At 39.0% G+C, this 110,713-nt stretch overlaps 1 protein-coding gene across 3 annotated transcripts; it reads left to right on the top strand.

Moving 5' to 3' along the window:
- The first annotated feature begins 40,903 nt into the window (after window positions 1-40,903).
- ASMTL (acetylserotonin O-methyltransferase like) lies at window positions 40,904-108,988 on the top strand. Of its 3 annotated transcripts, none has more exons than XM_043993268.1 (13): window positions 40,904-41,119; window positions 45,053-45,184; window positions 48,009-48,056; window positions 53,915-53,979; window positions 58,587-58,648; window positions 62,997-63,105; window positions 64,710-65,124; window positions 69,739-69,901; window positions 70,445-70,629; window positions 74,740-74,872; window positions 101,063-101,206; window positions 103,559-103,681; window positions 108,285-108,988. In XM_043993268.1, the coding sequence occupies exons 1-13, from the start codon at window positions 41,027-41,029 to the stop codon at window positions 108,494-108,496; spliced, it is 1,884 nt and encodes a 627-aa protein (XP_043849203.1). In that variant the 5' UTR covers window positions 40,904-41,026; the 3' UTR covers window positions 108,497-108,988. The 3 variants fall into 3 exon arrangements, with proteins under 3 accessions (XP_043849203.1, XP_043849202.1, XP_043849204.1); XM_043993267.1 differs by having other exon boundaries at window positions 106,689-108,426; XM_043993269.1 differs by lacking the exons at window positions 58,587-58,648; window positions 62,997-63,105 and having other exon boundaries at window positions 106,689-108,426.
- The last annotated feature ends 1,725 nt before the right edge of the window (window positions 108,989-110,713 follow it).

Consider the following 110,713-nt stretch of genomic DNA (forward strand, 5'->3'; position numbering starts at 1 on the left):
GCCCCAAGACTCAGCCTTTGTGTTGGGGACCTGAACAGCAAACTGCTTTTGATACTTTGAAACTCAGACTTACCACAACTCCAGCCCTTGCATTACCTAATTTGGACAAACTTTTTACTTTGTATGTAGGTGAGAGACGGGGATATGCCTTGGGAGTTCTTACACAATCCCTTGGCCCAGATGTGCATCTAGTAGCCTATTTTTCAAAACAATTGGACACTGTAGCCCTGGGATGGCCTGCCTGCCTATGGGCGGGCGGCAGCAGCCACAGCTTTAATGACAGAAGAAACAGGGAAACTTCCACTAGGGCAGCCCCTAGAAGTCCTTATCCTACACAGAGTTCATGGAGTTTTAGAAGCTAAAGGACACAGATGGCTGACTGTGGGATGTTTAACAAAATATCAGGCTCTCTTACTAGATACTCCTGGATTGATTTTGAAGGTATGCCAGGTCTTGAACCCGGATACTCTCCTTCCAATCCCTGGTGACAGTCTTAGTCATGATTGCGAGGAAGTTATTGATGAGGTTTATTCCAGCAGACCTGATTTGAAAGATATTCCCTTGGAAAATCCTGATTGTGAGTGGTACAAAGATGGCTCTTCCTTTGTGGAAGAGGCACTGAGAAAAGCAGGATATGCAATAATTAGTTCTGAGGAGGTTATAGAAGCTAGAAGTCTCCCCCCTGGAACATCAACCCAGAAAGCAGAACTTATAGCTCTAACCAGGGCATTAGAATTGGCAGAGGGGAAAAGGATTATGTGTATACTGACTCTAAATATGCATTTCACATTTTACATGCTCATGGAGCAATATGGAAAGAAAGGGGTCTTTTGACTACTAAAAATTCCCCTGTTAAACATGGACCTGAAATCATGCAGCTTTTACATGCTGTCAACCTTCCATCAGAGGTTGCAGTAATTCATTGCAGGGGACATGTGACCGGGGACACTGCGGTGGCTAAAGGGAACAGACAGGCAGATTTGGCAGCCAAGGTAGCTGCTAGGGAGAGTGGCCTTTTAGCCCCGGTGCGGTTATACCCCTTTGTGCCTTCAGATGTAGTACCACACTATACCCCTGAAGAAGTAGAACAGGCAAAACTAAATGGTTATACTCAAGTAGAAGGGAAATATGGTTGGCTCCGAGCCACTACAGAACAGCTTCTTATTCCTGGTCATCTCCAATGGAAACTGGTGTCTGGTTTACATCAGTCAAACACATCTAGGAAGAGAAGCTTTGACTACTTTACTTAAATCTGTGTTTATAGGCAAGAGTCTTCCTAATACCATTCAGGAAGTTTGTAAGACTTGTGCTGTCTGTGCTCCGAATAATCCAGAAGGTGGCATAAAGCCCCCACCCTTGCTAAAGCCTGTACAAAGCGGGGAACTTCCAGGGGAGGATTGGCAGATAGATTTTACATATCTCTCTCCATGTCGGGGATATAAAGTCCTCCTAGTTTTTGTTGATGCTTTTACTGGATAGGTTGAGGCATACCCCAGGAGGTCAGAAAAGGCTCATGAAGTGACAAAAGCCCTTTTAAAGGAAATTATTCCCAGATTTGGGCTTCCCAGATCACTCCAGAGTAACAGTGGCCCAGCATTCGTTCGTGTCTCAGGTTACCCAGCAGCTTGCTGGTGCCTTAGGCATTGAATATTACCTTCATGCTCTTGGCACCCTCAGTCCTCTGGGAAAGTTGAAAAAATGACTCATACTATTAAAAGGTCCCTCAGCAAGCTTTTTCAGGAAGCTAAAATTGATTGGATTCAGGCTCTACCTGTTGCATTGTTAAGAATCCGGATCCTAGGAGCAGTCTAGGGTTGAGTCCCTTTGAACTTTTATATGGGAGGTCCTTCCTTTCTTCGAATATCTTAATGGATCTTGAATCCCTCTCTCTCACTAGTTTTGCAAAACAAGTAGGGATGGTGCATTCTGCTTTGCAGGACTTTGCAAACACACTGGGATTCAGATTTTATAACATCTCCGGTAAAGCCCGGGGATATGGTATATCAGAAAACCTGGAAAATGGAAGGCACTAGTCAACAACTCCTTCCTAAATGGAAGGGACCTTTTAGAGTTATCTTGGCCACACCAACTGCTGTAAAACTAAAAGGGCAGTTATCATGGACTCATCTCCCTCAAATTAAATCTTGCCCACCTACAGATTCTGCAGATCCTGAACCACCCTATACCTGTGAGCCTGTTGAAGACCTGAAGTTCCTGTTTAAGAAACAAAAGAAGGACACCTAGCTTGGGAAATATGAGACTGCATTTTGTCCTTGTGTCTAATATTTTCTTTTTCCATCCAATTAGTGTGTGTAGTTCCATATGGTATGATAATGCCCTTGTCAAATTGGGAGAAGCAGTGGCCAAAGCAGGACCTACTGATTGTTGGGTGTGTAAAGGACACCCTCAGAGTGAACTTAACCCCTTACCTCTTGCTAGGGGTTTAAATACTACCCGTCCTTATCCCCTTCCCACATTTTCACATATATATGCCACCTCACCTTTATTAGCTACACCACTATGGAGTACATTGAATAATTCTTTGTGTTTTTTAACTGGTGAATCTTTTGAACTAGTACATATTAAATCTGCTAATCATATAGGGACACAATTGATTATGAATGGTATAGTAGATGACTCACTGTGAGATCAGGCCCATTATTTTCTTGCAATTCAAGCAGTAAATGGAGTCAGACTGTTACTGCTCTTTTGAAATCCACTTCTAGGTCAATATGTGCCCCAAAGGGATATGTTTTTGTATGTGGGTACTCTAGTACTCACTTCCTACTTTCCCTTGAATGGTCCCCTGAAAATCACTACAAGTCTTTAGTTTTAACCACCTCTTGTTTAAGTCCTTATATCAATTATGGTAAATCTACCTTAGGCTATTTGGACTCAAGGGTATCTCTATATAAGAGCCCAGGTTCTTCCTCCCATGCTAGAAGAAAAAGGGAGCCTGGGATAATTTTATTTGGTGGATTAGGAAAATAGCCACCCTCACTATTCCTCTTGTGGGGTATCTTGAACATGAGGCTGTACTTACAAATTTAACATTGGCTATAGAACAAATCTCTAACTCCACTGTACTAGGGTTACAGGAATTGGAGAAATCTTTAAATTCATTAGCAAATGTGGTCCTGGACCATCAGATTGCACTGGACTATTCGTTAGCGGCAGAAGGTGGGGTCTGCATGGTTCAGAACACCTCTTGTTGTGTATACATTAATAATTCCCAAAAGGTTGAGCTTTGTATACATAAGTTACATGATGTCTCCTCTTGGATGTCTGAGACTTGTTCACAATTGTTTACTTCATCTGGTTTCTCATGGACCTCTTGGTTTTATTCTGTACTGGGTTCTCTCTTGCCCATTGGTTTGATAATTATTTGTATTTTGTGTTGTGGCCCTTGTATTTGTAATCTTATCACTTCATTTGTGACATCTCACATAACTGCTATATAACCCCTAGGCCATGCCAGGAAGGGCTTTTACTCAGGCCTCTAGATTTCCCTCCATTCATGTACCCCTGTGGGCCCCTACTTCGCCCCCATTCAGTAGGAAGCAGTTACAGAAGACATAATTGTTGTCCTTTTTCCAGGCTATATGAAAAGAGGGGAATGATGTAGGAGGCAAAAAGGGGTTAATAGAAAAACCTAAGACCCAAGCTCTAATTCAGCTCTAAAAGGGAGTCAGACCTCAGTTAATGGATAACTTATGTTAAGTTCTCTTACCCATAGTGATCAACATCCATAACAGACCAGAACGGGTCAGGTCAAAATAACAATAAAGGAAAAAGACAACCTATAGAAATTCTTTTGTTGTTTTTTTCGTTTTTGGGTTTGGGTTTGGGGTTTTTTTTGCGGGGCAATGGGGGTTAAGTGACTTGCCCAGGGTCACACAGCTAGTAAGTGTCAAGTGTCTGAGGCCGGATTTGAACTCAGGTACTCCTGAATCCAGGGCCAGTGCTTTATCCACTGCGCCACCTAGCTGCCCCCAACCTATAGAAATTCTAACGAAAAATGATTATATTTTGAAACTAGCCATGGGAATCAGAAAGAGACATGTGCAGAAAAGGCCAAATTTGTCCCCAGATTCACCTTATGATGTGTAAACCCCCAAAACACACCTCCACTGAAAAAGGTACCCACCTTGGGGGTTGGCTTAGAACCCCCAGAAACTCCAAATTAGGATAAACCCTCCCTTGTAACACCTCTAGGTGGAGAACATTATAATGAGAAGGACAGGCACTCTCCTGTACCTCCCCAAGGTCAAGATTATTATAATGAAACTGATAATTAATTTATCCATACTATAAATATAACTATCTTTTCTTTCACTATTCTAGAGATACCTTTCCACTTTTCTGGTACTCTCCCTGTGATCACTCACAGCATTGCAATAAAACTTGGTAAACTGAGTCACTGAGTCTTGTAATTCTTTTGGGATGACTCACAATCAATTGGTCCCCAAATTTCCTGCCCACATTATTATTTGGCACTCAATGTGTGAGGTCATTTTAGTCCCAGACTCAAACTTCTTTTTCTTTTTTTGTGAAATTTGAGGGGTGAGATCTTGCTAAGGTAAGTTTGGGATTTGCTTTTAACCTCCTGTACACAGGTTTGGTTTTTTGCTCCTTTGGGAGTCCAACCTTCAAGTCTCTCATGTAGAGACTTTTAGTATATTATTTAATATCTAAAGTTTGACAATTATAATCATCATTTCATTACTATTAAAAGTCTTTTGAATCAAACATAAGTGAAAGAAAGGAAGGGAGGGGGTGGAGCCAAGATGGTCAAGGAAAGGCAGTGAGCTCTCAAACTCATGACATGATTGCTCCAAAAAACATCCAAATAAGGCCATAGGATAATTCCTGGAGCCACAAAAACCACAGAAGAATGTGCTGAAATCATCTTCCAACCAAGGACAGCTTGGAAGGTCATGTTATTGGGAAAATGGGGTACGGGGTTTGGGTTAGGGGTAGGGGTTGGGGTTATTAGGAATTCCTCTTTAAAGAATTACACCCTCATGCACACAAAAGCAGTTAGAATAAGATGGTAGTTTATTTAGGGGGAGGGGAAGGGAAAGGGAAAGGGAAAGGGAAAGGGAAAGGGAAAGGGAAAGGGAAAGGGAAAGGGAAAGGGAAAGGGAAAGGGAAAGGGAAGGGAAGGGAAGGGAAGGGAAGGGAAGGGAAGGGAAGGGAAGGGAAGGGAAGGGAAGGGAAGGGAAGGGAAGGGAAGGGAAGGGAAGGGAAGGGAAGGGAAGGGAAGGGAAGGGAAGGGAAGGGAAGGGAAGGGAAGGGAAGGGAAGGGAAGGGAAGGGAAGGGAAGGGAAATCCTTGGACTTCTCTTGGGGAGAAAGGCACAAAGCACGTGGCTCTGAGGTATCAGTCTCCTTGAGCAGGAGACTGGCAGGTACTTTTATAGAGGACTGATGGGGGTAGGGGGTGACCATTTGATTATGGAAAGTTCCTTTAGTGAGGGAGGACCATCCCCCACTGGTGGTGGCTAGAGGAATTGGGTGAGGGGTGGCTATGGATCTATGGATCTCTCAAGCCATCTCTCTCTTCAGGACACAAAGGCCACAGCCACACCCAAATTTATCTCCCCAGGGTTAAGGGAGATCAGAATGAAGGGTGGAAGTACCTAAGCTAGCTCAGTCTGATCTGGTTCTGCTTATCTCTCTAGGCATATCTGTCCTCTTGGTCTAGTTTCTCTAGGAGAAGATTCCTTGATGTACCCCCAGAGAACTTCTGGAGTACTCTAGACCCTCAACAGTCAGAAGGAAGGAGCTGCTGTGCTGAGACAGGAGTGGAGCACAACCCCACAGTCACCCTGACACAAATCCCGTCCCAAGAAGGTTTTGCCAGAGAAAGAGACGCCTCCCCCTCCCCCCAGCCTCTGAATCAGCTGTAGCGCCAGTGTCATCTGGAACTAAGCTCACAGTCTGGTGAGAGGGCTGAGCCCTTGGCAAGGGGGAGATTACAGGGGTCTTTGCTGGTGCTGAGGCAGAACTTGGGTTTTTCACCCCTGCTGGGAACCAGGAGCAATGGACCAGGTGGGGGAAGGGCACAGGCTCATCTGAGCTGACAACTACAACACACAAAACTGGTTGATTAGCAAGTTGGTCTGGGGTCATCTAAGGACCAGGGAACAGGCCAGGTGAGTGAAGAACCGGCTCCTCCTTAAATCATACCACCTGGGACCTTCTGAAGTTTGGGATAGTGCAGCTTGGAAACAGTGCCCCACTTTAAGGAGCTAAAAGTCAAGTAAAAGAAAGGAAAGATGAGCAAACAGAGAAAGGTGAGGACCATAGAAAGTTTTTTTTAGTGACAAGGAAGATGGAGATGCACCCTCAGAGGAAGATGTTGTAAGGAGCTAAAATTCTAGCTAGTCTGTCTAAAAATCTAATGAGTGGTCACCAATAAATTATAAGCTTTAGCAAGAGTTTAGACTTTTAAGCATTTATTAAAGAGAATAAGAATTTGGTGAAGAGAGCGAGAAAGAGGCTTAGATTTAGCTATCTATTTCAGGGAGCCAATGTCTCCAGCTCCTCTCCCCACTGAGGTCCTCACAAAAGAGAGCAAAAGGGTGAGCCTCACCCCTTCTTTGTCCCACAGGCCTCCTGTGAAACTGGGAACATTCCACCCACACGCACACACAGCTCCAAGCTAATTGGCTGGTAGCTTTGATAGACAGCACCCACAAGCAAACATCACTTCCTGACACCAAGGAACTGACCTTCTAAACTGCATGGCTTGCCCTCAGACACCTTCTCCTCATGGCTGAGCTTTCCTACAGTAACTCTCCAGCAGGTGGCATCACTCTAATTGTTACAATGTCAACATCAGGGCCCCTATATCTAAAGCTTCCAAGAAAAATATGAATTGGTCTCAAGCCATAGAGGCACTCAAAAAGGACTTTGAAGTTAAAGTTAGAGAGCTCCAGTCAAGATAGCACAAGATCTAGCAGCTTCTACATTAAAGGACCAAAGGCCATGGAATATGATATTCCAGAGGGCAATGGAATTGGGATTACAACCAAGAATCACCTACCCAGCAAAACTGATCATAATCTTTCAGAGGAAAAAACTGGGACTTCAATGAAAAAGAGGACTTTCAGGTATTCGTGAGGAAAAGACCTGAACTGAATGGCAGATTTGACTTTCAAATACAAGACCCTAGAGAACCATAAAAAAATTGGAGTTGGGAGAAATACATGGGGTCATGCAATGAGTGACTGTCTTGTGTCTGAGGCCAGGTTTTATCTGGGATCCCCCTGGGTCCAGGGTGGATGCTTTGTCCACTGTGTCACCTAGCTGCCCCATGATGACATCCTTAGGGTTAAATTGAGGGGTGAGGGGAATGCACTGGGGGAGGGGGAAGGACAGAGGTAGCATGGGGTGAAATCCCACATGAAAGAAACAGGAAAGGGCTTATGGAGTGGGGGAAGAGATGGGGGAGGATCTGGGCAGTAAATGAATTTTACACTCATCAGAATAGACTCAAAGACCTTAAACTCATCAGAGTTGCCTCAAGAAGGGATTAACACACACACCCAGTTGAGTGGAATAATCTATTTAATCTAACCCTGCAGGAAAATAGGAAGGGAAGGGGATAGAGAGAGAGGGGCAAAAGAAGGGAGGGCAGATTGGGAGAGGGGACAGACAGAAGCAAATCTCTTTTGAAGAGGGATAGGATGAAAGAAGATAGATAATAAAGTAAATATCTTGGGGAAGGGAATAGGATGGAGGGAAACAGTTAACAATAGTAATCATGAAAAAGAGAAAAGGGGGGAAAATTGTACACAAAATATTTATAGCAACTCTTTGTGGTGGCTAAGAACTGAGAATCAAGGAAATGTCCATCAATTGAGGAATAACTGAAGAAGCTGTGGTATATGATTGTAGTGGAATGGTATTGTGCTATAAGAAATGACAAACAGGATGATCCCAAAAAAACCTGGAAAGACTCATATGAACTGACGTATAGTGAAGTGAGCAGAACTGGGAAGACATTGTGCATAGTGACAGCAATATTGTTCAATAAGAAATTGTGAATGACTTTACTCTCAGCACTACAATGATCCAAGACAATCCCAAGGGACTAATGATGAAGCATACTATCCACCCCCACAGAAAGAACTGATAAAAAGAGTACTTGTGGATTGTACATATATAACCTGTATCAGATTGGTTGATGTCTTGTGCAGAGGAGAGGAAAGGGAGAGAGGGAGAAGAATTTGGAACTCTAAATCTTATGAAAATGAATGTTGAAAAATATCCTTACATATAACTAGAAAAAATAAAATAAATGTTTGTTGCAAAAAAAAATTAAAAAAGAAAGGGAGGAAGGAAGGAAGGAAGGAAGGAAGGAAGAAAGAAAGAAAGAAAGAAAGAAAGAAAGAAAGAAAGAAAGAAAGAAAGAAAGAAAGAAAGAAAGAAAGAAAGAAAGAAAGAAAAAGAAAGGAGGGGAAGCTAGGAGGTACAGTGGATAGAGCACCAGCCCTGGAATCAGGAGGGACCTGAGTTCAAATCCAGCCTCAGACACTTACTAGCTGTATGATCTTGGGCAAGTCATTTAACCCCAACAGAAGGAAGGAAGGGAAAGATGAAGGAAAGGAGGGAGAGAAGGAGGAGGGGAAAATGTAAAAAGCAAACACACACCAAAGTCCTAAAGTTTGTGATAGTTACAATAAATACACTTTATTTCAAACTTTGATGACCTCACTGAAAAGGATCCAAATAAACAAATTGCATCCCAACTGCAGCAAATCTTGACTTCTCATCAATGGATATCTAGTTTATAGATTCCCAAAGGCTATTAAGTCATCTTATTACTTCTACAGCTTGGCTTTATGGAATATTACATTGTGAACAGCTTTTGTGTGGGCAGTGAGAGGTAGAAAGACAAATGGGCAACATTAAAATCAGCCTATTTCTGTACCTGTTAGGAACTCTGAGCAAAGGTTTGCCAGAAGGACAAGAGGCGAAGAGGCTAAAATGAAATGCCTGGATTACGTGTGGGTGACATTGACTCTTGTCCTATATTGCCACAGATACTGAGACTTGGCAAAGGGGATAATACATATGCTAGAATATACTAGATCAATCAGATGACAAGGCAATTTTTCTTCTAAAGGAACAAATTCATCCTGCTAAATACAATTTTACACTAAATAGGAAACCTGTTCCTTATGTACATAATGACAAAGAGCTGAGCCTCTAGGATCTTTTGTTTGTTTGCTTTTGCTTGTTGTTTTTTGTTTTCTCTTTTTCCTCTAGGATCTTTTAATGTTTATTTGTCACTGACCAATATTTATTCTGTAGTGGTAATATGTGCTGTAACCTATGAAAATTTATCAGTGTCAACCTGAAAATTAACGAAACAATCAATATAGGAAAAACAAGATCTTTAATCAGGGCAGAGGACCTATAACTAGGAGTATGGCAAAGCAGATTGCTAGGAATACCCAAAAATGGGGACAGGGTTTATATGGGGTAACAGAACAAAGGGAGCTATGAGACTGCCCTTGGGTTAGGTAAATTTCTCATAAATAGAAACTACTTAACTCTAAATGAACCTTTTTTCATAATAATCTAAAGTCCAGGAAGTAAGTTTGGGAATCTTTGGGAGAGGTTAGTTTGTTTAGGGTAAATCCATAAAACAATCAAGAGTCTGGAATTAACAAAGATTGGTTAGCCCCAGGAAATTCATTGGCCTGGGAATGGGAAGTAGGTGAAGATCAATCAGTTCTTAGTAAATTGTGGTAATCTTCAACCAGCAAACATTTATTAAGCACCTGCAGTATGTCTGGCACTGCTCTAAGTGCCTTGCATACAAAGAAAGACAAAAAAACAGTCCCTGATCTCAATGAGCTTAGTCTAATGGGGGAGAGAGCATGCAAATAACTCTAAAAACAGGCTACAGAGAGTATAAATTGAAAATAATAAACAGAGGAAAATCACTAGAATTAAATATCACTCATCCAGTTTTTTGTTGTTGGTTTTGTTTTTGTTTTTGTTTTTTTGCAGGTTTAATTTCAGAAATATCTTCTCACATTTTATTCCAAGTCTAGATCTAACAATACCACCCTCCCCACTTTGGGGCTACTTTCCTGACTCCCATTAGTAGGATTGGTAGGACTGGGTTGCTAGAGAGTAATTACTACACCTCTCCAAAGGGTGCTAGGAGCTACCTTGAGGGGTTGAAGTTAGTAGTTCTGTTACTCAAAAGCCCCTATCATCTAAGCTCCCCATCAGCCAGTCGATATCAACTAGCTTTTATAAAAGGTTATTTATTAAGATGGTATAGTAATGATATGGTGGGAAATGGGGTACGGGTTGGTGGGAGTTGGGGTTCTTAGGAATTCCTCTTTAAAGAATTATACCCTCTTGCACACAAAACGTAGTTAGAATAAGGTGATAGTTTATTTAGGAGCATGGGAAGGGAAGGGTGGGGGGAGGGAAACCATGAAAGAAATCCTTGGACTTTTCATGGGGAGATTTGGCATAAAGCACATGGCTCAGAGGTACCAAATCTCCTCGAACAGGAGACTGGAAGGTACTTTTATAGAGGACTGATGGGGGTGGACCATCTGCCCATGAAAAGTTCCTTTAGTGAGAGAGGACCATCCCCCACTGGTGGTAGCTGGGGGAATTGGGTGAGGGGCGGCTACGGATCCCTCTTCAGAACACAAAGGCCGAAGCCACACCCAAACTTATCTCCCCAGGGTAAGGGAGACCAGAATGAAGGGTAGGAATCCCAAGCTAGCTCAGTCCGATTTGGTTCAGCTTATCTCTCTAGGCGTTATCTGTCCTCTGGTTTAGTTTCTCAAGGAGAAGATTCCTTGGTGTGCCCCAGAGAACTTCTGGGGTGCTCTGCGCCCCATGACATTAAGAACATTTGTTATAAAGCATTCCTCCAGAAGCCTAGGGCACACTCTCCCACAAGTACACATAGAACCATGAGGCAAGTGGATTCATACTTAAAGCATCAGGATGATATGGCACACATGTATGCTACACATGTGGCAAAGGGATATCTCATGGTACCTTGTTACTGGAAGTCCTTTTCTGAAGTATTCATGAAGTTTCCTATAGGGATGGCTCACTACTAAGCACCAAAAAAAGATTGTAGATTCCTTGAAGGCAAAAGCTGTCTTTCTTGCTTATATCTGTAGCCAGCACTTAGTACAGTAATGCCTGGCAAATAGTTAGCTCTTAATAAATTCTTTTTCAATTGGAACACTAAGACATTGTTTGCAGAGTTGTCAACTGATCCAACCATTCTGGTGAGTAATTTGTAACTATGCCCAAAGAGCTATGGGCCTGTGCATACCCTTTGACCCAGTAATACCACTACTAGGTCTGTATCCCAAAGAGATCATAGAAAGGGGGAAAGGACCCACGTGTACAAAAATATTTACAGCAGCTCTCTTTGTAGTGGCAAAGAATTGGACATTGAGGGAATGCCCAGCAATTGGGGAATGGCTGAATAAATTGTGGTACATGAATGTAATAGAATACTATTGTACTGTAAGAAATGATGAGCAGGCAGATTTCAGAAAAATCTGGAAAGACTTTAGTGGACTGATGCTGAGTGAAGTGAGCAGAACCAGGAAAACATTGTACACAGTAACAGCAACATTATGTGATGATCAACTGTGATACATTTAACTCTTCTCAGCAATGCAATGGCCCAAGATAATTCCAAAGGACTCAAGATGGAAAATTTTCTCCACATCCAGAAAAAAGAACTGTGGAATCTGAATGCAGATTGAACCATACTATTTCTACTTTTTCATTTGTTTTTTTTCTTTTTTGAGGTTTTCCACTTTTTTCTGATTCTTCTTTCACAACATGACTAATGCAGAAATATGTTTAAGGTGATTGTACATATATATAACCTATATCAGATTGCTTTCTGCCTTGGGGAAGGGGGAGGAAGAAAAATTTGGAACTCAAAATCTTATAAAAACAAATGTTGAAAACTATCTTTCCAAGTAACTGGAAAAAAAATAAAATACTTTTAAGAATTAAAAAAATTCTTTTTCATTCATTCATTCATTCTTTTCCAAGCAAATCATGCCTAAATTCTTTAGCCAGCAATTTAACACCCTGTAATATTTATATAGTACTTTATATATTTATAGTATTTATATAATAATTTAAAACTTACAAAGCACTTTCCTCAAAGCAACCCAAAAAGTGTGGCAGTATAAGTATCATTAGCCCCAAATTATAAATGAGGAAATAGAGAAGTAAAGTGACTTGACCAAAAGTTACACAGTCAGAATTTAAACACAGGTCTTCCTAACTTCCAAAACAGTTCTCTTTCCACTGTGCCATGGTACCTTTCCAAAGAAATGGTGTACTGTTTTGGGAATTCCAATGTGTAACTGGTGATGGGTCATATTAATCAATGGGTTAGAATGGATGATGTAGCAAGGTATGTTGTTATTGTTCAGTCATTTCAATCATGTCCCACCTTCTATGACCGCATTTAGGGTTTTCTTGGCAAAGATACTAGAGTGATTTTTCCTTCTCCAGATCATTTTACAGATGAAGAAACTAAGGCAAACAGGATTGAGTGACTTGCCCAGGGTCACACAGCTAGTGTCTAAAACTGGATTTGAACTCAGGAAAATGAGTGTTCCTGATCTTGGCACTCTATACACTGTGCCACCTAGCGGCCATAACTAGGTATAACAGTAATTTCTTTACTGTGCCTTGCTGCCAGTATGGTGTTTGAGAAAACTACAAATACAGTACCTGGTCATCTCATTGATTATCTGGGATGAGGAATAGCAATAATTTTGAACCCTCCAATGGACCAAACTCAGGTAACTAGAACTTGGGCAAAGCTTATATGCTACTGAGCATTCTGGGACAGAGGACACAGTTCTTTGTTTGTTTTGCTGGGCAGTGGGGGTTAAGTGACTTGCCCAGGGTCACACAGCTAGTAAGTGTCAAGTGTCTGAGGTCAGATTTGAACTCAGGTACTCCTGAATCCAGGGCCAGTGCTTTATCCACTGCACCACCTAGCTGCCCCTCAGAAGACACAGTTCTTAAACATGCCTAACAGTATTAGGCATCATGCTGGACCATATGATAAACTCTATGAAAATTTGTTAGACTAGGTAAGGTAGAAGAAATATTTACTAACATCTCTGCAACATAAGGTAAACTACTTTATTGTTTTGGGGGGTTTTTTCCACTAAAAGACAATGAAACTGTCCTCAGCACAGGAGACACTCTTGAGTCTTTGACATACTTTTCTGCGGCCAGTGCAAAACAAGGATTACTCTGCCAAATTGCTTATGTATTAGCAAGTTGAATTTCCAGAATAAGAATACATCTCCCTCCCTGGATTCTAGGAGTCCTCAGAAGGGTTATGAGGCTGTTCTCTAGTGTCAATCAGTGTCTTCTCTAATGTTAATCACCAGCAGTTAGTCTCTCAATATCATTTAACTGAATAACATCAAGTAGCTTATACACAGGAATATTTACTGAAAACATAGCTAGCACAGAAGCACAAACCATTTCCCCTCATACTTGAGAAGCACCATCTCCCCTATGCTACCTTGTCCTTGGGGAGAGTGGACTCAAACAATGCAGTTGCTGGTTCTTGTCCTTAGTTCTCAAAGAGGACCAAAATGAGCTCACTATGTTAGAGTCAAGTTACAATGTGTCTGACTGTGACTGATCAAATCAACATGAGCTCAGAAGTTTCTACCACAGGTCTGGCACAAATAATCCATGTGAACATTTGAAGCAAAGATGTCTCTAAATTTGTGTATCTCGTGTTTCTTTTGAGATACTGCAATTCTGCTTTACTCATAGAGCACAGTGCCTTCTCTGATGAGGGTGCACCATGTTGGGTGATCCTGTGCCAGTGTCTCCCAGGTCATGCAATCAATTCCAAAGTTCTTCAGAAAGACCTTGAGACTGTCCTTGTATAGCTTCTTCTGACCACCATGTGAGCATCTTCGTTGAGTGAGTTCTCTATAAAATTGTCTTAAGCAAGTGTACATTTGACATTCCAATAATGTGGCCAACCCACTGGAGTTGTGCTCTCTGCATTAGAGTTTGAGTGCGTAGCAGTTTAGTTTAAGAAATGATGTCTGCTGCAGCTAGATGGTGCAGTGGATAGAGCACCGGCCCTGGAGTCAGGAGTACCTGAGTTCAAATCCGGCCTCAGACACTTAACACTTACTAGCTGTGTGACCCTGGGCAAGTCGTTTAACCCCAATTGCCTCACTAAAAAAAAAAAGAAAAGAAAAGAAATTATGTCAGTGTCTGGTGCCTTATCTTGCCAAGTGATCTTCAAAATCTTCCTAAGACAATTCAAACGGAAGTGATTCCGTTTCATGCCATGGCACTTGTATACCATCCAGGTTTCATAGGTATATAACAATGATGTCAGGGGGCAGCTAGGTGGTGCAGTGGATAGAGCACTGGCCCTGGATTCAGAAGGACCAGAGTTCAAATCTGGCCTCAGACACTTGACACTAACTAGTTGTGTGACTCTGGGCAAGTCACTTAACCCTCATTGCCTGGCCAAAAATAAATAACTAAAAATAAAAATAAAAATACAACAATGATGTCAGCACAATGGCTCTGTAGACCTTCAGTTAGTCGGTCAGTCAGTCTAATACTTCTTCCATACTTTCCTCTGGAGATTCCTAAACGCTGAGCTAGCTCTGGCAATGCATGTATCAACCTCATTATCAATATGTACATACCTGGAAAGTATAGTGCCAAGGTAAACGAACTTACCCACAGTATTCAAAACTTCTCCATTTGCATTTGTAGCAACTCCAGTACAGATGACTCATACCCCAAGTTCATTTCCAAATGTGGAATTAGCTGGAGAGTCTGTTCCCATCTCATCCACGTCCATTTGCTGTTATGCTGGTTCCCATTCCTCACAGATGTACCAACCCCTCACTTGGTTTGGCTACTAGCAAACTCCAACATGGATTCCAACTCCTGGACCACAGGGTATATCTCTGACCTTTCAAGACTTGCAAGGCCATCTCTAATACTCTTTTTTTTTTAAACATCCATTTATCAGAACCATTGTTTATTTAATTTTATTTATTTATTTATTTTTAGTGAGGCAATTGGGGTTAAGTGACTTGCCCAGGGTCACACAGCTAGTAAGTGCTAAGTGTCTGAGGTCGGATTTGAACTCAGGTACTTCTGAATCCAGGGCCGGTGCTCTATCCACTGCACTCTAATACTCCTTTACCGAAGAGCAGGAAAGAACAAATGCAAAGAGGCAAAGAACAGAGTCCCTTATTCACAGAGGACTCAGTATCTGTCCCCTGTCCCTGCCCAGAGACTGAAAGAATGAATGTCTTCCATACTTGAACCAGTGAGACAAGAAAGACAGGAAAGTCACCCACATGGGAGTATTTTGTCTGCCTTGGTTCTAATTTAGTGGCCAACTTAAAAGGTTCTTTATTTCTTTGAGGAAAACAGACCAGAGAAAGTTAAAATACTTGTCCATGCTCTGATTTAGGGATCAGGGGCATTCCATTATACATCATCACACCTTTCTAGACTCTCCCACACTGCTGGCATCTGGCAGAGCACCCTATGCATGCTCCAAGGACAGGGCTTCCATTGGCCAGTCTCTAATAGGTTTTAGGAATGGCCTCAATTCATGACAGGATTGCTCCAAAAAACATCCAAGTAATGTCATAGGAAAATGCCCGGAGCAGCAAAACTCACAGAAGAATGTGCTGAAATCATCTTCTAACCAAGAATGGCTTGGAAGGTCAGAAGGAGGGAGCTGCTGTGCTAATACAGGAGTCAGGCCCAACCCCACAGTCACCCTGACACAGATCCAGTCCCAGGAAAGCCCCACCAGAGAAGCAGACCCCCAGAGCCTCTGAATCAGCTGAAGTACCAGTGTTGTCTGGAACTAAGCTCACAATCTGGTGAGTGGGCTGAGCCCTGGGCAGGGGGGAGACTACAGGGGTCTATACTGGTGCTAAGGCACAACTTGGATTTTACACCCCTGCTGAGAATCAGGAGGTAGGCTCCAGTAGCAATGGCCCAGGTAGGGGAGGGGCACAGGCTCATCAGAGCTAACAACCACAACACACAAAGCTGGTTGATTGGCAAGTTGGTCTGGGGTCATCTAGGACCAGGGAACAGGCCAGGCAAGTGAAGAACCTGATCCTCCTTTATTCATACCACCTGGGATTTTTTAAGCTTGGGATACTGCAGCCTGGAAACAGTGCCCCACTTTAAGGAGCTAAAAGTCTAGTAAAAGAAAGGCAAGATGAGCAGACAGAGAAAGGTGAGGACAATAGAAAGTTTCTTCAGTAACAAGGAAGACCAAGGGGCACCCTCAGAGGAAGATGTCAACATCAGGGCCCCTATATCTAAAGCTTCCAAGAAAAATATGAATTGGTCTCAGGCCATAGAGGTGCTCAAAAAGGACTGTGAAGGTAAAGTTAGAGAGGAGAAGAAAAAATGGAAAGAGAAATGAGGGTGATGCAGGAAAGACATGAGAAAAAAGTCAACAGCTTGAAAAGTCAAATGGAAAAGGAGGTACAAAAGCTCTCTGATGAAAATAATTGCCTAAGAAGTAGGATTGAACAAATGGAAGCCAGTGACTTTATGAGGAATGGACTCAATGACCAAAAAGGAAAGGATTAGGAGTTATTAAGTATGCAGCTATGGGGCAGCTAGATGGCGCAGTGGATAAAGCACTGGCCATGGATTCAGGAGTACCTGAGTTCAAATCCAGCCTCAGACACTTGACGCGTACTAGCTATGTGACCCTGGGCAAGTCACTTAACCCCCATTGCCTGGTCAAAAAAAAAAAAGTATGCAGCTATGGAAGAAACACATTTTTTTGTAATAGAAAAGTAAATCAACCTGTGGATCTGGGGGTTGTTATGCAGTAGGCCACAAGGATAGCCTCTGTGTTGGTATTGGAAGAAGCAGGGGAAAGAAAGGAAGGCAAGAGAAAAAGGAAGACTAGGACAGGAGATTTTTGTGAGGTAATACTTGCAAATGCTCTGAATGGGGGAGGAAGATGGACATATTCCATTATGTTTCATCATACCTCCCCAGAAGCAGGGTCCTCCCTACTTACTCTCTGCTTGTGGGGAACCTTTCAATACCAAATTGCACATGCATCTATAATCTTATACTCTTTGGCGGGGGGGGGGGGGGGGGGGGCAATGGGGGTTAAGTGACTTGCCCAGGGTCACACAGCTAGTAAGTGTCAAGTGTCTGAATCCAGATTTGAACTCAGGTTCTCCTGAATCCAGGGCTGGTGCTTTATCCACTGCACCACCTAGCCACCCCCAATTTTATACTCTTTGTAGAGATGAGGGGATAATGAAGTAAAGCAGTGCTCTTATGCAGCAAGTAGCAAAATATGAACTGTTTAGAATATAAAACAATATCTTTATAAGATAACGCATTTTTAAGCACTTAATAGGTACCAAGCACTGGGAATACAAATACAATATACTAACAGTCCCTATTATTAAATGCCTTCCATTCTAAAAGAGAAAAAGGAAACTGGAAAGCAAGGGGATGGGGGAGGAGAGTAAGCAAAGCAGCTGGTAGGGAGGTGGAACAATCTGGTTTATGGAGGATTAAGAAGAGCATTGTTGAAAAAGGAAAATGATAAATTCTATGGGAAAACAGGTACATTAATCTTGTTGAGCTGTGAACTGGGACAGCAATTTGGAATTATGACCCCAAAGTATCAAACTGTGAATACTCTTTGATTTGGTGATACTGCCACTATGTCTATGCTCCAAAAAGATCAAAGGAAAAGGAAAAAAGGGAGGGGTTATGTACAGAAATATTTATTTATAACAGTTCTTTCTTCATATTATCAAAGAATTGGAAACTGAGGAAGTGCCTAAAAATTGGGGAATGACTGAACAACTTATGGTATATGCGTGTGATGGAATACTCATGCTATAAAAAATAATGAAAGGCATGATTTCAGAGAAACCTGGGAAGACCTATATGAACCAGTGCAAAGTGAAGTGAGCAGAAACAGAACAATTTATACCATAATGACAATATTGGGAACACAAACATTTGAAAGACTTAGGAACTCTGATCAACACAGTGACCAACCACAATTACAGAAGATTCATGAAGAAAAATGCTAGCGGGTAGCTAGGTGGTGCAGTGGGTAGAGCACCAGCCCTGGAGTCAGGAGTACCTGAGTTCAAATCCGGCCTCCCACCCTTAACACTTACTAGCTGTGTGACCCTGGGCAAGTCACTTAACCCCAATTGCCTCACTAAAAAAAAGAAAAGAAAAGAAAAATGCTAGCCACCTACAAATAGAAAAGTGATAGACTCAGAATGAAGATTGAAGCATATTTTTTCTTGATATGGCTAATTAGAAAATTTGTTTTACTCTACTATACATATTCATCACAAGTTTTGTTTCTTTCTCAATAGGTAGGGAGAGGGAAGGAAAGAGAGAGAAATAATTTGGAACTAAAAAAAATTTTTTTTAATGCACTGAAGAAAAGGTTTCTGTCTCTCAGAGAAACTGAGTCCAGTTATCCATTGGAATGACAGCCTATGTCTGTTGCATGCTGAGTAATATTTCAGATATTATTACCTTTTATCTAATTCTATTAAATGTTTATTACAGTGAGAAAAAAAGAATGGTATTGATGCATCAATTGCATGAGTATTCCTGTAATATTTTGTTTCATTATATTTAATTAGATGCTATAACATTAACCAAGGAACTCTGTAAAACTAAGTTAAGGAATAGTTGCTGACCTACTTTGCTTAAGGGCATTTCCTTACTAATGGTTTCCCCTATAACAGGCTTTGGCAAACTACCATTACTGCCACTACATTGATTAAATCCAGCCCACTACATGTTTTTGTAAGGCCCATGAGCTATAAATGGTATTTTCATTTTTAAATAATGTCTTATGTGATCACAAGCATATACAGAGAGAAAACTATAACTAGATAGCTATGATTTAAGAAACCTGATTCTTAAACCAAAACCCCATGCTGCCAATGGGGCCATTCCATTCAATGCTAAGATTGGGTTGCCAAGTGATATAAGAAATAAAATTTTAAAGCAGGTAATTGGTGTTTTCTCTGAAACAACACATGCCAATAATTATCAAAGAGGAAAAAGATTAACAACAAATAGATTTGTGTAGGCATGAAATGGAGATTAAGAATGGCTAAGATTTTATTTACAATGCTAAAGTAAAGGGTATTATTGATACTATTATCTAGATAATTCAGATAAAAAATGTTTTTTGAAGATTTATCTCCCCCCCCCCCAGCTTCTTTCAGGAATAGTAGATAGAGTGCCACGGGAGAACCCGGTTCAGTGTCACCTCTGACACTCACTAGTCATGTCATCCTGCATTGATCACCTATTTCTTTTCTCCTGGCTTAAGTTTCCCTTTCTAGAAAAGAGATGATAATATACACTACATACTACATACTACACATAATACATACTACATAATACAACCTTGTTATGAAGGTCAAATGACATAAGGCATATAAAGTACTTTGCCAACTCTGAAGTAATGTATGAATAATGATCATGATGATGGCATTTTATACACCACCTACTATGTGCCAAGCACTGTGTTAAGTACTTTTTTCCTGATAAAAGTATTTTATTATTTTCCAGTTACATGTAGAGATAGTTTTCAACATTTTTTAAATAATATTTCCAATTTAAAATTTTTCTCCCTCCCTCCCCTTCCTCCCCCCCTCCCCTAGACAACAGGTAATCTGATATAGATTTTCTATCTATCTATCTATCTATATATGTATGTATGTATGTATATGTATATGTATATATATACATATATATAATAACATTAAACATTTCTGCATGTCATGTTATAAGAGAAGAATCAGAGCAAAAAAGGAAAAACCTCAAAAAAGAAAAACAACAGCACCAAAAACAAAAGAAATAGTATGGTTCAATAAGCATCCATATTCCACAGTTCTTTTTTTTTTTTTTTCCTGGATTTGGAGAGCCTTTTTCATCATGAGTCCTTTGGAACTTTCTTGTACTGTTGTGAAGAATCTAATCTATCACAGTTGATCATGTGTTAAGTACTTTTCAAAAAGACCATCTCATTTGATTCTCACAACAATCTTGGGTGGTAAGTACTATTATTATCATCCTCATTTTACAGATGTGGAAACTTAGGTAAATGGAGGTTAATTGACTTGCCCAGGGTCACAGAACTACTAAAGTCAAATTATTATTTGGGAGTGAAGCAGGCAGGGTATGAAAATGATCCAACTATTTCCTTGAATGTTTTCAATACTGAAGTAATTCTAGCTGAAGGAATAGCCAATGCCCCAAAGGAATTTTGGAAGATCAAACTGATTATCTTAATGTCAAAGAAAGTTTGCCATTGACTTATTGGAGAATTATCTGAAATGAGCAAATGTGGCTGGATATATATATATATATATATATATATATATATATATATATATATATATATATATATATATATATATATATATATTTTTTTTGCAGGCAACGGGGGTAAAGTGACTTGCCCATGGTCACACAGCTAGTAAGTGTCAAGTGTCTGAGGCCGGATTTGAACTCAGGTACTCCTGAATCCAGGGCCGGTGCTTAACCACTGCGCCACCTAGCTGCCCCCTGGATATATTTTTAAATTGAATTTCTTGTTCTAATGGGGTTTCTAAATCTTCCCGTCCAACTATATTTTAGCTCTTACCGACTTTAACTTCAAAATATTTGCTGATAGAATACTGGAGAACAGGGATTGTGGTTTTTACATATTTGGCTTTTAAATATTTTAAGGATTATAGATACATGATTTTATCTATGTAGTTATACCCTCAACCAATACAATTTCTAGATGCCCCATGATAAACAATTTCCTGAGTTGCTTTGACTCAAAGAAAATTATAGTCTGTGGCCAACCCCTGGAGGCTAAATTGGTTCAAATGTAACTAAGCTGGTTCTCAGACATTGGAAACAAACTCAGAGTCTTTCCAGTTTGTTAGGATCTAGCAGAATTTGAAATCACCTTCAAGAGTGTAGGGACCAATTTTTAATTGGAGAGTATTAGCTAAGCAGCTCGACACAATATTAGGGCAAGGAAGGAGACCGGCAACCTCCCTCAAAACAGAACAGGATTTATTTTAACAAGAACGAACTTAAAAAAAACAACACAGGGGCAGCTAGGTGGCACAGTGGATAGAGCACCGGCCCTGGAGTCAGGAGTACCTGGGTTCAAATCCGGCCTCAGACACTTAACACTTACTAGCTGTGTGACCCTGGGCAAGTCACTAACCCCAATTGCCTCACTAAAAAAAAAAAAAAACACAAAAAATTTAAAAAGTTAAAAAAAAACCACAAACAGGATCAGTAGGATCAAGGGAAAGAAAATAAAATGGGGAAAGGGAAATTATACAACCTGAAAAATACCACCAACCAGGAATCAGCTAAAAATACACAGCAGAGCTCCTGTCGCCTTCTAGCTTCCAGCTAAAATGGCGACTTCTCCCTGTTCCCAGAAACCCCACACAGCCCCCAACCAATTGTCTGGCCACTCTGACAGTCACATGACTGCCCTCACTAGGCTTCCAATCATTATAATTTTGCCAGACCCATGTAGGCATCAGCGAGTGGTGATGACGTGAGGTGCCAGCGCCATGGCAACGGCTACAACCAGTGGGTGGAGCACCGAGGGGTTTGTGGAGCCCCAGGCCAGTGTGTGCCGAGGCATAAAAACCTCGAATAACAATTAATTCCTTACAGAGCCTAGGATTACCTTTTTTTTTTAGTTTTATGTTTAATTTGTAGAATAAAACAAGCCTTTTCATAACATAGTACAATAAAAAAGTTGGTTATAAATAAAACTGCAAATCTACTATGCACAATTTGCTATTCCTCTCAAATATACAACTAAATTGTATATGTCATGTAAGGTTTTTTTCTCCTCTATCCAGAGATTGCTACCATTAGACACAAATAGGTGTGTATATACAGACACACAAACACATACATATATATATATAAAATTGTTCTGTGCATACTTCTATTTATCAGTTCTTTCTCTGGATGCAGATAGCATCTTTCCTCATATGTCCTTTATAGTTAGTTAATTTGGGTATTTATAATAGACAAAATAACTTATTCATTCAAAGTCATTCTTAAAAAGGGGCAGCTAAGTGGCCCAGTGGATAGAGCACCGGTCCCTGAATTCAAATCTGGCCCCAGACATTTAACACTTACTAGCTGTGTGACCCTGGGCAAGTCACTTGACCCCAATTGCCTCACTTAAAAAACAATACTCCATTGCTGTATACAATGTTGTCTTGGTTCTACTCATTTCATTCTTCATTATTTCTTTTTTTTTTTTGGTGAGGCAATTGGGGTTAAGTGACTTGCCCAGGGTCACACAGCTAGTAAGTGTCAAGTGTCTGAGGCTGGATTTGAACTCAGATCCTCCTGAATCCAGGGCCGGTGCTTTATCCACTGCACCACCTAGCTGCCCTGAGTAGGTTGATTTTAGAAAAACATGAAAAGCCTCATAAGAAATAATGAAGAGTGAGGGGCAGCTAGGTGGCCCAGTGGATAGAGCACCAGCCCCGGATTCGGGAGGACCTGAGTTCAAATATGGCCTCAGACCCTTGACACTTACTAGCTGTATGACCCTAGGCAAGTTGCTTAACCCTCATTGCCCCCCCCCAATCAACCTACTCATTATTTGTTATAGAATAGGAATATCCCATCATAATTATGAACTACAACTTGTTCAGCCATTCCCCAACTGATGGGCATTCCTGCAATTTATAGTTCTTTGCCACAACAAAGAGAGTTGCTATATACATTTTAGAACACATAGGTTCTTTTCCTTCTCTAATCATCTTTGTTTTTTATTTATTTATTTATTTGTTTGTTTGTTTGTTTGTTTATTTATTTGCAGGGCAATGAGGGTTAAGTGACTTGCCCAGGGTCACACAGCTAGTAAGTGTCAAGTGTCTGAGGCTGGATTTGAACTCAGGTTCTCCTGGATCTAGGGCTGGTGCTTTATCCACTGTACCACCTAGCTGCCCCTTTCAATTTTTCATTTTTATTTATTTATTTTTGTCTAATCATCTTTGGAAACCAGGATTACCTTTATTTCAATGGGTACAGGACTTTGTTGTTGTTGGTGGTGAGTCATTTTTCAGTTGTGTTCAACTCTTCCTTACTGTAATTGGGGTTTTCTTGGCAAGAAAACCCCTTCTCTTGGGGGCAGCCAGGTGGCGAAATGGATAAAGCATTGGTACTCGATTCAGGAGGACGTGAGTTCAAATCCTTACTAGCTTACTTACTAGCTGTGTGACCCTGGGCAAGTCACTTAACCCTCATTGCCCTAACAAAACAAAACAAAACCTTCTCCAGCTCATTTTACAGATGAGACTGAGGCAAACAAAGTAAAATGAATTCTCTAGGGTCATAAAGCTAGTAGGTATCTGAAGCCAGATTTCAATTCATGAAGAAGAGTCTTCCTGAGTCCAGGCCCAGCATTCTATCCACTTCACCACTTTACTGCCATGTAGGGCTTTAGTGAAGGAGTATCTGTATGTGTAACCTTAGATAAATGAGCTATTTAGTATATTTAAACTAATTTTGAATTTTGTAAATATTATCCAAGGTGCTAATAAGGCATAATTTATTAAGGCATAACTTGCCCCTCCCCCCAGTATTTCTACAAATACTTTTTATTTTTTAATTTTATTTTTTTCTATAAATACTTCTAAAAATAATTTGATATTTTTACTGATAAAGTCAAAATCTGAAGAAATATTGCTTTAGAGCAGCAGTTCTCAAACTTTTTGTTTTCAACACTCTTTATCTATTACGTTCCAAAAAGTTTTTGTTATGTGTTATATCTATCAATATTTACCATATTAGAAATTAAAGTGCTTTAATACTATCATGAAAATAGTTTTGACCTCCTGAAAGGATCTTAATGACCCTTAGGGGTCCCCTGACAACATTTGAGAAATACCATTTTAGAGGCTACAGCAAGCTAACATCACATCCCTTTAAAACAAACATATAGGTCACAGAATAATAAACATTGAAAGAAAAAAGAACATCATGCATAATGACCATAATAATATAAATGAAGACAATGCTAAAAGTCAAGAGAACTTAGACTGAATGCAGTGATCAGTAATGACTTCAGATGACTTGATGTCGGCCATCCTTCTAGATGGCACAGTGGATAAAAACTGGCCTAGAGAGGGGCAGCTAGGTGGCACAGTGGATGGAGCACCAGCCCTGGAGTCAGGAGTACCTGAGTTCAAATCTGGCCTCAGACACTTAACACTAACTAGCTGTGTGACCCTGGGCAAGTCAATTAACCCCAATTGCCTCACTAAAAACAAAACAAAACAAAAAACCCAAAACTGGCCTAGAAACAGGTGAAGTGGAGTTCAGATATGGCATCATTTACTTCTATCTGCTTTAGTTTCCTCCAATGTAAAATGGGAAAATTAATAGCACTTACCTCTGAGGATTGCTTCAAAAAGGGCTTATTGGCACAAATTAGGTGCTTAAGAAATACTCATTTCCATCCTTTCATAAGATAGGTGGTAGACTATGGAGAAAGAATGTGTATGTTCTGTTAGTCATGGTTACTGTATTTTTTGTTTTTATAAGAAAGGGTGCGATGAAGGTGGTGTTTATTGGAAGGTCTGGTATCAAAAACAAAGTTCATCCATAAAACACAATCATCAAGGCAGCTAAGTGGCACAGTGGATAAAGCACCAGCCCTGGATTCAGGAGGACCTGAGTTCAAATCTGGCCTCAGACACTTGACACTTACTAGCTGTGTGACCCTGAGCAAGTCACTTAACCCTCATTGTCCTGCCCCCCAAAAAACAAAAAAAACCCACAATAATGATAATATGCAGATTGGAATAGTATAGAGTTGGCCTGGGAGTGAGAAAGTCTTTAAATCAAGCCCTTTCCCTGACACACATTTGCTTTGTGATCCTAGGAAAACCTAACTCTTTCTTTTTCTTTTTTCCCCAATATTTAGAATTTTATTTTCCTAAATGACATGTAAAAATACAAATTTTGACATCAATTTTTTAAAACTTTGTGTTCCAAATTCTCTTCCTCCCTCCCTGCCCAGCCCTGCCCCCAAGAACTCAAGCAATTCAGTATAAGCTATACATGAGCAGTCATGCAAAACATTTCTACATTAGCCACATTATGAAAGAAAACAGACAAAAACAAAATTTCCAATAAAGGAACTAACAAAAAAATTATGCTTCAAACTGTATTCAGATACAATCAGTTCTCTCTCTGTAGATGGATTGCATTTTTCATAAGTCCTTCAGTGTTGTCTTGGATCTTTGCTTTGCTGAAAATAATCATGTCATTCACAGCAGATCATCTTATAATATTGCTGTTATTTTGTATAAAGTACATTTTACTTTGCAAAGCTCATGTAGGTCTTTCCAGGTTTTTCTGATAGCATACTGCTCATCATTTTTTAGTAGTAAACTATATTTATATAGTACTTTAAAGAGAGATTTCTTTACAATAAACCCATGAGGTTCATTATTGCAACAGTAATAGATAACATTTATATAGTACCTTATACCTGACAAAGAATTTTCTTCACAATAGCCCAGCAAAGTAAGTACCATATTGTTTTGTCATCATAATCATCAAACATCAACCTTCATCATCCTCAATCAATCCTCATCTTCATCCAATAGCCTAACTCTTTCTGAACTCTCATCCTGAACCCAGATGTCCTGATTGGTGAATTCCCAGCTATGTTTTACTTTATTCCCTACACAAACATCACCAGTCATTTTGTTTACCAGACCAGAGGCTATTTCCTGGGGTTTTTACCCTCTGCATCTCTCCCAGTGCACATTTTGCATTTCTGTAAACGACCAAGCCAATTACTTATTAGGAAGGTTGGGTCGGTCTGGTCTCCTATATGCCTCTGCTCAATATCCTCAAAAATACCCTTTTTTAAAGCAAAACACCCTTCTCTGGATACCACTCCCTATATGTGCTATCTACCTTTATGTTATATTAGCTCCTTAAAGGTGTTATGGGAGAAATATCTACTCTTTGAGTTCATGTGGTAGGTTACTGCTTCCAAAATAAATCTATCGGGAAGCTAGGTGGTACAGTGGATAAAGCCCCAGCCCTGGATTCAAGAGGACCTGAGTTCAAGTCTGGCCTCAGACACTTGACACTTACTAGCTGTGTGACCCTGGGCAAGTCACTTAACCCCCATTGCCCTGCACAAAAGACAAACAAACAAAATAAATCTATCATGACACAGAAATTATAGAAGTAAAAATCTAGATGTTATTATGCTTAAGCACTGGTTCAGATTTCAGAAAAGCAACTTTGAACCTAGATTGAAGTCTCTGACAAATTTAACATATTGCAGTCTCATACGTTCTTTTGGGGGGGGTGCAATGAGGATTAAGTGACTTGCCCAGGGTCACACAGCTAGTAAGTGTCAAGTGTCTGAGGCCAATGGGGCAGCTAGATGATGCAGCAGATAGAGCACCGGCCCTGGATTCAGGAGTACCTGAGTTCAAATCCGGCCTCAGACACTTAACACTTACTGGCTGTGTGACCCTGGGCAAGTCACTTAACCCCAATTGCCTCACCAAAAAAAAAAAAGAAAGAAAAGAAAAAAAAAGTGTCTGAGGCCAGATTTGAACTCAGGTCCTCCTGAATCCAGGGCCAATGCTCTATCCACTGTGCCACCTGGCTGCCCTCATATATTCTTTTAAGCTATAAAAATTAAAAAGACAGATTCATAATCCCATCCTTCCATTAATGTCATAAAAGTTTAATAAATTTAATGAAACAGAGTGATAATTTCATACATTACCTAGGGAAACAAGCCTAGTTCAACAACCTCTACAGATAAACTAAATCAGGTTACAGATTAAACTACATTTAGAGGCTTCACAATGAGCTGAGTTAAAGGCAAGATTTCTTATGCCTACAGAGTCAACTCCAGTAGAATCCCTTCAGGGGGGCAGCTAGATGGCACAGTAGTAAAGCACTGGCCCTGGATTCAGGAGTACCTGAGTTCAAATCCGACCTCAGACACTTGACACTTACTAGCTGTGTGACACTTGGCAAGTCACTTAACCCTCATTGCCCTGCAAAAAAACAAACAAACAAAAATCCCTTCAGAAATGGTTAAATCACCGTGAGAAGCTCAAAATTCCCCTTTGGCTTCTTATTGGAGGAATGTCAAAAAGTCTTCCCTTAATACTGTCATTCCATGAATCAGATTTTAGCTAGGTGACACTAATATTAACAGAAAGCAGATTTCAGTTAACCCCAAAGTGTTCCGGGAGGAATGGGATAATAAAAATTAATAAAAGGAAAAGGACAATTAAAGTGATCATCACAATATCAGGGATTGTCTGTGCCTTTGTATTTGTATGCCCTACACTTGGTATTGTGCTTGGCTCATAAACACAATACATTTTTTTCCATTCATACTTAATCTCTTAATGCCCCCAGTTAGCTCTCTAAGATCATAAATTGTAGGATCTGCTTTGGTTGAGGGAGTTTCCTCAATCAGTCTAACAAACTGCATTTATTAAGCACCTACTATGTGCTAGCCACTGCACTTAGTGCTTGGGATACAAAGACCAAAAAAAAAGAAAATCACTGGTCTGGACCAAATGATTAAGAAGAGTGATGATATGATAACTAAACAAATGCATAAATAAATAATAAATACATTTTGTAGATCTAAACCAAAGATAGGGGTAACATGAAATAATCACTAGGACAACCTCAGAGTCCTTCATGCTCTGCCTCTGACACATACTGACTGTGTTACTAGTAGCTTAGCCTTTCTACACTGTCAGGCAACTCAAATAGAAAAATTACCTATTTTCATTTGTGAAGGGCATTTACATACCATACCTACATGGATGGAACATAGATCTGGAACAACAACAACAAAAAAAAAACAGAATTTATTTTTCTTTAAAAAAGGTAAGGCAGGGGCAGCTAGGTGGTACAGTGGATAAAGCACTGGCCCTGGATTCAGGAGGACCTGAGTTCAAATCTGGCCTCAGACACTTGACACTTACTAGCTGTGTGACCCTGGGCAAATCACTTAACTCTCATTGCCCTGCAAAAAATAAAAAAATAATAATTAAAACATAAATAAAATGCTATATCAAATTATCAAAGGGATACTTTACAGAACTTGAGAAAATGATAACAAAATTCTTTTGGAAAAACAAAAGATCTAGATTAGAAAGGGAAATGATGAAATGAGGTAAGGACAAAGAAGAATAGTACTTCTAGGCCTTAAGCTATATTATAAAGCAGCAATCATAAAAACCATTTAGTACTGCTTTATCTACTGCATCACCTAGCTACCCCCATTGCTCAGGGATTCTTAACCTTTTTTGTGTCATGGACACTATTGGTAGTCTGGTAAAGCCTATGGCCCCCTTCTCAGAGTAATTAGCTATCAATGGTATCAAACTCAAATAGAAAGGGGGCCCCCCAAATTGTACATAAGGATCCTTGCAGGCCACATAATGGCTTTAAAAGCCACTTATTGACATTATTTATGTTCTATTGCATTTCTATTTTTTTTATTAAATATTTCCCAATTACATTTTTTTTGCAGGGTAATGAGGGTTAAGTGACTTGCCTAGGGTCACACAGCTAGTAAGTATCAAGTGTCTGAGGCCGGATTTGACCTCAGTTACTCCTGACTCCAGGGCCGGTGCTCTATCCACTGTGCCACCTAGCTGCCCTTCCCAATTACATTTTAATCTGATTCAAGAGTGGTGACAGCTGGTGATGTGTTAGACACCTCTAGTCCACATTCACAACAGAAGTAAATGCTCAATTTCAATCAGAGATTAGTAAAAATAAAGATGTAAATATTTTCCCATCCATGTTCATAGACCCCTAGAAATCTATCCAGGGGACCCATGGAGGATTATAAATCCCTTTTCTAGCTCTTGAATTCTTGTGGACAGAACCATACTACAAATATGTATGTGTATATGTATGTATCCATGTATGCATGTATGTATACATAAATAATAGGAAAGAAGTTTCTTCAATTCTGTCTTATTTTGGTCATCCTTTATTTTCCAAATGAAAGGGAACATTTGGAGAAAAATAAATGGTTTCATAACTGACCTTGTATAACCTGATCTTTGCTCAGTATATTCAACCAAAAAAACTACTTTATCCTGAGCAAAGTGCTTTGAACTTCACCATAATCAATATATGTGATGACTCAACTACCTTCTAAAAAATATATTGAGTAATTTTAAATAGTCTTAGAATATAGCTGCTGACATTCTTAAAGATATTTTTCTTTAACTTCTTTTCTCTTTTGGACAAAGAAAGTATTTCCAATGACTATTTTTTAATTTTTAGATCTGTTTTCTTATTTTAATCTCTTGTGTTACATCCAAAACTTAGAGGGAACTGATATAAATTTATCTGAGTAAGAGCATTTTCCACTTGATAATGAAAACATATCAGGCAATTCTTTTTTTTTGTTTTTTTGCAGGGCAATGGGGGTTAAGTGACTTGCCCAGGGTCACACAGCTAGTAAGTGTCAAGTGTTTGAGGCTGGATTTGAACTCAGGTCCTCCTGACTCCAAGGCCGGTGCTCTATCCACTGCGCCACGTAGCTGCCCTGGTACTCTTACTTTTTTTTTTTTTAGTAAGGCAATTGGGGTTAAGTGACTTACCCAGGGTCACACAGCTAGTAAGTGTTAAGTGTCTGAGGCTGGATTTGAACTCAGGTACTCCTGAATCCAGGGCCGGTGCTCTATCCACTGCGCCATCTAGCTGCCCTGGTACTCTTACTTTTAAGTAAATACACTTATACACTCAGCTTTTGAAGTACTGTTGTTAATCACTGAAAAATAATCAAAGTTAAAGACATATGCATACACTAAATATGAGAGTAGAGCAAGGATGCCCACCTTACCCACTATTTAATATAGTTCCAAAAAATAGCAATAGCAATAACACAAGAGAAATAAATTAAATGCATAGGTAAAGAGAAGATAAAACTAGCCCTGTTTGCTGATGATATGATAGTATATCTGAGAAATCCTAAGGAATAAGCAAAGATAATAATCGAGACAATAGCCTCAACAAAGTTGCAGGCCTCAAAATAAACCCAAAAAACCAACTACATTTCTACATAATAATAAGAAAATCTAATTGGCAATAATAGAATGAGAAATCCTATTCCAAGTAATTACAAAATGCATAAAGTATCTGGGAATCAATCTACCAAGACACACAAAAGACTTGTATAGAGAGAATTCCAAAGTTCTCCTTGAAGAAATAAAGAACAACTTAAATATCTGGAGGGATATTCAGAGCTCCTGGCTAGACATACCAATAGAATAAAAATGAAAATGCTAACAAAGTTAGTTTCCACTTTTAATGCTATATCAAGGGACAGCTAGGTGACACAATGGATAAAGTACTGGCCCTGGATTCAGGAGGACCTGAGTTCAAATCCGGCCTCAGACACTTGACACTAGCTGTGTGACTCTGGGCAAATCACTTAACCCTCATTGTCCTGCAAAAAAAATTTTTTTAATAATAAATAAAATGCAATATCAATCAAATTATCAAAGGGATACTTTATAGAACTTGAGAAAATAATAACAAAATTCTTTTGGAAAAACAAAAGATCTAGATTACAAAGGGAAATGATGAAATGAGGTAAGGACAAAGAAGAATAGTACTTCTAGACCTTAAGCTATATTATAAAGCAGTAATCATAAAAACCATCTAGTACTGGTTTTAAAAGAGAGAGAGAGAAGGGGCAGCTAGGTGGCACAGTGGATAGAGCACCGGCCCTGGAGTCAGGAGGACCTGAGTTCAAATCCGGCCTCAGACACTTAACACTTACTAGCTGTGTGACCCTGGGCAAGTCACTTAACCCCATTTGCCTCACCAAAAGAGAAAGAGAGAGAGAGACCAATGGGACCAACTTTGTCTACAAAGGAAAATCAGAAATAATGGAATCCAATAATCTAATATTTGATAAAAATATAAATTACCTAGGAAAAAAACTCCCTATATGATAAAAACTTCTGGGAAAACCAGAAAGCAGTCTGGCAGAAATTAGGCTTAGACCAACACCTTACACCATATTCTATAAGACATTCAAAATGGATTTGTGACCTTAATATTAAAGATCATCCTACTTTAAAAGTTAGAAGAGAAGCAGATCATATCTCTCATAGCTGAGGTTAGGAAATGTATTCTTTTTTGTCGTTGTTGTTGAAGCAATTGGGGTTAAGTGACTTGCCCAGGGTCACACAGCTAGTAAGTGTCTAGTGTCTGAGGCTGGGTTTGAACTCAGGTCCTTCTGACTCCAGGGCCAGTGCTCTATCCATTGTGCCACCTAGCTGCCCCTAGGGGATATATTCTTAACCAAATAAGAGATAAAAGACAATTACAAAAGATAAAATAAATAACTTTGATTACATAACTTTGATAACATAAACTGAAAAGTTTCTGCACTGACAAAATTAATGCACTGAAGACAAGAAAGTCAGTGGATAAATGAGGAAAAATCTTTGTATCAAATTTCTCTGAAAAGGGTTTGGTATCCAAGATATTAACAATTAATAATATACATCCTATAACCATACCCCAATAGATAAGTAGTCAAATGATATGAACAAACAGTTCTCAAAAAAAAATTACAAATCAAAATAACTCAGATTTCACTTCACACCCTGCAAATTGACAAAGATGACCAAAAAATGGCCATAGTCAAGGGAAGATAGGCACATTGATGCAATGTTGGTGGAGTTGTGAATTGGTACAACCATTTCAGAAAACAATTGGGAATTATTAAAATTCAAATTATATGACTAAATGTCTCTATCCTTTGAAATAGAGATTCCATTACTGGACTTATACAAGAAGTAAGCTATCAATAAAAAGAAAGTCCCCAAATACAACAAAACATGTATAGCAACACTTTTTCTGATGAAGAACAGGAAACAAAGTAGATGTTCATCATCTGGGGAATGGCTAAACAAATTGTGGTGCATAAATGTAATAGAATATTACTGGGCAATAAGATATTATAAATGTTGGGGTGGCTAGGTGGCGTGGTGGATTAAGCACCGGACCTGGATTCAGGAGTACCTGAGTTCAAATCTGACCTCAGACAGTTGACACTTACTAGCTGTGTGACCCTGGGCAAGTCACTTAACCCCCACTGCCCCGCAAAAAAAAAAAAAAAAAGATATAATAAATGTGAGAAGCACGTACAGATTTACATGAACCAATGCCGAGTGAAGCAAAGCCAAGAAAACAACACATACAATGACTTCTATTATGTAAATGGAAAGAACAACCATGTACCAAAATATCAAAAGTCAATATTGCAAAATCACAAAGAACAAGCATGGTTCAAAAGAACTAAGAGAAGATATTCCCAACCTATGCCTTCGTGGAGGTGGAAAGTCCAAAGCTGTTGAACATTGCACATATGTTTGGACTCCTTCAATGTATTGATTGGTTGTGGTGATTTTTTCCCTCTTTTTTTGTCATCTTAAAAAAATTCTGTGTTATGTAAGTTGGGAGTTCTCAACAATGATGCATAGGTTATCTGTGCCTGCATGTCTTAGGTGATTCTTCTCCATGTTCTTCCCAATTAGGGAATTAGAACAGCAAATGGTAGTGGGAATTGAGTGAACCACACTAACTCCATCTTGTAACTCAGTTCTGGATCTAGCTCAGTTCCCTTTCTATTCAATTATGGGTCTAGTCCAATTTCTGACTTGTGAGAAAACTTTACTCATTTGTTGGAATTGTGAGAGTACTTTGTTTGCATTGTTTAAACCTACCCGTGGCTGACTGGGAAGCTGGACCACTTCTACTTGTTCCTTAGAGACCCTTAACTAAGGTACTAAGTTATATTGACCAGAAATCTGATCAGATCTGAAGATTGATGCAAGGAATTTTTTTCACAACTATACATCTTAAGCCCATATGTCTTATCTGAAAATTGGCCCCTTTCTGACCAGTCAATTATTATTTCCATGTTCTTTTGATTGAATAGAGACACTTGAGAGGGCATGGGACACCTCTTTTTCTGATTTCAGCCCCTGTTCACTCTCTCCCTCCCAACTTAGAAAATCCTTAATCTTTCCTCCAATTAGAAATCAAATTGCCTAATTTTGTTTCCTCATTAATTGTTTTCTTTTAATTAATTGGTCTTATTTGATTCATTGTTTTTAATGAATAAAAATCTGTCTCCCACCTGTATTAGCGGTCCAGTGTCAAAGCTAAGGAGGTCTGGCCCTGATTTGTTATGCAATTAGAATGTATTGCTTAATAAATCAATTTGCTTAGGAGATCAAACCTTTGTTTTCTTACCCACCACACCAAAGTTTTCCAGTGGATTGTTACCCAATATCGTGGATGTCTTCGGTGCTTTTTCCCGTTGTAGTGATCAATCATGATTCTAAAAGATCCAGGATGAAGCATACTACCTATCCAGCTTCTGACACAGAAGTGTTGGACTCAGGGTGAAGATTGAGAAAAATTAATTAAGAAATTAAGCTTTTTTTCTCTACTCTGCATATTCGTTAAAAAATAGTTTGGGGGGGGGGAGCAGCTAGGTGGTGTAGTGGAAAAAGCACCGGCCTCGGATTCAGGAGTACCTGAATTCAAATCTGGCCTCAGACACTTGACTTACTAGTTGTGTGACCCTGGGAAAGTCACTTAACCCTCACTGCCCTGCAAAAAAAAAATAGTTTAGGGGATTTATTTTGTTTTGTTTTCTAACATGAGGAGGCATAGAAGGGAGAGAAAATAGATTTTTGTCATTTAAAAGAATAATTCAATTAAAAATTATTAAGAGGGGGCAGCTAGGTGGCACAGTGGATAGAGCACTGGCCCTGGATTCAGGAGGACCTGAGTTCAAATCTGGTCTCAGACACTTAACACTTAGTAGCTATGTGACCCTGGGCAAGTCACTTAACCCCAACTGCCTCACCAAAAAAACCTAAAACAAACCAAAAAACCCCTAAAAAACAAAAAATTAGTAAGAGGAAGTTCCAAAAAGGATAGAGTTTGAAGGGAAAGAATGGCTTCTGTTTTAGACATGTTGAGTTTGAGATGCCTGTGGGACATCTAGATGTACAAGAGGTGATGGGATACTGGAGCTCAGGAAAGAAGACAGTGCTGGAGATAGATGATATATAGATATAGATACAGTATAATAGAGGTCACAAAATTACTAAATTAATTTACAAATTCACAACCATATTAATCTTACCAATAAACAGTTGTAGAACTAGAGAAAAAAGAAATAAAAGGTTAAGAATCTCAAGGGAAATTTTTTTTAAAGGGAGGACAGGGGGTGTGGAGAAAAAGAAGTTCATAGAACCAGATCTCAAATTATACTACAAAGAAATAATTATCGAAGCTAATTGGGGGGGGGGCAGCTAGATGGTGCAGTAGATAGAGCACTGGCCCTGGATTCAGGAGTACCTGAGTTCAAAGCCGGTCTCAGACACTTAATAGCTAGCTGTGTGACCCTGGGCAAGTCGCTTAACCCCAATTGCCTCACTAAAAAACCAAAGCAAAACAAAACAAACCAAACTAATTGGGGGCGGGGGGGGGGGGACAGCTAGGTGGTGCAGTGGATAGAGCACTGGCCCTGGAGTCAGGAGTACCTGAGTTCAAATCCAGCCTCAGACACTTAACACTTACTAGCTGTGTGACCCTGCAAAAGTCACTTAATCCCAATTACCTCACTAAAAAAAAAAAAAAAAAAAAAAAACCCAAAAACTAATTGGGGAGCAGCTAGGTGGCACAGTAGATAAGCACTGGCCCTGGATTCAGGAGGACCTGAGTTCAAACCCAACTTCAGATACTTGCTACTTACTAGCTGTGTGACCCTGGGCAAGTCACTTAACCCTCATTGCCCCACTACCCCCCCCCCCAAAAAAAAACCCTGAAACCTTTAAAAAAAAAACTAATTGTAGGGGGCAGCTAGGTGGTGCAGTAAATAAAGCAGTGACCCTGGATTCAGGAGGACTTGAATTCAAATCCAGACTCAGACACTTGACACAACTATCTGTGTGACCCTGCAAAAGTCACTTAATCCTCATTGCTCCAAAAAAGAAAGAAAGAAAGAAAGAAAGAAAGAAAGAAAGAAAGAAAGAAAGAAAGAAAGAAAGAAAGCTAATTGGCACTTGTTTAAAACTTTTCTAAAGAAACCACCTAAAAAATGTATCTTATATACATTAAATATATATATACAGTACAGTATATACTTAAGTATACTTATACTTAACCCCAATTGCCTCACTAAAAAGAAAAAAAAATATCATTTAATAGGGATAAATTTCACAAATCACATTGATTTGTGAAAAATCAATTTCACAAACACAAGATGGTGGAGACATTTCTAGATAGCAATTCATCTGAAAAAGATCTGGGATTTTACTGAAGTGAAGGCTCACCGGTAGGATTGTAGTTAGGTGGTATAATAAATAGAGCCCTGGATCAGGAATCAGGTAGACCTGAGTTCAAATCCTGCCTCATACTTACTGTCTATATAATCCTGGGCAAGTCACTTAATCGCTGTCTGCTTCTATTCTTCTCTGTAAAATGGGGGTAATAATATAGCATCTACCTTCTAGGACGGTTGTGAGAATAAATGTTCACTATTACTTTTGGGGGGGGCGGGGTGAGGCAATGAGGGTTAAGTGACTTGTCCAGGGTCACACAGCTAATGAGTGTCAAGTGTCTGAGGTCACATTTGAACTCAGGTCCTTCTGAATCCAGGGCCAGTGTTTTATCCACTGCGCCACCTAGCTGCCCCAATGCTCACGATTACTTATAGCTATTATTTTATTAAAAAGTTAATACACCTTCTCTAGTGCTGAGTGAGGAAGGAGGGAGGGAGGAAACAATTTGGAACTTAAAATGTAATATAAATAAGTAAAAATTTAAGTTGGTGCAGTCATAAATTGCATAAAGAGAAGCAAATTATGCAGAAGGAATGATATGATAATCTCACTATATTCTGACATGATCAGACCACATCTGGGGTGTGGTCTTCAGTTCTGGATACTATATGTAAGGGGAATGGTGGGGAGATATGGACAAAAATATCTAGCAAAGGGTAACCAGTAGGGATATACATTTTAAAACCAAACCATATATAAAGACTGGTTAAAGGAAATGGAGACATTTAGCTTGGAAAATTCTGATAATCCCTTAATATTTTACCTATGTTTACTTGAAACCAGTGGAGATACTATAGTTACCTTCAAATATTTAAGGAGCTGCAATTTTTGAAAAGGTATTATATTTATTCTGCTGGGCCTTAGGGAATAGAACCAGGAACAAGGGGTGGAAGTTATAAAGAGGTACATTTAGGCTCAAAGTAAAAACAAGTGAAATATCCCCAAAGTGAAAGGGAATGCCTCAGGAGGTAGTAGTTCCCTTCTCTCTCACCTGTGGTCTTCACTAGAAGCTGAGATGACTACTTATTGGGAATTACAGAGTGAAGATTGTCTGTCAGGTGTGAGTTAGACTAGATGCCTCTGAGAGTCCTCCAACTTTGTTATTCTGAGGTTCTGTAATTTGGGACTAGAAGCCCCTGATAGTAATGGGATATGATTTCCCCCTCTGATGCTCCATACTTTCTATACCACAGAATACTACTACTACTACTAATAAAATTTATATAGCACCTACTATGTGTTAGGCACTGTGCTACGCACTTTACAAATATTATCTCATTTGTTTTTCACAGAATTAAGAGGTAGGTGCTATGGGGCAGCTAGGTGGCGCAGTGGATAAAGCACTGGCCCTGGATTCAGAAGTACTTGAGTTCAAATCTGGCCTCAGCCGCTTGACATTTACTAGCTGTGTGACCCTGGGCAAGTCACTTAACCCCCCTTGCCCCACACACACACAAAAAAAGAGGTATCATTCCCATTTTACAAATAAGGAAATTAAGGCAAACAGAGGTTAAATAACTTGCTCAGGGCACACAGCTAGTATGAGTCTAAGGCTGGATTTGAATTTATGTGTCCTTACTCCAAATTCAGTGCTCTCTGGTAGCCCCTAGGTGCCTCCTTATCCTTGAAGTTCATGTCACCTCCGTACTTCTCACACCAGGCATACCTCAGAGCTCATTCTCATTGGCTGGTTTCTCTCAGAACCTCTATTTTAAGGGGGGGGGTTGCGTTCCCTCCCGCCCCCCAAAAAACTGCTCAGGTCAGCCCTAATGTCTTCATTTCTCTCCAGGCTCTACTCCTGACTCTCCAGACTTTCTCTACCGTATCTCTACCCCAAATACTCTCTCTAAGGGGCAGCTAGGTGGCGCAGTGGATAAAGTACCAGCCCTGGATTCAGGAGGACCTGAATTTAAATCCGACCTCAGACACTTGACACTTACTAGTTGTGTGACCCTGGGCAAGTCACTTAACCCTCATTGCCCTGCCAAAAAAACAAACAAAAAACCCCAAATACTCTATTTCTCTTTTTGTCTCTCCCTTCCCATGCCCATCCCTGACCCCTGTACAGTTAGTTTCCTGTTATGTGTTGTCTTCCTCACTATAAGGTAAACTCTGTGGATCAGGATTATGTTTCTGCTCTATTTGTATTTCCAGAAAGGTGTTTAGCACAGTGCATGGCACATAGTGCTTAATAAATGTTCGTTGACTTAACCTGATTTGATTTCCAAGGGTAAGTCAAATGACTGGCAAGTCACCCTCCAAAAATGCAAGATCCACTTTCAAGTTTAATCAGTATCATTAATACTTTCTCCAACACTTTCTTAAGTCTAGATGATCGACAAAATAATAAATCAAGCCATGATTTGTAGAATTTGATGATTTCTAAGTTTGTAAACATTCACATGGAAAATCTACCAATAGGATCTCCAGAGCCTAGCTGGTAGTAGTAAGCCCCTTCTAGAAACTCACTGAAAATTTTTGCCAGTAAGAGTAATTTGATCAAATCTTTGTCTCTAGAAAATTTGTCAGGGGCAGCTAGATGGTGCAGTGGATAAAGCACCGGTCCTGGATTCAGGAGGACCTGAGTTCAAATCTAATCTCAGACACTTGACACCTCCTAGCTGTGTGACCCTGGGCAAGTCACTTAACCCTCATTGCCTCACAAAAATACAAAAAACCCCCCAAAAACCCCCAACAAACAAACAAAAAAACCCCAATTAAACTCTCCCATGAACTCAGGTCCTCCTGAATCCAGGGCCAGTGTTTTATCCACTGCACCACCTAGCCGCCCCCAGGACCTGAGTTCAAATTCGGCCTGAGACACTTGACACTTATTAGCTGTGTAACCCTGAGCAAGTCACTTAACCCTCATTGCCCCCCAAAAAACAAAAACAAAAACAAAGTGTTATAGAAAATTTGTCTAGGGGCAGCTAGGTGGCGCAGTGGATAAAGCACCAGCCCTGGAGTCAGGAGGACCTGAGTTCAAATCCAGTCTCAGACACTTAACTAGCTGTGTGACCCTGGGCAAGTCACTTAACCCTCATTGCCCTGCAAAAAAAAAAAAGAAAAGAAAAGAAAATTTGTCTAGTAGTGTTATAAAGGGAAGATTGGAGGATTAAAAGAGAGTACCATTTGCCCCATATTTGCACTGTTATATGCCTAGTATGGGCTCTTACTACCACCTGCAATATTACTCTGAAAGGTTGGCCTGCCTCCCTTGGGAAAATACTTTACATGCTGCTGCCATACTTAGCTTCTTTATGCATGAACAGGGTCATGTCACCCCTATTATCAAAGAATATTATGTCTTCCCCAGATTACTTGAAATATCACCATCAGGCAGATAGACACTCAACAACTTCTCAACTCTAGTTGTCTCTCCCCTATGAAGGTAGGGCTGGAGTTAGAGCAATAAACTTCTACCAAAACTTTCCTTTATAGAGGCCTCAGAACTTGCAGAACTCTCCAGGCAACTCTCCATTTTCCATCATCAGCCCTGCTTGGTTTCAACTCCACGGAACACCTTGCCCTCTGATACCACCTTGTCTTGAGGGCAAGGACTGTCTTACTTTTTTATATTTGTACCACTGGCTTAGTAGAGTACCTGACACCTAACAAACACAATACATGTTTATTGAATTGAATTGAAAGACCTTCAATGTCTCTTTTCAGACTACTAAGTAAAGTCCAAACTCTTTTGCCTGACATCTAAGGTCCTCCAAATTCGGATGCCAACCTATCTCTTCAGCTTTAGCTTATATGATTCCCTTCCATGGATTCTAAACTGGATTCCCCAACCCACCCCATATTTTCCCCCATTCTATTCCTCTGCTCATGTTACTTCCTATAAGCTTTGATTGCTTAAACCTCACAAGATGGTTGGGGGTTTAAGGCCTAGAATTTTTTTTAACATAAGTATTTTATTATTTTCCAGTTACATGTAAACATTTGTTTTCTTTTGTCTTCTTTTTTTCTTTTTGCGGGTCAATGAGGGTTAAGTGACTTGCCCAGAGTCACACTGCTAGTAAGTGTTAAGTGTCTGAGGCCAGATTTGAACTCAGGTCCTCCTGAAGCCAGCCACTGTGCCACCTAGCTGCCCCTAAGGCCTAGATTTTTAAAGGACCTCTCCTTAACCCCCAATCACTCTCTCATAGATTGGCCAACAATAGGTCCCAGTCCAAGCCTCACTGGCCAGTGTTTGGCCTTTTAAATGGCTCAGAGTAAGTGTTTTGCCCAGAAATCCTAAAGGTCTTCCCCTCTCCAACTTCCTTCCTTCTGTCTCTTTCTTCCCTCCATTCACTCCTTTATTTACTTAAGCTACATTGCCTCATTTCATTTCTTACCTAGCCTTAATCACTGAATGGACATTGCCTCAGACAAACTGAGACCTGGGAAGGATCTTATCTTAAAAAGGCCCAGGTCTCCGACTGCATCCGGGGCTATCTCCAGTCGCCTTGATATTTATCTTTTTTTTTTTTTTTTTTAGTGAGGCAATTGGGGTCAAGTGACTTGCCCAGGGTAACACAGCTAGTAAATGTTAGTGTCTGAGGCCGGATTTGAGCTCAGGTACTACGGACTCCAGGGCCAGTGCTCTATCCACTGCGCCACCTAGCTGCCCCGCCTTGATATTTATCTTGCCACTGGACTCAGATGTCTTTGGAAGAGAATGAGGCTGGTGACTTTACACAATCCTCCCTTATTTAAATTCACTTCACTGCAAGTCATGACATCACCTCCCAATATCATCAACTCTTCTTTGAGAAAGAAGGACAAACACCACCTTCTCTCTCCACTTGCTAAATTTCTACCCATCTCTTAAAGTACCACTCCCATGTAACTGTGTCTCCAAAGTCTTTGATAACCCTAGTCAGTGAAGGCATCTCACTCACATCACTGCTATTTACTTTCACTTTACTTTTTTTTTTGGGGGGGTGGGGCGGGGTTCCATAGCTTTAGTAAAAATGTCTGCATCTGAATTTGAACTCAGATCTCACAGACTGAGTTCTGAACCTCTCTGGTTCTTCAGTTGTTTCAGTCCTGTCCGACTCTTCTGTGACCCCATGAAAGGTACTGGAATGATGCGCCATTTCCTTTTCAATATCATTTTACAGATGAGGAACTGCGGCAAACAAGGCTAAGTGACTTGCCCAGGGTCACACAGCTACGAAATGTCTGGAGCTAAATTTGAACTCGGGAAGACGAGACTTCCTGACTCCCGGCCCGCACTCTACCCAATTCAACACCCGGGCTGGAGGCTCCAGCCTCTGAACCGGCCCGGGAAAAGAGCGGGGAGGGGCCTGTTCCGGGCCGCTTATAAACCGAGCTTTCCGCCCCACGCTCCTCCTCCTCTCCGGCGGGCGGAGTGCGCCACAGCTCTCAGCGCCTCGGCCACCCCTGCGCCCAGCAGCCGCCGCCGCCGGAGCCGAGTCAGAGTCAGAGTCAGTGTCAGTGTCGGCGTCCGTGTCCGCGATGGTGCTGTGCCCGGTGATCCAGAAGCTTGTCAGCAAGCGGGTGGTGCTGGCTAGTGCCTCCCCCCGGAGACAGGAGATCCTGAACTGCGCCGTGAGTCCGCGGGAGCACGAAGGACCCGACTCCGGGCAGGGAGCGGGGGAGGGGGCAGAACGGGCGAGCGCGGAGCTCCGGGGCCATGGCGGCGCCTAGCACGCTCGGCTTCCCCTTTCCTCCCTCCTGAATCAAAGGCTCGGCTTCCCTCCCCTTCGTAAGCTAATGCCTTACCCTGCTCCCCGAGCTGGGGCGGGGGGATGGCGCCGACCGGTGCCACCTTCCTCACCCCATGGATCCTCCTCTGCTGTAGGTAGACAGGGCAGCATAGCCGTGGTATCGGAATCGATGCCCATTCCCCGGCCCCTGCCCCCCGAAACGACTTCTGCTCATTTCGAGCCCTGTTAAAACCTCCTGCTTGGGACGGGAGATCTCCCTTTTCTGTGGTGTGGGTGTACAGGGAGGTAGGGTGCGGCAGGAGAATCTTAACTAGGATTGATATATATATATATAGAGAGAGAGAGAGAGAGCGCGCGCGCTTTGAGTTACAAATAAAAATGCAAATAGAAAAAATACAAAAATATTTTACAGACGGCTCATTTTACTCTGCAGGATTAATAATAATAATAACAATAATAGCTGGCATGCTTGGGAGGTAGGTCCTCTTATCCCCTTTTACAGGTGAGGAAACTGAGGCTGACAAAGGTTAAGTGACTTGCCCTAGAGTAAGTGTGTGAGGCAGGATTTAAACTCTGGTCTCCTTAACTCTAGCTCCCACCTCTGTCCCCAAATTCTACCAGCTGCCCAATTTAACTGCTTGAGGATTGAGGGAAGAAGCCATTGTATTTTGATGATCGAGGAAAGGAGACAAAGGATCTTTCTCTTCATTTTTTTCTAACTCATCCTTCCTCCTCCAAGGCCTGCATACCTGGGGATGAGCCTTCAGACCCTTAACAAATAAACCTTTTGTCTCCTAAGTTGACCAGCACTCTTGGTCAGTTATATAAATCTGGTCGTTCCCCTTTGCTCAAAAATATTCCATGACTCCCTGAGTAAAGTTCAGAGGCCTTTGCCTGGGTTTCAAGGCCCTCATCTATGTGATGCCAGTTTATCTTTGTATTTTTATCTCTTTATTCCCCTCCAAACACTGCTGCAGCCTAACTAGACAGTTCAGTGTCTTACTATTCTCTTTGGTTTGTCCTCCCTTCCCCACCAACACTTCACCTTGGCTCTGTGTGGAATGCCTAGAATTTCCTCCCTTCCCCCAATACCTGTTTGATTCTATATATCCTTCTGCCAGTAATGACCCCGGACTCAGATGCACACTGAGGTAATAGTGTATATTAGACTTGCCTGTTTGTGCTTTACTTCTATATCCCCAATGCCCAATAGCATAGGCTTCTGTACACAGTAGGTGGTTAATAGGTAAATTGTGTTGAATTTTAGGTTAGTTTTTAGGCCCAGAAGGGGGTGAAAGAATTCCAAGTGTTTAATATTAACAGGTTGGGGAGAAAAATTACAGGAAAATATAGGAAATAACTTAGTGGGAAAATATGACCTTTATAATGTGGACGGACGGATCACACATTTCTTATCACAGTTCACAAGCATGTATTGAGCAACTGCTATGTGGAAGGTTTTGTGTCATGTATAAAGATAAAGATAGAAGACACTCTCAGTCCTCGAGGACCTTCTGAATCAGAGATTCTTAATTTTTTATGTGTGTTATGCACATCTTTGGCAGACTGGTGAAGCCTTTAGACTCTATCTCAGAATAATGTTTTTAAATAAATAAAACATGTAGGATTACAAAGAAAACTAATGATATTGAAGTACAGTTATTAAAACTTTTTAAGTTCAAGGACCTGAGCTTAAGAACCCTGTTCTAAACTAATTAGTATGACATTAGATAACCTTTAAGTGTCAAGTGAGTGAAAGATGGTGGATGTGTGGTATATGTTTGGTGTGGGCAGCTAGGTGGTACAGTAGATAGAGCACTGGAAACTGCTAGGGACAATTGTGTCTTCCCAATCTTTGCTCATGTTTTATTATCCATCAAGGGCTCAGGAGTAGGTTTCAAGTGAGTAAGCATAGATGTTAGGACAAGATTCCTATGTGGCCAAATGTATTTGATGGTTCATTTTGGTTTGGTTGGGGGTGTTTTTGTTTTTGCCTTTCTGTGAAGAATTTTTCAATCTATGCCTCTTGGGGAAAACATCAAGACTTGTCAGTAGACAGTAAACGATGGAAATTACTCATTGATAGGAATAATAGCTTTAAGATCTTCAAGAGGTAAAGCCTATTTAATGCCTAACTTTAAAAATGCTGCAGGAATCTGCTAAATTATGTTGGAAGGGCAGGCACCCTTGAAGCCTGAAGTCTCTTGTTCAATCATTTTTCAGTTGTGTCCCATTTTCATGACTTTCATGGGCTTTTTTTTTTTTTTTTTTTGAGCAAAAATACGGGAATGGTTTTCCATTTCCTTCTCCGGCTCATTTTATAGATAGGAACTGAGGCAAACAGAGTTAAGTGAATTGCCCAAGTTCACACAGCTAGGAAGTATCCGAAGCTGGATTTGAACTCAGGTCGTCCTGACATCAAGGCCAGCATTCTATCCACTGCACTACCTAGTGTTTGTGTTTTTTAGCACTTTAATAAAGAAAAGAGCACGTTAAGAAGGAAAAGCTTCCATTTCAGCATCCTGGCATTCCCTCTAAGTTGTTTACATCAGATGCTAAAATAGAAGTTTTTCTTCCTTAAAGTGATGTTTTGTGGAACCTTAACAACAATAAACCCAAACCAGAGAGCCAAAATGATATACTAGAAAGATTTAGACCTCTCTAAGTTGCCACCAGCAACTTCTAAGAGTCTACCTGCTCATCTTTTTTAAAAAAAAATGGATGATGAAGTGATCCCAAAAAAATTTCAAAGAACTCATGATAGAAAATGTTCTCGGGGCAGCTAGGTGGCGCAGTGAATAGAGCACTGGCCCTGAATTCAGAAGGACCTGAGTTCAAATACGGCCTCAGACCCTTGACACTTACTAGCTGTGTGACCCTAGGCAAATCACTTAACCCCAATTGCCTCACCAAAAAAAAAAAAAAGAAAAAGAAAATGTTTTCAACATCCAGAAAAAAGAACTGTGAATTCTTAATGCAGATTGAACTATGCTGTTTCTACTTTTGGGTTGTTTGTGGGTTTTTTTTTTTTTCATTCTTTTTTGAGGTTTTTCCCTTGTGCTCTGATTCTTCTTTCACAATATGACTAATGCAGAAATATGTTTAATGTGATTGTACATATATAACCTATATCAGATTGCTTTCCATCTTGGGAAGGAGAGAGGGAAGGGGGGAGGGAGAAAAATTTGGAACTAAAAATCCTATGAAAACAAATGTTGAAAACTATCCTTACATGTAACTGGAAAATAATAAATTTTTTAAATTTTATTTTATTTTTTTTTAGTGAGGCAGTTGGGGTTAAGTGACTTGCCCAGGGTCACACAGCTAGTAAGTGTCAAGTGTCTGAGGCTGGATTTGAACTCAGGTCCTCCTGAATCCAGGGCCAGTGTTCTATCCACTGCACCACCTAGCTGCCCCATAAATTTTTTTTTAAAGGATGATAATACTTACATTACCTCCCTCACTGGATTCTGAGAAGTATGATTTGTCAAGCATAACTTGCTGTGGCCTTTCCATAGGAACCAAAAATTCTATCAGTAGAGTCAGAGACCCAGGGGGCAGCCCTGGATTCAGGAGGACCTGAGTTCAAATCCTGCCACAGCCACTTGACACTTATTAGCTGTGTGACCCTGGGCAAGTCACTTAACTCTCATTTCCCTACCAAAAAAAAAAAAAGCATCCAGTGGACCTGTGTGAGATTGACAAGAATATGAGCCAGGTCTCTAAAAAGCCTTTGCCAAGCATAGCAGTGGGTTAGGGTTATTTTCTTTGAGTAAGACTGTATAAATAAGTCTTACCATCTTTCTGTCCCCAGGGCCTTCGATTTGAGGTAGTGCCATCCAGATTTAAAGAGACTCTAGACAAGGCTTCATTTGCAATGCCTTATGAATATGCCATGGAAACTGCAAAACAAAAGGCCCTTGAAGTGGCTAACAGGATGAATGTGGTAAGTTTGAGTTTGTTGGTTGTTGGGTTTTTTTTTTTTCATTATTTCAGCCATTTTCAATTGTGTCTATTTGTGACCTCATTTGGGGTTTTCTCGGCAAAGATATTGGAGTAGTGTGCCATTTACTTCTCTAACTCATTTTATATATGAGGAAACTGAGGCAAATAAGGTTAAGTGATTTATCACCTACTTCTCAGGGTTGTTGTGAAAATCAAATGAGATAATAACTGTAAAGTGCTGGGCACACAATAAGTGCTATGAGAATCTTTTTAATTTAATGTGATCAGAATTATCCATTTTGCATTGCATAATGTTCTCCCAGAGTAGAAGGAAAGCAGAAAGCTGGGAGATAATTTTTACAGCCAATGTTTCTGATAAAAGCCTCATTTCTCAAATATATAGAGAACAGTCAAATATATAAGAAAACAAGTAATTCCCCAGTTGATAAATGCTCAAAGGATATGAACAGGCAGTTTTCAAATGAAGAAATTAAAGTCATATGAAAAAATTCTCTAAATCACCATTGATTAGAGAAATGCAAATTAAAATAATTCTGAGGTACTATTTCACACCTATCAGATTGGCTAATATGACAGAAAAGAAAAATGGTAAATGTTAGATAAGGTATGGGGAAATTGGAGTACTAATGCATTGTTGTTGGAGTTGTGAGCCAACCATTCTGATCCAACCATTCTGGAGAACAATTTGGAACCATGCCCAAAAGGCTATAAAACTGTGCATACCCTTAACCCACCAATACCAAAGAGATCATTAAAAAAAAAAGGACCCACATGTACAAAAATATTTATAGCAGTTCTTTTTGTGGTAGCAAATAATTGGAAATTGAGGGAATGCCCATCATTTGGGGAATGGCTGAATAAGTCATGGTATCTGAATCTAATGGAATACTATTGTGCTATAAGAAATGATGAGCACCAGATTTCAGAAAAATCTGGAAACCCTCATATGAACTGATGCCGAGTGAAGTGAGCAGAACCCCAGCATTGTGTGATCAACTATGATAGACTTAGCTCTTCTCAGCAATACAGTGATCCAAGACAATTCCAAAAGACTCATGATAGAAAATGCTCTCCACATCCAGAAAAAGAACTAGAGTCTGAATGCAGATTGAAACATACTATTTTCACTTTTTGTTGTTTTTTTTCTTTCTAGTGGTTTTTTCCTTTTGTTCTGATTCTTCTTTCACAACATGACTAATGTGGAAATATGTTTAACATGATTGTACATGTGTAACTCATATCAGATTGCTTGCTCTCCAGGAGGCTGGGAGAGGGGAAAGGGGAGGGAGGGTAAAAAAGTTGGAACTCAAAATCTTAACAAAAATGAATGCTGGAATGCTCTAAATCACTATTGATGAGAGAGATGGAAATTAAAACAACTCTGAGGTACCACCTCACACCTATCAGATTGGCTAATATGACAAAAAAGGAAAATAATAAATGTTGGAGAAGCTGTGGAAAAATTGGAACACTAATGTATTGTTGGTGGAGCTGTGAACTGATCCAACCATTCTGGAAAGCAATTTGGAATTATGCCCAAAGGCATAAAGCTGTGCATACCCTTTGACCAAGAATACCACTTTTGGGTCTTTTCCCCAAAAAGATCATGGAAAAAGGAAAAGGACCCACATGTACAAAAATATTTATAGCTGCTCTTTTTTTGGTGGCAAGGAATTGGAAATTGAGGGGATGTCCATCAATTGGGGAATGGCTGAACAAGTTGTGGTATATGAATGTAATGGAATTCTATTGTGCTGTAAGAAACGAGGAGCAGGAGAAGTTCAGAGAAACCTGGAAGGACTTGCATGAGCTGATGATGAGTGAGATGAGCAGAACCAGGAGAACATTGTACACGGTATCATCAACATTATGTGTTGATCAACTATGATAGACTAGATTCTTCTCAGCAATCCAACAGTACAAGAAAGTTCCAAAGGTCTCATGATAGAAAAGGCTCTCCAAATCCAGGGGGGGAAAAAAAAGGAACTGTGGAATATGGATGCTGATTGGACCATACTATTTCTTTTGTTTTTGGTGCTGTTGTTTTTCTTTTTTGAGGTTTTTCCTTTTTGCTCTGATTCTTTTTGTATAACATGACCAATGCAAAAATATGTTTAATGTTATTTTATATATATATATATATATATATATATATATATATATATATATATATATATATATATATATATATATATAAAACCTATATCAGTGGGGCAGCTAGGTGGCTCAGTGGATAGAGCACAGGCCCTGGAATCAGGAGGACCTGAGTTCAAATCCGGCCTCAGACACTTAACACTTACTAGTTGTGTGACCCTGGGCAGGTCACTTAACCCCAATTGCCTCACTAAAAACAAAGCAAAACCCTATATCAGATTACCTGCTGTCTAGGGGAGGGGGGAGGGGGGAGGGAGGGAGAAAAATTTGAAATTGGAAATCTTATCTAAACAAATGTTGAAAACTAAAATAAATAAATGAAAAAAAAATTTTAATGAATACTGGAAAATTAATTAATTAATTGCCAGGGGGAAGGGAGGTGAGGCTATGACATATGTTTGAGCCTGTTCTAATTAATATGATTAATTAGTTTTTGTTATCTTATTATTAATATTATCCTGGGTTTTTTTTTTTTAGTTAACCATTGCTTTCCAACTGATTTCCAAATTACAACATTAACATTACAACATTAACTTTTTGTTGGTGATGATTTCATGCTTTCTAAATTCATTGACATAGTCTTTTTGAGGGGGTGGGGTGATGGAAACTTTTTAAAACATTTATTTCAAAAAGCATTTTATTTTTTACAGAAAGACTTTAGATCACCAGACGTTGTTATAGGAGCAGACACTATTGTGGTAAGTTTTGCTTGCTCTGCCCTTGGATTATTGGGGGTTTTTTCCTTCCCATTCCCCTTCTTTACCTAGATTCTTTGCAATTATTTCTCATTAACCTAGTGTTCTTATTCTGCGCATGTCCTTCTAAATGCTTTCCATTTGCCTTGGGAACATAATTAGTCTTTTCATTTAGAGAACTGTTTCCCAGCTATGGGCAATGGGGGAAAATACGCTCCTTTAAAATAAGAGCTTGATAGAAACTCAAAACACCAAAAAAGAAAAATAGAAAAGTAGAGTTTATAACACCAAGGCAGTCCCTCCAGGGCTATTGAGGAAATGCATCCTAAGTATGTGACAAAGGTATTTCTGGGGTCTTTAACCTAGATCATAAAACCATAGAGGTCCTTTCTGACCTCTAAGGTCAGTACAATTCTATTTTTCTGTTATACAATGTATATGGAAATGCCCATTTTATTTGGATTATTAAGTTCAAAATATATAAGGCAGATAGGTGGCATAGTAGATAGAGTACAGAAGCTGGACTCATTTTGCTGGGGGGTGGGAATGAGGGTTAAAGTGACTTGCCCAAGGTCACACAGCTAGTGAGTGTCAATTGTCTGAGGCTGGATTCGAACTCAGATCCTCCTGAATCCAGGGCCGGTGCTTTATCCACTGCACTACCTAGCTGCTCCTGGCTGGATTTATCTTAGTAAGTTCAAATGCAGCCTCAGAAACTTAATTAGCTATGTGACCAGGGGCAGCTAGATGGCACAGTGGTAAAGCACTGGCCCTGGATTCAGGAGTACTTGAGTTCAAATCCGGCCTCAGACACTTGACACTTACTAGCTGTGTGACCCTGGGCAAGTCACTTAACCCTCATTGCCCTGCAAAAAAAAAAAATTAGCTATGTGACCCAGGGAAAATCACTTAAACCCTGTTTGCCTCAGTTTCCTCATCAGTAAAATGAGCTGGAGAAGAAAATGGCAAACCAGTCCAGTATCTTTTCCAAGAAATACCCTAAATGGGGTCACAAGAGTCAGGACTGAAAAGATTCAACAACAAAAATATATACATATATATGTATTGTATACACATACTTATATATATTTGTATGCATATATGTATAGGATATATTATAATACGTTGCATAAAATATGTAAATACATAATAGAATATGTTATTTATATATATATATATATATATATATATATATAATAGAAGGGACCACAGAGTCCATTCAGTCTAGTCTTCTCATTTTGCAAATGAGGAAACTAAGGCCCAGTAAGTTACTTGAGTTGAGTTGAGGTTACACAAAAATAAGCATGAAAGGCTGGATTTGAACCCAGATTCTCTGACTCCAGAACCAGGGCTCTTTCTGCTTACCACCCAAAGAGATCATTTTCTAATGTGTTAGTTATAAGATTCCAAATTTATTATCCTCTCTATAGAGAAGGAGTGTGGCATATTGTCCAGAGAGCTGGCCTTGGAGTCAGGGAAACCAACCTTAGGTCCTGCCACTGACTTCCTTCCCATCTGACACTGAATACTTGCTTGAACTCAGTTCTCAGTCTAGGCAACTCCTCAAGGATCTAAGTTACCAAGGAAGGTGTCATTCCGCATGGCTAGGGGAAGTTTTTTCACCAGTGAAACCACAAGTCTGGGCCTATCCCCAAAAAAGGTCCAACACAAAAAAAATTCTCCAAGAGTTGTTTTGTGCCATGGACACCTTTGGCAGTCTGCGGAAGCCTACAGACCCTTTTTTACAAGAATATTTTTAAATGCATGACATATAATACAGAGAATTACAAATATATTGAAATAACCCAGGTTCATAGATAGCCCATGCCCTTGAAATTTCTCTGTGTAACCCTTGGTAGGCAAAGAATCAGTAGACCCCAGGTTAAGAACCCTGCTCTCTAGAGTCCTTTGTGAAAGGGCTCTTTCCCAAACTAGATTTTGATAGCATTGTAAATTAAATTAATGTTGGTATAATTTGTCTAGTTTATAGATTGAGATGTTCAGTGTGAGCAGTGTTATAGTAAGGAGATGGCCGACTCTCAGTTTGTTGGCAATCTGCAGATAACACTAATTTGGTTTATTTTGATTTTGTGGCCTGTCTATGCATGAATCATTTTTTACAGGCTGGGCTATCATGTGAATAAAATTCATAGAGTTGTTTGGTTGTTTTTCAGTTGTATCTGACTCAGTGACCCCATTTGGGATTTTCTTGGCAGAGATACTTAAGTGGTTTGCTATTTCCTTCTCCAGCTCATTTTACAAATGAAGAGGCTGAGGCAAACAGGGTTAAGTGACTTGCCCAGGGTCACACAGCTAGTAAGTATTTGAGGCCAAATTTGAACTCACTAAAATGAGTCCTCCTGACTCCATTCCTAGTGCCCTATTCACTGTGCCACCTAACTGCCCAAAATAGCCATAGAGTACCAGAGCACAAACCTAGGTCTTGCTCCCAGGTGAATGCTTTATCCATTATACAGCACTTCTTCAGGATAGCATATGACTCCCCTATAAAGCACAATTCCCCTGTGAAGTAAATAATACAATTATGTTTATTTATTTACCTTTGTGTACCTATACTGTGGGGCAGAAAGGTGGTACAGTAGATAAAACACTGGCTCTGGAGTCAGGAGATTTGACCTGAGTTCAAATCTCACTTCACTTACTAACTGTGTGACTCTGAACAAGTCACTTAACCCCAATTGCCTTAACATCCGAGGCCATCTCCAGTCATCCTGATGTATATTTTGCCATTGGAGCCAGATAGCTCTGGAAGAGAGAGTGAGATTGGTGACCTTGCACAGCCCTCCCTCACTTAAATCCAGTTCAGTGTAAGTCATGACATCACCCCAATGTCGTGGTCCTCTTCAAGAATGAAGGACAAGGGGGGCAGCTAGGTGGTGCAGTGGATAGAGCACCGGCCCTGGATTCAGGAGTACCTGAGTTCAAATCCGGCCTCAGACACTTAACACTTATTATCTGTGTATCCCTGAACAAGTCACTTAACCCAGTTTGCCTCATTTCCCTCATCTGTACAATGAGCTGGAGAAAGAAGTAGCAAACCACTCCAGTATCTTTGCCAAGAAAACCACAAATGACATCATGAAGAGTCAGACAAGACTGAAGATGGCTTGAATAACAACAATAACTCAAACTGCCAGGTGTATCAAGCTCTAAGTAAATAGAGCCTATCTAGGGACATCAACAACCCCAAGATCCTGCCCACGATACCACTATATCTAGCACAGGGGCCTTCCTTGGAGGTAGCTCCTACTGCCAAAGAACATCAGCCCTTTCTAGTTAAGGACATTACTTGTAGTACTGAGGAGACAAAGACAAACCCAGTTCTTTCTGATTCTGACAACAGTTTCTTATTTACTACCTAATGCTGTCTCTCACAGAACCCTGGAGATCTTCAGTATATTACTAAACCCATTTTATGGATCAGGAAACTGAGGCTAAGAGAGATGTAGTGAATTACTCAAGGTCACATAACTAACTAAGTATAGATACCGGAATTTGAACTCTGGCCTCTTGTTTTCTAAGTCTATCACACCTTCCCAATGCCTTTTCAGCTTTGGTTCTGTGATTCTAGAGAAAAGTAAAGTGATTTAGTTGCTTATGGGTTATTTGCAGAAGATTATGCCTACAAACTGGCCCTGAAAAAACCAATTACCTGGTTTCTATTACAATAATTCATCTGGTTTTACAGCGACCAGGAATTTGACTCTGGCTGGGCTCCATTCCAACTGTCCCTTGCCCTGCCCTAAATCCCCAAACTAGCTCGTATGCCAGGGTAGGCATGATGCCGACATACTCCAGTGCTAAGCATAGTGCTGTAATAGGCACAGATATCTTTCCACCCCTTTTCTCACATTGAATGAATTACACATCAAACCCTCCATGGAATTCTGATGTGCTGAACCTCAATTTCATCATTTGAAAAGATAAGGCAAGTGACAGTCATTTAGTAATGAGTAACTTTTGTTAACTTGAGAAAAAAATGTCCTCTGGTTTATGTTTAAGATGACTTGTATGTTCAGTACTTAAAGGCTCTCTCATGGGGCAGCTAGGTGACACAATGGATAGAGTGCTGGGTCTAGACTCAGGAAGACTTGAATTCAAATCCAGAAGAGAATGTGAAGGCACCTATTGTAGGCAACCTTTTTGAAGAATTTAACTACAAGCTATAGAAGAGAAATACAATAACAGCAGGAATGGAAGAATCAAGTGAGGGTTTTTCCAGGATAGGGAAGACATGGCATTGTGTATATTATAGACAGTAGGAAATGAGCCAGTAGACAGGGAAAGATTGAAAAAAAGTGAGTTAGTAGGGATGACAGAGCAGGCAATCTGTTGGAGGCAATGGCATGGAATGGGATCATTTAAATAAGTAGAGGAATTAGCCTTGGTAAGGAGTGAGGCTGCTTCATCATATGAGACAGGGGTGAAGGAGGAGAGTAGTAGAAGGGATCTAAGTGATAGGAAATGGAGAAAGGGAGAGGAGAGTTCATGGGCAATGGCCCCAATTTTTTCTGTAAAATATGAATCAAGGATCTCAGCTGAGAGGGGGATGGGATAGGGGAAGCCATAGGAGGTTTGAGGAGGGATGAAAAGGTTTAGGAGAGGGGCAGTTAGGTGGTGCAGTGGATAGAGCACTGGCCCTGGAGTCAGGAGGATATGAGTTCAAATCTGACCTCAGACATTTAATACTTACTAGGTGTGTGACCCTGGGCAAGTCACTTAACTCCAATTGCCTCACCAAAAAAAAAAAAAAAGCTTTAGGAGAGCCACTGTGGAGAGTGGGTAATGAGGTGATATGGGAGATATAAATAATAGGATTGCCTAGCAGTGGTGAGGGCCCAGTTAAGGTTGTTTAACATAAATTTGTAGCAGACCTAGTCAGAACACTTGGCTCATTTTCTCAGCTTCTCCAGTGTATAAGCACTCAGCACAGTCCCTTGCATATAGTAAGCTCTATATAAATTATCATGCTCATCATTATTATTGTTATTTAAAGAAAGTCCCTCTACCAATGTGGATTCCAACCCAACTATCAGTGAATAAGCATTTAAGTGCCTTCTTTGTGTTAAGCACTAAGCTTGGTCGTAGGGATACAAAGACAAAATGAAGTCATAATAAATATGACTTCATTTTATCCTCATGACAAGCCCAGGAGGTAGGTGCCATTGTACTGATGGAGAAACTAAGACAGCCGTCTGTTGATTGACTTCCCTAGGGTCACTCAGCTAGTAAATAGCTAAGGCCAGATTTGAGCTCAGGAGTATCTTACTTCTAGTTCAGCACTTTTTCTACTGTACCACCTAAAAGATTACATCCATGGCTTGCTAGATAGTGTTTGAGAGCTGCTGTGGCTGAAAAATAGACTATGCTGAAGCTAACTAGTAGGTGTGCCTATCCAAATTGAGCAAAGCTTCCCCTGGAACACCAGGTACATAATCTGTTCATGGGCCTGTCCTCTAAGCTTTTCTAGCTCTGTTAGTTACAAACTGCCTTGGAGGGGCAGCTAGGTGGTGCAGTGGATAAAGCACTGGCCCTGGATTCAGGAGGACCTGAGTTCAAATCTGGCCTCAGACACTTGACACATACTAGCTGTGTGACCCTGGGGAAGTCACTTAACACTCACTGCCCCACAAAAACAAAAAGAAAAAAAAAAGTCAAACTGCCTTGGAGAACCCTGGGTCCCCTCCAAACCACAGTGAGGCAGCAGAGGAGGACTTCAGTGGAAGAGTCACATTTATTCAGTACAAATTGAATAGCTTGACATTCTTCAGTTGGTAAGTGTGAAAATGACCTGCTTCTCTTCTCTTGTCCCTGCCTCCTCACCTTGTTTCTTGTGTCAGACAGTGGATGGACTGATCCTGGAGAAGCCAGTTGATAAACGAGATGCCTACAACATGCTGTCAAGGTCGGTGGTAGGGGAAGCAACTTTAGAGTGGTTTCTTTCGACATTTTGCATCTTAATTTTAAGACATTAAACTTAATGGGGGGGGTAGCTAGGTGGCGCAGTGGATAGAGCACTGGCCCTGGATTCAGGAGGACCTGAGTTCAAATCCCTGGGCAAGTCACTTAACCCCAATTGCCTCACCCCCCAAAAAAAAAAAAGTGCTAAAAAAACTTAATGGGGGGGCGGGGCATAGCTAGGTGGTGAAGTGGATAAAACACCGCCCTGGATTCAGGAGGACCTGAGTTCAAATCCAGCCTCAGACATGTGACGCTTTCTAGCTTTGTGACCTGTGGCAAGTCACTTAACCCCAATTGCCCTGCCAAAAAGAAGACAAATGTTGAAAACTATCTCTACATGTAACTGGAAAATAATAAAATACTTTTATGATTTAAAAAAAAGAAAGAGGATGCTCAGATCGTAGGTAACTGCTACTGGTTTTGAATTCAGAGACTGTGCTGGAATGGAAGAAGACAGTTTGTCAGGCTGCCAGATTAATTAATTTTTATTAATTATATAATTAATTGATTATTAATTAAAATATCCCCTGAAATATAGTGGTCAAAGCTGGCATTCATATCTCTAGCTCAGGTTTGCAACGTGTTTTACATACATTATCTGAGGTGGGCCTCACATAGGTACTCTGTGTTTATCCCTACTTGAATAAAACATGGTGAAGTGGATAGAAGACTAGCCTTGGCAGCTCTGAAGTATTTATGAAAAATGCATTCCATCTACAGAGAAGGAACTGATGGTATCCGAATACAGATTGAAGCATAATTTTTTTGTTAGTTCCTTTTTCTAAAGTTTTTTGTGTTTGTTTTTTTTTTCATAACCTGACTAATGTGGAAATATTTTACACAACTATACATGCATAACTTATATTGAATTGCTTAAATTCTTAAGGGGGGGTGGGGAGGGAGAGAGGGAGGAAGAGAATTTGGAACACAAAGTTTTAAAAAATGATGTTAAAATTTGTTTTTACACGTAATTTGGGGAAAAAATTAAATTTTAAATATTAAAAAAAAAAAAGATGACGACCAGCCTTGGAGTCATTGAGGACTGAGTTAAAATCCTGCCTCTGACATTTACTAGCTGATGACCATAGTCAAATTCACTTAAATCTTTTCAGTTCCTAAGGCAACACTAAGAATAAATTATAGATGACTATCAGTTTGTATGGACAAATGCATGGAGCTTCCACATAGGTATTACTCTAAACCGATGAATCTTCTTCCTTCCAAAAAAAAAAATAGGATGAATATACTGAGGCACATAGGGGTTAATAATACTTATTATAAAAATGCTAATAATAATAGTATTTATATGGTGCTTTAAAACTATTATCTGGGGCAGCTAGGTGGCACAGTGAATAAAGCACCGGCCCTGGATTCAGGAGGACCTAAGTTCAAATCTGACCTCAGACACTTGACACTTAACCAACTGTGTGACTCTGGGCAAAGTCACTTAACCCTCATTGCACCCCCCCCCAAAAAAAAAAGCTATTATTTTATTTGATTCTCATAACAAGCCTGTGAGGGAAATGCTATTATTGGCCCCATTTTAAAGCTAGGGAAATAGAGGTTATATGAATTGCCCTGGGTCACATAGCTAAAGTCTCTGAAGTAGGATTTGAACTCAGGTCTGTCTTCCTGACTCCAAGTACAGCACTGCTGTACCTATCTATGGCATGTCCATGGTCATATAGCTGTTAAGAAAGAGAATATTCATGGTAGCCCAGGGCTGGGGTTAGTCTGAGTAGAGATAATTTCTCTTTGGGTCAATTATCAGAGTCATTGACCACCTGCTATTTCGAAAGGTATGTAAACTGAGAGCCCAGCCACCACTATTTGTCTTTGGTCCGAGAGACAGCCAGAGGACCATCCTTTTATTAATAACCTGCTGACCTCATTCATAAAATTATTAAAGTACCCAGAAAAAAAAGAGAATATTCTAATTCTCGACAATTGATATGGATTCTTAGACAGAAATATCCCTCTAATGATAATAAAAGAATTTACGTTTATCTAGCAATTTAAGGTTTGTAAAGCATTTTACATATATTATATAATTCACAACAGCCCTATAATGTAGGTGCAGTAATTATTCACATTTTAGAAATGACAAAACTAAGGCCCAGAGAATTTAAGTTGGGGAAGGAAAGGGAAAGAACAAGCATTCATGTGGTACTTACTGTATGCTAGGCACTGTACTATGTTTTAGGGTTGTTGGGTTTTTTCCAAGCAAATATTTATTTCTCTAAATAATACTATAAGTAGGTGCTATTATTATCATCCCATCTCTATCATACTTGACAAGTAGTCATCTAGTTTTTGTTAGACATCCAGTGAGGGGCAGCTAGGTGGCACAGTGGATAGAGCATCATCCCTGGATTCAGGAGGACCTGAGTTCTCAAATTAGGCCTCAGACACTTGACACTTATTAGCTGTGTGACCCATTGAAGTCACTTAATCCTCATTGCCCCACCAAAAAAAAGTTTATGTAAAGAAAAATTCTTATCTGTGAAATGGGCTTCTTCCTGAAATAATGATTCCCTCTCACTGGGTGTTTTTTTGTTTGTTTGTTTGTTTTGCATAGCAATGAGGGTTAAGTGACTTGCCCCAGGTCATAGAGCTGGTAAGTGTCAAGTGTCTAAGGCCGAATTTGAACTCAGGTCCTCCTGAATCCAGGGCTGGTGCTTTATCTACTGCACCACCTAGCTGCCCCCTTTACATAAACTTTTTTTTTTTTTAAATAAAGTATTTTTTTCTCATTACATTTGTTTTTTTTGTTTTTTGTTTTTAGTGAGGCAATTGGGGTTAAGTGACTTGCCCAGGGTCACACACAGCTAATAAGTGTTAAGTGTCTGAGGCCAGATTTGAATTCAGGTACTCCTGACTCCAGGGCCAGTGCTCTGTCCACTGCGCCACCTAGCTGCCCCATTTCCCATTACATTTACATAACCTTTTAAATTATCTCTGTGTCTGCCACTATTTGCTTCTAGCTTTGCCTGCTGGGGCCAAGTAGAACATGGTGAATTCCTCTTTAAAAAAAAATTATATATATATATGTATATATATATATATATATATATATAGGTCCATGTTTTCTTTCACAACATAACTAATATGGAAATATGGGAATATATATTCCCCCAATTACATATAAAAACAATTTTTAACATTCATTTTAAAAATTTGAATTCCAGATTCTCTTCCTCCCTCCCTCCTCTACCCTTTCCTTGAAACAGTAAGCAGTTTGATAGAGATTATACATTACAATTATGCAAAACATATTTCCATATTAGTTATGTCATGAAAGAAAACATGGACCCCAAAAAAGTCCACCAAAAAAAAATAGTTTTCTACAATCTGCATTTATAATCCCATCAGTTCTTTCTCTGGAGGTGGATAGCATTTTTTATCATGAATCCTTCAGAATTATCTTGGATCATTGTATTTCTGAGAATAGCTAAGTTATTCACAGTTGATCATCACAAAGTGTTATTACTATGTACAGTGTCCTCCTGGTTCAGCTCACTTCACTTTGCATCAGTTCGTGTAAGTCTTTGTAGGTTTTTCTGAAATCAACCTGCTCGTTGAATTTCTATTTCAAATGACAATCCTTCTCAAATACGTGAAATTGTCATATTCTTCCCTAGCCTTCCTTTCTCCAGGTTTAATTACTCCCATTTGCTTCAACTAGACATCATATAGCCTGAACCTGATTGAGGGCCTTCAGCATTCTAGTTATCCTCCTCTGGTACTCGCTGATACTCTTCACCCTATCAATTTCCTTCCAAAAATGCATCACCTATGGGTAACTTGATTGACAAGGTCAGTATGCAGAGGCACTGTCCCTCCCTAATCCAAAGGCCCTTCCCAGAGCAACAAGGTGTTTTATATTAACAATATGTGGACCTGTCCTCTATTTATAATATCACTTAGGCTGTAACATTCCTTAAGCTCCTACCACTTAGTCTCCTGTGGCATGGCTTAGCCATACTTTTGCTGCCATTTATGAAGATTTTCTTTCTCTCCTGGGTGCTTCTACCTTCTGTAAAGAGACTTCAATCGATAGATATTTTTGAATTTTAGAACTGAAGATTTAAAATTGCATAGTCAATTGATATTTGCTACTTGCTTTCCTCTTTTTTAGATAATAAATGTTTGTTTAAAATTTTGAGTTAAAAAAATAAAGTTTTCAGTTCCAAATTCTATCCCTTCTTCCCTCCCTCCTCTTCCCCCTCCTTGAGGCAGTAAGCAATCAGATATAGGTTATACATGTGCAATTATGTAAAACATTGCCATATTAGTCATTTGCTAATTGGTTTCCAAATTGATTTGTGTCTTAGGACAAAGCGACTAAAAGGACAGAGGAGGGGAAAAACCTAGATACTTTGGGACAAAAATTTAAATACTAGTTTATGAACACTAGTTGTAGGAATAGATGTATTTATTAAATGTGATTTTTATTGACTGTTCTTCAGCTATAGAAGAGTTGTTGCTTTTTTTTTCCCAGGGCTCTGGTGTGAAAAATAAGAAATGTGTGACACCATCTTTATCTTGTAGGTTAAATGGAAAGGTACACAGTGTGTTTACTGGAGTAGCAATCGTTCATTGCAACAGTAAAGGTAATATTTCACTTCTACTTAATCGGACTGTGGATCATAGAATAATGGATTCAGAAATGGCAGGGATTATAGAGACCATAAAATTCACCCTTTTGCTCTAGCTGAGGAAACTGAGTTAAGGGCCTTGCGTGCGGTTTTGAGATAGGATTTGTTATCTTTTTTTTTTTTTTTTTGCAGGGCAGTGGGGGTTAAGTGACTTGCCCAAGGTCACACAGCTAGTAAGTGTCAAGGGTCTGAGGCCGGATTTGAACTCAGGAACTCCTGAATCCAGGGCCGGTGCTTTATCCATTGTGCCACCTAGCTGCCCTCTTGAGATAGGATTTGAACCCAGGTGTTCCTAACTCCCAATTTCAGCACTATCCATTATACCACACTGCCTCTTTGCTATTTAATGGTTGTTTTATTCTTAATAGCCCCGTGAAGTAGCCTGTGCAAGTATTATTATCCCCAGTTTATAGATGAGGTCTCTCCAAAGTTACCATTAATCTCTTTATTGCTAAATCTATTGACCTTTTCTCAGTCTTCATCCTGTCTTCCACCTTTGACAATATTGATCAACCCCTTCTCCTGGATACTCTCCTCTCTAGGTCTTTATGACACTGCTCTCTCCTGGTTCTCCAGATTATAATTGCTAGTATTTATTTTGTTTGTTTATTTGTTAGTTTAGAATTTTCTTCCCCCCATTATATGTAAAAACTATTTTAACATCCATTTTAAAAATTCTGTGTTCCAAATTCACTTCCTCCCTCCCTCCCCACTCCATCCCTTAAGATTGCAAGCAATTCAATATAAGTTATACATGTGTAGTTATGCAAAACATTTCCACATTAGGTTGTGAAAGAAAACAGACCAAAAAATTTAAAAACCTTAAGAAAAAGAAACTAAAAAAAATATGCTGCAATCTGTATTCAGTCACCATCAGTTCTTTCTCTGGAGATAGATTGCATTTTTCATTAGTCCTTCAGAGTTGTCTTGAATCATTGCACTGCTGAGAATAGCCAAGTCATTCACAGCTAGTGTCAAGTGTCTGAGGCCAGATTTGAACTCAGGTACTCCTGAATCCAGGGTCGGTGCTTTATCTACTGCACCAGCTAGCCGCCCCCTCTGCTTCTGTTTTTTGTGACTGGGGCTGGGCCTGCGCTGAACTGCACTCCACTCTCACCCCAGTACAACAGACCTTTCCTGCCAATCTTCTAAGTTGTCTTTGGCTAGAAAATTATTTCACTCTGTCTTTTTGTGGGTTCTGCTGCTCCAAGAATTGTCTTATGGCATTATTTGAAGGTATTTGGAGGGGTCTTGGAGAGAGCCCAGGCAAGTCATTGCTTTTCCTCTACCATCTTGGCTGCACCCCCTAACTGCTAGCATTTAAATAGTGCTTTACAAATATCTCATCAAAAATGAACATTTCTATATAAACAGAGGGCAGCTAGTTGGCACAGTGGAGAGAACACCAGGCCTGAAGTTAGGAAGACTCATCTTCCTGAGTTCAAATCTGGCCTCAGACATTATCTTTGTGACCCTGGGCAGTCACTTAACCCAGCTTGCCTCAGTTTCCTCATCTATAAAATGAGCGGAAGAAGCAAATGACAGACCACTCCAGCATCTCTACCAAGAATACCCCAAATGGAGTCACAAGTGAAATGACCAGACAACCATTAGATACAGAAGAACAGAAAAAGAGAATTCTATGTATAATCACAAATCTCTTATGCACATCTTCTGTTTTTTAAAGGATACAGTAAATTCAACCTAAGTTTTATACCTTCCCTTCCAGCCTATATCTTCTCTTTTGTGCACATTTTAAATGATGACCCTCTTTTTTTAAATGCATTTATTTATATCTGTTGATAGTTCCTCTCTCTCACCCATCTTCCTTAAGAAGTTGGGGATAGGGGCAGCTAGGTGGTGCAGTGGATAGAGTACTGGCCCTGGAGTCAGGAGTACCTGGGTTCAAATCCGGCCTCAGACACTTAACACTTCCTAGCTGTGTGACCCTGGGCAAGCCACTTAACCCCAATTGTCTCATTTAAAAAAAAAAAAAGTTGGGGATAAGGAGGTTGGTATTTATAAACCAGTTATTATTTTCATTATTGGCAGAAATGAACCACAACTACAGCATGAGGGATTTCCTTGGGCATATGTATCTGCTGTGGTTAGCTGACTTGACTGCATCTCTAGGGTCTCAAATAACAAAAAAGTAAATCTAAATCTGTACCTTCACCAGCCAAGCCATTTCTTATTATACTAGGGAATATTTTTGTTGCCCTTATATATAATGGCAGAATATAAAACAGGTAATGCTGTAAGTGCTATGAAAGGCAGCTTAGAATAAGCAATGGAGAAGGGGCCTCAGTGAGGAGGATGTGGATTCAAGTGACCTCTCATATATACTGGCCTTGTGACCCTGGGAAAGTTGATTCACCTGTCATTGTCCCAGGCAGCTCTCCAAGCCTGTAAGCTATAGACTGGTGTGTCAGGCTACATTAGCAGGGAGAGTTTTCCTTACTGGGGAGTTCCCTATGCAAATAAAATCATGGGTTCAGGCTTTTACCACCATTACAACCGTCATTAAAAAAAAAAAAAAAATGCAGCCATACTGCTCTGAGACACCACTAGGTGGCAGTTCTTGATCAGCTGTCTCCAAAATCCATCCAATAAATGCCTAAAGGTCTTGCGGAGGTACCTTGGGGATATAGATGTAGATATACATATATACATACAGAGTTATAGGTATACTACATACATACACATGCATTAAACATGTGTGCATGTATGTGCATATACTTAACTGTGCATTGTGCATTATTGCTTATATGCTTGTATATTCACAAACACACACACACACACACACACACACACACGAGTCAGAAAATTTTACTACACTATAGCAAATGCACCCAGTGAAGTTTATGTGATTATCCAGTGAGCCTCAAATAAAACGAAAGAAAGAAAAGGGGGCAGCTAGGTGGCTCAGTGGATAAAGCCCTGGCCCTGGATTCAGGAGGACCTGAGTTCAAATGTGGTCTCAGACACTTGACATTTATTAGCTGTGTGACCCTGGGCAAGTCACTTAACCCTCATTACCTCTCAAAAAAAAAAGTGATAATCCAGTGAGATCTAATTTTTTTTTTTTGAGATATTAGTGATTGTGACCATAGGTTTGAAAGTCTGTGGATAGCTTAAAAAAAGTTTTTTTTTAAATTATGAATCAGTGTAAATTCAAGAAGCAACAAAAATTGAAACTGAAGTCTGTATAATGATAATGAACAACCTTGGTCACAAGAAAGAGGAAGGAGAAGGCACCTCCCTCCATTGGGGGTATGGAACACCCCATATAATATCTAACTAAACTGATAGGTTGGTTAGTTTTGCCGAATTTTTTTTTCTTCATTTTTTTGATCTTTGGCTCTAAGGGATGACTCATTGGATAGAGAAGGTTGGGAAGGATGATCTCTTAGAAAATGAACATTAAAAAATAAAAAAGATATCAATATTTAAAAAAATTTTTATTGTTAGAAATGGAGGAGGGCCTAAGAAATGTTTTAGACATGTTACTTAGAGCTTGTTCTTCAGACTATCTAAAATATCAACTTAAGGGCAATTTCCACCCTCCTACCTTGTCCTGCCCTACCCTTCCCTAAGGTACATCCATCTGAATACTTAGTGGAGAGGCTTTTAACTATTTCTGTTGACTGAATGACCACAAAGATGACATGCATACTTGTTTCAGGTACACTATTGTTTATGATCACCACCACATTTTCTATATAAACCAGAGACTGGGAGGGGGTGGGGTGGAATGTTTGAACATTTAAATGTGTTTCTTTAGTGGTTTATTCCTTACTAGCTTAAAATTCCATTTATGTTTGTTGTTGTATATAAAGTATCTAATGGTACTTATCTTACAATGATACCATCTAGATGCCAAACACCAGTGAAGTAAATATAGCTATCACAAGCATTTTTAAATTTTCCTTTTTAACTCCAAGACAGAGAATGTGAGAATTATTATCCCCATTTTGCTGATGAGGAAACTAAAGCAACTAGAGTTTAAAAGGATTTGACAGAAGGAAAATTGTTGTGGGTTTTTTTTAACTATTAAATTTAAGTTTTAAAAATTTCCTTCACTCTTTTTTTTTTTAGTGAGGCAATTAGGGTTAAGTGACTTGCCCAGGGTCACACAGCTAGTATGTGTTAAGTGTCTGAGGCCAGATTTGAATTCAGGTACTCCTGACTCCAGGGCTGGTGCTCTATCCACTGTGCCACCTAGCCGCCCCTGCCTTCACTCTTGATTAATTTAATTGAAGATAGAAGTCTTGGCTTATGGTAAAATTTTTGTTTGTTTCAGATAAGCAGCTAGAAACAGAAGTCTTTGAATTCTATGAGGAAACCAAAGTTAAATTTTCTGACCTGTCTGAGGAGCTTTTATGGGAATACATTCATAGTGGAGAACCAATGTAAGTGTTTAATAAAAGACAAAGTGCCTCATCCCATTCAGAATTAATTTTATTTTATTATTATTTTTAAGCTCTTTATTTTCAGTTCCAAATTCTCTCCCACTCACCCCCTACCACTCCCTTCCCCAACCCCTCCCTCTTCCCCACCTCCACCCCTCCCTCTACCACCCTTCGAGAAGGCAAGAAATATGATAGCAGGTAGTACATGTTTAAGACAGGACTTGAGTCCCAGTCTTTTTTTTACTTCAGATACTATTACCTCAAATTCTATCCACAATGCCATGTTACTTCTCTATAGCAATTTTAACTGCCTTCATATAATGGGTGCTACAGACAACCTGGGCAGCTTTGAAGCTAATGTGTTGAATTTATTATTACCTTAAAATTATTATTTATCATTACCTTAAAAATGCAAGCTGTATATAATAGAGTACATATGAGTATTTTTCTGTTCTTTGAATATGGAAATGTGCATACTTGTTGAAACTTGTCCAATTCATATTAATAAAAAATAAAAATTATTAAAAGGAAAAAATAGGTGTTAGCTATAACAGTGCAACTGACACAGGACCTTTATCTATTGTCATCTTGTTCAGATTTTGCCAAAAATAGCAAAGATATTGCCAAAGAATACCAAAATACTATTATTAGGATGTTTTTGATTTTTAAAGTGCTTTCTTGCTATGCTAAGTCACTGTAAATTGCACAGGAAACTTTTAGGCAATGAATAATTTTGATACAACAATGAGAATTAGAAGAGAAAATGAGAACAAGCAAGAAATTCAAAAAGGAAAGAAGATTCAAAGACCTATTTCTGACCCTGGCCATAAGATAGCTTTGATTCTGACAGGGAAACTATCTTCAAAAATATAATTATACATAGACTAGACACTGAAATGTAAGTACCTCAGTTCTCTATTTTATTACATATGCATAAACACAGTACAAGAGTATGGTAGAGTATTTCTTTATGATTTTGAAGAATGCTGACATATAAAGAATAAGCCATTATCACATTATACTAATTTTCAGAGATATTTCCATTTCACAGCCCGAGAATTTCTGTCCCAACAATAGATTATCATCAGTCAGGCCTGTATTACCTTTGGATTATTTATTTTGGGGGGGGGGGTGGTGAGGCAGTTGGGAGTTGGGGTTAAGTGGCTTACCCAGGGTCACACAGCTTGTAAGTGTCAAGTGTCTGAGGCTGGATTTGAACTCAGGTCCTCCTGACTCCAGGGCTGGTGCTCTATCCATTGCACCACCTAGCTGCCCCTTTACCTTTGGTATTAATATCAATATGGGCTAAATCTTCAACTTCTCGATATTTGTGTGCATGTGTGTGTGTAATGTACATATATATTTGTATATGTACACAGTTCTCCAAAGATATTTATTTGTAAATAAAAATATTTATACAAATACATATGTGTTTATATGTAGGAAATCATCCCATTAGTGGAGATAACTGGCTTTACTCTCATATTCTTTATCCGGTTGGCATAAAACTAAATTCTAGAACTGGTTTTAGTGTCTTGGCCTGCAGGATTATAATTTCACTTTTAATCTTCTGCTTTTCCTCTGCTTTTCTCTTCTCTTCCCAGGGACAAAGCTGGTGGCTATGGCATACAGGCCCTTGGGGGCATGTTAGTTGAGTATGTTCATGGAGACTTTTTGAATGTAGTAGGGTTCCCACTGAACCACTTTTGCAAAAAGTTGATGGAATTGTATTATCCACCCCCTAAAGATGCCATACATCATGTAAAGCATGACTCAATCCCTTCGGTAGAAACCTTTGAAGTTCTAAGTGATGAAGAATGTGGCAGTTCAAATTCTACTCAACAAAATGCAACCAGGACCAGCAAGCTAGGAGATGGAGCAACCGGGAGCCTAGGAAAAAAAGAAATTGGCCAACACATGTTAAGAGAGCCTATGGTAAAATGCAGTGGGGACCTGGAAAACCTGACTAAATTTCCATCTACTCTTCTAGAACTTTTGGACGGCTTTAAAGCTTCAAAGGTATTTAGTGCCATGATTTTTCCCCCCTTCTAACTAATGACCTTGCCAAAGTAGAAAGAGAAAATTCCCATCTCAGTAGGTGAAAAGCCATGTTAAAGCTGAGTGGTTATCATAGTACATATAAATGAAGTCTTATTTGGGAAAAGCATCTCAAAGCCCTCAGTCCTTGCTTTAAACAACTTATCCTGTACTGTCAAGATTAAAAACAAAAGCACAGCTAAAAAGAAACACCTTGGTCACATTGTGTTCAGGGTGTGGTTAGAGAAGGTTCTGAGAGGTACTGCTTTGCACCCTCAGGTAATCTGTGAACTTAATAATGTGGTTGAGAAAGAGATGATACTTCACACATAAGTGTAAATGTCCTTTCTTTTCCCCCGGAGGGGGTGGGGGGTACTCTCACAGACAAGTGAGCTTTATTCTTTTTTTTTCTTTTCTTTTTTTTAGTGAGGCAATTGGGGTTAAGTGACTTGCCTAGGGTCACACAGCTAGTTAAGTGTCTGAGGCCGGATTTGAACTCAGGTACTCCTGACTCCAGGGCCGGTGCTCTATCCACTGTGCCACCTAGCTGCCCCGTGAGCTTTATTCTTGAACCTTGAGCTAATGCTTTTGAGGTGAAACAGAAAAAACTAATTGAAAAATAAACATGAAAATTTGATTTAGATAAATTTAAAATTACCTTAACCTCAGGCTTTCAGAGGAAAAATCCAAAGCCATCCCCATAGAGATAATACAGATTTCCTGAGGAGAGTTCTTAAAGGGGAAGGAAAGACATTCTAAGTCAATTTACCAAAGTGAGTATTCTGATTTGGCAATCTCTTACCTTTAATTAAGCTCTTCAAAAAAGGTGAAAGTTTTGGGGTGAGGGGAAGAGCAAACACTTCCAAAGTCTCTCATGCGGATTCCCAATAATGAAAAACTCAAACTGGGCTTTTTAAGATGGAAGATTTAAAATCTTTCAAAAGGTTTATAAATTGAAAACAGCTATTTGATTTTTAACATTATAGACAAAGGAGAAAGCAGGACCTAGCTCTAAGGTGATCCAAGCAAATTTGCAAGTCATTCTCTGGTGAGTTGTAATGTGTATAACTATTAACAGGATAAATTTCTGAAGGGTATTTTTGTTTGGGTTTTTTTCTATCAAACTTTTTTTTTTTTTAATGTAAATTAGAGGGGCAGCTAGGTAGCCTAGTGGATAGAGCACTGGCCCTGGAAAGGAAGACCTGAGTTCAAATCTAGCCTCAGACCCTTGACACTTACTAGCTGTGTGACCCTGGGGAAGTCACTTAACTTCAATTGCCTCACAAAAAAAAAATATGTAAATTAGATTATGAGTTCTATCTTGACCTTAAACCAAAACCATGTGTCTCAATTGTTAATTACTAAAGAGTTGTGCCCACAGAAATTCATTGTGGGAGGAAGGGAATGTAAACAAAAGGAGACAATCCATTAGAGTTTTGAGATAACATGAGTTGGTGGCAGGTGAGTGGGGAGTAGGAAAGCATGGCATGAGCTGGTTATTTGGGGACTTGATTGGGTGCTGGAGAGAGATGTGGGCTATATGAAGCCCACCTAAATGGACTATTTTACTAAATGGAAATTCTATCATCTAGGAAAGATAAGGGGAAAGGAGTTTTAAATATATATATGCTGCTTGATCCTGTGCTTATGTGGAGATATTTGGGGTTTACCATGTTGCCTAGAGGGATGCTTGGGTCAGAGTAGGTATCCTATACTGCTTGAAACCTTGCTCCACACAACCTTCCCCAACTATGGTGCTATTGCTGCTATTGCTAGAAGACAAGCTCAAATCATGCTGTTTTGTTTTGGCATACCCTCTTTTAGCTGCCCTTTGGATTTCCCCTGTGATCTGACTCCTATAAGCAGGGGTTCTTAACCTCTTTTTTTTTTTAGCAGTCTGGTGATACCTATCGACTCCTGAATGTTTTTAAATATGCAAGATAAAATACATAGGATTATAAAAGAAACCAGTTATATTGGAACACAGTTATCAAAATAGTTTAAAAACAAATTAATGGACTCTTGCTTCAGAAACTTTACCATAGAGCATAGGCCTGTAACGTTTGAGTTGAGTGAACAAATATCTTCACTTTAACCCCAGTTCAAGCCTTCTGGATACCCACAATTCTATTACATTACTCCAACCACTTTACCCCTCTCTCCTAGCTGATAGAATTTCCATTTAGAAAAAGAAAAGTCCATCTAGGAAAGTTTCATATATCCATTGTTATTGTTGTTTATCCTTCATTCTCAAAGAGGATCATGACATTAGGGTGATGTTATAACTTTCACTGAATTGGATTTATTTTTTATTTTATTTTATTTTAATTTTTGTGAGGCAGTTGGGTTTAAGTGACTTGCCCAGGGTCACACAGCTAGTAAGTGTTAAGTGTCTGAGGCTGGATTTGAACTCAGGTCCTCCTGACTCCAAGGCCGGTGCTCTATCCACTGCACCACCTAGCTGCCCCTGAATTGGATTTAAGTGAGGGAAGGCTGTGCAAGGTCACCAACCTCACTCTCTCTTCCAGAGCCATCTGGGTCCAGTAGCAAGTTGTAGATCAGGATGACTGGAGTTGGCCCCAGGTGGTTTCTTTTTTTTTTAGTGAGGCAATTGGGGTTAAGTGACTTGCCCAGGGTCACACAGCTAGTAAGTGTTAAGTGTCTGAGGCCGAATTTGAACTCAGGTACTCCTGAATCCAGGGCCGGTGCTCTATCCACTGCGCCACCTAGGTGCTGCGCCCCCCCCCCTCGCCCCCATGTTTTTTAAGGCAGTTCGGGTTAAGTGACTTTCCCTGGGACATAACAGCTAGTGTCTGAGGTGAAATTTTAACTCCCGCCCTCCTGACTCCAGGGCCAGTGCTCTATCCACTGCACCACCTAGCTGCTCCCTTCATATGTGTCCATTTCTCCCCAGTACACAGTCCTGTCCAAAATAGGCAGATAATATCATACCTTTCTGTTCCCCATTCATCTGCAACCATATACACAAATGAAATCTAAGCCAAGTAATGAAATAACTTCCATAAAAGAGTTAGAACAGTTTTGTAGAATGACTACTAAAGACTCAGATTCATTTCAAGATTTAATCAAGTGGTCTATCTGTGTTTAGGGTAATATTTTAGCCTCTGACTTCTTCCCATTTTCTTCATAGAACTCCTTTGCTTCAGACCAGTTCTGTTTGATGGATGGTTATTATTAAAACTCTCATAGCAGTCTTATTCAAATGGGAAGACTTCTATTTAAGTAGAAGGAAGGAATCAAATGTGCTGAATTGTACATAGAAAGATGTCAGTTATGGAATTTAATTCAATAAAGCCCTTTTACAACATGCCAATGCACAATCAAATTATATCCTTCTATTTCCTTCCCATCCCCAACAAAACATGTGTTTCCCAGAAATGCCCTATGTAACTTGGTTAATTAATAAAGGAAGTGGTGTTAATCCTATCACCCTGACCCATTGTTTTAAAGGGGCACAATTGTGTTTGACTTGTATGAGGCATTAAGTCAGAAATTACTTTTTATATCTATTAAAGTATTCCATGGAATCACAGAGGGCAGCTAGATGGCGCAGTGGATAGAGCAACACCCTGGAGTCAGGAGTACCTGAGTTCAAATCCAGCCTCAGACACTTAACACTTACTAGCTGTGTGACCCTGGGCAAGTCACTTAACCCCAGTTGCCTCACTAAAAAAAAAAAAAATGGACCACCATGGAATCACAGAGCATGCCTGATCTTGTTAGCTTGATTAGAAGTTACTGAAGAAGTGGCCCTGGATTCAGGAGTACCTGAGTTCAAATCCGGCCTCAGACACTTAACACTAGCTATGTGATCCTGGGCAAGTCACCTAACCCCAATTGCCTCCCCCCCCTCCCCCCCCAAAAAAGAAGTTACTGAAGATGAAAGGAGTGTTTGGCCCTTCACTGGATTATATTCAAAAGAAGTCAGTGTCATTTGATTGAATGGGCTTTTGTCCAGTGAAAGAATTTCCTCACTGGATTACATTCAAAGGAATCTAGTGTCATTTGATTAGATGGGTTTATGTCTAGTGAAAGAATCTAGGAAACCAGTGGTGTCCTGATTTTTAAAATTTTTCATGACCAGATCACTGAATCTGACAACTGGATCTCACCCCAGGGGAACAGTTTTGCTCTTCAGTAACCACTGATAGTCTTTACCCCTTTGGAAAAACCCACTCAGGAAAGAGAGTAGATCCTACATTATCTGCTGAAGAAGGTTTAGTTAGTTGGGACCTATCCTTGATTCTACGTTGCTTTATTCTGCCAAACAAATAAGTCTCTTAAATTTTGGTTTTACTTGTATTTTTTGATAGGCATGGAACCTGAAGGAACCTCGGGTACCATTTAGACCAGGATTCCTTTACTTTTTTGGTGTGTCATGGGCCCCTTTAACAACCTGGTGAGGCCTGTAGACCCCTTCTCAGAATAATGTTTTTAAATGCTTAAAGTAAAATACAAAGGACTATAAGGGGGAAAAGCTATATTGAAATAAAGATGTAATCTTAGAACTTTACTTTAAACAAATCTTTTGTATATCTTTTTAAAAACCAGTTCTTATGTATTTTTATTGTGCAGGCAATGTTTGTGGCCTGTAAGCTCAAGGTGTTTGATCTGCTCAAAGGCAAAGCCATTCTGAAGGCCAAAGATGTTGCTGACCACATAAATGCATCTGTATGTGGGACTGAGAGATTACTTGATTCCTGCACAGCACTTGAATTATTAAAGAAAACCAACCAAGGTAACTTGAGCTATTAGGATGTGGTCTTGGAAATCTTTGCAGGCCAAAGACTGTAAAAATCTGCTTCAAAATCTGGGAAGGATATTGCAAGGTCAAAGACTTTATCTACCTTTTCCCTCCCATGTTATTTTTCCTTAAAGGGCATGGATCACAATATGGGTGAGGACAAAAATTTTAAAAGAACGCATGGGCATCTGAGGGGTGTCTGAAAATTACTTCAGGCATATTAAGTGAAATATTTTCAAAGGAGCAAGACAGAAAAAGTATCTGAGAGGTTATTTGTGACAGTTGGGGGAAATAAGCAAATAACACCTACAAGACAGTTGTAAAGACAAAAAACCCCTATATATTTGTTGCTTCACAATTTGTTGTTTGCATTGAATTCATGGTACATGACACTAGATATCACCGTTGCAGTAATCATTGTTATTAATGTTATGTTTTAATGTTTCAAATAATGCTGAATAAAGATCTCTTCTTATTGAAAAGTTTGCTTCAGCTATTAAGTTCAGGAATGACAAAATCAGCCACATTATTTTTCAGGTTACAGTAACACAGAGTTGGCAGATAAGTACTTGGTGTCTGACAGTGAATATTCTCTCCATGGCTATATCATGCACGCTAATGATCATGTTTGGCCATTGTTCACACACCTGGAGTCTGCTGTCAAAGAGGGAAAGAATCAGAACCATCGAGCTTTTGGGAAGAAAGCTCAGGACTTGTTTCAGGTAATGTATGTGAGAAGCGCCAATCTCATTTTAGATGCTTTTTTACTAAGAGACTTTGGTGTTTCAAAGACTCAGGGTCATGAAATTATAACCAATCACCCATTCCTTAAGATTGCTATGGATTCTCCGTCACTGAAAAAGTATTAACTCAATTAACCACAATTATTAAGCACCTAATAAGTCTAAGACATTGTGCCAGATGCTAAAGGACACAAGGACAAAACCCTGTGCTTTCAAGGAGCTTATATCCTCCTGGGTGGATAAAACATAAATTAGAACATTAAACATTCTAATATCCATGATCTTGAGGGGAAGGTAATGAGACTGAAAATGATGACCCCTGCATAGATGCAAGAGAGCCTAAAATTCTATATTTTTTATGGTATACTTAAGTCAACCAGCATCTCTTAGGCAGTTATTTTGTGGCAGGCACTGTACTAAGTTGTGGCAATACAGAGGAAGGCAAAAACAAGACTCTTGTCTAAAGGAACACACATTCTCATGGGGAGGGGGGACAACACGCAGACAACTGTGTACCTCTTAACTGTCACCTCTACCAAGGCCAAGCATGGCATTCATTGATCACCAAAATCCATCAATAACTACAAACTTTCATTTTGATGAATAGTTTTGAAACTGACATCTCCACAAAACCTTTTCTCTGTAAAAACAAGTAACAGAAGGGGTTGCTTTGAATTTTTTAACCAGCTTCTCCTTTTCAAAACAAAAAATGATTCATAGTGTGGCAGCTAGGTGGCGCAGTAGATAAGAGCACTGGCCCTGGAGTCAGGAGGACCTGAGTTCAAATTTGGCCCCAGACACTTACTAGATGTGTGACCCTGGGCAAGTAACTTAACTCTGCCTCCAAATAAAGATTCATAGGACTAAGTTCTTTCTAGTAGGGTTGTTCCTGTCCTTCAATGTATCTAGAGGAAAATCTTCTGTAATAAAATAAAATTCCTCTGATTGGCATTCACAGTCTGGCTCCACCCTATCTTTATAGGCTACTTTCATATTCCTCCTAATCAGGATTATACATAATGTTCTCTTTGAACAACACCCCATTTCCAACTTCTGGGACTTTGCACAGGCTGTCCCTGGTACCTGGAAAGCTCTTCGCTTTCATCTCTGCTTATTAGAATCCCTAGCTCTCTTCCAGACTCAGATCAGGTATCACCTCCTAAACAAAGCTTTTCCTAATTCCCCCATTGATTGGTGCTGTACCCCACCCCCCCATCCCAAAATTATTTTGTATTTATTTTCTATTTGCTTACATATGTACTTGTTGTACACTTGTCCCTTTAAGGGCAGAGATTATTAAGATTTCATCTGTATGTCCCCAGTGCCTAGCCCAGTGACTGACGCATTGCTGGTAGTGGTTTTTGAAGCCTGCCTCTATCTTACTAAATTCTGATGAATTGATTTCCATATATCTACTCAGACCCTATATGCTGAGGGGACCAAATATCTGGTTTGGCCAGAAGATTGCCACTTTCTCATTAATGTTGTGACAGCCTGGGAACTGTTAAGATTTTGTACTTTGCCCCTAGACCCTGGAAACAGCTGTTGACTAGATGAATAATTGATCCACAGCCAAGTTAAACTGTAGTGCTTTACCTTGAGTCTTTAGCTTAACCTATGGACTTTGGAATACAGACAATTTCATTGAAGTGCAGCATCCCATAGGCTTAGTTTACAAACTGGACAGAGGAAGCGCTAACTCCTTATTTAGCCCTACCTTATTCCTCCTACAAAAGGCCTGCTTGTGTCTAATCTGAAGAACAGATTAGTTCACTCATTAGTGAACCTTATACACCTGGGAGGATCCTGTATGATTTGTTCTTTCCCCTAGGCCTTAACGGCACATGGATAGAGCCAAGAGGGTGAGTTAGGCAAGTGCTTTAAGAAATGACTAATGTACAAAAGTGAATCATTAATATGTAGACAGCTGAGGGAAGGGAGGAAGAGGGGAGATATTGCCAGTGATGATTGCCTTCTTGTTTCTCTGGAAGAACAGGATTGCAGAATTAGAGCTTTACGGGGCTTCAGAGATCGGACGGTGACCCATCATTTTCTAGGTGAAGAAACTGAAAGAAAGCCAAGTCATGGTGGCTACACCTGAGACTAAGTCAACTGTCTTCCAAATGTGCCACTGGTCAGAAAGGGAACTTCTTAGGAGTAAATGAATGAATATTATAAATCTTGTAATCCCAGCCACTGAGGAAGCTTAGACTAGTGGATCATTGGAGCCTGAGAGTTGTAAGCTGCATAGGGTTAATGCCAATCAGATGTCTGTACAAGTCAGGCAACAATATGGTGATTTCTCAAGAGTGAAAGGGGTTGAGGCACCAGTTTGCCTAAAGAGGTGTGAACTGGATCATACTGGAAAAAAGAGAACAATTTAAAACTTCCATGTTGATCAGTATTGGAATCAGGCCCCTGTACTTCTGGTCTGGATGAGATACAGAGACCCAATCTAGAAGAGAAGAAAAATCCAAAAAAGTTAAGTTATTTGACAAAGGTCACACATGCAGTAAGTGACAAAGTTAGGATTCAAATCCAGAACCTTTGAGCACAAAGCTCCCTCTCCATTTTAACATAACAATGCTACTGTACCATGGCAACATTCCAATACCTTGTGAACAGTATAAAACATAAATGGCATAGCTTGTTTTTTTGTTTTGAAGATAAGTAGGAAATATCTTGAGCAGCTAGTTGGCACAGTAGATAGAGTGCCGGGTCTGGAGTCACTTAGGCCTAGAAGACTTATTTCCTGAGTTCAAATCTGGCCTCAGTCACTTACTAGTGACCCTGGGCAGTCACTTAACCCAGTTTACCTCAGTTTCTTTATCTGTAAAATGAACTGGAGAAGGAAATGGCCAACCTCTCCAGTATCTTAGCCAAGAAAACCCCAAATGGATTCATGAAGAGTCAGACACGACTGAAATGATGAACAGCTACGAGGAAATATCCTCTGACTTTTTTTTTTTTGCTTTGAATAGAATTTTATTTTCCAAAATATATGTAAAAACGAATTTTAACTTCAATTTTTAAAAAACTTTGTGTTCCAATTTCTCTTCCTCCCTCCATTCCCACCCCCCACCCACAAGAACTCAAGCAATTCAAAATAAGTTATACATGAGTAGTCATGGAAAGAGTCCCATATTAGCTTGTTGTGAGAGAAAACAGTAAAAAAAAAAAAACCCCAAACTTTAGATTAAAGGATTGTCAAAAAGGAAAAGAAAAAAAATTTTAAATGTGTTTCCATCTGTTTTCAAATACTATCAATTCTTTCTCTGCAGATGGGCTGCAACCTTCATAAGTCCTTCAGGGTTATATTGGATCATTGCCTTGCTGAAAATAACCACATGCTTCCCAGCAGGTCATCCCCCCCTATTGCTGTTATTTTGTATATAGTACATTTCACTCTGCTTCAGTTCATGTAGGTCTTTCCAGGTTTTTCTGATAGTACCCTGTTCATCATAACCTGTATATAATACCTTAAGCTTGACAGAGAATTTTCTTCATAAAAGCCCAGCAAAGTAGGTACCATACGTTTTGCCATTATAATCAATCATCATAACTATTTCCCTCCATCCCACTCCCTTCCCTTGACATTTACTCTATCTTCTTTTTACCTATTCCTCCTCAAAGGTGTTTTACTTCTGACTACCCTCTCCCCTGCTCTGCACTCCCTTTTTTCACCTTTCCTTCCTTATCCTTCTCCCCTCCTACTTTCCTGCAGCATTAAATAGATGACTCCTCCCAATTGGGTATGGATGCTATTCCCTCCATGAGCCCACTCCAATGAGATCAGGGTCCCTGAGCTAATTCTGTGTTCTACTCTGACTTATTTTTGTGATTATCGGGCTAGTTTTACATTCCTTCATTCATTCACTCTCACATGATTCCCTGTTTGACCAATGGCACAATTTGGAAGATAGCTGGCTCAGTCACAGGTTTAGTCTGTACCTGTGCAACTGATAAGAGACAATGCAGGATTTATACCTGGTCCTTGACCTGTTGTTGGAAGAAATGTTGAATGGAATGCAAATGTGTCTGTCCTTCATCTGAATAGTATCTTTTCTCAGGACATGCTGTTATTTTCAGGATTCCTATTATCACAGCATGGAGACAAAACTACGTTTTATGAATGCCATGCATAGCATTATCAAGCTGACTGCAAGGGATGTGGCAACAGCTTTTGATCTGTCAAGATTTCGCTCTGCCTGTGATTTGGGAGGTAGGATAATGTTTTACTATGACTCGTGCAAAGAAGCTGATCTGTCTGATCTATCTATTGAATGCTGTGGTTTAAGTAAAGAATTGACTTAGGAAAGTAGTTTTATCTTGTTTTGATCTTTGCACATGGTTGTAACCGGACCCATTCAGTAACTGAGGCTGTGGCAGGAATCTAATGAGCAGCTGGGAGGGGCTCTGAGTAGTAAGTCTGATAGTACATACAACATATTGTACCCAGTTCTACCAGGAGAAAAGAAACGTGTTTCATTGGTTGTCTTCCTGGACCACAATTGCCCATTACAATTAATTAACCTTGTATCCAAAGGTAGCATCGTACAGCAGAAAGAGGACTGGATTTAAATTGAGGGTCTGATACTATCTGTGTGACCTTGAGAAAATTATTTAATCTCTTTGCCCTCAGTATCCTCAGCTGTAAAATGAGAGAGCAAAGGGGGCAGCTAGGTGGCACAGTGGATAAAATACCAGCCCTGGATTCAGGAGGACCTGAGTTCAAATCTGGCCTCACACACTTAACACTTATTAGCTGTCTGACCCTGGGCAAGTCACTTAACCTTCATTGCCCTGCCCCCCCCCCCAAAGTAAATAAAAATGAGAGAGCAGAATTAGGTGATTTCTGAGGTCCCTTGTAGCTCCAAATCACTGATCCTATGTCACCTTTCAGTGCTGTTTTGATTTACACTATTGGGGCACCTAGGTGGCACAGTGGATAGAGTACCAGCCACTGAATCAGAAGGACCCGAGTTCAAATGTGGCCTCAGACACTTACTAGCTGTGTGACCCTGGGCAAGTCACTTAACCCTGATTGCCTCTAAAAACAAACCCAATGGGGACAGCTAGGTGGTGCAGTGGATAAAGCACCAGCCCTGGATTCAGGAGTTCCTGAGTTCAAATCCGGCCTCAGACACTTGACCCTTACTAGCTATGTGACTCTGGGCAAGTCACTTAACCCCATTGCCCTGTTAAAAAAAAAAAATGGGGCAGCTAGATGGCGCAGTGGATAGAGCACTGGCCTTGGAGTCAGGAGTACCTGAGTTCAAATCCGGCCTCAGACACTTAACACTTACTAGCTGTGTGACCCTGGGCAAGTCACTTAACCCCAACTGCCTCACTAAAAAAAACCAAAAACAAAACAATGGATTTGCATTATTATTTTTGGTGTATATGTTGTTATTGCACTTAACTCAGCATCATTTTTACAAGCTACCTCAAGCTTCTTCATATTCATTGTTTTTTATGGTGCAATAGTCCAATACATACATGGGCCAGTTTTCTCAACCTTTTCCTAGTTGATGGGGGCCCTCTTTCCATTTTACTGCCATATAGAGTACTACTGTGGGAGCAGCTAGGTGGTACAGTGGATAAAGCACTGGCCCTGGATTCAGGAGAACCTGAGTTCAAATCCAGCCTCAGACACTTGACACTTACTAGCTGTGTGACCTTGGGCAAGTCCCTTGACCCTCATTGCCCTGCCCTCCCCCCAAAAAAATATTCTGAGGAAGGGTTTATAGACCAACAAATTGCCCATGACTCAAAAAAATGATGATGCCTCTGTATTAGATGATCTCCATAGGCCCAGAATTCTAGCTCTTACAGACTATGTTTCTATTATCATTAAAGGTATAAAATGGGCAGGAACCAGAACTTTGATAAACTTTAATATTATTTCATCGGTTTTATATATTTGTAAATAATCATTCATTTCCTTTAAATCCTGTTTTGCTGTCATGTAACATAGGAATTTCTGATAATTCTCCCCCTAACTCTCTAATCATTGTGAATTTACCTTGTTCCTTTTCTATTTTTTGTCTCTTTTTTTTTTTTTTAAATCATTAGCTATATAGATTTTATTCAGTCTTTTCAAGAAAATCAGTTGCCTTTAGTTTACTGGTTTGGTATTCTTTTAATTTTTAAGTTTGTATATTTTCCCCTTGATTTGTAAATTCTCTTGTGGTTTTGTTAATGTTTCTAGGTTTCCATAAATGTATGCCAGGTTCATTAGTCCCTGTTCTCAAATTTATCAATATGTTTTCAAAGATATAGTATAATGGAAAGAACACAGGAACCAAAGGATTTCGGTTTAAATCTTGGCCCTGTCACTTCCTACCTGTGTCATGATATGCACATAATTTCAGCATTCTGAGGCTATTTTCTCATCTATACAATAAGTAGGTTGGATTAGATGATTTCTGAAATCCCTTCCAACCCAAAATCTACCATGCTTTATTGAATTGGAATCTGAGGGCTATTTTAGGTGTATCCTATAATTTTGGTATCTTCTTTGTCATTGTTATCTTTTTTAAATTATTTCTTGTTTTTTTGATTGGTTTATACATTCACCTCCTATTGAGGTTGTCATTTTCAGTCTCTTTTTAGATCTGTGTTTTTGCTTATGATTCCTTTATTAACTTTTTAATCTTCTTTTTTTAACACGTATAAGAGTATCTTTCCATGGCATTCTGTCTTAGGCCCTCTTTTCTTCTCTAGTCTACTTCACTTGGCAATCTCATCCATCTTCCAATTCATTACCATTTATATGCTGATGATTCTCCAATCTATCAGATTGGTTACTAACTTGTGCACAACAAAAAAATAGCTATTGCCTCTTAATGGGCTTGGTAGGTCTTCTATTGGGGTTCTTTTGTTTGTATCAGGGTCAAGTTTTTCTTGTAGAAAAAGTATAAAAGAGCATTTTCCCTCTCTTATACAGAATAGCTTTTATAACAGAGGTACTAATTTCTCTTTCTTTGATTTATGAATGAGTTCTGTCTGGGGCAGGAGTTATTTCCTTTGGTAAATTGATTTGATTTCTCTCTCTGAGATTAATCTATTTCTTAGTGGGTTTTTTTTTTCAGTGACCTCTTTCCCTTCTAAGTTTAACTGCATTAGATTTGTGCAAAGCTTTTTCAATTTAACATAATCAAAATTATTCATGTTCACTTCTTTGATGCTCTCTATCGTTTGTGTAATGTTGTATTCTTCCACCATTCAGCAATCTGAAAGGTAATTTCTTCTTGTTCCTCTAATTTGCTTATGGTGTCACCTTTTATGTCTAAATCATGTATCCATCTGGACCTTATCTTGGTATACATATGAAATGGTTGTCTGAACCAAATTTCTGTGTATCTTCTAAGAAACTTTTTTCCCCTCATCTTTACTCTTTTCCCTTTCTAGTATGCTACCTAGCCTGATCTCTTTTTCATGGGCCTTTGTGCTTGCAATTTGTGGGCGAGGGGGGGGGGGCAATGAAGTGACTTGCCCAAAGTCACACAACTAGTGTCAAGTGTCTCAGTTCAGATTTGAACTCAAATTCCTCCTGAATCTGGAGCTAGTGCTTTATCCACTGAGCCACCTAGCTGCCCCTGCAGTTTTCTTCTTTATGCTCTCTGTATTCCTCATAGAAGATGGAATTTATGGAAAACAGAAACATTGCTCCCACCTGAACACCCTACCTGTTAGTGCAATTATAGCTATCTCTCTTTTATTTCCCATGTTCACTGTTCTTTTTTTAAAATTTTTTATTTATTTTAATTATTTTTTCAATTATATGTAAAGAATTTTCTTTGAGTTCCAGATTTTTCCCTCCACCATACCAAGGACAGCAAGCAATTTGATATAGATTATATATTACAATCAGGTTAAACATATTTCCATATTAATCTTGTTGTAAGAAAAGAGTCAGAACAAAAGGAAAAAAAAAGGCAAGAAAGAATAAACAAGAACAATAACAAAAAAGTAACAACACAGAGGGAGCGAGCAGTGGTGGAGAGAGGTCCTTCCTGTCATGACTTAGGGTTGCCTGTTGAACCCCAAGCCCTTTTACTTAGTATCTGTTCCTTCTCAGGACAGTTTATCATGCCTGTGAACTTATGCTTGCTTCCACCCTTTATCAGTACCAGATCGCAGGAATTAGGGTTACTCACAGGAATACTGGTTTCCTTACTACCCTGGAGTAGATGTAAGTTTTGAGAAGCAAGGGAGAAAACTACTGAGTGCACACTATGCCTGATTGCAGCCCATTTCAAGGACCCTGTTTCTCCCCCTGCATGTTGGTTATGAAATCTAGGGAATGCTTCCCCTCTGGGGGTGAGAGCCATTTCACAATCCCCTACCTCACTCTTAATGTTCTTAACCTAATTCTCCCAAAGACCCCCAGGCAAGTTGAGAAACAAACAAAATAACACAAAACAACATACACCCTCCCCCTTTTCCTTTTGACTTTAGATCCCATCATTCTCCCTTCTTGTTGATAGAAATATCTCTTTTTTTTTTAAAAAAAAAGTATTTTATTATTTTCCAGTTACATGTAGAAATAGTTTTCAACATTTGTTTATATAAGATTTCCAATTTCAAATTTTTCTCCCCCTCTGTCCCCCTCCCCTAGACAGCAGGCAATCTGATATAGGTTATATATACATAACATTAAACATATTTCTGCATTAGTCATGTTATGCGAGAAGAATCAGAGCACAAAGGAAAAACCTCAAAAAAGAAAAACAGCACCACCAAAAACAAAAGAAATATTATGGTCCAATCAGCATCCATATTCCACAGTTCCTTTTTTTTTCCCCCCTGGATTTGGAGAACCTTTTCCATCATGAGTCCTTTGGAACTTTCTTGTTCCATTAGATTGGTGAGAAGAATCTAGTCTATCACAGCTGATCAACACATAATGTTGATGATACTGTGTATAATGTTCTTCTGGTTCTGCTCATCTCACTCATCAGTTCATGCAAGTCCTTCCAAGTTTCTCTGAACTCCACCTGTTCATCGTTTCTTACAGCACAATAGAATTCCATTACATTCATATACCACAATTTGTTCAGCCATTCCCCAATTGATGGACATCCCCTCAATTTCCAATTCCTTGCCACCAAAAAAAGAGCAGCTATAAATATTTTTGTACATGTGGGTCCTTTTCCCTTTTCTATGATCTCTTTGGGAAAAAGACCCAAAAGTGGTATTGCTGGGTCAAAGGGTATGCACAGCTTTATAGCCCTTTGGGCATAATTCCAAATTGCTTTCCAGAATGGTTGGATTAGTTCACAGCTCCACCAACAATGCATTAGTGTTCCAAATTTTCCACAGTTTCTCCAACATTTATTATTTTCCTTTTTTGTCATATTAGCCAATCTGATAGGTGTCAGGTGGTACCTCAGAGTTGTTTTAATTTGCATCTCTCTAAATCAATAGTGATTTAGAGCATTTTTTCTTATGGCAATAGATAGCTTTGATTTCTTCATCAGAAAACTGCCTGTTCATATCCTTTGACCATTTTTCAATTGGGGAATGACTTGAATTCATATAAATTTGATTTAGTTCCCTATATATTTTAGAAATGAAGTCTTTATCAGAAGTACTGGCCATGAAAATTGTTTCCCAGCTTTCTGCATCCCTTCTAATTTTGGATGCATTGCTTCTGTTTGTACAAAAACTTTTTAATTTAATGTAATCATAATCATCCGTTTTGCATTTCATAGTATTCTCTATCTCTTGTTTGGTCATAAACTGTTCTCCTTTCCAAAGATCTGAAAGGTAGACTATTCCTTTTTCTCCTAATTTACCTATGGTATCACCTCTTATGTGTAAATCATGTACCCATTTTGACCTTATTTTAGTATAAGGTGTCAGATGTTGGTCTATGCCTAATTTCTGCTATACTATCTTCCAGTTTTTCCAGCAGTTTTTGTCAAATACTGAATTATTATCCCAGAAGCTGGGGTCTTTAGGTTTATCAAACAGTACATTACTAATGTCATTTACTACTGTGTCTCCTGTGCCTAGCCTATTCCATTGGTCCTCCACTCTATTTCTTAGCCAGTACCAGATAGTTTTGATGACTGCCACTTTATAGTAGAGCTCCAGATTTGGTACAGCTAACCCACCTTTTTGTGCATTTTTTTTTTCATTATTTCCCTTGATATTCTTGACTTTTTGTTTTTCCAGATGAGTTTTATTATTAGTTTTTCTAGCTCTATAAAATAATTTTTAGGTAGTCTAATTGGTATGGCACTGAATAAGTACATTAATTTAGGTAAAATTGTCATTTTTATTCTGTTAGCTCAGCCTATCCATGAGCAATTGATAGCTTTCCAGTTTTTTAGATCTGATTTGATTTGTGTGAAAAGTGTTTTGTAATTGTGTTCATAGAGTTCTTGGGTTTGTCTCGGCAAGTAGACTCCCTAGTATTTTATATTATCTACTGTTACTTTAAATGGAATTTCTCTTTCTATCTCTTGCTACTGGACTTTGTTGGTCATGTATAGAAATGCTGATGATTTATGTGGATTTATTTTATATCCTGCTACTTTGCTAAAGTTGTTAATTGTTTCAAGTAATTTTTGAGTTGATTCTCTAGGATTCTCTAAGTATACCATTATATCACCTGCAAAGAGTAATAGTTTTGTTTCCTCCTTGACTATTCCAATTTCTTTAATTCCTTTTTCTTCTCTGCTAAAGCTAACATTTCTAGTACAATGTGGTGTTTTGTTTTGTTTTGCAGGGCAATAGGGGCTAAGTGACTTGCCCAGGCTCACACAGCTTGTAAGTGTCAAGTGTCTGAGGCCAGATTTGAACTCAGGTCCTCCTGAATCCAGGGCAGGTGCTTTATCCACTGTGCCACCTAGCCGCCGCCCCGCTCTAGTACAATATTAAATAATAGAGGTGATAATGGCCATCCCTGTTTGACCCCTGATCTTATTGGGAAGGCCTCTAACTTATCTCCATTACATATAAGGCTTTTTGCATTATACATAATGAACAGAAAATTTGATCTCCAAATACAAGACTCTAGGGAAATATAAAGAGGTAAACAAGGGGAAGAAAAAGGGTTGTTCAATGATGTTAAAACAGCTTGAGTCCATATGAGGGAGGATAATACTTTTAACTCCTGAGATCTGTATCTCTGTAAAGATATTGTTATTAAATCAACTTTGACTTGATGATATAAAGAAACTTAAGGGGCAGAATAAAAGAAGACTAGGGAGAGGAGAGGAAGGGAGATGTGGAATGAGGTTAATTATATCATAGGAAGAGGCACAAAAAGAACCCATTACAACAGAGGGAAAGAAGGGAGGGGTGGGCATTGTTGCAACCTTATTCTTATCAGACTTGGTTCAGGGAGGGAATAAAATACACTCCCATTTGTATAAAGAAACTTAGCTTACTCTTTAAGGAAACAAAAGGGGAAGGGGGAAAAGGGTAGTATTGATAGAAGGGAAGGCACAAGTGGGGGAAAAGGGGACAAGAAAATGAAGGGCAGCTGATAAAAGGGACGGCAGATTGAGGGAGGCAGTGGTCAGAAGCAAAACACTGGTCAAGTGGAATAGGGGAAAAGAAGGGGGAAGAAAGAGTACAAAGGGGAAAAGAAGATGGAGGGAAATAAACAGTTAATAATTTTAACTGTGAATGTGAATGGGATGAACTCTTCCATAAAACAGAAGTGAATTGCAGAGTGGATTAAAAACCAGAATCCTACAATATGCTGTTTACAAGAAATACATTTGGGGGCAGCTAGGTGGTGCCTATCCACTGATAGAGCACCGGCCCTGGAGTCAGGAGGACCTGAGTTCAATTCCGGCCTCAGACACTTAACACTAGCTGTGTGACCCTGGGCAAGTCACTTAATCCCAATTGCCTCACCAAAAAAAAAAAAAAAAGAAATACATTTGAAGCAGAGAGATACACACAGAGTAAAGGTAAAAGGCTGCAGAAGAATATATTATGCTTCAGCTAAAGTCAAAAAAGCAGGGGTAGCAATCCTTATCTCAGACAAAGCAAAGGCAAAAATAGATATAATTAAAAGAGATAAGGAAGGAAACTACATCTTGCTAAAAGGTACTGTAGATAATGAAGTAATATCAATATTAAATATGTATGCACCAAGTGTTATAGCATCCAAATTCTTAGAGAAGTTAAATGAGTTACAAGAGGAAATAGACAGTAATACTATACTAGTTAGGGATCTGAATCTTCCCCTCTCAGAATTGGATAAATCTAGCCACAAAATAAATATAGAAGTGAAAGAGGTGAATAGAATACTAGAAAAGTTAGACATGATAGATGTCTGGAGAAAATTTAATGGGGATAGAAAGGAATATACCTTTTTCTCAGCAGTACATGGCACATTTTCAAAAATTGACCATGTTTTAGGGCACAAAAACATCATAGTCAAATGTAGAAGGGCAGAAATAGTAAATGCTTCCTTCTCAGATCATGATGCAATAAAAATTGCATGTAATAAAGAGCTATGGAAAGGTAGACTGAAAATCAATTGGAAACTAAATAATTTCATTCTAAAAAGTGAGTGGGTCAAACAACAAATCATAGAAACAATCAATAACTTTATCCAAGAGAATGACGATAATGAGGCAACATACCAAAATCTATGAGATACAGCCAAAGCAGTGCTTAGGGGAAATTTTATAGCTCTAACTGCTTACATGAATAAAAAAGAAAAAGAGGAGATCAATGAATTGGGCATGCAACTTAAAAAGCTAGAAAAAGAACAAGTTAGAAATCCCCAATTAAATACTAAATTAGAAATCCTGAAAATTAAAGGAGAAATTAATAAAATTGAAAACAAAAAACTATAGAATTAATCAATAAAACTAAGAGCTGGTTTTATAAAAAAACAAACAAACAATAAAATAGATAAACCACTGGTTAATTTGATTAAAAAAAAAGAAAGAAGAAAACCAAATTACCAATATCAAAAATGAAAAGGGTGATCTTATCACCAATGAAGTAGAAATTAAAGTAATAATTAGCAACTATTTTGCCCAACTGTATGCCAATAAATTTGACAATCTAAATGAAATGGATAAATATTTACAAAAATACAAACTGCCCAGGTTAACTGAAGAGAAAATAAAATCCTTTAAATAAGCCCATATTAGAAAAAGAAAGTGAACAAGCCATTAATGAACTCCCTAAGAAAAAACCCCCAGGGCCAGATGGGTTTACAGGTGAATTCTACCAAACATTTAAAGAACAATTAATTCCGATATTATACAAATTATTTGGAAAAATAAGTGAAGAAGGAGTTCTACCAAATTCGTTTTATGACACAAATATGGTGGTGATGCCAAAATCAGGCAAAGCAAAAACAGAGAAAGAAAATTATAGACCAATATCCCTAATGAATATTGATGCTAAAATCTTAAATAAGATATTAGCAAGGAGATTACAGCAAGTGATCACCAGGATAATACACTATGACCAGGTGGGATTTATACCAGGAATGCAGGGCTGGTTCAACATTAGGAAAACTATTAACATAATCAACCACATTGTGAGATTTAAAATTGGATATTAGATCATAAATCTCCACTACTTAACCTTTCCCTTAATTTATCTCCCAGACTAGTAAATGGAAGAAGCTTTTGGTTTTCTAGATAGACCTTTTATTGTTATGGTAGTCACAAGGTGATGTTGATTAGAAGGATAGGAAAGTAGAAACAATACAAATCGTCTTAAGTCTAAGCTTAGTCTATATTCCTTATAAAAAAACTCACCAAAACCGAAGGCCACCTTTGGAGAGAGAGAGAGACCGTCTGTGCAGCGCAGTCAGGAGACCAGCAGAGCAGGAAAAAGCCCCACTTCCGTTCTCTCCTTGCCTTTTCAGCTCACACCCCGGAAGGCGAGTGCATAGCAGACAGTCTGACGTGCGCAGCAGGTGGACTGTTGGTCTCCTCCCCAAAAGGGTGGTCCTTCAAAAACTGGCGTCTTTCAGTTATCCTAACTGACTGTTAAAAAACTTTCATATTTTTTTACCACAACATCAATAAGAAAACTAACCAAAATCACATGATTATCTCAATAGATGCAGAGAAAGCTTTTGACAAAATACAGCACTCATTCCTAATAAAACACTAGAGAGCTTAGGAATAGTAATCATGAAAAAGAGAAAAGTGGGAAACGTACAAAAAATATTTATAGCAACTCTTGGTGGAGGCTAAGAATTGAGAATCAAGGGAATGTCCTTCAATTAAGGAATGATGGAAGAAGCTGTGCTATATGATTGTGGTGGAATGGTCTTGTTAAGCTATAGGAAATGACAAACAGGATGATCCCAGAAAAACCTGGAAAGACTAATGAACATTGATGTATAGTGAAGTGAGCAGAGCTGGGAAGACATTATACATGATGACAGCAGTATTGTTCAGTGAGCAATTGTGAATGACTTAACTACTCTCAGCAATGCAATGATCCAAGGCAATCCCAAGGAAGCTTACTATGCACCCCTATAGAAAGAACTGATAAAAAGAACACTTGTGGATTGTACATATATAACCTGGTTGCAATCTTGTGGAGGGGGGAGGAGAGGGAGGGAAAGAGAAAAATTTGGGACTCTAAATTTTATGAAAATGAATGCTGAAAACTACCCTTACACGTAACTGGAAAAAAATAAAATAAATGTTTATTGCTTTAAAAAAAAAAAGGAATTAGAATAGGCAAGGAGGAAACAAAACTATCACTCTTTGAAGATGATATGATGGTATACTTAGAGAATCCTAGAGAATCAGCTCAAAAATTACTTGAAACAATTAACAACTTTAGCAAAGTAGCAGGATATAAAATAAATCCACATAAATACTATGAGGGAGTCTGGATTCTGGTCCACTTGTTAATTCAGTGCCTTAGTATTCTGTTGATTCCCTTTGAGTTATACCTATGGGGTTCTGTCTCTCTTGTCTTAATGGACCTTAAAGGGTGTCATGTTTTGTTTTGTTATGAACATATTAATTATCTAGCCTTAGAAGCAGAAATTCATTTCTTCCACTGCTTAATCTTTTCCTATTAATAATATCTGTACTGGGGTAGCTAGGTGGTGCAGTGGATAAAGCACTGGCCCTGGATTCAGGAGGACCTGAGTTCAAATCCAGCCTCAGACACTTGACACTTATTAGCTGTGTGACCCTGGGCAAGTCACTTAATCCTCATTGCCCTGCCAAAAAAAAAAAAATCTGTATTGTTTTCTGTCCTGGGGAGAGGGGAAGGAAGGGAGGGTGGGAGAAAGTTGGAACTAAAAATCCTATGAAAACAAATGTTGAAAACTATCTTTACATGTAACTGGAAAATAATACAATACTTTTATGATAAAAAATAACAATATCCGTATACCTTTCTTATTATGTATTTTGTTTGATGGTTTTTCCTAGTATGTTTTTGCTCACTTGTTTTCTTCTTAAAAGTTTTTGCTTTTTGCTGAAAGCCCATTTTTTTACTGATGATTAAGCTCAGTTTTGCAGGATGTTTTACTTTGGGGTACAAATTCCAATCTGTTTTGTTTTCATGAATACTATGTTCCAATTCTTTCTTTAATTTCTCCTAAGCAAGAAGCCCTTCTTGATCAATCAGTTTTCCTTGATATTTGAATGTCTCTTAGCAGGCTACCTGCAGTATTTGTTCTTGTTACTGAATTTCTGTAGTTCGTCAAAAATCTTTAAAAATATTTTGGAACTATACTAATAGAGTCACTAAACTATCTAAATTATTTGTCTTGCTGATATCACTTTTGGACTTGTGGCATATAAACAAAAAATATTTATGGTGGGGGTTTTTTTGTGGGTTTTTTTTTTTTGTGGTAGCAAAAAATTAGAAGGAAGTTGGCCCTCCATTGGGAAATGGCTGAACACATTTTAGCACTTAAATATAATGGGATATTTTTGCAGAATATAATGGAATATTATTACAGCATTAGAGTTCCCTGGACACTGAGATGTTGTTACTTCATCCCATGGTCATATAGCTAATATGTATCTGAGGCAGGACTGGTACTTCCAAGACCAGCCTGTCCCCTCTGCCAAGAAGTCTGTCATTCACAACCCAAGAACACCAACTTTGATGTCTTAATGTGTCTCAAATCCTGCCGAGTCTTGGAAAGGAGGTGGAAATTAGTAGCAAAAGGAGTATTATCTAACAGAGCTTACTGCAGGAGGAAATAGGCAAACATAAGTTGTTTTTATTTTTGAGATTCATTCTGCCAAAATGATTTTCCTTCTAATTAAGCTGCACAGTATTAAAAACATTTTTAAGATGAGAGAGAACCAGGAGAACCATATACAAAATTACTACAGTAATGTAAATGAAGACACCAAAAGGCATCAAAATAAAATGCATCACTTCCGAAGAACCAAAGGTACATTGGATACAGTTCCAGGCCTGAAATTAGGAATAAATTCAAATTTGGCCTCAGATGCTTACTAGATGTGTGACTCTGGGTAAGTCACTTAACCTCATTTGCCTTAGTTTCCTTATCTATCAAATGCAAATAATAATAGCAACTACCCCTCAAGGTTGTTGTGAGGATCAAATGCCTTCATCACAGGGGAAATGGGTGGTGGGGATCCTTAGGTATTCTTCTGTAAAGAATGATACTCTCTGAATGCCCCTTCGATCTTAATTCAATTAAGCATATATGCTCCTGCTACTATGTGCTTGGTTACAAAGTTACAGTGATACAGTCCTTAAATTACCTCATTGCCTGCTACCTTATTAACAAGTCCCCCTGGTGCCTGGCTGTATCCTAGTCATAATGTTCCTATACCTATTTGGCAGAGAACATTAAGAGGACCCTAGTCTTTCCACATCCCTAGGATGAAGAAAGGGCTGTAAAGTGTTCACTGTGATTCAAGCTTCACTGGCCTAAACTTGTGAACTCCAGCTTCTGCTTCTGTCTTGGAAACCCCTGGCGGTTTCTCTTGGAATTTGGTTGCAGGAGTCAGAGATACAAATCTCAGAACTACAGTGGCCCTATTCTACCTTAGCCCTAGTATCGTAGTTCTGGAAGACAGTAAAAATAGGTTGGCCCAACCTCCTGAATAATTATTATAGACCCCAAGCATTGTCAAATTTTGTAGCAGGGGAAGCCAGGTATACAAGCAGTGTGACTTACTGATAAGAGCACTTGGCATAGTGTTCACAAGCTATTTCTTTTCAGAATTTTCTTAATGCAGCAGAACTTTAAATAATAGTAACTTAGGGGCAGCTAGGTGGTGCAGTGAATAGAGCACTGGCCTTGGATTCAGGAGGACCTGAGTTCAAATCTGGCCTCAGACACTTGACACTTACTAGCTGTGTGACCCTGGGCAAGTCACTTAACCCTAATTGCCTCACACACAAAAAAAATAATAATAGTGACTTATATTACTGAATGTAAACTACATCACATCAGTATTTGTTAATGAAATAGTCCCTAAAAATTGGATGGTATTCTCTTTATTTCCTTTTGTTGGTTACTTTGGAATTAGGCTATCCTTTAGATCATTTCTGAAGGGAGCAAGGGTTGCTAGTTTATAGCACTTAAATAAATGCCAAGAAACAAACGTCATAGTCTTCTCCCTTTGCTCTACCAATGTTACCCTCTTCTAACCTAAAGACTGTGTGGGAGTTGTACAACAGAACAGAGTGTAACCTATAAATACTTTCAAAACAGTATGAGGTTGTCCTCACAGTCATAAAGGTATTAGTTACTCTGATAATGAATTTTGCATTTTAGAGTCTTCTTTTATCAGATAGCTCAAAATCCCATGATAAAGCTAGTGGGACAGGGAAGTAGGGGAACTGTCTTCCTTTTTCTCAGGCCTAGTCCACAGATTAATATGGATTTAGAAAAATCAGTTGTTGCATTTGATCAAAAGGTTTATAGGTTGAAATTGAAGGTTTACTCATTTGTTTTTTTGTATGTGTCCTGCTTTCATTATAAATGAGAGAAAAAGAGTAATCTGATTGGCTGTTTGAATTACAAGCATCACCATGTGTTCAACCACCCAACTCCTGCTTAAAATTTAACCCCTTAAAATAACCATGTAAATATTTTTTAAACATTTTATAACATTGTGTAAATTTATATTTAATGTCTTTTTACAAACTGATTGCACCCAGGTTTCATCTTTTATAACACTGGGTGTGAAATTAATGGGCCATAATTCACATACTGGTGAATCTTGTTCCTGAGTAATGCTAGCCAATCAGATTACAGATTTCTTTCTTCATGGAGGAATCACTTGCTTTATTGTGAAGGACATCTGATGCAATAGTTTTTGTTACTGTTATATATAGAATGTTTTGGTTTTGGCAGACTGTGGTGCTTTGATTTTAATAAAATAAACTTGAATGAATGTTCACAATGTGAATACTTCACCTCAAAAGAACTTTAAAATATACTTACTAGTGTAAAATTATTTCAACATGGCATTTTAGGAGATTGCTTCTGTTTTTATATACGAATGATAGGAACTAAATATCTTTAAGTATGAAGATTTAACTGAAAATGCTTCCTGGTATTTTAAATTAAAATGTGTAGACCACTTTACTAAAAAAAAAAAAATTACACTCTCACAAAATCCAATTAGAATAAAATGGTCTTTTAACTGGGGGGTAGAGAAAGTGATCCAGAGGGAAAGGGAAGTCTTGGACTTGAAGGAAGTGACTTAGAAATATTCTGTTTGAACAGAAAAACTAAATATTTTAGAGTGTAATGATTGGAATATGACACTACCTGCTGGAGAGCTACTGTAGGAAAGCTTTGTCATGAGGAGAAGGCGTCTGAGGGCAAGCCTTGTGGTCAGTTCCTTGGTGTCAGGAAGTGATGTTTGCTCGTGGGTACTGTCTATCAAAGCTACCAGCCAATCAACTTCAGTAGCCTCCCATTTCTGGGAAGAGATCACAAAGTAGGAAGCTGACCCTGGTGGAGGGGTTTTTCCTCTTTTGGTTCCTGACTTCACCATGGCGGGTCAGATGATGGGGTCTCTTAGAAATAGTTAGATTTTTACCTTTCTCTCTGATCCTAATGCTCTTTAATAAATACTTAAACACTTAAATACTCTTGCTAAAGCTTATAATTTATTGGCGACCACTCATTAAATTTTATATAGTATAGCTAGAATTTTAGCCCCTTACAAGAGGATAGATGGGGTGACCACCTAAAAATGCAGAGTTCCTTTTGGGGGTGGGGAAAGGAATGAGGGGTGGGATGGGAAAGGCTTGAATGAGGGTTGGTGGTCCGGACTTCTGCAATTATCTCTGTGTGGTAGCTGCACCTAATTGACTTTCCTGCGATAGAATTTTATCTCAGGTGTATCCATCCTGATATCTAGTTGGCCAGTTTCAACTTTAGTAGCCCCTTAATTCCTCCATATGTCCTAAACCCCATGTCAAGATGATAATTGTGAAGTGCCTAGCCCAGTGCCTGGCACATAGTACACACTATATAAATGTTATTATTATTATTATCAGCAGCAGCCTCTTGGTAGAGAAGTGTTATTCTGTGGGTAGGGAATGCTGCATACATTGTCAGATGTGTTCAGTGTGTAGACTGGTTTTGTTCATTCTGAACAGGGTCAGGGGAGGATTCTGGGAAGATAGTGGAGTACATCAGAAAACTTCAGGTTCTCCAAATTTCCTCCACAAACAAGACAATGAAGGTAGAGAAGCAAGTCTAAGCAGTTGTTATTCTAAGACTACCTGAGTGGATTTTAGGAAAGACTGGACCTCCTGGGGAGAGGTTTGGCCTGAGTGAAGTACAAACACTTGCAGGCAGAGTCCACCTGGATCAACAAACAAAAGCCCTCAGGGCTGCTGGGTCTATTGAAGGCTAGGCCTCAGGAACTCTCAGTACAGTGTACAGTCTCTGTTGTGGGACACCAGGCCCAACTGTGCTGACCAGAGGAGGTACAAAAGCTGTAGCAGAGGGGTGGGGACCCTGCTGCCTATGGGCACTTGCAGGAGAGGGGAGAGCTGAAGTTTGCAGCCTCCAGAGGGGGCGGTAGGGCCAGGGGCCCTCTCCTATGGTGTAGGGGTGGAGAGCTGTGTCTTCGGTAGGGCTGTGGCACCACTACCTTCCTCTGGACTAACAAGCTGCTAAAAATAAAATAAAACAAAATAAAGATAAAAATCAGTGAGCAAAGGAGAAAGGGTGATTCAGAAGATCTGGGTTCATTGTCATAGGAAGATAATGGAGTTTAAAAAGCCACTCCTACCTCAAATAGTCACAAGCCCAAAAAGAGTTCTTAGAAGAAATTTAAAAAGACTCAAAACCAAATAAGAGGGCAGCTAGGTGGCACAGTAGATAAAGCACCGGCCTTGGATTCAGGAGTACCCAGGTTCAAATCCAGCCTCAGACACTTGACACTTACTAGCTGTATGACCTTGGGCAAGTCACTTAACCCACATTGCCCCCACAAAAATAAATAAGAGAGATCAAAGAAAAAATGGAGGGGAGAGGGGGAGAGAACAAACCAGGAAGATCAAGAAAATTATCAAAAGAAAAGCAATCAAATGGAAAAAGAGATCCAAAAATTTAAGGAAGAAAAAAACTCCTTGAAAACTAGAATTTGGCAAGGGGAACCTAATGACGTTGTAAGACACCAAGAAATAATACAACAAAATAACAAAATCAAAAGAATGAAAAATAAAAGAGAATGTGAAATATCTCATTTGAAAAACTGATCTGAAAGACAGATCAAGGAGAGATAATATAAGAATTGTTGGAACACTTGAAAGTTATCATCAAAAAAAAAAAATCTTGATACAATATTACAGGAAGTTGTTAAGGAAATCTCCCTGAAATTCCAGAACAAGATATTTCTAGTTCCAAATTTTTCTCCCTCCTCCCTCTCCAAGACAATAAGCAACCTGATATAGGTTATATATGTACAATCACATTAAACATATTTCTGCATTAGTCATGCTGTGAGAGAAGAATCAGAGCAAAAGGGACCCCCCCCCAAAAAAAAAAAAAAAAGTAGAAACCGTATGGTTCAATCTGCATCTAGATTCCACGGTTCTTTTTTCTGGATTTGGAGATGTAATGATTGGAATGATGCCACCTACTGGAGACTTACTATAGGAAAGCTCCGAAGCCATAGAAGGGATCACCCCTATAATTGAGGCTTTTAAAAGCCAGGGCATTATTGTTCCGTGTCATCACTCTTCATGCAATACTCCCATTTTGCCAGTTAAAAAACCCAAGCCTGGGCCAGATGGTAAACCTGTTTATCATTTTGTGCAAGATCTTAGAGCGATTAACAATCATGTTATTCCTAGACACTCTATAGTCCCAAATCCAGCCACGATAGTGTCTTCCATTCCATGTGAGGCTACATGCTTCACATTGGTAGACCTCTGCTCTGCCTTTTTCTCCATACCAGTACATGAGGACTTTCAATATTTATTTGCTTTTACCTGGAAAAATACACAGTGGACCTGGACTAGACTCCCACAGGGATTTGTAGACAGTCCCACATTATTTTCCCAAATTTTACAGCAGGATCTGACCTCCATTACCTTTAAAGGCTCCACACTAGTACAATAAGTTGATGACTTACTTTTAGCCTCCCCTAATGCTGAAATTTGTCAGGAAGATAGCCATCACTTACTACTAGAGCTGTACAAGAGAGGCCACAAGGTGTCCAAGTCAAAGGTACAATGGTGTTTGCCCCAGGTGGAATATTTAGGATTTATTCTGGCTGCTGGAACTCGCTCTGTCTCTTCTAAGCGAGTCCAGGGCATTCAACAACTTTCTGCCCCCTCTACTAAGAAGCAATTAAGAGCCATTCTGGGGGTAGCTAGGTGGTGCAGTGGATAGAGCACCGGCCCTGGATTTAGGAGGACCTGAGTTAGACGCCAAAGAGCAAAAAACCCTAACGATAGCAACTGTTAAAGAGCAAAGGGAGCCTAGAGGAAATAGGCAGTTCCAATTTGATGGTCCCACTGATCAGTTAAATGCTTTGGGACTCAGTCTTGGTAAAGTATCGGGAGATGGAAATTGCCTTTTTAGGGCCTTAGCAGACCAGCTAGAAGGTCACTGTAGGAATCATCCCAGACACATGGTGGTAAAAAGTGTTATAGATTGCATAACTACCTCAACCCTCTATTAGAAGTCCAAGGATATAAAGGAGGGAATGTAATAGAATTTATTAATTTGATCATTGACAATGCTATGCTAAGGTTTAGTAAAAATCCAGCAATTCAAACAGTTAAAGAAGAGAATCCAGCTTCAGAATCCAGCTTCCTCCTGATGACATCTTACCACTTCAAGAAGACAAGAGAAATCAGAGACTCTATATGAACAGTTTTGTTTTGTTAGTTTTTACTATCTCCTTTCTGTTATTATATGCCATTTGTAACATGTACTCTCTGCAGAGGCCCTCCCTCTGCAAGACCGATGTCAAAGCATCGGTTCATGAGGACAAAAAACATTGCCCCTCTGGACAAAACTTTCCTCTCTTCCCTTTCTATATTGTTATTTACATATTGTTAGCTAGCATAGGATATTATTTTTTGTTTTTTCATTGAGCAAACGCATTCGTTTTTCAAATGAAACAAAAGGGGGGACTGTAATGATTGGAATGATGCCACCTACTGGAGACTTACTATAGGAAAGCTCCACCGTGAGGAAAATGCCTCAGAGGGCAAGGCCATGTGGCTTTTCCTTGGCATCAGGAAGTGATGTTTGCTCATGGGTGCTGTCTATCAAGGCTATCAGCCAATCAACTTGAGGAGCCTCCTATTTTCTGGGAGGGGACAGGAAGGAGGAAAGAGGGCCTGCGCGGAGAGCTCTGTCTCTTTTGGGTTCCTGACTTGATGGTGGTGGTGGCAGCAGAGGACTTCACGGGAAATTTGAGGAAAGATAGGAATGCCAGGCTGTTGGAATTCTGTTCTCAATCTTTCTATTTTTCAATAAACCCTTAAAAACCTAAACTCATTTTATCAGTGATTTTAGTCAGTTTCCCCCAAAACTGGGGGAACAGATTAGAATCCACATTTAGAATCTTAAAATACACAGAGAGCATTTTCCATCATGAGTCCTTTGGAATTATCTTGGACCATTGTATTGCTGAGAAGAGTCAAGTTGATCACAGTTGATCAACACAAAATGTTGTAGATACTGTGTACAATGTTCTCCTGGTTCTGCTCATCTCAATCAGCATTAGTTCATGTAAGTCCTTCCAGGTTTCTCTGAACTCCTCCTGCTCCTCATTTCTTACAGCACAATAATATTCCATTACATTCATATACCACAACTTGTTCAGCCATTCCCCAATTGATGGGCATCCCCATAACTTCTAATTCCTTGCCACCACAAAAATATCAGCTATAAATATTTTTGTACATGTGGGTCCTTTTCCCTTTTTTATGATCTCTTTGAGATAAAGACCTAATAGTAGTATTGCTGGGTCAAAGGGTATGCACAGCTTTATAGCCCTTTGGGCATAGTTCCAAATTGCTCTCCAGAATGGTTGGATCAGTTCACAGCTCCATCAATAATGCATTAATGTTCCAAGAAAAAAATAGAATTTAAATACTGTGGAGCTACAATCAGGATTACACAAGACCTATAAACTTCTATATTAAAAGCCATAGGTAGGGGGCAGCTAGGTGGCGCAGTGGATAGAGCACTGGCCCTGGATTCAGGAGGACCTGAGTTCAAATCTGGCCTCAGCTGTGTGACCCTGGGCAAGTCACTTAACCCCAATTGCTTCAACAAAAACAAAAACAAAAAGCCACAGGTCTTGGAACATTATATTTCAAAGAACAAAAGAGCTGGGGTTATGACCAAAAATAACTTACCCAGAAAAGTTAAGTATAATCCTGAATGAAACAAAAAAGGACATTTAACAAATTGAAAGAGTTTCTGGTATCTGTGACAAAAACGCTCAGTGGAAATTTTGACATATAAGATCCAGGAGAAATATAAGGTGAGCATTAAAGATCAATTAAAGAGGGGCAGCTAGGTGACTAGCTGTGTGACCCTGGGCAAGTCACTTAAGCCTCATTGCCCAGCAAAAAAACCCCAAAAAAACAAACAAACCAAAAAAAAACAAAGATCAATTAAAGAGTACTCAATAAGATCAAACTGTTATATTTCTTACATGTGAAAATATTATCAGTATTCCTAAGACTGTTATCATTAACTTGGGTAGTTTGAAAGAAAGACTTGGGCTAAGCTGTGCATGATGGGGTGATTTTAAAAAATAAAATTGTAAAGCAAAAGGTAAAAAAGAAATATACAAATGGGGCATGAAAGGAAGAACTGAAAAGCAGGTGGGGAAGACTGGTAGTGTTTGAACCCTATTTTCCAGATCTGGGTTAAAGAGGGAACAACATATACATCTAGAAGGCTATAAAAGTCTTCAAAAGCTAGATAACTTCCTCTCAGGTATGATATAGAAGAGATTCCTGTTTGGGACTGAATTGGACTCGATAGTTGCTGAGCTCTCTTGCAACTCTCAGGTTCCCTAATTCTGGAAGTAATAGAACTTTGATGTGATCACTACATTCCAAAGTCTGGTGCTGACCTTAGAGCTTCTGTTGGCAATTACCTAGGGCCGCTGAAGTTGGAGTGTAAGTGTAGGAAGAGGAAGGATACAAAACATTAGTCAAACTCACACAAGAATGACATAAACCCCAATACCAAATTTATTGCAATAGGTGATATAATTGGCCTTAGAACCAGACTGCTTATCTAAAGAGGATAAGCTTCTCTAATAGGATGATTTAATTGCTCTCCCAAGTTGAAGGCTGCTTTATGTGCAAAGGAAATTTTAGGTTCTTTAAGGGACATGGTGTAGCCTGTGCACTGCCTTATTCAGCTCTCAGACAAGTAATATCTGTGTGGACCCTGCGCAAGTCACTTAAACTTACAGAAGTGGCTGGTGGTGCAGTGTTTTAAACACTAGGCCTGGAGTCAGGAAGACCTGATTCAAATCTAGCCTCAGACACTTACTTGCTCTGTGGCTCTCAGCAAGTCTGTTTGCCTCAGTTTTCTCATCAGTAAAATGGGGATAATAATAGCACCTACTTTACAGTGTTGTTGAGAGAAACAAATGAGGATAAGGGAGGGACTCTTAGAGGGGTGAGTAGATTAAGGGAGAGGGTGGGAGAGAGGAAAAGTGAGGGATTTAAATCATCTTTTTGTTTTGGTTTGATTTTTCTGGGGTGGGGAGGGTTTGTGAGGCAGTTGGGGTTAAGTGACTTGCCCAGGGTCACACAGCTAGTGTCAAGTGTCTGAGGCCAGATTTGAACTCAGGTACTCCTGAATCCAGGGCCAGTGCTTTATCCACTGTACCACCTAGCTGCCTCAAAAGTGAGGGATTTAGAGGGCTGGGTAGATTAAGGAATAGGAGGGCACGGCAGTGGTTAGAAGTAAATTAGATGCTTAAGGAGGGGTAGGATAAAACAGGACAAGGATACATAGTAAGGAAAAATAAGTTGGAAGGAAATATACAACTAGTAATTACAACTTTGTGAATGGGTTGAGTTAATCCATAAGACAAATGGATGACACCACAGATTAAAAATTAGTATCCAAAAATGTTGTTCATAAGAAACAGAAGTAAAAATGAGAGATACAGAGTTAAAATAAAGAGCTTGAGTGGAATTTATTATGCTTCAGCTGATATAAAAAATGCAAGGGTAGCAATCATGCTCTCAGACAAAGTTAAAGCTAGAATAGATTTAGTTAAATAAACAGGGAAACTATACTACGTGTCACCACTATTATTCAGTATTATTTTAGAAATGATACCAACGGCAATAAGAAGAAAAGAAGAAATTGAAATCAGAATGGGAAATGGGAAAGATCATTTTGAAGCAAAAAATTTAGAAAAGTAGCAGGATGTCAAATAAAACCTCATAAATCATTGACATTTTTATATATTGCCAATAAAACCCTGCAAGAAGAGGTAGCAACTATAAAGAGTATAAAATACCTGAAAGTATACCTGCCAAAATAGACCTAGGAACTACAGGAACATAAAACACTTTATACAAATAAAGTCAGATTTAAATAAGTGGAGAAATAGGGGGCGGCTAGGTGGCGCAGTGGATAAAGCACCGGCCCTGGATTCAGGAGTACCTGAGTTCAAATCCGGCCTCAGACACTTGACACTTACTAGCTGTGTGACCCCGGGCAAGTCACTTAACCCCCATTGCCCGGCAAAAAATAAATAAATAAATAAGTGGAGAAATATTAATTTTATGGGTATGCAAAGCCAATATAAGAAAAAGGACAATTTCACCTAATTCAATGTCATCCTGATTAAATTATTAAAATATAATTTTGCTCAGCTAGAAAAAAATAATAAAATTCATTTGAAAGAACAAAAGGCCAAGAATTTCAAAGAAACTAATGGGAAAAAGATTTTTAAGGAAAGGAGTTTAGCAGTACCAGGTCTTAGACTGTATTGTATGGTGATGATTATCAAAATTATCTGGTACTGCCTGAGAAATAGAAAGGTAAATCAGTGGAACAGAGGAGATGTAAAGTAACCTTGTATTTGACAAATATAAAGATTTAAGTTTTGGCTATAAGAATTCATTATTTCGGGGCAGCTAGGTGGCACAGTGGATAAAGCACCGGCCCTGGAGTCAGGAGTACCTGAGTTCAAATCTGGCCTCAGACACTTGACACTTACCAGCTGTGTGACCCTGGGCAAGTCACTTAACCCCCATTGCCCTGAAAAAAAAAGGGGGGGGGGAAGAATTCATTATTTGGTAGAAATTTTTAGGAAAGCTAGAAAGCAACCTGGCAGAAATTGGGCATATATTAATACCTTAAACCATGTACCAAGAAATAGATGCATGGCATAGATGTAAATGGACATATCACAAGAAAATTAGAAGACCATGGAACATATTACCTATCAGATTCATGGATAGGAGAATAATTTAGAAACAATAGGTAGCGAACATTGTGAGGTGTAAAATGGGTTTATATTATATTAAATTTCAAGTTCCTGTACAAAATAAAACCAAAGTAGAAAACATTAGAAGGAAAGCAGAAAATTGTGTTTGGGGTGGGGGGGATTTCATAGACAGTCTTTCAGACAAAGGTCTCATTTCTCAAATATAAAAAAGAACTTTGTCAAATTTATAAGAATACAAGTCATATTCCCCATTCGATAGATGGTCAAAGGATATGAACAGGCAGTTTTTCAATGAAGAAACCAAAACTATATATAGTCATATAAAAAATGCTCAAAATCATCATTGAGAAAAATGCAAATTAAAACAACTTTGATATATCATCTTGCACCTATCAAATTGGTTAAGATGATAGATGCCTTTCAATTGGGGAATGGCTAGAAAAGGGAACATTCTAAAATAGAAATTTGTAGTTTTATATTGAATCCTATGTTCTCTTTTCTCATTTCATATTTGAGTTTTAAATAAATATTTTTTTAATTGAACTGCACAGATTGTAGAAATAGGAAGCAAATTTGTGGGTTTTCTTGTCACAAGGCTATATAAAGACTCTTCAAGAATAAATCAGTTTTTGATGAGTGAGATGAGCAGAACCAAGAGAACATTGTACACAGGATCAACAACATTATGTGTGGATCAACAACATTATGTGTGGATCAACTGTGATAGACTTGATTCTTCTTAGCAATACAATGGTCCAAGATAGTTCCAAGGTACTCATAATGGAAAATGCTCTCCAAATCCAGGAAAAAAAAAAAAGAACTGTTGAATCTGGATGCAGATGGAACCATACTATTTCTATTGTTTTTTGTTGTTGTTTTTCTTTTTTGAGGTTTTTCCTTTTTTGCTCTGATTCTTCTCTCATTACATGACTAATGTAGAAATATGTTTAATGTGATTGTACATATATAACCTATATCAGAGTACTTGCAGTCTTGGGGAGGGGGGGAGCAAAGGGAGGGAGGGAGAAAAATTTGAAACCAGAAATATTATAAAAACAAATATTGAAAACTATCTCTACATATAACTGGAAAATAATAAAATATTTATATGGAAAAAAAGAATAAATCGGTTTTTTACTAGCTGTGTGCAAGTCACTTAACCCCAATTGCCTCAAAAAAGAAGAAATCTGTTTTATATGCTAAGTGCTGAAGTGATAGTGAGGTCTTTCTCCTATGTTAAGGGCTAAAATTCTAGCTATTCTGTCTAAAATATTTAATGAGTGGTCGCCAATAAATTATAAGCTTTAGCAAGAGTTAGACTTTTAAGCATTTATTAAGGAGAATAAGAATTTTGGTAAAGAGAGAGAAAGGCCTAGATTCCTATCTATTAAAGGGAGAGCACATTTCTAGCTCCGCTCTCCACCCGAGTCCAGAGGAAAGAGAGCGAGAGTGAGCGCCAGTCTCTTCCTTCCTCCTCCCACTAGTCTGCGTCACTTCCTGATGCCAAAGAAAAGACTCCTGGTCTTGCCCTCAAAGACCTTCGCTTCATGGGCAGAACTCTTCTACAGTAAGTATCCAGCAGGTGGCGTTATTCCAGTCGTTACACCTAGAAATTAGTTATAACATCCCAGTCTTATAATTTAAGCTAAGGAACCTGGCCTCTTCATGTGCCTACCTACCTGTAGAACATCTGACCAGTCACTTAAAGTACTTCCTCAGGCAAAAAGGGGCCTCTAGGGCAGCTAGGTGGCACAGTGGATAAAAGCACCAACCCTGGATTCTGGAGGACCTGAGTTCAAATGTAACCTCAGACACTTGACACTTAACAGCTGTGTGACCCTGGGCAAGTCACTTAACCCTCACATTGCCCCACCAAAAAAGAAAAGAAAAGGGGCTGCTAGTGGAAAAAGTTTAAGAAATCATGCTCTACTTCAAAGATTCTGAAATCTCTTAACTTTTTAAACTATTTTGACTATATTTAAATATAATTGGTTTCTTTCATAATCTTTTTATAATTTGGGGAATTTGTACAAAATAATTTTGTAATTCTTTATTTTTTAAATAAAATTTATTTTATCATATATAGATTTTTTAAAATTTAATTAAAATTTTTTGTGTGGGGGGGGCAACGAGGGTTAAATGACTTCCCCAGGGTCACACAGCTAGTGTCAGATGTCTGAGGCTGGATTTGAACTCAGGTCCTCCTGAATCCAGTGCCAGTGCTTTATCTACTGCACCACCCAGCTGCCCCTTTATCTTATATATTAAAAGATAATTATGGGGGTGGCTAGGTGACGCAGTGGATAAAACACTGGCCCTGGATTCAAGAGTTCCTGAGTTCAAATCTGGCCTCAGACACTTGACACTTACTAGCTGTGTGACCCTGGGCAAGTCACTTAACCCCCATTGCCCTGCAAAAAAAAAACCAATTATTATTCTGTGAAGGGATCTTTAGGCTTCACCAGATTGCCCAAGGGTTCCATGTCATAAAAAAGGATTTAGATGATCTCCAATCCAGCTCCAATAGACAGTTTAAAGATTTAAAATGGGAAGGAACTAGAGCTCTGAGAAGTCTTCACACTTTCATCCATTTTATTTCCCAATTAGAAAATTGGGAAATCTTCCCTTCATATATGGCATTTTGTATCTGATCAATTGCTGGACTGCCCACAAGAAAAAAAGTTACCAACTCTTGGTGAGCTATTAACTTTTGGGGGCTTTTGTGGTTGTTTTAATATGTTAGCACTTCCTTTGAACAAAGTAATGATACCAACCTTGTGATGTTTGTAACCATCATGTCATCATGAAAAAGGTTGAGTAACCCATCTTAAATCATTAAAATTAAATGGTTCTATTATTTCATCAGTGTTTCAAATTAGGGATCAAATTGAGGACTGGACTAATGTAAGACCTCTTCATGTGTATTCCATATGCTTGAAATTGTTCTTGTGTCTAGTGCCTAGTGAATGCTTTCTTGATGCTTTAAAAAAAATTATATCACTAGAGCTAGCCATGAATCACACCTAATACATAGGAATCTGTAGTTGGTCACTTTCTCCTTTGTGTCACTGAAGATGGGAACAAAAAGAAAGCAATGCAGCCACATTCTCTTGCATTACATCATTCTTCAATGGTATTTTTAGTATTTTTAGCACTAACCTGGAAATGCCATGAATGGTGGTCTGTACTGTTTCTGTTTCCTCAGAACAAACCTTGCTAAGCTTTTAGAGGGGCCGTTTGTCAATCTGGTCACAGGGTGATGAATTTTTTTAGCCCCAGACTCTTAAAGCCAATCTACTAAGTTGCAGAATGGTTGCAGTCTGAGTAGGTAGAAGGATAACCCACAGTTACAAAATAACAGGCCTTTGCAGTGTCGAAGTCTGTAATTAGAGAGAATTCTTTTACTCTCATCTTTTAGCTTGGTATCTTCCATGTCGCCTAAAGGCAAACTTGGCTGTGCTTCAAGCTCTTTATAAATGCCAGGAGAGTATTTTTGGTTCAGAATTCTTTTCTGTCCACAGGATGTACAGGAGCTTTGGCCCAAGTGCTAATACAAGAATACCCTAATCTAAAAGTGACTGTATTTGACCTACCTAATGTCATTGAAAATGTTGCTTGTTTTCAACCCACTGGACAAGACACCAGCCGAATAACTTTCACATCAGGTAATGCAAAAAGAAGGCCGAGAGGCGGGGGGGGGGGGGGGGCGGCGCAGGTATACAGTGAATATTCAGTCACAGGACCCGAGTTCAAATGCTGGCTATGCCATTTATTAACTGTATGACCTTGAGTAAGTTATTTAACCTCAATATGCCTCCATTTTTTTCCTTTGTAAAGTGAGAGCGGATGGACAAGATGGCCTCTAAGGTCCCTTTACTAACTCTAGAGCTATAAATCCTAAGACTTATTACATTATCACATAATAATGCTTTGGCTCTATAGGACAAAATGAGAGGGTCAGATCTTGGTTAGAACTTCAAAGCAGTAGGGGCAGCTAGGTGGTGCAGTAGATAAAGCACCGGCCCTGGATTCAGGAGGACCTGAATTCAAATCTGGCCTCAGACACTTGACACTTATTAGCTGTGTGACCCTGGGCAAGTCACTTAACCTTCATTACCCCACCAAAACAAAAACAAACAAAAAACCCCCTTCAAAGCAATATTAAAAACTGGTGTGGGTTAAAGGGGGCATTTGTGGATTTTTAAATTTATTTAATTTAATTTTTAATTTTAATATTTAAAAATCCCACTAGTTTAAAAAAAACTTTCAATCTTACTTTTTGAGCATCAATGTCATAGTTAAAAAGTTTGCTTTAACATATTAAAAGTCATTAAAGGAAATCAGTCCCACAGTTTCATCATGCTTCAAGCAGTGTGGATCAAATTGAATACTGGAAAAACATAAGACTTCTTCATGTATATTCTTTATTCTTGGGATTCAGCAGTTGTTATCTGTCCTCTAAATTGAGTCCATAAAGCACTAGAATCAAGGTGTTTGAGATAAGGAGGCTTCAGCTATGAACTCTTTATCCCTGTAGCCCTAGCACAGTTCAAATAGGGTTTACAGGAAGAAATGGAAGAATGCACCTTACTATTTCTCTGGATTCAGCATTGAGAGATCTAGGCTTTAGAACTATATTGGTTTAGAGGCAGCTAGGTGGTGCAGTGGATAAAGCACTGGCCCTGGAGTCAGGAGGACCTGAGTTCAAATCCAACCTCAGAAACTTAACACTTACTAGCTGTGTGACCCTGGGCAAGTCACTTAACCCTATTGCCCTGCCCCCCCCCCCAAAAAGAACATATTGATTTGAAATTGAAAACAAAAGATAGCCTTCCCTTCTCATTGTGTGTGCTTAGAACACAATGATAACTAAATTTCTTGGGAAGTTGATTATTTTTTAATAAGTACAGCCTTTACAAACAACATACAGACTCATATTTCTCTTAGATAGAACCTGAGGCCCCCTGCTAACTATTTCTCCTCTGCCTCTCTGTCCTGCCCCCTTTGACTTCTTTGTGAGAGGCAATGTGGCCTAGTAGGATAGAGAATTGGGCTTGAAGCCCTTAGGTTCAATCATGATTATAGAGGACAAATAAAGAAGAATGCTACTCGCTTCTTGGGAGTGGACATACATTTTGGACAAAGACAATATGGGATTTGTTTGGCTCCAGTATGCTCATTGGCTTACAAGGTTTCTGTTTTTTTCTTTTTTTCCCCATGATTGGAGAGGGGGGAGTGGGAGGGAGGAAAAAACATGCTCGATAATTGGAAAAAAAAAAACATTTAAAATTATTTATGTGACCCAGAGCAAGTCACTCAACTTCTCAGTGATCCAGACTAGAGATGTCAAACTCAAATAGATACAGGAGCCACTACACTATACATAAGGATTCCTTTGGGTGCATATTGACCTAGAAAACTACATACTAACATTATCCACATTTTATTCTATTTTTATTTTATTTTGTTAAATATTTCCCACTTTCATTTTAATCTGGTTCCAGCTACACTCTGTAGTGTTTCTGGCCATGTGTGGCCTGTGCAGGTTTTACACCTCTGCTCTTAGCTCTCTGAGGCTATAAGTTACAGAGATGGTGATGAGCAGCATTGGTAAAGGGAGTCTTCTCACCTGGAAATTTCCGATACCAGCCCCTATCCTCACATCTGCGCATTGTGGGCTTCTGGTGGGCCTGTAGGCCCTTTTATTAAGAATGTTTCGAAATGTATGTGAATACAATTATAAAACACTTCAAACAAACAAAATCAGATCTAAATAATTGGAAAAATATCAATTACTCATAGATAAGCCAAGCTAATATAATAAAAATGACAATTCTACCTATATTAATTTACTTATTCAGTGCCATACCAATCAGACTACCCAAAATTATTTTATAGAGCTAGAAAAAATAATAATAAAATTCATCTGAAAGAACAGAAGGTCAAGAATATCAAGGGAACTAATGAAATGTTTTCCATTTTCTAACACTTATCTTCATTTTGTTTTGTGGAAATAGGTGACTTTTTCAAAGATAACATCCCTGAAGCTGATCTTTACATTCTTTCAAGAGTTCTCCATGACTGGCCAGATGACAAGATTGATGCATTATTAAGTAGAATTTCAGATGTTTGCACACCAGGTAAATAGACTTTTCAGTTTCCAAATTTATATAAGGGGGTTGTACAAGAGCTGTTCTTCAGATGACGCCCATCTTAGGTGCCTTCTCCACAAGCCCCTCCTCCCTCTCTCAGGGCCAGAGTGCCTCCTCTGTGGAAATTGGCCTAGAGAATAACCATTAAACTTGTGCAGGCTCTGAATCCTTTGATCTCACAATACTGTGGAGGACCATTAGGAAATTATTGTGTTTATTAAATGATTTTAAAGTAATCTTAAATTTCTGTTTTTTTGTATTCTACCTGGCTATGTCCAAGCAGAAGTATTGGGTCTCTTTTTAAGGGAAGTTACTTATGTAGTATTTTAATGTAAAATATTTCCTATAATTCAAGGCAAATATGATTTGATATATGTGATTATTTTGCATGTGTATTTAAACCTTTATAATTAATGGCATGTTAATATAATATTTTGTGTAATATTACTATGATATATGATAATATAATATGTTGTTTAGTATAATGATATAATATATTGTAATGATGTCATATTATTTTAGCTATATTATATAACTATTGTTGCTAAAATCTCTAAGTCCAACGAAGGAAAAGAAACAGCAAAGTCTCTAAGCCATAGAAATTAGGTTTATTGAGAGAGAGCCTATCTCACAATAAAGCTGGCCAGTCAGGGTAGGACCTGAAAGACCCCAAGCCATAGGTCCTAAGAGTTTTTAGACACAAATAAGGCTTAAGGGTAAACATAATGGGGGATTTCCGTAAGACAAACATATTCAGACTCAAAGTAATGCATATTGGTACAAAATTAAAAGAATAAAACCACAGAACATAAGCAAAGTGGGGGGCTTCCACAACTAAAGTAGGTGGATCATAGTGGATGATCAGACCTGATTGGTCTATCTAGCTCAGGAGTTACTATTCTTTTCTTTTCTTTTCTTTTTTTTTTTTTTTTGCAGGGCAGTGAGGGTTAAGCGACTTGCCCAGAGTCACACAGCTAGTAAGTATCAAGTGTCTGAGGCCAGATTTGAACTCAGGTCATCCTGAATCCAAGGCCAGTGCTTTATCCACGGTGCCACCTAGCTGCCCCCAGGAGTTACTATTCTTGATAGTCGACCTTTTAAATTTGTGGATTTGACTGACACAGTCTGTGTAGATTTAGCTGACAGCTTATATTTGAAGACCTACTTCAGTGTAGTATGTGGATAGCCTTACTAACATCTTAGCTAATTCATATTACTGATTTAAGCTACTAATACAATATCTAAATATATTAAATCACAATTTTAGTTAATATACTGATTATTACAATCATTAAATCAGTTATAACTAAGGTATAGAGAAAATCTCACACTATATTTTATTAGATATAGTATATATAATGTATGTCGTGTATATAATACATCATAACATCGTATAATACTCTAATGTATTATATGTATGGTATAATATGATATATAATGCTAGATTAATAATACATCATAGGGGGGCGGCTAGGTGGCGCAGTGGATAGAGCACTGGCCCGGGATTCAGGAGTTTCTGAGTTCAAATCCGGCCTCAGACACTTGACACTTACTGGCTGTGTGACCCTGGGCAAGTCACTTAACCCCCATTGCCCCACCAAAAAAAAAATACATCATAGTGTGTTATTTTATTTTATACTAAATTTTTACATATTATATTTTTATGATATGATGGCTTTTTAGAAATTGCTTATTCCCTAATCAGAACATTTGCAAATGAGCAGCTAGGTGGTGCAGTGGGTAAAGCACCAGCCCTGGATTCAGGAGGACCTGAGTTCAAATCCAGCCTCAGACACTTGATACTTACTAGCTGTGTCACCCTAGGCAAATCACTTAACCCCAATTGCCTCACCAAAAAAACAAACTGCAAATAATAAAAAGAACTAGAAATTTATGGTTTGATTTACTTCTCATTTAAATGGCATGTTAATATTTCCTGATATTAGATACATAAATTAATAGAGACCTATACTGGATAGAAATAATAATAATAGTTAATACTGATAGAGAGTTTAAGATTTGCAAAAGGCTTTACATGTTATCCCATTTGATCTTCCCAGTGACTCTGGGAGGTGGGTGTCACTATCCCCCTTTTACAGATAAGGAACTAAGGCTCAAAGAGGGTTGAGTTGTTCAGGGTCAGAGGCAGGATTGAAATTTAGTTCTTCCTGGGGCAGCTAGGTGGCGCAGTGGATAGAGCACCAGCCCTGGATTCAGGAGAACCTGAGTTCAAATCTGGCCTCAGACACTTAACACTTACTAGCTGTGTGACCCTAGGCAAGTCACTTAACCCCAATTGCCTCACCAAAAAACAAACTAAAAAAAGAAGTTAGATGTGACTGATGTTTGGAGAAAACTGAATTGGAGCAGAAACTCAGTTCTTCCTGACTTCTGGCCCTGAATTCTATCTCTTCTACCCACCTAACAGCTTGCTTCAAGATATCTTGTCCTTCTAATAATTACCCACCTGTTGGTTGTTCTGCTGCCCTGTGAGTCTATCAGATTTGCACACAGCTAGATCTATACTTTCCTTGTCAGATTCACTTCCCATTTAAATAATACATTAATACTTGCAAGAGGTCTCATGTTATCTCGTCGTCTTTCCAATAACCGTCCATCTGCCTATTATTTTACTGCCCTATGAACAGATAAAATTTGTGCTATCAGCACGTTTTCAGTAAGGGTCATAGAGACTTTGTAATTAGGATTCTGAACTCTCTCCTAGCATAGGCATGGATTTTTTTTTCAGAAGCAATCAACTGATGGGGCATCTAGGTGGCGCAGTGGATAGAGCACTGGCCCCGGAGTCAGGAGGACCTGAGTTCAAATCTGACCTCAGACACTTAACACTTACTAGCTGTGTGACTCTGGGCAAGTCACTTAACCCCAATTGCCTCACCAAAACCAAAACAAAAACAGAAGTAATCAACTGCATGTGTGTCAAGAAATCTGTCCAATTTAATGAACTGTATTTTGGTTTATTTTGAAAATACAGGCTGTGCCTTGCTAGTAGCTGAAATTGTACTTGGCGAAGAGAAGATAGACCCTCCAAGAGCTGTGTTGCAGTCCCTTAGTATGACGGAAGGCAAGCAGAGGAGTAGCTCAGAATATAAACAGTTGTTGGAAAAATATGGATTCACCCAGGTGCAGACTAAGATAACAGGAAATTTTTTGGATGCTATTTTGGGATTTAAAAAAACCACACATATAGTGAATTAAGCAGTTTGGGATTTTGAAGTTCAACTATTTTCATAATACAGACACCATAAATATAGCCCTTCTCAGACTCACTGGAGTCTAAACCTTTCAAAAGCTGTGGTCCAACTTGTGGATGGTCATAATGGCTGCTCTGTGGCTATGCAAGAAAATATTGTCACACATAACACCTTGATCCATGAAATAGATGTGTTGCAAAGTATTTGACTTCTCATCCCCAGTCACCTTATCACCTCTTGGCATTCAGAACAGGCGCTGGACACATTCATCGCTGAGACTGCAGGACTGCACCCCTGATCAGATTATAAATGAAGAAGTGTTCTGTTCTTTAGGCACATTTCCAGGCATGCTTATGACAAGTTTTTTGGAAGGCCTAGAAAGTAGTTTTTTTTCCCTTCTTGTATTTCTGTATGTTAAATCTTTTGTGTGTATTCATAAAGTTTTAGCCCAGTATTGTTTTTTTGTTTTTTTTTTTTAATTTTGGGCTGGTCAAGTAATTCTGTTACCTTTTTACAATTTATGGAATATGAAGGTATAGGCAAATTTTGCCTGATTTTTCAGAAGTTGTTTTGAATGTCACTACAAGTTTCTGTTTTTCCATTTGACTGTGAAATGCTATTTTGGAATAAAACAGACATGAATTTAGTTTTCAGAATTTTTGGCTCTTGAAGTTGAACCCTTTTCAAAGTACTAATGCACCATAGCTCAGACTTCTAAATAAAGTGAACTGAGAAGGTTAACAAGAGTTAGATTTTGAATGAGTGTATCTGTGAGAATTAATCCTGAATTCTGGCCAAAGGCTAATGAGTGGAAGAAAGTAGAAACTGAAATTGCCTTTGTTTCAATAAAAACTTTAGCAGCCATTAATGTATGTATATTTTTGTGTCTTTTTGTGTTACCATTTGTCATCCATCATTGATTCATAGCTCTAGAGATAGAAGGGACCACAATTACCAGCAGGTCCAATCTCCTCTTTATGCAGATGAGGGAATGAAACCTCAAAGAAGTTAAGTGACTTGGTCAGGGTTACACAGTAAATGTCAGAAGTGGAATTTGAACCTAGGTCTTCTTGATGCTTAAGGCCACCATTCTATCTCTGTTATTCTATGCTACCTCTCAGAAGGCCAGGCTCACTCAGGGGAGTTCAAGTCTTCCTGGATCTATTTCAGTTCTATTCCTTTACTCAACACCTTTTTTACAGCCCTGTTCCTATGGAGTATACTCTGAATTTACCTTTTCTGTATCCTTGAGTCTTTTGACATGATGCATTTGACTTACATTACTGCCATGCAAAGACCTTGCCACGGTGGATTCCCCAAAATTCTTAAAATATTATTTCGGATTCTCAACATTTGTCTTGCATTTTCAACATCAGGATCTGGCCTCTTGCTGACTGAAATGGTCTTAGACAACAAGAAGAGAAATGGAAGTGCATGGCTGCAGTCCTTGAGCATGCTTGTGCAGACAGAGGGAAAGGAGAGGAGCAGCTATGAATATAAATGTTTACTTGAACAACATGGCTTCGGAAATGTGGAGTTTGTGCAAACAGGAAATTTGTTAGATACAATTTTATGCACCAAGTATTAAGGGAAAAAAATCCATACGACTTCTCTAGCTGTATTTGATGTTTAGTAAACCTGTTCAAGTAAATTTGCTAATTTTGAAAATAAATCTGTTGTGAAATTTTATTCAATTAATATCATTTCAACTTGAAGGTTATAAAAATAGCACAGGCCCATTTGATTATTGAAAATATGTCAAGTGTCTATGATCTATAAAATATTTCTTATGTTCCAATAAATGTGAACTAATAATGAATCCTTCTGTATGGCTGATCTTAAAGTTTGTTGTGACACTGAGGAATTCAATGAATATTTGAGAGTCTTTAACAAGGCACAAATAGTCAATTCTCAGCATTTGCACCATAGGAGACAGTGTGAACTAGGAAGAATAATGAGAAAATGGGATTCTGTTGATTGTTAAAATTTAGTTACCCTATCTCCATAGCATTTTTATTATACATGTTTTCTTTTTATGCACTTATATTAAGCTACTTTAAGAGTTTGTCTTGACATCTGTATTTCTTTTTTTTAAATTAAAGTATTTTTTTCCTGTTACATGTAAAGATAGTTCTCAAATTTTGTTTATACAAGCTTTCCAATTTCAGATTTTTCTCCCTCCCTCCCCTCTCTCTCCCCTCCCCTAGACAGCAGGTAATCTGATATAGGTTATATATATAACACATAATAACATTAAACATATTTCTGCATTAGCCGACATCTGTATTTCTGCTCCAGTTTTTCCTCTCTAAATGAATTTCAAATGTATACAATCTGCATGACACATTTTAGTCAAAACTATCTTATTTCTCTAAACTATTTGTTTAGCCTGCGGATTTCCCGGGCCTTTTCTATAAGATCTCTATTCTACTTGAATAGAGTTGAGTAGTTTTTTCTTGCATGTGCTTCTTTTTTCATGCCCAACAGCTATGCCTTTTTCAGTTTGTTTTTTAAATATATTTCACATTTAACATGGTAGTTATACTATATCCCTGCTAGTCTGTTTCCTATTCTGAACTTCCTTCTTCTCTCTTCTTTTTTTTTTTAAGGCAATGAGGGTTAAATAACTTGCCCAGGGTCACACAGCTAGTAAGTGTCAGGTGTTTGAGGCTGGATTTGAACTCAGGTCCTCCTGAATCCAAGGCTGGTGTTTTATCCACTGCCACCTAGCTGCCCCCTCCTCCTCTCTTCTGCATATTTTCAAATAATTCATTGGTGCTATTTTCTTTCTCCCCTACCCCTCCCTTTTTTGGTATCACCATTACTATTCTTCCCCATTCCCTCTCGTAAGTACTCCACCTCTCCCCAAGAAAGCCATCTTTTATAACAAATAGGTATAATAAAACAAAACAAATCTATACATTGGCTGCGTCTTAAAGTGTCTAATTCAGTACGTTCAGTCTATCAGATCTTTTCTAAGCGGTGAACAGGATGATTCATCATCAGTCTTCTGGAATCACAAATGATCATTGCATTGATCATAATTCCTAGGTCTCACAATTGTTTTCCTTTACAACATTCTAGTCCCTATATGAATTGTTCCACTGGTTCTACTCACTTAATCTTAGCTAAAGAGTGCCAAGTAGCAAATACACTCGGTACAGTAAAGGCTTTAATAGCTTAAAATTGCACTTAGACTTTTGGAACATTCTATGTTTTCATGGAAATCACCATTGATCTATTTATTGCTAAAGCCAGTAGCCTTTTCTTAACCCCAATCTTAACCTATCTGCAATGTATGACACTAATGATTATCCCTTTGAAATACTCTCCCCTTCCAGAGTTTTTGTGACATCATTCTGTTGTGATTCTGTTCCTACCTATCAGGGTGACAGTCTCTGTCTCATTTGCAAGATCATCATTTATATCCTGTGCGTAGGTGTACCTCAGAACTGGGCCCCCTCCTCCTCTTTTTTGGGATGATCTCATCAGTTCCCTGAGTTCAGCTACCTTCTCTGCAAATAACTGTCTAATCTACATATGCGGTGCTCATTGCTGTCCTAAACCTCAGTCCTTCACCTGTGATTTCACTGATGTAGAGAATCTCTTGGCACAGATATTTCTTCTACTTAAAACCTTACTTACAACCTTAGAGATACCTGGGCAACTGAGAAGTTGTGACTCATGCAATATAACACAGTTAGTATATGTCACAGAAAAGACTTGAACCTAGGTCTTCCTTATTCCAAGGCTGGTTCTTTTTTTCTCCACTATGACATTCATGCTGCCTTTTGTTAGCACTCTG

Source organism: Dromiciops gliroides, chromosome 3, assembly GCF_019393635.1.
Source record: "Dromiciops gliroides isolate mDroGli1 chromosome 3, mDroGli1.pri, whole genome shotgun sequence".
Taxonomy (NCBI): Eukaryota; Metazoa; Chordata; class Mammalia; order Microbiotheria; family Microbiotheriidae; genus Dromiciops; species Dromiciops gliroides.

Coding starts and splice junctions, on each gene's coding strand:
- ASMTL (XM_043993267.1), top strand. CDS start 41,027: ATGGTGCTGTGCCCGGTGATCCAGAAGCTTGTCAGCAAGCGGGTGGTG. Junction 74,873..101,062: donor CTCTGCCTGTGATTTGGGAG/GTAGGATAATGT, acceptor TTCTGTCCACAG/GATGTACAGGAGCTTTGGCC. Junction 103,682..106,688: donor TTCAGATGTTTGCACACCAG/GTAAATAGACTT, acceptor TTGAAAATACAG/GCTGTGCCTTGCTAGTAGCT.